This window comes from Rana temporaria, chromosome 11 (genome assembly GCF_905171775.1).
Source record: "Rana temporaria chromosome 11, aRanTem1.1, whole genome shotgun sequence".
NCBI classification, from domain to species: Eukaryota; Metazoa; Chordata; class Amphibia; order Anura; family Ranidae; genus Rana; species Rana temporaria.
In genome coordinates, this window is record NC_053499.1 from 61,974,425 (window position 1) to 62,118,603 (window position 144,179).

A 144,179-nucleotide genomic window follows, 5' to 3' on the forward strand; every position below is an offset into this window, starting at 1 on the left:
TAATTTCCCCGAAACGCAGAGCACTCATCCGTAAAAATAACTCCGGCTGGTTCAATGACGCTCTCACGTCATTGAAGCAAGAACGCAGGAGAGCGGAAGGTGCCTGGAAAAGAAATCCTACAAAGGAAAACCACGCAAATTATAAATCAATCACTAAGAAATATCACAAGGAAATCTTCAAAGCAAAAAAAGAACATTTCTCAAACATAATCGCAAAAGCCCGGAATCTTCCTCGAGAGCTCTTCAACCTAGTCGCTCAGACTATGAACCCAGCCTGCCTAGAGGCTCCAAAACATGAAACACAAGATTTTTGCAATGAATTATCGGATTTTTTCATTAACAAAATTGAAAAAATTTGTGAAACAATTCAGCAAAAAAAACCTACAAACCTCACCCCTACAAATCAAAAAGAAAATAGTAATTCAAACATTCTTCATTCAACAAAATTTACATTGGAGCCAATTTCCATTGATACCACTAAAAATATCATCAGAAGTCTACGAGACAGTACATCCCTTAATGACATCATTCCCACAAAACTGCTAAAAGAATGTGCCGATATTTTGGCACCCGCGATCACGCACCTTATAAACCAATCATTTAAAGAAGGTATTGTTCCGACAATCCTAAAGCAAGGCATAATTAAACCTCTTCTAAAAAAAAACAACCTAGACCCAAACAACCGTCGAACTATAACCGGTCTCAACATCTTTTCCAAGGTTATTGAAAAAACAGTAGTACAACAACTTCAACACCATTTAGACACCCACAAACTTCTGGACCCACTACAATCGGGCTTCCGTCCAGGACACGGGACAGAAACAGCACTTCTCAAAATATGGGATGATGCTCTAGAAGCAGCGGACGACGAAGAATCTTGTCTTCTGATACCTCTGGAACTTAGTGCTGCCTTTGACACAGTAGACCACAAACTGTTTCTGTCTCACCTCACAGAAGTAGCTAGAGTTGCAGACTCGTATCTACCTTGGTTTTCATCATTCCTGGAAAAACGATCCCAGACAGTGAAACTAGGACCTTTCACGTCTGAAACACATATCGTGTCATGCGGAGTCCCCCAAGGATCACCCCTATCCCCCGTACTATTCAACATTTACCTCCGCCCACTCCTAAAAATTATTAGTAACCAAGACCTACTCTATCACTCCTATGCGGACGACACTCAACTTTATTTTCGAATCAGCAACAATATTATTAGAACAATGCCTTACTCAGATAGACAACTGGATGACAGAGAGTCACGTCAAACTCAATGGAGAAAAAACAGAACTCCTTCTACTCCATGCAAACCGAAAGAGTCTGGCCAGGACTACTTGGTCACCACCACCCATCCTGGGACAAACCATCACCCCAAGCACCAAAGTTAAAAGCCTCTGAGTCATTTTTGACTCTGACATGACAATGGATGCATAAATAGGATCAGTAGTTAGCGGATCTCACCATCTTCTACGTCTACTACGAAGACTCATTCCCTTCATCCCGAAAGAGGATACAGCAGTAGTGGTAGGAACAATTAGGCTAGATTATGCAAATACCCTCTATCTCGGACTCCCAAAATACCAGATTTCCCGTCTCCAAGTCGTCCAGAACACGGTGGCACGACTGGTGACAGGGAAAAAACCCTGGGAACCAATCTCCCCGTCCCTGAGATCCCTCCATTGGCTGGCTGTAAAGGACCGAGTCACATTTAAGGCCCTATGCCTGACGCACAAATGTGTACATGGAAGCGCCCCCCAATATTTAGTTGAGAAAATAAAATATCAAAACTCCAATCAGTTCTTTGATCTAACCAACAACTACTGCAAATCCCCAAAGCCCGCTACAAGACCAAAGGAGAATGAAGATTTGCAGTCCAAGGACCTCGACTGTGGAACACATTACCGACTAATATCCGAATGGAAATTGATCACCAGGCCTTCAGAAAAAAACTCAAGACCCACCTATTCTGAAGGATAAATAGAAGGAAAATGGATGCCAAGCGCCTTGAGGCGATTCAGTTCGCATTTGTAGCGCTATACAAGTTATTCACTCACTCACTCACTCAGCTGATGAGACCATGTCTAAAGGATGTGATAAATATCTTTGATGTTCTTTTGTATCTATACTCTGCTGTTTAGTGTGTGACGTTAATATATTCCTATTTTCTTGGGAAATAAATGTAAGATATCATTTACTAAGCAGATGTGTGTGTTTTCATAACTAACTTTACATCATTGTGCCTATGAAAATCTTAACAGACTAGCTATTTATAGGCTTAGACAAGTTAAATACATATATGCAATAGTTATATAGTTTATATTAGATTGTATATTGTTGCATAATTTACTTCAGACGTACTTGGACATTCCAACATGACAATGATCCAAAACACAAGGCCAAGTTGACCTGTCATTAGCTACAGCAGAATAAAGTGAAGATTCTGGAGTGGCCATCTCAGTCTCCTGACCTCAATATCACTGAGCCACTCTAGGGAGATCTCAAACATGCAGTTCATGCTAGACAGTCCAAGAATTTACAGGAACTGGAGGCTTTTTGCCAAGAGGAATGGGCAGCTTTACCATCTGAGAAGATAAAGAGCCTCATCCACAAATACCACAAAAGACTTTAAGCTGTCATTGATGTTAAAGGGGGAAATACACGGTATTAAAGGAGTTGTAAAGTAAAAAACATTTTCACCTTAATTCAATCTATGCATTAAGGTGAAAAAACATCTGATGCAGCCGCCCCCCCCCCCCCCCTTGAGCCCCCGTTATACTTACCTGACCCCTCGAAAGTCCCGCGCTCGGTCCCGAGATCCTCTTCGCCGCTCAGCCAGGCCGCTGATTGGCTAGAGCGGATGGATTGAGAGCAGCGCAGCCATTGGCTGACTCTGCTGTCAATCACATCCAGTGACGCGGCCGCACCGAGGGGTGGGGCTGAGTGATACAGTGAGCGGCTATGGCCGCTCGCTGTATCACGGGAGCGCACCCGCAATTACTCACAGCCATGCGCGCTCTCTCGCATGACTGTGGTCAGTACTTGCGGGGAGGACCAGAGACAGCCACAGAGGGACCCCAGAAAACGTGGATCGGGGGCCACTCTGTGCAAAACGAACTGCACAGTGGAGTTAAGTATAACATGTTGGTTATTTTAAAGGAAAAAAATGTTTTCCTTTACTAACCCTTTAACAACTGGGGTATGCAAATATTTGATCAGGGTCATTTGGGTAGTTTCTTCTGTCATTATGATTTAAAAATAGTAAACACAGTTGATTGATAATAAATGGCTTCAGCCAAACACTAACCATGAGTGAAATACATTTTTTTGTGTCATCATTCATATTCTCTAAAAAACAAATCATAAATTATGAAAGGGTATGTAAAGTTATGAGCACAACTGTATATATAAAGCAAGAGTGCTATTTTCACTTTCCCGTTAAGGTTCAGCAGTAAACTGCAGCTGTAATAACACATTTTTCAGAATCTGTTGGGCATGCATATGTTTTGAGGTATGCAAATCAGGCAGCAAGAGATTCATTTCATTCATAGCTGGGAGAAATCCTTCACCTGTTAACAATTAAGACTGTGAATTCCAGCTCTGAGTGTTTCATGCAGCAACTGTTCCCTAGGAAACCACACACTCCGCACCATTCCAGGGATCAGGGCTACATAATGTAACAGCTGAGGAATATGTGATATGCCTTTAAAGGAGAAGAAGCCACTCAGAATTAATAGCAGTGTCATATTCATCATGCTAAGTGTAAAGCAATTACACTAGGCGGTCTATGCAAACCCCACTGGAAATAATAAATTAAGACTCTAGCCAAAGATGCCTAGTCAGGGTTTACTAGTGCTAGTAAGTTTATTTTTTGGGAACACTTTATTGATATAGACATTCAATATTACACTGTAACAATCAAGTATTTTCTATTCATGCTTATGGAAATTTAATGTACAAGCATGGAACTTCAACCCATGAACTGTGGGTGTGGCTACATTTAACAGAGGGGTGGCTTAGAGGAGTATGGCTAAATAAAATCTGAACCTACTCTTGTCTGGGTCAGGATTAAGTAACGTACAGAGTGCAATTGTCAGGAGTAACCCACAGAGTGCAGGAGTAAGAAATGCACAAAGTGAAGGGGACAGGAGTAAGTAATACACAAAGTGAAGGGGTCCGGAGTAAGTAATACACAAAGTGAAGGGGTCCGGAGTAAGTAATACACAAAGTGAAGGGGTCAAGAGTAAGTAATGCGCAGAGTGAAGGGGTCAGGAGTAAGTAATGCACAGAGTGAAGGGGTCAGGAGTAAGTAATGCACAGAGTGAAGGGGTCAGGAGTAAGTATTGTGCAGGGTGTAGTAGTTAGCACTTTCACATAGCAGCAAAAGGGTCACTGGTTCGAATCCCGACCACAACACTATCTGCCTGGAGTTTGCATGTTCTCCCTGTGTATGTGTTTCCCCATACTATCTGATGCAGCTGACGTCACACGCTCCTCCACGAGTTGTTTGTCGCCATCTCCACCAACGGATACAGCCGGTTTACCCTTCTGGCTCCTTGCGGCTGCTATAGCTGGGACTTTGGACACTCTTGGAGAATGCCAATAGACCCTCGATTCAGCAAGGACACTGATCCCCACTGGAGCATACCTTTACTTACCTACAAGTAAGTGCTGGATATGATTTTTTACACTTGTCAGTAAACAATTTACTTAGAGGTGACCGCACCAGCCAAGCAGACACTGGCTGCAAAAAGTGCCTAGAGGCGATTCAGTTCGCATGTGTAGCGCTATACAAGTCACTCATTCAGAGCCTTAGTTATGCCCCTGGTGGGGTCTAGAGACTTTTTATCCAACACCTGGTGTTGACGGGTGGCTACCTATGAATAAGTCACTTGACGTGTGATGTAACGCGTAGGGGGAGGAGTTTAGTGACGCGATCAGTGGTGACAGGAACCGAGTGAGGAGATCGCTCCACTGAGCTGAGCTACAGGCTGTTTCTTTTTTCTCCTGGATATGTGAGTGCATTGAACCCCGCGTGGCCACGTATTACGGTCTCAACATACTGCGCAATGAGTGCACCTCTGTCTGTGTTTTCTTCCATATGAGGCAATGTCGAGATTCTGAATAAGAAAGTGGTATTGCATAGTCCCCGGAACGAAGTAGCTGGAAAAATTGATTTGATTACACTGAGTCATTAGACACACGGACTGTCATCTCCCTGTTTGTTGATCTAGAGATCTATGGAACAGGACTAATCATTGCTGCTTGGACTATTTATTTTATTCACGCATTTATTTTTTTCTTATTTATTGCACTAGTTTGCACACTGACTCTGCGGAACAGACACATTTCTATATATATTGTCGCCTGGAGTTTATTTTTTTAATTTATTTATATATTTATTGCAGGTATTTGCGGAGCAGTTTAATATTTTTACTCTCATCACTGTATCATTCACTAAGGGTTGATATTAGCGCATCGTTACATTTAATTAATATACCTATGGTCATCAGCACACCACTTTATGATTGCAGCTGATATAATTTATTCATCCTTTGTTGTTGTTTTTCACTTGAATGTGCACCGTATTAGCGCTTTAGTATCACTTTCTATAATTGGTGTTGACTGCAACATAATATTAATACAGCATAGACACAATACATTCAGATCCAAAAATCATTTTGCAATACTAGGTATACCTATGCAACATCATGTGTTTTGCTTGCCCTTGGATTGGAACATACAGTAGGTGCAATAAATGGAGCTTAGTAGCCTATTTATAAAGATTGATTAACCACTTAATCACCGCCCCATAGCCGAATTACGGCTACAAGGCGGTTCCTTACCTCTGGGAGGACGTCCATGGATGTCCTCCCAGAATCGCGCTCCCACGTCCGTGACCGTGACCGCCGGGTCCAGAGGACCCGGCGCATCACGGATAACGATAAATCGCCGCTGATAGTCTTATTGACCCCATATCTCACTGTAAAGAGGTCCTGTCATGCCATATTCCTATTACAAGGGATGTTTACATTCCCTGTAATAGGAATAAAAGTGATAAAAATAAATATTTTCTGCGGAAAAACGTGTCAAACTAAAATAAAGTAAAGTAAAGTGAACAATAATATATATATATTTTTTTAAAGCACCCCTGTCCCCGTGTGCTCGCATGCAGAAGCGAACGCACACGTAAGTCCCGCCCACATATGAAAACGGTGTTCAAGCCACACATGTGAGGTATTACTACAAACGTTAGAGCAATCATTTTGGCCCTAGACCTCCTCTGTAACTAAAAACATAGAACCAGTAAAAATATTTAAAACGTCGCCTATCGGGGATTTTTAAGTAGCGAAGTTTGGCGCCATTCCACGAGCGTGTGCAATTTTGAAGGGTGACATGTTGGGTATCTATTTACTCGGCGTAACTTCATATTTCACATTATGCAAAAGAATGAAGAAAAAATACTAATTTGCTTAATTTTATAACAGAAACAAAGAAAAATTATTTTTTTTTACAGAATTTTCAGTCTTTTTTCTCTTATAGTGCAAAAAAAAAAAAACCCCAACGGTGATTAGATACCACCAAAAGAAAGCTCTATTTGTGTGAAAAAAAGGACGAAAATTTAATTTGAGTACAATGTTATATGACATGTAATTGTCATTCAAATTGTGAGAGCACCGAAAGCTGAAAATTGGTCTGGTTATTAAGGGGGTTTAAAGCGGGAGTTCACCCATTTATTAATTTTTTTTTTTTCCCCTTAGATTCCTGCTCGTTCGGTCTAGGGGAATCGGCTATTTGTTTTAAAATATGAGCTGTACTTACCGTTTTCGAGCTGCATCTTCTTCCGTCGCTTCCGGGTATGGGTCTTTGGGAGCGGGCGTTCCTTCTTGATTGACAGTCTTCCGAGAGGCTTCCGACGGTCGCATCCATCGCGTCACTCGTAGCCGAAAGAAGCCGAACGTCGGTGCGGCTCTATACTGCGCCTGCGCACCGACGTTCGGCTTCTTTCGGAAAATCGTGACGCGATGGATGCGACCGTCGGAAGCCTCTCGGAAGACTGTCAATCAAGAAGGAACGCCCATTCCCGCAGCCCATACCCGGAAGCGACGGAGAGGATGCATCTCGTAAACGGGTAAGTACTTCTCATATTTTAAAACAAATAGCCGATTCCCCTAGACAAAACTAGCAGAAATCTAAGGCCCCATACACACGAGAGGATTTATCCGCGGATACGGTCCAGCGGACCGTATCCGTGGATAAATCCTCTCGAGGATTTCAGCAGATTTCTATGCGATGGCGTGTACACACCATCGCATTGAAATCCGCGCCGAAATCCTCTGGCGATGACCTGTCGCGCCGTCGCCGCGATTATGACGCGGCGACGGGCGCGACGCTGTCATATAAGGAATTCCACGCATGCGTCAAATCATTACGACGCGTGCGGGGAATCCCTTTGGACGGATGGATCCGGTGAGTCTGTACAGACGAGCGGATCCATCCGTGGGATCCGATTCCAGCAGATAGATATTCTGTGCATGTCGACAAATATTTATCTGCTGGAATTCGGAAATATCCGCGGATTGTACACACCATAGAATCTATCCGCTGAAACCCATTCGATGGGATTTATCTGCGGATAGATTCTATCGTGTGTATGGGGCCTTTGGCTAAAAAGTGCTCTCTAAGGGTGAACCACCGCTTTAAGTGCCCAGTGGTCAAGTGGATAAATAATAGAGAAAGGCAGATGGGTAGAGACAGATCTGTTGTCAGCACCACACATGCAGTACTTTAGATTTTTCACTGTTCTCCATTAAAGTGGATGTAAACCCCAAAGAATATATATATATATATTTATTGATGTCACAATGTAGAGAATAAGATTTCCTATCGTCTGTGCCCAGTCTTGCCACACAGAGTTAATCCAGCTCTGAGCAATCCACTTTTATTGTTCAGTGAAAATTAACAGACTTCCAGATAAAAACCTGTCTAAATAAAAAGTCCTTTCCGTCCCCTTGCTTCGAGTGACAGGGGGCCATATTCTCAAACAAGTTACGCCGGTGTATCTACTGATACACCGGCGTAAATCGACTTTCCCGCCGGCGTATCATTGTTTTTGTATTCACAAAACAAGATACGCCGGATTTAGGCTAGGATCCGACTAGTGTTAGTCACTTACACTGTCGGATCCTAAATGTAATTCGCCGCCGGCCGCTAGATGGCATTTACGTTCAGGTCTCATTTGTTTATGCAAATGAGCCTGATACGCCGATTCCCGAACTAAATTCGCGTCGCGTAACCGTCGCTTACGTCGTTTGCGTATGCGTACCCCTGCTTATGCCAGTCCCATGTATGCCATGTTAAGTATGGCGTCGGGTCCGCGTCGTCTTTTCCCGTCGGGTACGTCGTTTTACTAAGTCGTTCTTGAATACGACTTTACGTCAATGACGCACACGTCGTCGTCATTGACGTTTTCCGTCGAGAACTGGAGCATGCACACTGGGCTATTTTAAGCCCGGCGCATGCGCAGTTCGAACGGCACGGGGGCGCGCTTAATTTAAATACAAGCCGCCCCCTTGGAATTACACGGGGATACGCCGGGCCAATTACACTACGCTGCCCCAAACTACGGAGCAAGTGTTTGGGGAATACAGCACTTGCTCCTGTAAGTTGGGGCGGCGTAGTGTAAATGGCTTACGCAACGCCGCCGCAGGATCTACGAGAATATGGCCCAGGGTTTTTACATATCTCGTGCACTAGCTTGGACACATGCACATTTCTGGATGTTTATCATAATATGGGGGTGATCCACAGTTTATTGTGAGAGGTAATGTATGTCACTCGAAGCAAGGGGACGGAAAGGACTTTTTATTTAGACAGGTTTTTATCTGGAAGTCTGTTAATTTTCACTGAACAATAAAAGAGGATTGCTCAGAGCTGGATTAACCCTGTGTGGCAAGACTGGGCACAGATGATAGGAAATCTTATTCTCTACATTGTGACATCAAAAAGTAAATAACATTTTTAAGGATTTACATCCATGACAGGGACATTTTCATAAAGTTTATAAGTGCCTCCCTAATAGAAAGTGGGGCCCAACTTTACCAAACTACAGACGTATCTAGAAACGATACTTTGAAATTACAGCAATGCTACAAAATAATCTTGAATAATAGACATAGTATTGGAAAAAAGAAAGGACAATGGGGTTGGGTAGCAGTAAAATGTTTATCTGATGACTGTTTTAATGGTTCCTCCAGACTGATAATTGTTTGCTTAATACTAGGAAATCCCCTTCAGGAGAACACATTTTAGCCATTTTGTAGCTTAGCACCATGCTAACCACATGCAAGTGTGTGACGGATGAAATGGAAAACCATTCACATAAAACATTACAAGAAAATAGGAGTTGATCCTCTAGCACAGAAGCACTTAGGCCGGGTACACACGGACAAACATGTATGGTGAAAGCGGTCCGTCGGACCGTTTTCACCATACATGTCTGCCAGAGGGCTTCTGTACGATGGTTGTACACACCATCGTACAGAAGTCCGCGCGTAAACAATACGCGGGGCGTGTCCGCGGTGTCGCCGCGTCGATGACGCGGTGTCGCCGCGACAATGACGCGGCGACGTGCGCGGCCCGCCTTTAAAATGCTTCCACGCATGCGTCGAAGTCATTCGACGCATGCGAGGGACGGCGGGCGCCTGGACATGTACGGTAGGTCTGTACTGACGACCGTACATGTCCGAGCGGGCTGAATTCCAGCGGGCTGTTTTAAAACAAGTCCAGGAATATTTGTCTGCTGGGAAAAGGCCCGGCGGGCAAATGTTTGCTGGAATTCGGCCCGCTCGCGCCCACACACGACCAAACATGTCTGCTGAAACTGGCCTGCGGGCCAGTTTCAGCAGACATGTTTGCTCGTGAGTATGGGGCCTATAGTAATGGAATTTTGGAATGTACAGTTATGGCCTAAAGTGGGGATAACACTTCATAATAGGCAATAAAGTCTGGTCTCCTGGCAATTAGTTAATCATATTCTGTAACATACTCAGATACAGGTTCAGGCCCATTTCCCACAACTTCCTAGGTTCATGGACATTCTGGCACTTTTTGTTTACATGTAACAATCAATATTTTTTTGCTAGAAAATTACTTAGAACCTCAAACATTATGGCCCGGATTCACGTAGCACTTACGCCGACGTATCTCGAGGTACGCCGCATAAGTGCACATATGCGCCGTCGTATCTATGCGCCTGACTCTGAAAGCAAGATACGCCTGAAAATAGGCTTCATCCGACCGACGTAAGTTTCCTACGCCGTCGTATCGTGGGCGCATATTTACGCTGGCCGCAAGGGGCGCTCCCATTGATTTTCGATTTGAATATGCAAATGAGTGAGATACGCCGATTCACGAATGTACGTAATATACGCGGTTTACGTAAGTCGTACGTCCGGCGTAAAGTTAAGCCTCATAAAGCAGGTGTAAGTCAGCAGCATCAATGCAAATGGCTGCACCAGGGAACACTGCCGTCATGTGAATAGGGCTAGTCGTAGGTTACGTTCAAGTCGTAGGCAGTGATTCGACGTAACTTAGGCAGTTTCGACGTGATTCTGAGCATGCGCACTGGGAAGCGTCCATGGGACGGCGCATGCGCCGTTCGTTATTCGTATCTTGATGGTGCTCGGCCCATCATTTACATGGGGTCAGGCCTCATTAGCATGGCTCATGCCCACTGCCACTGCTCTGCGCTATGTCGGCGTAGGGTATATTCGATACGCTACGCCAGCATAACTATGCGCCAAGGTATGTAAATCCGGGCCTATATATATATATATATAAATGTAAATGCAGAGGGTCTAGAGAATAAATTGGTGCAAAAAACACAATACATAACCCAATTTGTTTGTAAAAGATGATGCTACGCCATGTAAATACATACCAAACATGTCACACTTTAAAATTGCACACGCCCATGCAACGGTGACAAACAACAACAATGTTCCTATCCATAGGCGACGTTTTAAAAACCTTTACAGGTTACCACTTTATATTTATAGAGGAGGTTTAGGCCCCTTTCACACTTGCGGACCGTATGTCCGCTTTTTCATCCATCCGTTTGCGGATGAAAAAGGGACATACATTGGTCCCTATGAGATTGCGGGTGCCAGCGGATGAACATCCGCTGACACCCGATCTCGTCCACCTCCGTCCACCTCGTCCACCTCCGCAATGCTCCGATACGAACCCTATTTTTCCTTCCGTCTGCGAATCGGATGGGATGAACACAGACATACAGTCCGTATTCATCCGATCCCCCCATAGGGGAGAGCGGAGAAAAGACAGGGCGGTCCCTGCACAGTGTGTCATCCGCCTGCTCAGCGGGGATCAACGGAGCGATCGCCGCTGAGCATACGAAGGTTCGCGGTCTTACTGATCCGCCCCGTGTGAAAGGGCCCTTACACTGTTGCTGTACATTGTTTTTGTTTTTCACTTTTTTTGTTGTCACAAGGAATGTAAACATCCTTGTGACAGCAATATGCATGTGGCAGGTACACTCTATGGAAAGACCCTCCTCTGTCCTTAAAGTGATTGTAAAGTCTTGTTTTTTTCCCTATAAAAAATAACAAACATGTTATACTTACCTGTTCTGTTGTAGTGGATTTGCACAGAGCAGCCCGGATCCTCCTGTTCTCAGGTCCCTCTTGTGTGATCCTGGCCCCTCCCTCCTGTTCAGTGCCACCACAGCAAGCAGCTTGCTATGGGAGCACATTATTGAGACACAGCTCCCTGTGCCCATTCAGACATGGAGCCCCGACCTGGCCCAGCCCCCTCTCTCACCTGATTGGCTAGTTGACTTTGACAGCAGTGGCAGCCAATCAGGAGGGAGAATCTCGGATGGCTGAGACACTCATTAACATTGCTGGACAGAGATGAGATGGACCTCAGGTAAGTGTTAGGGAGGCTGAGGGCAGCTGCTGCACACAGAAGGCTTTTTATCTTAATGCATAGTATGCATTAAGGCCCCTTCCACACTTGGCCGTGGGCGGCTTCAGCGATAAAGCGCCACTATCTTTACTGTCTTTTTTACAGAGGTATTCGGCCACTAGCAGGGCGCTTTTAACCCCTGATAGCATCCAAGAAAGGGTTAAAACCACCCGCAAAGCATTGCTGCAGTGGCGCAGTGCCCATTCATTTCAATGGGCAAGAGCGGTGGAGGAACGGTGTGCACACCACTCGTTCACCGCTCCAAAGATGCTGCTTGCAGGACATGTTTTAACGTCCTGCCAGCGCACCCTCAGACTTTCACACTAGAGTCAAAGGAGCGGCTCTTTCAGGGCGCTTTGCATGCGCTATTTTTAGCGTTATAGCGCCTGCAAAGTGCTTCAGTGTAAAAGGGGTCTTAGATAAAAAAAACTTCTGACTTTGCAACCCCTTTAAAAGCATTCAATCCCACCAAGATTTCACATAAGCGTGCGCAGTGTGTGTGTCTGGGCACACCCTAATCACCCTGGGCGGCGTAGATTCCCCCTGCTGATATTTCACAAAGCCCCGCAATGAGGCTCCTAAATTTTTTTTTAAATAACACAAGAAAAAAAAAATCGACTGACTCCAACATCTGCCCTACTAACAAGTCCACCGCTCTACTGACACCATCCACTGCCCTACTAACACCATCCATGTTTTAATCAATTTTGGGGTATACAGCCTAATGCGCACACCTATGTGTTTTGATTTTTGAAAAAGATTTTGCTTTTACAAGAAATTCGACCACCGGCTTTAAAAAACAATCCTGGGATGATGCCTGCAGAATTAGGCACCATCCCGGTATAACCACTTGAGGTACGGGTATGTCACTGGTCTGCAAGTGCTTAAATTCCTTTAGAATCACACACTGATCAGGATACACCTGATGAGACAGAGGTAGCTGGTCAAGTGTTTCAGCCAGGTGAGAGGCTCTCTTTTGTCACAACCTGTGTAGTCATATTGGACTATAATAGCACAAAGCTTATCCAGTAGACCCAAATACTGTAAGGAGCCCCTCCCTGATTGCTACTAGAGTACTTAATTTACAGGGGAGTGGACTTTAGTTTCCTACAACTGTTCACTTGTGTTACCAGGGCTACCCTGGACTTCACTGCAATGCTATTTCCTGGCCTAGGCCAACAAGGCCCAGGCTTAGGGCAGCACTTTGCACAGAGTCCCCACCGGCTTGTGCTACACTGTTAGTGTTGCGCCAGTCTTATGGGGCGGACTGGGCTGAGAGGCAAATTAGTATAGCGCCCCCATAAAGCGGCCCCACTGCTACTGGTATGCGGACGGCCAGCATTTTGCAACTGTGGGGGAGGGGGCGCTGCTTCTAATTTTGACTGTCCTATCATCCTGGACCACAAACCTTCCTCACTGTGCTATATGTATTCTGCTGCACCATTGGTATGATTATATCTTCTTAGTCCCCTCCATAAAATTATCAGAAATTTGTGATTAAAGCAGAACTATAGGCAACACTTTTTTTTCATTTTGGATAGAGTAAGGGAGGGTTAGAGCCCCTGTCAGTTTATTTTTTACGATCCCTGTTCCATTGCAGAGATTTCCCTTCACTTCCTGCCCCACAGCCAAACAGGAAGTGAGAGGAAATCTATGCAAATTAAGGGAATCCATTGCCCCCCCTCAGGCCCATAGAACTAGTGTCCCCCATTTCAGGGTGGGTCTTAAACCGAAAGGGGTGTGGCACTGGCAGGAAGTGTTGGGTCATATTTAAATTAGGGGGTGCACAAGTTTAGTCAGGCCTAGGGCAGCACAAAACCTAAATACACTACTGCGTACAGCTATAGGGGCAGATTCACATAGAAATAGATGGGCGCAGTGTATGGGAGATACGCTATGCCGCTGTTACTTACTTTTTGTTGCTTCGAATCCAGAAAGAATTTGCGCCGTAAGTTACGGCGGCGTAGTGTATCTCTGGCGGCGGAATTCAAATCGGTGATTAGGGGGCGTGTTTCATTTAAATGAAGCGCCTACCCGCGCCGAATGACCTGCGCATGCACCGTCCTGAAATTTCCCGCCGTGCATTGCGCTAAATGACGTCGTGAGGACGTCATTTTTTTTTAACATAGACGTGAATTACGTCCATCCCGATTTACGGACGACTTACGCAAAAAAAAATAATTAAATTTCGATGCAGGAACGTAAGAGAATGCGACGACGTAAGATAATGCGACGGCCGCGCGTATGTTCGTGGATCGTCGAAAATAGCTAATTTGCATACTCGACGCGGAAAACGACGAGAACTCCACCCAGTGGATGCCGAAGTATTGCATCTACGATCCGAAGGCGTACGAAGCTGTACGCCTGTCGGATCTAACCCAGATGCCGTCGTATCTTGGTTTGAGGTTTCAAACCAAATATACGACGCGGGAAATTTGAAAGTACGCCGGCGTATCAGTAGATACGCCGGCGTACTCTCTCTGTGGATCTGCCCCATAGTCGCTAGCAGTAATGGCTGTGTTCTTCCAGCATTGAAAGCTCCCCTCCAGCAGAACACGCACTTTACTAATTGGGTGACTTCTGAAGGCAATTGGTTCCACTAGATTTTCGTTAGGGGTATCAGAGTAAAGGGAGGCTGAATACAAATGCACGCCACACTTTTCACATATTTGTAAAAAAAATTGAAAACCATTTATCATTTTCCTTCCACTTCACAATTATGTGCCACTTTGTGTTGGTCTATCACATAAAATCCCAATAAAATACATTTAGGCTTTTGGTTGTAACATGACAAAATTTGGAAATTTCAAGAGGTATGAATACATTTTCAAGGCACTGTACATGATTGAAATTCAGCCGGCCCCTTCTGACCTGCCCGAATTTCGATTCATGTATGTCTGGCTTTAGTTACTCTCCATGACACCATGCATCATGTAAGGCCTCGTACACACGACCGAGTTTCTCGGCAAAAACCAGCAAGAAGCTTGCTGGGGTTTTTTTTTTGCCGAGGAAACCGGTCGTGTGTACACTTTTCAACGAGGAAACTGCCGAGGATCTCGTCGGGCCAAAAAGAAAGCATGTCTTCTTTTTCCTCGACGGGAATGGGAAAATTTGGCTCGCCGAGATCCTCGGCGGCTTTACAAAGAACTCGACGAGCAAAACGATGTGTTTCGCCCGTCGAGTTCCTCGGACGTGTGTACGAGGCTTCACTTTCAGGTATGTATATTTGGTAGAAGCTGTCCAGGTGCTTCAAAGGGATTGAATAGAAGCAGATAGCCCAGTATATCACAAGCCTTTGGCCACTATCTTTGTTACATTCCCACTTAAAGGGAGAGCACTCCACTTTCTGGCACCCCCAGGGATTTGTTTGGAAGAGTTTTTCCCTTTTCTTGTTGAGATTGGAAGACTCTGTTTAGAGTCCTCCAGTGTAAAATGTGAGTCCCATTGCTAGCTGTTCAGAGCTATTTACCACTAGCCAGTGGTAGAGTGATAAGGAGGGACCTTGCCTTTATAGCCCCTGTGTAAATCTCTCATATTTATGGCACCCTGTTAATTCAGGATCTAGGAGGTCTAAACCTTGCTGTTGAACCAAGTTGTTGGGTGCCCATTATACATGATTCAGTTACTATCTCATTTGTAAGTTGTGTAATTGTATGCACTATTTGTTTTGCCACTGTTTATTGGTATTGTTGTTATCTTACTCTGCCGGGCATGTTGCCCAAATAAATGTTTCTTTCAGCCTCGATGTGTCAGAGCGTATGGCATTGCCTAGTAGGTCGCTAACACCAGGAGCAGGGGAACCCATTCATCAGTGGTTGCTTCCGGGTTAAGTTATAAAACTTGTACTTACAGTGGTATTCAGAAGTAAGAACCAGCTACAGCAATTTAGACAGCCTAAGCAGAGATGTCAGTCCTGCCATTCTGAATGAAGATCGATACTTCCAGAAGTGTTGGATTCCCAGATATCTCATACACTCACAGCTGCCTCTTTACCTTTGGGCCTCTACAACATCACAGTTTTTCAGCAGCAAGTACAGATATCTCCCAAGAGACACTTGGGCCCAGATTCTCAAAGGGCTTACTACGGCGCAACGCCATGTACGCCGTCGTAAGTCCTAATCTGAGCTCTTACGCTGTCGGATCTTAAATGCATTTTTTTTTGTCCGCTAGGTGTCGCCTCCGTCGCTTTCCCAGTCGAGTATGCAAATTAGCTAGATACTCGAATTCCCGAACGTACGCGCGGCCGACGCAGTGAAGTTACAACGTTTATGTTAGGTTTTTCCGGCGTAAAGTTGCCCCTGCTATATGAGGGCCAACCAATGTTAAGTATGGCCGTCGTTCCCGCGTCGAAATTTATAAATTTACGTCGTTTGCGTAAGTCGTACGTGAATGGGGCTGGACGCCATTTACGTTCACGTCGAAACCAATGACGTCCATGCGACGTCATTTGGAGCAATGCACCCTGGGATATTTTTCGGACGGCGCATGTGCAGTACGTTCGGCGCGGGAACGCGCTTTATTAAAATGTTACACGCCCCCTACCCGCCTAATTTCAATTAGGCGGGCTTGCGCCAGGTGATTTACGCTACGCCGCCGCAACTTTACACGCAAGTGCTTTGTGAATAAAGCACTTGCCTGTAAAACTTGCGGCGGCGAAACGTAAATGAGATACGTTACGCCCGCCGACATTTACGCCATTCTACGAGAATCTGGGCCTTGGTGCTGAAAAACTGCTCTTTACTATGCAGTTAAAAAAAAATTCTTACTGTTTGATATAAGTGCAGCTCTATGTCTACTTCTACTACGTCTTCCTTTGGACCACCCATAACTCTACATAATCTAAATGAAAATAATTACTTCAATATGTCTGCCCCTATTGGAAAATCAAAGGACTATGGTCCCCACAAAATAAGAGTGTACAAGCTATGAGTGGGTAAAGTCCTAGCATCCCATTTTGATGGTATAGTATACTTTTTCCATTTACTAGTCGCAAGTAGTAATTCTTGCTTGACAGAAAAAAAAATCGGAAGTGATGTCATGTGTTGTAATGTATTTGTGTTGTATTTTCGGACGACAACTGTACTGACTAAACGAAAATCGTATGATCTGGTATTGTACGAGGAAAATTTTCGTGCATGTCTGATAAAAGAATATCGGATGAACTGTCATGATCGGCTCACAGAAGCCCTGTACTAACGATCCGATTATCGGACGATTCTTCCTTGGACGACATTTTTCGTACAATATTCGGATCGTGTGTACGTGGCATTAGTGATAAAAACAGAAACCGACCTCACTGCAGAGTTGTGCCTCGTACACAAGATCGGAATTTCCAAGGAAAAAAGTCAGACGGACTTTTTCCATCGTAAATTTCGACTGTGTGTATGCCCATCTGAGTTTTTCCATCGGAAATTCCAAGGAATTCCATCAGAGTTTACATAGAGAACATGTTCTCCTTTCCTCCGAAGGAATTTCGTCGGAATTCCGATGTGAGATTGGTGGGGCAAAAGCCCGATCGTGTGTACGAGGCATAATTCTGAATATCCAAGACAAAGAACTGGCAGTATACAAAATGTATGCCCCCAACTCCCCGCCGCAATTTTGTTTTTTAGGATCTTACAACATGGGTTCTTTCCAACCCAAAAGCAGATACAAATGTAGGTGGAGATTTCAATTATGTAATGAATCTTAGTGAAGATAGAAAATGAATGCCCTCACTGCTTCCATAGTTTTTTTTCCCTGCTATCCTGCTACTGATACCTATATAAATGACTTAAAGGGGTTGTAAAGGAAAACATTTTTTCCCCCAAATAGCTTCCTTTACCTTAGTGCAGTCCTCCTTCACTTAAAGTACCTCATCCTTCGATTTTGCTTTTAAATGTCCTTATTTCTTCTGAGAAATCCTCACTTCCTGTTCTTCTGTCTGTAACTCCACATAGTAATGCAAGGCTTTCTCCCTGGTGTGGAGAAAGCCTCTTGAGGGGGGAGGGGGCGAGCAGGCAAGTCAGGACACTCTCTACTTTGCAGATAGAGAAAGGAGCTGTGTGTTAGTGGGCGTCCTGACACTCCTGCTCGCCCCCTCCCCCCTCTGTGGTTAGCTTGGTAGTAATTCGAGTCTCGGCTGGTACATCTGTGACCAGCCGAGATTCGAACCATGTATGGGCAGGCTGCTGATTGTACCCAAGTTGATTGATTGATTGACCAACTTGGATACAACCAGCCTGTCTGATTTTTTATGTGATTATTGCTAGCGATTACAACCCATGGTTGCAGGAAAGAAAATCAGATCATCTATGGCCAGCCTTATTGTGGAACTACTCCCTGGGTCCTACACGCCCATTTATTTAATTCTTGTAAATGCCAAGATTCTATTCAAAATTGTAGTTTGCAAACTGTTGTCTATGCTTACAGTTCTCACCTAGTTGGATGACATTATAAAAAAGAACCCTGTAAGCGTCACCTCCACTGGCTGGTAAATTCACCTGGCTTGGCACCTGCTGAAGTTTTCCCAATTCGTCACCGCCCCCGGCTGGTGAGAATACTGCTCAGGTACTTGCTTCAGCTAATCACAATAGTCTCTGGTAGCAAAGTGGATGGTCGCTTAGTGGCGACAGCTTCCCCCTCTACCTCCGAACCACAGCTGGTTCTCCGGCCGGCAGAACCGTTGATTCTGGTTGGACTATAAGCCGCAGTCCCAACCCTAAGCTGCTCTCTTTCTTCTCGATAGGCCCTCAGACAGCCTAGCAGCCAGATGTCCCCGGGAATGGCCCAAGATGTATGGCCTAGCATTACAACACACGTCCCAGTTGATGACCTCTGGTGTTGAAACATGTCGGGCTTGCTTTTCCTATGCCTCCCACATTGCTTTTATACTATTTTTGTGATCACTTTTTATTTCTCTTATATCTGTTCATGTGATGTATGGTTCTTAAATAAATTCTATTGATTGACCTGCACCATTTGGAGCCATTTCTATTTTAATTTTTCCCGCATTTTGCCTCTGATGAGAGCATTCACCCCCATGGCTGCCCTTTGAATTTACCCCTTCATTTGCCCATCGCTGCTGTCTTGTCGCATGGTTTGGAGTCCGGGGATCTACTATCTGGTTTCATCTGGCTTCTACATCTCCACCACATCAGAACGTCAGGAACTAAGCGTTCAGAGCCCATTTGACTCACTGCCATATGGTAGGTGCATCCACCCCATCTGGGAAGAGTATTTCATCTTCTCCCTTCTATCTTGTTCAAGTTCTCACATGCATCTCAGCTATTTGATTTGAATATCAGCTATTCATCGCTTTTGGAAGTGGACTTTTCCCCTTCTGTCACTTCTTGGACTCTGGTGTTCATTTATACTTTGGATATTTACATTATTGTTTGTTTTTGTGACAGTGCCTTTTTTATGGATATAGTGATTGAGGTTCAATGTCCCTGGTTCACTGTATGCTTTATTGTTTACATACGCAGATTGAGTGGCTTATCACCACTCTCTTCCTATTCACATTGTGATTTTATTCTTGTGAACTTTTATTCCCCCACTTTACAACACACGTCCACTTAAAGAGCTGTTTAGGTGGCACAAAACCCCAATCACCTGACTCACCCAAATACAGAGGCTTTCCCAGCAGGCCAAGGGATACAAGAAAATCCCTGCCCATTGGCTGAGACAACCCATTCATTCCTTAAAATCTGTCCCTGCAATGCCCTTGTCTTATCTAATGCCACCAGATACCAGGCCATCTAGTCACAGAAGAGAGAAGGGCAGCAATTCCAGAATTAGGGTGAAATCAATTGACCTCCTATCAATTGACCAAGGCAACTATCTCTAGGCAAATAAATGTAATAGCAACCCTGCCTAAACATCAGGGGGCAGATCCACAAAGAAAGTACGCCGGCGTATCTGCTGATACGCCAGCGTAATTTCAAATTTCCCTCGTCGTATCTTTGTTTTGAATCCTCAAAACAAGATACGATGGCATCTGGGTTAGATCCGACAGGCGTATGTCTTCGTACGCCTTCGGATCTTAGATGCAATTCTTCGGCGTCCGCTGGGTGGCGCTCCCGTCGTATTCCGCGTCGAGTATGCAAATTAGCTATTTCCAACGATCCACGAACGTACGAGCGGCCGTAGCATTCTTTTATGTCGTTTCCGTTCGGCTTTTTTCGGCATATAGTTAAAGCTGCTATCTGGTGGCGTTAAGTATGGCCGTCGTTCCCGCGTCAAATTTAATTTTTTTTATTTTGTTTGTGTAAGTCGTCCGTGAATGGGGCTGGACGCCATTTACGTTCATGTCAAAACCAATTACGTCCTTGCGACGTCATTTAGCGCAATGCACAGCGGGAAATTTAGGGACGGCGCATGCGCAGTTCGTTCGGCGCGGGGACGCACTTCATTTAAATGAAACACTCCCCCTACTCGCCGCATTTGAATTCCGCGCCATTACGCCGCAAGAGATACACTACGCCACCGTAACTTACGGCGCAAATTCTTTCTGGATTCATACCAAAGCCAGGTAAGTTACGGCGGCGTAGCGTATCTCAGATACGCTGCGCCGGGGCAGATCTGTGTGGATCTGCCCCTAAGGTGCTACATCAGCATGGGCCAAAGACTTCAATGATTTGGCAGATAAAATATTAACAGGTTACCTAAAGGGGCACTAACTTATTACAAATGAGGTATGGAAGCAGACTTGGTTCAGAATTATGCACAGAGCATACAGTACATACCCTATCACAACCCCACCATTAGTCACACAGACTTGATCACAAACTGGTCTAAATGTGAGGATGAACAGGCAACCCTGGCTCACTGTGTTTGCTCTTGCCCACAAATCACCACCTTTTTGATGGACATCATCAAATATATATGTAATATTACCCACATCGCCATGTCTTCTGATCCTATGTTACTATTATTTGCTATTATTTGCTTACTATATCTAATCTCCTGCTTCAAATCGCAGAATCTGAACCACACCATACATCGTTATGTTTTTTTTTTTTGTGTTTATAGCCAGGAGATGTATCATGAAAAATTGTCTCTCTCTGTCACCACGTTCAGTACCCAGGGTCATCAAAGAATTGACATTGTACTGGGCCAAAAAATAAACATTTCTTCAAATTCTGGAAATGCTTTATTGAGATGTCATTTACTAAAGAGGAAATACACACTATTAGTATACTTTCAAATATACCACCTGGTGTGCAAGATCTCGCTGGCTCTTTGTTTTTATAGAAAATAGGATAAAGACTGATAATATTCGTTTACAGTATGATCCAAAGAACCACGTAACGCACCTATACAATATGGGAATCTCTCTCATTTTTTTGTTGTGTATTTATTTTTCTGTTGATAAGCTGACCAATGGTTTTGCCATTCTCTGAACAGTAAATTTTATTTGGTATTTTTTGCTACCCTTATTTTATTGAACTTCTTTATTTTTACGAAATCTGAAACATTTCTTTTAGAACCCATTGATATTTAAAATATACTGCTTTCTAGATAACAATGCAGGGTCAATGTATGAACTATTTGACCTGGATTGGTGTATACTTTATATTTTTTTCAGATTTTTTTTGCTTTGCAATGATATATTTCCTAAATTAGCAATACAAATCCAATTGACACGATGAGTGCTCAACACAGCATAGCGGTCTAGGCCTTCAACACCCTCCCTAGTGCTTCAATCAACAGCACCCAAGCTCTCTGCTGATTGTAGCATTAGGTGGGTGGGTAACTGTTAAAAATAAAAAAGAGGTCTCAATTAATACTGTTCAATAATTAATGACGCTTCGCTACTATACTGTACTACAATGCATGTTGGGGCTCTGAGTGTCTTTTCTATGTCAATACCATTATGCACATGAAAACGTTAGTTTTGTATTTTGCATATGTCACTGCTTATTTTTCTTAAACACTCAATAAAAATTTACTGAACAAAAAGTAAAAAACAAAAAAAAATTAAGGTGGAAATCCATGCAAAAACTAAAATCCCTGCATCGATAGCCACCAGCATTCTAACACTAACCTCTCTAGCCCTGTCAAGAAAAAACTAGTATATATATATACACCTTTTTTAAAGTCGCACCGATCCAATCCAACCAGATCCCAAGCTGAGCTGTCAGCCGCGGCTTCGCTGTGTGGGCGGGTGTAGAGGAAACAGAGAACAATGGAAGCCCCATAGTAAGTCTATGGGTGACGTCACTTCCCATTCATTTCACAGTCGTTGCCAGTCGTGTCCTTTGCAGAGCTTCCGCCGCTGGAGATTGGGTCAGATCGTATTCAAAAAAGGTATGTATACTTATTTTTTCTTTACAGGGCTAGAGAGGTTAGTGTTAGATCGGTGGTGTCTATAGATGCAGGGATTTTAGTTTTTGCATTGACTTCCACTTTAATGAAGTTTCCACTGGGCTTTAAGTTAGTCCTTGATGGTTTTTAAGAGTAAAATGGGCGTTAAATGGTCCTATTCCCAACATAGGAAAAAAAATATTCAGTCTCAAGGATTGAAAGAGGACACAAGGCCACACAATGAGATTGGAGGAGAAGTGGTTTAACCTTAAACTGCACAGGGGGGTTTTCACTGTCAGGGAAATAAAGATGTGAAACTCTCTTCCACATTGGTGGTTGCTGCAGGGAGTATTGATATTTTTAAGAGACTCTTGGATGTGCATTGTAAAGAACACAACATACAGGGATATGGCATATGATTATAGACACTGGCACATGTGCACCTACACAGGTTGAACAGGATGGACTTTTGTCTTTATTCAACCTTACCTACTATGAAACTATATGAGTAAACCAAATGCATACACACACACACACACACACACACACACAAAATCACAAATACTAAGACCCCTATCATACTGGAGTGGTTTGCAGGCACTATTGCGCTAAAAATATCGCCTGCAAACCGACCCTAAATAGCTGCTGCTGTTTCTCCAGTGTGAAAGCCCTCGCTGGCTGGACGGGAAAAAAAGTCCTACTAACTGCATCTTTGGAGCGGTGAAGAAGCGGTGTGTATACCGCTCTCTCGCCACTCCCGCCTATTGAAATCAATGGGACAGCGCGGCTATACCGCCGGAGGTTTTTATGCTTTCTCGGCTGCTAGCAGGGGATAAAACCGCCCCGCTAGTGGCCGAATTGTGCAGCGAAATTAGCGGTAAAGCGTTTACAGCCACTGCACATCCCGCACCAGTGTGAAAGGGGCCTAAAAGAGCAAATTACTGTAAACAAAATTATCTTAATTTATCCCCTTGGATTTCTTTTTTATTAAGCACATTTTACCTTATCAGACCAGAAACAGTGGCCGAGATTCTCGTAGATGGGCGTAAATGTCGGCGGGCGTAACGTATCTCATTTACGTTACGCCGCCGCAAGTTTTACAGGCACGTGCTTTATTCACAAAGCACTTGCGTGTAAAGTTGCGGTGGCGTAGCGTAAATCACCCGGCGCAAGCCCGCCTAATTCAAATGAGCCGGGTAGGGGGCGTGGAGCATTTAAATTAGGCGCGTTCCCTCGCCGAACATACTGCGCATGCGCCGTCCGGAAAATATCCCAGGGTGCATTGCTCCAAATGACGTCGCAAGGGCGTCATTGGTTTCGACGTGAACGTAAAGGGCGTCCAGCCCCATTCACGGACGACTTACGCAAACAACGTACATTTTAAAATTTCAACGTGGGAACGACGGCCATACTTAACATTGGTTGCCCCTCATATAGCAGGGGCAACTTTACGCGTCGCAAATCTAACATAAACGTAGTAACTTCACTGCGTCGACCGCGCGTACGTTCGGGAATTCGCGTATTTTGCTAATTTGCATACTCGTCGGGGAAACCGACGGAGGCGACACCTTCCGGCAAAAAAAAAAATTGCATTTAAGATCCGACAGCGTAAGAGCCTTACGCCTGTCAGATCTAATGGATATCGATGCGTAACTGATTCTAAGAAGATACGACGGCCCAGATTAGGACTTACGACGGCGTACATTGCGTTGCGCTGTCGTAAGCCCTTTGAGAATCTGGGCCAGTGAATTTTGCAACAAAAGCAATGCTTAAAACTGCTAGCTTCTCTTCTTTTCACATAATGCTGTGGAATAAAGGCAAGTAGGTTGTTCACTCTGCAAGGGAATTTGGCTCAGAGCTTAGTGAATGTGATGAAGCTCCACTGACTTACATCATCCAATCCTTTGGAAGTAATTTTTTATTTTTTTTTATTTTCCTTGCACTTGTTCGGGTATTCTTTTCAAAGTAAAATTTCACCACAGTCAGGGGCAAATTCTCTTTCTAAGTGAACAGCCTACTAGCCTTTAGTAAATCAACCCCGATGCCTCAAGTGGTATTTCTTACACAGGGGCTTGGGGGCTTTATACAGTAATTGCATATCTGTGCTTTCCAAGAGAATGTAATGAAAATGAAGTGGAAATGACTTTCTGGGACGGCTCCCATTGAGTGGTGCTTGTGAGTTTTCCCAGACTAGTCTCCCTCCCAGCCCCACTCCCTCTTTATCTTTATTAGTTCTAAAGGCAGAATAACTTCTAAATGGTGAGCAAACATAAACAGGTTTGCTATACAACATCTTTCATTTCCAGGGAAACCAAAACATTTGGACCCTGTTTATTCCTTGTAAAGCATTACCATAAATTAGAAAAATAATGTTTTGCCATTTGTATTTGAAATTCCAGGCAGATTTATAATGCTGCCACATGCCTTATGTATAAAGTGTTTAATGCAGATTTAAAGATGTATTTTTCTATCTCTTAGAGGCCTGACTGTTAAAGGTGTGACATATGTGCAACTGTCCAAACTTCTGTAAATTCCTTGCCCTGACGGAGGTGATGGGAAGGGCTGACATAGATTTTCCATGCACAATTAATGCCATAGTCACCCAGTGAAAAGATTTACTTGCTAGCAGCAGATGACAGATGTATAAAAACATTCTAATTAAAGAATTATAAATAAAAACTGAAATAAACTATGTGAACCCGCTCAGGCTCGGCATACTGAGTCAGGCAACAAACTAACTTTATATCACTGTTCCTTTATATCTAACTTTATATCCCTCACTAATTGAGAGTGGGCACAGCAATTCACAAGTCACAAGTAACAGCGCCTTGAAGCGATTTAGTTCGCATTTGTAGCGCTATATAATTTGCTCACTCACTCCAAAGCAAGACAAGGCAAAAAGCCTTGTTCCTTATGGGGTCAGTTGACACCACTGCGCAGTACTTTTTTTCAGCACACTGCACTGTGGACAATAGAACTTAATGAGCTGACAATTACTTTGTCTTAATTTCAGGGACAAATTGATTTTCCTACCTAATTCTAAATGTGTTATTCTTTTAATGTTTGAATGTATCCCTGGCAAAACAACAATAAAACGTATTGAACTTGAAAAAAAAAATCCCCTATGCTGTCAGCAACTTGGAGGGTCAGACTGCTGTCCTCACATACAAGCAGTGGCCCATATCTCCCTCCTGCACACTGATCCAATCAACAGCTGCAGAGCTATTGATTGGATCAGTGCACAGGAAGTGTGTGTGTGTGGGGGGGGGGGGGGGGGGGGAGACCAGCCTGTTTACAGTTTGTGATATGATTTATGCATTTTAGCCCAGGTTCACACTGGGTACGATTTGGTACGATTTGAGATGCGATTTCACATGTCACATGTAGTTCCTGTACTACTTTTTGCGATTTCGGGCCACGATTAACATTGACATCTGTGCAGAAACCTGCACAGATGTCTCTTAGGCCCCGTACACACGACCAGTTTCCTCGGCAGAATTCAGCTTCCGACCGAGTTTCTGGCTGAATTCTGCCGAGGAAACTGGTCGTGTGTACACTTTCGGCCGAGGAAGCCGACGAGGAGCTCGACGAGGAAATAGAGAACATGTTCTCTATTTCCTCGTTGTTCTATGGGAGCTCTCGTCCCGCCGAGCTCCTCGGCGGCTTCAGTGCTGAACTGGCCGAGGAACTCGATGTGTTTGGCACGTCGAGTTCCTCGGCCGTGTGTACGAGGCCTTAAATCGCGGCCAAAATCGGAACTGCCAGCGGGAGTGAAATCGTGCGAGTTCAGCTGAACTCGCACGGCTTCACCCCCGCAGCCCAGTGTGAACCTGGGCTTAAAGTGGTGGTTCACCCTAAAAAACAAGTTTCTAGCGTGCCATCAAGCATACTAGCGCGAGCTACAGTATGCCTTTTTTTTTTTTGAGCCGTACTCACAGTTTAATCCTGTAGTGAAGTTTCAGACTCCCCGCGGGGAATGGGCGTTCCTATGCAGAGGGAAGATGATTGACGGCCGGCTATGGCGCGTCACGCTTCCCGGAGATAGCCGAAATAGGACTTGCCTCTTCACGGCGCTATACGGCGACTGCGCACAGACATCGGAGCTGACTGCGCAGGCGCCGTGAAGAGCCAAGTCCTATTTCGGCTATCTTCGGGAAGCGTGACGCGCCATAGCCGGCCGTCAATCATCTTCCCTCTACATAGGAACGCCCATTCCCCGCGGGGAGTCTGAAACTTCACTACGGCAGTAAACTGTGAGTACGGTGCCAAAAAATAAAATAAAGGCGTACTGTAGATCGCGCTAGTATGCTTGATGGCATGCTAGAAAAAAAAAATGTTTTTTTTTTAGGGTGAACCCCCGCTTTAATGTCATTTCAAATGTGCACTACTTTTTACAATAAATTATATGTTTTGTACAGTACTGTAATATGTGGAACTTTGTATTTTGCATATACTCATTGAGCACAAGTGAGGACTTGCTGGTACAACTTCCTGGAGTACTTGCCTATCTTCTATTCTTGTATTTGCCCCCTGGGGCTACCTGAGAGGATACCCAAGCCTTTGCTGGCATGTTCAGAGTCTGATTATGCGCTTTTTGGCCTCCCTGAGTAAGGGGGGTCGCTGGTCTTCTGATAAACATCTCCAGTGTGATCTTACCTTGGGTGTCACGTTTTTAGCACGGGCTGTCTCCTGGCGGCTAACACTGTTCTCTGACCTGCCATATTGTGTGGGCTATATCAATGCACAAGGTTTATTATAGCCTTTTGAGTCTTAGGAGTTTGTATCTGGGACCTTGACTTGTATTCATCTGTGGAGCTTACAAGTTTCTGTGATCCCTATTCTTGGACTGCCCTCCGACTATTACATCTTTGCTTTAAGCCGATTTGTATTTCCATACTGGATTTGAGGTATCTCCTCACATCAGCAATTTCTCCTTATAGAGAGAATGCGTCATGACTACTTAATGCTTCTTTGATTTTGGAGTTATCTTTTTGGATACGTGTCTACCTGCTAAGTTCCCGACATATGGATATATTCATACCTATGTGATTTGGATGACTTTGAGATAGTGAAATTTGTTTTTCTACTATTTTCCTCCTTTGTCCTTCCTGAAGAAGCTTCACGGCGAAACACGTAGACACACAGGGGACATTTTTCATACCTGACATCTTGTATGGTTTTCTTTTAATGTTGTCTTATGTAACTATTTTGTAATAAAATTATATTTTTGTTATTCCTGTCTGTGTTGCCTGCAAAATACAACCATTGGTTGCTTCTCTTGAGCAATTTTTTCTTTATTCTCGATATGTTGAGCCTGGTCCGATCTATCTAGGAGAAGATACATTTTATTTATTCCCTCGGTTTACTCTTTTTTGAGATTGGACTCAGTTAGCTTATATTGTTTTAAGCAAATTTAAACCAACCCATGAAAATGATGGGATGCAGATATAAACCAGGTTGCTTATCCGTAGTTAAGTAAAATGTCACAGTAACAGACAGAACATTCATTCTCATCTAAAATAATCATCTAAACATAACAAGCTTTCGAGGGACGCCTGGCATGCTCACAGTGCACATTTTTTTTATTAGTTCATGTTCTTCTCCTGTAACAATCCACTTCCCTCTGATAAGCGGAGATCCAGTGTAGCAGCATTGTGTGCTCAGTGCAAGAGGGCAAGCTATGATTTGTCCTTTTATTTAATAACACTCAGAAGCATCCTAGCAACCCATGCCGGCTTGTTATTCTAGCGGGCTCCTGAAAAGCCATTAAGGTGGTTTTTGGTCTGATGGTATTTGCTTTAACAGATATTTCCTAGATAAAGAGATGCTTGAGATTTAGCTTTTTCTGAAAAATCAAGCAATAATATTTGATAAATACTACCTTGTGGTTATCTGGTGATTTGTGTAGAGTAACGACTAACATAGCTACAAGCATAATACAGATAAGAAAGTCCTGTTTGCAACAATTGGGTGTGTTGACCTGTGTTTTGCCATTCAACTCAATTGAAAGAAATACTTAAAGCAGAACTACAGGTATACAACCACTGCTAAGTCTGCCCTCTTCTCTCAGCACAGCTCAGCGCTCAGGGGGTTAAAGTGCGAGTGATGAAAAAATGATTGATATATATAGTGATGGGAAAACACCCTAAATCACATATAAGTAAATGAATAATAGCAGCCACTTAAATAAAAAGGTATATACAACAACAATAAATAAAGAACAAAATAGTCCGATAGACATTGTAGCAGCGCTTTTGTTCTCGTTGAGGTGAACAAACTTCTTTATGTAGTACTCATCATAAAGGAAGACAATGCAGATAAACTGAGGAGAGGTACTCAAAGAAGTGTAATTCGTTAATGATAGCGGTGTAAAAAGTCCTCTTCACAATCCACCAATCACCAATATACCACCACGTGAACACAGGAAGCCCCTCTCGGGGATGCACTTACCACAAGGATAAGTATAATTTTCCTTCAAATACCAGCAACTTTCCTTCTCTCCTTATTTGAACCTCCTTACGCCGTGTATAGAGATGGGATCCACTTGGGCTCATGTAAACAACAACAAAGTGCACTCCATAGCGTGATAGTGTTTAAACTTTATTGTTTCCCCATGTGCCCCCTTCTCAATATATACGTACAAAGTAAAAATTCAATGCCAGCAGAAGTGCGAATGCATAGATGCTCAATACACTAGAGGTGTAATTACTGGTATCGCCAGCTGTCTGTATGATGCCACACACTTCCGGGTATGCCTCAGAGGAAGTCTGGAAGTGACGAAATGCGTCAGTCCGTGGTCTCACCGCTACACCAGGAAGTGACGTTTGCGCTCCACCGAGGCATACCCGGAAGTGTTTGGCATCATACAGACGGCTGGCGGTTCCGGTAATTACACCTCTCGTGTATTGAGCATCTATGCATTCGCACTTCTGCTGGCATTGAATTTTTACTTTGTACGTATATATTGAGAAGGGGGCACATGGGGAAACAATAAAGTTTAAACAGTATCACGCTATGGAGCGCACTTTGTTGTTGTTTACTGTACATGAGCCCAAGTGGATCCCATCTCTATACACAGCGTAAGGAAGTTCAAATAAGGAGAGAAGGAAAGTTGCTGGTTTTTCAAGGCAAATTATACTTATCCTTGTGGTAAGTGCATCCCCGAGAGGGGCTTCCTGTGTTCACGTGGTGGTATATTGGTGATTGGTGGATTGTGAAGAGGACTTTTTACACCGCTATCATTAACGAATTACACTTCTTTGAGCACCTCTCCTCAGTTTATCTGCATTGTCTTCCTTTATGATGAGTACTACATAAAGAAGTTTGTTCATCTCAACGAGAACAAAAGCAGAACTACAGGTATGTTTTCTTTTTGGCATAGTTACATTGGTTAGAGTTGGACTAATGCAAGTATGCATATTCCATACCTGGGGCAGCACAATGGCTAAGTGGTTAGATCTACCACCTAGCAGCACTAGGGTCTTTGATTCAAATCCCAACCATGGCACTGCCCTTCATGGAGTTTGCATGTTCTCCCTGTGCTCCCTGGGCTCCTATCTAAATTGGCGCTTGTATAAATGAGAGTTAAGGACCTTAGATTGTAAGCCCCTTGAGACCAGGAACTGATGTGAACGTCCAATATATGTGTACCTGTAATAAAAGAAAAATATTCCATACCTGGATGATCCTTGTTGAAGTGGAGAATCACTGTATTACCTGCCACTACTACAATGATCCTTTCTGTCCCCTGGGTCATGTGCTAAGTGGCTGTCCTGTTGCATAGTATCCACAGGGGTTGCCTGTCCAGCACGGACAACATTCAGAGAACAAATTGTATTTTTCTCAATGAATACAAGGCATTTTCTAATTGGACATTATGACATCAGCACCCTGCCTCTCCACCTTGTTCAGTCAGAATACTTTGCATTAATTGAGACATATGCTAGGTGTTTTGTGAATGGCACCCTTGCCTAACGAATAATCCTATGCAGTCAAGCAGCATCTTGGCACAGGAACTTGAGGACAGCGAATAGGTCTGGTATAGATTTTAGATCTTAAGTTTCTAAGGAAACTCCATGCCAATTTTTTAAAAAAAAACAGCATAGGGTCCCCCCCAAAATCCATACCAGTCCTTTGTGTCTGACATCGATTTTAAGGGGAACTCCATGCCAATTTTTTTTTTAAATGGCGTGGGGTCCCCCGCAAAATCTATTCTAGACCCTTATCAGAGCATGCAGCCTGGCAGGCTAGGAAAGAGAGAGGACGAGTAAGCGCCCCCCTCTTGAACCATACCAGGCCGCTTGCCCCCCAAAGCATCTTGTCCACATGTTGTTGGGGACAAGGGCCTCTTCCCGACAATTCTGGCTGGTGTTTGTAGGGGACTGTGGGTGGGGGGCTTATCGCAATCTGGAAGCCCCTCTTAAGAAGGGGGCCCCCAGACCCCGCCCCCCATATTAATGGGTACTTATTTACCAAAAAAGTGTCAAAAAGTAAAAATCGCAAGACAGTTTTTGACAATTCCTTTATTAAAAAAGAAAAAAAAGTGTGTCCCGCGATGTCCATCCATCTTCAATCATGCCGCCCGACGGACCAGAAAAATTGAAAAAATTAAAACTCCGTCTCCATGGGAGGCCTCCAGATGACTGCTGTTAATTGGCTTTGACAGCTGTTAGATAGGCAAGAGCAGGGCCACCCAGTGACGTAACTGAGTGACCCCACCCCCTCCATGGGGACAAGGTGATTTGGGGTGGGAAGGCACAGAGCCTTTCTTTGGGAGCACCACAGTGTTGGGACCACCTCCCTATGTTTTTTTTAATTAATCTTTTTAGTTATTTATTTATTTATTAAACAAACAGACAAAACATCATACACATTGGAGCAAAATATTATTGCAAGTTCAAGATCCAATTACATTACATATCAGCCATCAATTCAAAATGAAAAAAAGTCCACAGCCTTAAAGGGGTTGTAAAGGTTCGTTTTTTTCACCTTAATGAATTCTATGCATTAAGGTGAAAAACAAACTGGCATTGACAGCCCCCCCAGCCCCCCTGTTTTACTTACCTGAGCCCAAATCTGCTGTGCGTGTCCCCCGACGTTCTCTTCTCCTTGGAGTCTGGCCGTCGATTGACTAGATGTGCTAGATTCATAGCAGCGCAGCCATTGGCTCGCGCTGCTGTCAATCACATGCAATGAAGCGGTGTGCCGGGGGCGGGGCTGTGTGATACAGTCGGAAGCTATGGCCGCCGGCTGTATCACGGGAGCGCACCCGCAAGCTAACCCCCTTGGGAGAGCGCTTCCCATGAAGGGGGTTAGCTGATGTGGGGAGGAGCTGAGACAGCTGCAGAGGGACCCCAGAGGACCATGCTCGGGGCCACTGTGTGCAAAACGAGCTGCACAGTGGAGGTAAGTATAAGATGTTTGTTATTTTTTTTTAAACGGGAACCTTTAGTGTCCCTTTAAGCTTTCATCACCCAGTCACATGACCTGCAGCTGAGGGTCAGAGGGAACAGGGTGTTTCCATTGGTATGCCAATCTCTTCCCAATGTCCCCTCCACAGCTTTGCCCACCTGGGCATGCTCCCAGGTGACAATCTCACTTCAAGGCTTAACTGTCACTTATATTTAGTAGACTGTGTCCTGGCCTCTCAGGCAATATTTGCCACGCTACAGGACCTGCTAAAGCCGGTCAGGGTAGACAGGGGGCGAGTACAGCTGTCTTCACATTATCTGTTCCAACTCGCCTTAGGGACTAAGATGCAGAGTAGGCTGACTCCAAGTTCCAGTATCAAATCATAGTTTCTGCTGGTTAGAAGCTACATTCCAGGCTGATTGGCACAGCCAACTTTATTGTTAAACCCACTAGCTTAAACTTAGTGATGGTTCTGGTTCTCCTATTTACCTATAAGTTTAGCGCAATATCCTGTTTGGGGAGGGCCATTTCTCATATCCCCCCAATAGAGGGCTAATCATGATAATGTGTCCAAAAGTGGTATTTTAGCCTCTGGCTTACAGTATGTGTCATAGATTCTTCAACACTAAGGCCGCGTACACACGGTCGGACAAAACCGATGAGAATGGGCCGAGGTTCAGTTTCATCGGTCCAAACCGACCCTGTGTATAGCCCATCGGTCTGTTGTCCTTCGGTCCAAAATTTTAAAACATGCTTTAAAATCGAACCGATGGCCCGCTGCCCGATCGGTCCAAACCGATGGTTAGTACAGAAAGCATCGGTTCAAAACCCGCGCATGCTCAGAATCAAGTTGACGCATGCTTGGAAGCATTGAACTTCGTTTTATTCAGCACGTCGTGTGTTTGACGTCACCGCGTTCTGACCTGATCGGTTTTTGGAATGATGGTGTGTATGCATATCAGACCATCAGGCCACTTCAGCGGTGAACCGATGGAAATGGCCCATCAGACCAATCTCATCAGTTTAGAACGACCGTGTGTACGCGGCCTAAGATTTCACATCCATAGTTTATGACTATTGGAAGTTCTAGATGATAATGCTTATCTTTGTAAATTTCTATTCCCCCTGTTGCAAATTGCAATAAATAATTTGTAAACTGTACTCATATTAATGGCTTAATTAATAATTAGAGCTCAATAGAATAAAATCATCAACCAATATTTAGTAAAAGAGTTATACCTCAATTTCCCATATGCTATGGATTCATTTAAATTCTCAATATTGTGTAACTTCGAAGATCCTTTCAATTGCATATATGAAAAATTTAAATATACATTTCATTTTTTTGCATAGTTACAATATAAGTATGCATATTTATACCTGGCCGATTGACTGTTGCTGTCTTCCAAGTCTTGTGCAGAGCAGCCGCTTTGCTTCAGCTAAAGCTGGCTACACATTATGCAATTTTATTGTTCAATTTCCTTTAGATTCACCTTCAACTATGTAGTACAAGGGCCTGCCTGATTGCATACAGATTGAAACTCTTAAGGTTTGACCTCATATTATATGGTTTTGGTAAATCTAAAGGAAAATTGGACAAGAAAATTGTATAATGCGTAGCCAGCTTTGACCACAGAGATTTGTTCATGCAGCACGTGTGCCATTCAGAGAATGCTTTGCATTTTCACATTGAATTCAAAATATTCTCTGACTGAACAAGATGAAAAGACAGGGAAGTGATGTCACAATCTTTACCCTATTCAATTAGAATGCCTTTTATTCATCGAGAAGGATACAACCTTCTCGAGGGCCCAACTCTGCTTGCGATTCATCATACACTTGCGCGGCATCAACTCATCAAACGGACCTAACGAACGCCTGTATCCTCAAGCAGGTGGGTCATCGCTGTTTGTGTTTCCGAAGGACATCCTATCCAGGGTCGCTGTTCCAGAGGCTTCTATCCGGTCCTGTCGTTGGTGAGAGGGCAGTCGCCCACCGGTTTCAATCCTTGTCTGGTTATCTTGCTTGAACACTGTGTACAGACACCTTGCCCATGGAAACACCTTACTGCATTACATAAGACACAGTACATAGACATCCTTACCCTAAACGACTTCAAGGAATATCACTAGCCTGTTCGAGTTGTCTTCCTTGTCATCAAATCACTGTACCATATTTGGATATAATTTAATGAGCTTCAGCTGCCAGTGAAGATTATTGCAGGCCTGCATCCTGGACATTGCTGTTGTTATTGGTTAGAGGGCCTCATGTCCTGATCCTATCTCTCTGGTCTCTCATTAGGATATAAAGGTTTAGTTGGCCGACCTGGGATTCCCCTTTAGTGTGGTAACATATTGCATTAAATAGTGGGTTCTGTACAATCATTCCAGTTTACTCTCTATCTGGTATTCCTCTGTACATATACAGTATGTATATTGTGTTTTGACTGTTGAACTGTAATTAAGCTGTTTTATTTAGGGGATTCCTCTACTGGGTTTGGCTGTTATCCAGAACTCAGTTTATTAATTGCCCTTTTGTTCTATATATATACACCACGGTGCTTCAGTAAAAGCAAAGATAATATATATATATATACAGTATATATATATATATATATATATATACAGTATATATATATATATATATATATATATATATATATATATATATATATATATATATATATATTTTACTTGTGTTGAGTGTCATTTAAAGGTGTCTGCAAAAAGATGTCTGAACACAGAGTGCCAGGTGTGTTGGAGTGTTCACAGGGTCAGGGCAATGCAGATAAACAGGTAAACCAAAGCAGGGGACCGTGCTACAGTGATATTCAGTAAATAGGTCTGTAAAAGGAACTTATAAAGTATATATAAATCCTAACTGATTGAAACTTAGTTTGCTAAAGCATTTTGTTATCCTAAACAATTGCCATTTAAAAAAAAAAAATATATATATATATATATATAGTTTTCACCCTTTTTTTTATTCTTTTTTGTATATCAGCTATCAGGGCAGGTTTTTTGATGGTGACAACAGTTAACCATATGTTTGCAATGTGTGCAGGTATGGTCAATTGTAGCTTCATTGGGAGAGCTTGTGGCAAGGGGACAACAATGAAGAACAAGTAGGAGACAAAGAAAGAGTTGTCACGAGTCGACGCATGCTCGGTAGCATTGAACTTCATTTTTCTTGGCTCGTCGTAGTGTTGTACGTCACCGCATTTTGGATGGTCAGAATTTAGTGTGACAGTGTGTATGCAAGACAGCTTGAACAGAATTCCATCAGAAAAATCCGTCTGAGCTTATACCGACGGAAATTCCGATCGTGTGTACAGGGCATAACAGTTTTATAGTGGAAGTATGTGCAGGAAGGAGAAATGTCCTAGGAGCAATAGTCTGCAGGAGATGTGCAGAGGAGGAGCAATAGTCTGCATGGGTGATGCAAGAGAAGAGACTATAAATGTTAGGCCTCGTACACACGACCAAGTTTCTCGGTCAAAAACCAGCAAGAACCTTGCTGGGAGATATTTTTTTGCCGAGGAAACCGGTCGTGTGTACATTTTCGTCGAGGAAACTGTCGAGAACCTCGACGAGCCAAAAAGAGAGCAAGTTCTCTATTTTCTCGACGGGAGTCTGATTTGGCTCGTTGAGATCCTCGACGGGCTGGTTTTCAACAAGAAACTCGGACGTCTGTATGCTAAGAAACCCACTTGCTCAGATTAAAGTATGAGACGGGAGTAAAAGTAGCATTTGTAATGGAGATAACACATTTTTAAAGCTGTAACAGACTGAAAGCCCTGGTTCACACTGGGCTGCGGGAGTGAAGCCGTGCGAGTTCAGCTGAACTCGCACGATTTCACTCCCGCCGGCAGTCCCGATTTCGGCCGCGATTTAAGAGACATCTGTGCAGGTTTCTGCACAGATGTCTATGTAAATCGCGGCCCGAAATCGCAAAAAGTAGTACAAGAACTACTTTTTGAAATCGGTGCAGCGCCGCAGATGCGGCGTCGCACCGATTAGGACGGCGCCATTGCCGACAATTGGCGGCATTTGAGATGCGATTTCACATGTGAAATCGCATCTCAAATCGAATGAAATCGCACCCAGTGTGAACCTGGGCTAAAGTGCAAATTGTCTCTTACCAAACTTTTATTTAACACGCAAACACATGAAATTAGCAAAAGCAGCCCCAAGAGTTTAGCCAGTGGAATCGAACTTCCCCTGCCGTTGTATGTGTTTTATGTCACCGCGTTTGAGAACGAGGAGATTTTGGCTTGACTGTGTGTACGCAAAGCAAGCTTGTCGAGTTCCTTGACAAGCCTAACAAGGAACTCGACGAGGAACTCGATGTGTTTCGCCCGTCGAGTTTCTTGGTCATGTGTACGAGGCCTTAGGGTGCATCAATTCTTCATGGCTCTACCTGTTTTGTTCTAATTCTTTAACCCCCCTGGCGGTAACCCCGAGCGTGACTCGGGTTGGATTTTTTCTGCTGCGATCGGTATCCCCGAGTCACGCTCGGGGTAGATATGCAGAGCCTGCAGCGTGTGCTGGCTTACCTTGTCCTGGATCCAGCGATGCCACCGCGCTGTGTGAGCGAGCGGGACCTCGCTCGATTCACACAGCGTCCTCCTGTGCCGCCGATCTCTGTTCCCTGCGACGTTACGACGCACGGGAGCGGAGATCGGCGCCAAATTCAAAAACATAAACAAACACCTTACATACAGTATACTGTAATATTATAGATTACAGTACTGTATGTAAAAAAAAACACACACCCCTTGTCCCTAGTGGTCTGCCCAGTGCCCTGCATGTTCTTTTATATAATAAAAACCTTTTTTTCTGCCTGCAAACTGTAGATTGTCCATAGCAACCAAAAGTGTCCCTTTATGTCAAAAATGGTTTTAGATCAGCTAAAAAACAGCGATAATAAATTATAATCACTTGCAGAATTGTGCGATAGCGATTTGTGGGGAAATTCGTCATAAAAAAAAAATAATAATGACAGCGACAATTCTGCAACTGAGAAAATTTCAGTGATTTTGAGTTGATTACATTATTGAATAATTTTTATTAGAATTATATTATTATTTGTTATAATTATTTATAATTATTTATTATATTATAATTTATCATTTTGTTTTAAAAAAAATGTCATACCCGGGATGCCTATTAGATTCTTGTTTGGACACATTTAAGTGAGTTATTCCTAAAAATTACAGGCCTACAGTATAAAACGCCAAATTTCCTTGCAAATAATTGTACCGCTTTTGGTACATAATTCCAGACAGAATCATACCGCCAGGGAGGTTAATATGATGGCAAAACATCTTATTCTATGGACATATTCCATTTCCCCCAACCAAGTTATATCCCCCAATAAACAAAAACAAAACAACGCAAATGACTGTTCATTGTCTCTGAGGTGATAGATGAAGGTCTGGCAGCAGGGTGATATGGTGGATGTTAGTAACTAGTAGCAACCATCCGCTGCATAGTATATTTACCATCGTTTGTAGATGCTTGTTTTTGTGGATTTGTTTGCCATCTGGTTCCCATTGAGGAAATTGTTGTTTACTTCCTGCCCCGTACTCACAGAGAATACAGAAATCCCTCCAAAGTGAGGGAAAGTCCTGGAAGCCACCAGACCTAGTGTCCCCATTAGAAGAATTCCACTCTTTTCCTGTTATGGTGACCACTCAAAATTTGGGATTTTCTTTCAGTTTTGGTCAGTCACCAGGACAAATAGAGAGGGCGAATCTCTCTAATGGGGACACAGACAGCAATAAAAACCTGACATGTGTTTTAATGTTTCTCCATGCTATGCAAAGCTAAAACAACTGCCTTCAGTTATACCTAAATCATTATCAACACCAAATGATAGAGATTGTTGATATACTTATAAGAATGACTGGCTTCTTCAAACCAGACAAACAGCCTGCCTTTTATATACGTTTATTTACTGTCCTGTACCATTGTTAAAGTTGCCATGGATGTGTTTGCTGAGGCAATCCAATAGACGCTTATTGAACAATGCAGTGAAATCATTACAACTATGTTACAGTTGTAACTATTGTATACAAAGCATAATACTGGATCATTCTGTTATCACGTACTTTGCTAACTGAAATTCCTTATCTGACTACTTGAAAAATCTTGGTTGTTCCACATTTTTGATGTATGAAAATAGTTTGGCTGGCCTCTTGTGTTAAATTTGTTTAAGTCAATGGGTTCAATTCACTAAAGTATATTGCATGCAATGTTTGGGTCACATGAAACATTTTCCCCAAATATTTCATGCAATACTGAAAATGTCAATTCACTTTTCATTTATGCGGTATTTATCTAAAAAAAAAAAAAAAAAACACTTGGTGCATACTGTATAAAACAGCATTAAAATCAATTCTCTAAAGAAAATAAATAAATTACCGCATTTATCGGGGTATTGCGCGCTCCGGCGTATAGCGCGCACCCCTAAAGTGGACCCGCATTCCTGTAAAAAAAAACATTTTAGTACTTACAGTTTTGGTGTCTTGCGCGGCGTCCATCGGCGGCCTCGTTGGGTCCGGCGTCCATCTGCGGCTTCGGTGGTGTCCTCCTCGTCGGGTCCGGCATCCTTCTACGGTGTCCTCCCCGCTTCCGGCGCTGAGTTTGAACCACTGTGCTGGCATATACCGAGCGCAGTACACTCGTGTATAGTCGGGCAGGCTCGGCTCCTCTCGTAGTCACGTCCTGTGCGTCCTGTACGCCCAGGACGTGACCGCGAGAGGAGCCGAGCCTGCCCGACTATACCCGAGTGTACTGCGCTCGGTATATGCCGGCGCAGTAGTTCAAACTCGGCGCAGGAAGCGGGTATCGGCGTATATCGCGCACCCACGATTTTGCCCTGAATTTCAGGGCAAAAAAGTGTGCGGTATACGCCGATAAATACGGTAATTAATTAAGGGCTCATTTACACTTTCTTCAGCTTCAACAAGGCTTCACCAAGGCTTCAACATGGCTTCAGGCAGGCTTTGTTAAAGCTCTCTGAACGCTAGTCAAAGCTCCTGTCACTAAATAAAATGCCCTACAAAGCCTCATCGAAGCCTCACTGAATCCCCACCAAAGCTCTATCAAAGTTCCACCAAAGCCCCACCGAAGCCTCATTGAAGCCTCATCAAAGCACCAAAAAAAAAGCAGGTGTAAACAGGACTGTACGCTAAACATTTTTTTTTTTAACGACTGTAGCTTTGACTGGTGTTTAGATAGCTTTTAACAAAGCGTGTCGGAAGCCTTGTTTTGAAGCAAGTGTAAACCAGCTCTAAATAAGTAATGGCCTAGGCATGCAAAATTTAAAGTGGAACTAAGCTCATCAATTTAACAGGTTAAAAAAAAAACTGTTATATTCCCACATAGGGAGAGAGTCCAATGTCCCCTTAGGGGCTTGATAAAATATGAGAAAACATTCAGGCAAAAGTTTTCTAGTTTCTTATGGGACCACAGGCATTATGCAAGACAAACCCCCCCCCCCCCCCCACAGACATGCATAGATAAATAACACTACACCAGCATCTCTTTCCAATATTTTATTAGAAATACAACAATATGAACATAACTACATTTTAACACTTATACCTTCATTTTTGGAAATAATTTTGGCCACGGCCTGATTCACTGGTTTAAATAAATCAAACCAAATAATCACTTGATATTAAATTATCAGAAAAATATTCACCAATTCACCTTTTATAACCAACCACAACCCAGCCACTGAGACTCGGGCTGATTCACCATTATGTTTGGAACCTTATTACCTCTCCCCTCAGGCAAACCACCTGAGGGAGTTACTACGTTAATCGGCCGTGACGGGGGGGGGGGGGGGGGGGGTAGGGTGGGGAGCTCCTCTGGCTGCAATCCTCCAGTGAGATGGACACCTGTCCTCACTGAACCGGACACTATATAGGCCTGGCAGCTGGTACCAGAACATTCTGACTAATCACCTGACTGTAACCATCCAATTACTGTCCTTATCCTTACAGTCCTCCGGACCTTCTAACCCAGCTGATTCTATTAGGCAATTAACGTCTCCCTGAACTTGCATACCTCCCTGACCTGTACCTGACCCCAACCTCACCTAATCACTACCTGATGCTATCTGCCCATGCTGTGGTCCCATAAGGAAAGGAGAGCCTAATTGGCTACTCCCTTTCCCTTCTCATGGGACCACAGGCATTATGCAAGACAAAACCGCCACACAGACATGCATAGATAAATAACACTACACCAGCATCTCTTTCAAATATTTTATTAGAAATACAACAATATGAACATAACCACATTTTGTCCCCAACGCCCCAGACCGCGGCCGCCTCTATGCATGTCTGCATGTTCATGTTAAAAATATCCAGGCCTATATCGGACAGATGAACCCCATCTGACCGATAAAGCCCATGAAAGGCACCCTCCAACTTGTGATGTCTAAATGAGAAACCCCCAATGGTAGGCAGAAATTTCTCCATGGCCCTATTTATCCGCTTGCGAACTCTCTCCAATGGCCTGAAGACCGGAGAATCCAACCACCGTACACGCGGAATAATTTCTGAAAAAATCTGCCTAGTATTCGGTGAAACCAACCTTAAGAAATTAAACGTATCTTTCATGGTGTTGATTAAATCAAAAGTTTTCACCTTTCCTATCTCGTTACCTCCAATATGTACAATCATTATGTCCGGCAGGGAAATTATAGCATACAACCTGCCTAATTCGAATAACAGGTCCTCCCACAACATCCCTCTGCGACCATACCAGGAAATGCTGTAAGCTGAAAAATTCAAACCCAAATTTTCGGAATACGTCTTAACCGCCACTCTCTTCTCCGCCCAAAAAATAAAAGAGTGGCCAATAATCCATACTGACCGCTGCAGACCTGAAATAAAACAACACATTAATAAGGGCGAATGTATAACTTGAAAGCGTTAGACTTCCATCTACCAATCCTCTTGATGACGCTTTCCTCCAACCCAATCCTTGCGGCCTCTGTGGCCGCACCTATACGAAAAGAGTGAGATGTTATTTTTAATTGGCTAATGTGACTGTGTGCGACACATCTTTTCAAAACCGCTGAGAATTGGTAGATGGATACTGGGGAGCCATTTTTGTGAATAAATACATGTCCAGCCGCCTGTGGGCGGATCCGCAAATACCCTTGAAGATTGGCAACTGGGCAAATATCCGTCACTACATACCTTTTCAAATGGATCCACGTACCTACCCCCAAGGCATCTGTCTTGCTGCCCCTAATGAATAATTTCAAGCTCTCCTCCAGGAAAAACACCTCTGACAATAAAATTCCAGAGGCATCCCTCCTAGAGGCTGGAAGCAATTCCGAAACCCTAAAAGCACCAAAGAAAATGATGACAAAAATAGTTTAAAACAGATTAGCCTCATAGACCGAAAAACATACTTCTGAAGCTGCCTTGCATAATTGCAACAGCATAGCCGGAGTAACCGGCGCCCTTGAATCTTTTCTAAAAGCAGCTTTCTTATACCCCTTCAGAATTTGCTTAACTGTAAAGAAGCTATGGCACGCCGGTAGACCGTGAAGGCGCAAAAAGAAAGAGATTCCAGAGAGCGTCTTGTTAATGTGTGACCAAGAATACTGTTTCTGTATTAACGAACCCAGGAATAATAGTACCAACTCCTCTGAAAAATCTGACCCAGGTAGTTTTAAGGACACCAAAAAAGCTGACCATAAAAACCAGGAGGCAACATAGCTTCTCCAAGTAGAAAGAGCCACCGAACTCCTGAAGAAATGCAGCATTATATCAGAGCCCATAAGTGGGAAGGGCAATGAGCCCCCACCCGATCCGCCCCTGGGAGTAACTCGGAGAACCGGTCCATCTGCAGGCGAGAAAGAGCATCGGCAGTGTTATTAACCTTACCCGGGATGTACTTCGCCTTTAGCCATATATTCCACTTCAAGCAGAGAAAGACCAAGTACCTGAGATAAGATACCACTGGAGGGGATTTGGATGATAACCTATTCACTGCAAAAAGGACGCCCCTGTTGTCTGTACTGACCAAAATCCTTCTGTTCGCAAAATTACTACCCCATAACTCTAAAGCCACTACTACTGGAAACAGCTCGAGTAACACAATGTTCCTGGTGAAACCACTGGAAACCCACCTAATGGGCCAGGTTTCAGCACACCAGTGATTTCCCAAAATTGCACCAAAGCCCACCGAGCCTGCTGAATCTGTTTCCAGCTGGAAATCCCTGTCCAAAGTGAATTCCTGCTGCCACATGGTTCTACCGTTGAAGTGCTCCAAGAACTTCAACCAAACCATCAAATCTTGTTTGATGCCTGAGGTCAATCTGATATGTGCGGCTGGGTTCTTCAACCCTGCCATCGCTGAGTATAGTCTTCTTGAGAAGACTCTACCCATGGGTAGAACCCTGGACGCAAATGCCAATTGCCATAGGAGCGATTGCAGCTCCCTTAATGACACCTTATTTCTTCTGAGGAAAAGATGCAAAGTTTGGGACAATTTGTGAATTTTCTCTTCTGGCAGTCTGAATTCCATTTTAACTGAATCTAGGGTTATGCCCAAAAATTCAATACAGGTTGTGGGAAGTACAGTCTTTTCTTGGGCCAGGGGGACCCCGAAATGACTGCATATCTTCTGGAAAGCTGATAACAGAACCAAGCACTCTTTTGAGTCACCCGGCTCTAAAAATAAAAAGTCGTCCAGATAGTGAATTAGAGAACTGGAACCTGTCACCTTGCTAACCACCCACTCCAAGAATGTCGAAAACACCTCAAAATAAAAACAAGAAATGGAACAGCCCATTGGTAACGACTTATCAAAATAAAACTGATTCTCAAAATAAATGCCTAATGAATTGAAACTCTCTGGGCTTACTGGGAGTAGACGAAAAGCAGATTTTATATCTGCTTTAGCAAATAGTGCATTCCTACCCAAACTGTACATTTTTTCTACCGCCAACTCAAAAGATGCATAAGACACAGAAATGTCTTCTGAGACAATTTGGTCATTTAGGGAACCACCCACCGGGAATGACAGGTGATGCATTAAACGGAAATCCGACGGCTCTTTCTTAGGGACCAAGCCCAGGGGAGAAACCCTAAAGTTCAAAAAAGGGGGGTGAGAAAACGGGCCCTCCATCCTACCTGCCCTTACCTCTTTCAATAATTTTTCCCTTTCCCCCCCCGGGGCTTCACTGACGGATTTTAAATTGCCCACGATGTCACAACCCACCCCCTTAAAGCTTGGTATACTGAAACCTTCGGAAAACCCCCTAATTATTAGGGAAGCCATCCGTTGGTTTGGGTAAACTTGTAACCACGGTAGCATTCTTTGCGGCATCACCGGGGTAACTGCCTTTGGAAAAACCTTCTCTGGCGGATGCTTGTAGCTTCCGAAAACATTTTGACACAGAGTGGTTTCCCGCACAAAATGCACATTCGTGCTTAAATTTACACATGTTTAACCATCTGCACTGCGAGTCATTGAAAGCGAAGCACAGGCCTTTTTTGTAATTATTAGCTGGAGGGGGCTGCGGAGCTGCCACTGTGCTCGGACGTGAGAAAGGCTGCCTCTGCGGTAAAAACAAATTAAGCCAGAGGCCAACGTCTTTTGACCCCCACTGCAAAGATGATTGAACAGCCAATTTCTGCCTAAACGCCTCATCATAAGCCAGCCATGCTGAGCCACTGAAACCCCTATAGGCTTCCAGGATAATATCAATGTGCTGGAATAGCAACGAACTCTTCTCAGGGTATTTTTCACATAGCACACTGGAATAAATGAGAAAAGCTTGCAACCAGCCATAAAAGGATTTGGCCTCCGATCCTCTGTTTTCTCATCCTTCCTGTCATACCTTGAACTATCCCTGACCGGGGGTAAGATTGCAGCAAAATCAACAAACTCCCCCCTCCAGATTTTCTCCTTCATATTTAAATGCAAATGGAAACCTAGAGGTGACATGAGACAAGGCATACATTCTTTACCCATTTTTTCTGACATGCTTGCAGCACCATCAGGAATCATTTTATCATTACACACTGGTTTTGATATAGGCAGTGGGTCAGCAGACCATACTCCAGCCTCTTTGCTAACCTCTGGAGGGACCATCTGTGCCCTCATCATTGCAACTAACTGACCCACAGAAGTAGATAACATAGCCAATTGGGCTGCAGTATTGCACTCACCCTCCGCCGCCTGAGCAGGATGCGCTCCAGGGGCTGTTGAAGGAGTCTCACACCGCACAGGGATCCTGTCGGCTTGTAGAGCATGCTGCTGTGTGGGTGGGTTCTGGGCCTTGCGACCCCCCCTGCCTCCTCTGCGGGCTGGTTGGCTGCTTCTGGCTGCTGCGGGTTTAGGTGAGGCTCCCCTCGCAGAGGAAGCCGCGCTCCCGACTCTCCGACCACGGCCCACAGGGGGCGCTGCTGGGCTCGAATGCCTGAAAGATTAAAATGGGACATCCGCGCCATCCCCCGCCTCCCCGGGTTGGGCCGGACTGACACTCCTCCTAAGCGAACGCCTCCTTTTGGCTGCCCGCCCCGCGATGCCGACCTCTTCAGGCAAATCACATGGCAGCGCAAACTCCTGTGAGAGCAGTGCTTGCGCTCCTCCCTCCTCTGCCTGGCATGGCTGCTGCAGGGACGCGGCTGTGACCTCCGGATCCGATGGCGTCTCTCCTCTGCTGACACGCTGCGGCTCCAAAGGTAGGGCTAATTGGCTACTCCCTTTCCCTTCTCATTCTACTTCTAGTAAGGACTGTCCTATAAAAACGATTTCCTCTGTTACTCTCTGTGGATTCTGGCACTCTGTACTTACAAACTACTTCTGATAACACTTTTTACTGTGGCCTTTGCAGTAGCATTTGCCACTAGACATCCAGAAAACATGTCCATACAGACAAAATGCATTCTCATAAGATCCTGACTTGGGCATCTGGATACATCTTTTTGTAATTTCTGGAAGGGATGTTCAGCTTTTGGTAACACCTTTGGTAACAGGTAAAACAAGAAGTGATATGTTATAAAAACAACTGTGGTGAACCCTGTCTCTATCCCGTGCTCATTTACTAAGGCAACCATAACTGCTTGTGACTGATAACATGGTCCATTTGTCAAGCTGGAGGGAAAAGAGTGGCTGGCAGACACAAAAGATCACATTTTTCCAAAGTCCTGTGTCATAAGAAGTTGCCCCCTGTGGACCACTTGTTCTTCTCGTTCTCATTACACAGCCCCAGCAAGTGCCCGGGGCTGTAATGCAGCATCCTTAGTTGCCTGGTCTGCTTTCATTTGTGAGTTTTAATGTTAGTATGGCTACCTCAGCAAGAAGCCTTCCAAATGGAACCAAAAGCTCTCTATATCGCGACTATTTATATAAATATATAGGGCCAGATTCGGAAAGAATATACGTCGGCGTATCTCCAGATACTCCGCCATAATTTCAAATGTGCGCCGTCGCATCTTTACGCCGATTCACAAAGCGAGATACGTCCAAAAACATGGCTTCAGCCATCCGACGTAACTTGCCTACGCCGGCGTATCGTGGGAGCATAGTTACGCTGGACGCATTAGGCGTTTCCGTTATAAATATGCAAATGAGCTAGATACGCCGATTCACGAACGTACTTGCGCCCGGCGTATTAATATACGCTGTTTACGTAAGGCATACGACCGGCGTAACTTTACCCCTCATAAAGCAGGGGTAAGTCATGTTAAGGTATGGATGTCGGAAACGTCGGAACAGCGTCGTATTTTACGTTGTTTGCGTAAGTCGTATGTGAATGGAGATGGGCGTAGGTTACGTTCACGTCGACAAAGCATTGAGCCGACATAACTTAGGGAGAAAATTTGACGTGATACTGAGCATGCGCGCGCATGCGCCGTTCGTTAGGCGCGTCGTTTATGTGGGGTCGCGATTTATTTCCATGCAACACGCCCCCTACCAGCCTACTTTGAATTAGGCTGGCTTATGCCAGCCAATTTACGCTACGCCGCCGCAACTTACGGAGCAAGTGCTTTGTGAATACTGCACTTGCCTGTCTACGTTGCGGCGGCGTAGCGTAAATAGGATAAAGATGCGCCTAGATACGTGAATCTGGCCCATACTCTTTTTATAGCTCACAGGCTTTGCTAAAACTTGGAGCTCTGCTTCTTGAGCTGGGGAATACAGAGAGACCTTATGGATGATAAACTGGATTCTGTTTGTGTAAGAACTCCAGTTTCATGTTTCAAAAAGACAACTTTTTCCTGGTAATATTATAATTTCTCTTTGCTTGCTTTGTTGTTAGTTTTAGCTAGATAACACAAGTCCTAGGGCCCTGTAAACACGATCAGTCCATCCGATGAGAACGGTCCGAAGGACCGTTTTCATCGATTCCCTCGATGAAGTAGACTGATGGTCTGATGTGCCTACACACCATCAGTTCAAAAACCGAGTCCAACGCAGTGACGTAAAACACAACGATGTGCAGAGAAAAATGAAGTTTAATGCTTCCAAGCATGCGTCGACTTGATTCTGAGCATGCGCGGGTTTGGAACCGATGCTTTTGCGTACTAACCATCGGTTTTGACCGATCGGTTAGGTGTCCACCGGTTGAATTTTAAAGCAAGTTCTAAATTTTTGGACCGAAGGATAACTGACCGAAGGAGCCCACATACGATCGGTTTGGACCGATGAAACTGAAATTCAGTCCGTTTTCATCGGTTTGGTCTGATCGTGTGTACAGGGCCTTAGTTTCCATCTGACATTATTTTCCTGATGTCATAACATATTAAATGATAACAATACCCTGCGGTCATGCAGAGATGACCTTAAATCCAAAGTATTCTTCTGCTTATACCACCGCACTTACAGAAATATTGCAATCTTTGCCTTAAGCAACATCTTGCTTAAGCTTGTTTTCACACTGAGGCGATGCGCTGGCGGGAGAGAAAAAAACCTCCTGCCAGCAGCATCTTTGGAGCGCTCCTTCCCATTGCGCATTGCGGGCGGTATTAACCCTTTATCGGCCGCTAGCAGGGGTTAATACCGCACCGCTATCGGCCGAATCCCGCTGCAAATCCGAAATAGCGGCGCTATACCGCCACCGCGCCACCCGCCCACGTGTGAAAGGGGCCTTCGAGGTTTTGCAAACAATCTAGTGGTTTGTTGTTATGCTCAAATTGGTATCTCCAGAATTTAAGTTGTTTGAGTTTGTTCAAGAGGAGATCAGTGAGTTGATCTTGGAGAATTTTCAAGTATGCAGGTAGGGACAGAGATTTTTTATTAGCATTTTCCTTTTCCTAATTTGGTCTAAAAGATTTTTGATTTTGCAGACTCTCTTCTTTCAATTTATCACCCCACGCCTAATTGTTTCAGGGGGATATCTAAATGTCAACTGTGTCTCTCAGGGGTAAGTCCTGAAATAAATTCACAATTACATGGTCACATTGGTTACATGGTCGGCGGGCGCGGCGGGGAGGTGGGGGCTCACGGAGACACAGGAGCCTGTGTCTCCCTGCGCCCCCATCGCTTCCCGTCGGTAATTGAAGAGGAGGACTGACAACCTGGGAGTGCTGCAAAGCTTTTTGCTGTATCTGGGCTGCTGGTTTCTGGGTCTTGCTGGAATTGTGCAGGTGGTTAGAGATAAGTAAGACCCAAAGTACTGGTCACTGTTGGACCCTTGGTGACTGTGATAAGTTTTTGGTATGCTTCCCATATTTTGTCATGGCAGAAACATTGGCCCAGATTCAAGTAGAATCGCGCAATATTTGCGTGGGCAAAGAGCAAATTTTTTTCTCTGCGCCCACGCAAATATTGCGCTTTGCCCGCGATTCACGGAGCAGTTGCTCCGTAAATTGCGCGGGCAATATGCTAAGCAGCCGGGCGCAAGGCTGCCTAATGTAAATGATCCCGCCGGGGGCGGGAATCATTTAAATTAGGCGCGCTCCCGCGCCGAGCGAACAGCGCATGCTCCGTCAGGGGAAACTTTCCCGACGTGCATTGCGGCAAATGACGTCGCAAGGACGTCATTTGCTTGTAAGTGAACGTGAATGGCGTCCAGCGCCATTCACGGTTCACTTACGTAAACGACGTTAAATTTGAACGTCGCGAGCAGGAGGCGCAGCTATACTTTAGCATTGGCTGCGCCTGCTATTAGCAGGAGCAACCTTATGCTAAAGGCGCCGTACGGAAACTCCGTACCTTGCGTACACCGTTACATCGTTACACCGGAGCAAGTAAGCACTTGCGCCGCGCAACCTATGGTGCAAGTGCTTCTTGAATCTGGGCCATTGTATAATTTTGCTGGCATCAGTCTATAGCAGGTATACCAAAGCCTATGGTTGTGCTTCTCTATGTCGCTATTACCAAGCCACTGTCCCCATCTATAAATATTTCCAATTGTTCCATATTACATAGAAAATCTTCACTTCTTAGGTTCAGCTCCACTTTAAAATCTATTTAAAATACACATCCATATAAGACTGCACTGTCCTACAATACAATTGCACTGTAGGACAAACTGCATTGTCACCTTGTTAAAGGAAGTAGAATGGATGTAGTGGCAGGATTAACAAGCAATACATTTACAGTATGCTATAGGGCAGCAACTGCTGTGTTCATGCTAATGACAGTCTATGTCATATTTGTATTTTTTTTATATTGGCAATAGTTGCACCTTAACAAGACACCAAGGGCCAGATTCACAGTAGAAATACGCCGGCGTATCTACTGATACTCCGGCGTATTTTCAAATTTGCCACGTCGTATCTTTAGTTTGAATCCTCAAACCAAGATACGACGGCTTTTGGCTTCGATCCGACAGGCGTACAGCTTCGTTCGCCTTCAGATCGTAGGTGTAATACTTCGGCGCCCGCTGGGTGGAGTTTGCGTCGTTTTCCGCGTCGGGTATGTTAATTAGCTGTTTACGGCGATCCACGAAGGTACGCGCGTTCGTCGCATTCTCTTACGTCGTCGCTAGTCGGCTTTTCCCGGCGTAAAGTTACAGCTGCTATTTCAAATTTCATTTTAAATGATACACGCCCCATTTGAATTAGGCGGGCTTGCGCCGGACGGATTTACGATACACCGCCGCAAGTTTACAGGAAAGTGCTTTGTGAATCAAGCACTTGCGCTTAAAACTTGCGGCGGTGTAACTTAAATGACATACGTTACGCCGCCGCAATTCTATGTGAATCTGGCCCCAAATTCTTGCATAGCAAAGATAAATTTAATAAACAAATTCAATAATAAAGAAACCTTGTAAAGTTGACACATAAGATCCAGACAGACGCTTCATGAGCTGGCACCAACCAGAAAGCACTACACAGAATCTCATAATAGCAGTTCTGTCCTTAATATTTAATCTCCCAGAAGCACTACCCTAGGAAAAGCGTTTCTACCAATGTTGTGATATGTTTTGGTTTCTAGGTGGGTGTGACCCTGCCTGATGTACTTGGCTGGTGTGCTAGTGTTGGTGGAAAGAGTCTTTCCTCTCCGGAGAGAAAAAAGGCAGGGAAGGGGAAAAACAGGGAGCACACTTCAAACGGATCAAGTGAAAGTGAAAAAAAAAATAGACTGCATAATAAATAATGTATCAAAAGATGTCTGCATTGTTTATCCTTAAAATGTTCTAATAACTTTTCAGGGTAAGCTTAAGAGTATGAAGCTGTGAATGAAATGCCATATGGAAAACAGATATATTTTTCGTATAGCACTTAAAACATTAACGTTTCTGTGTTTTAGGGTTTTATTCCTCCATTACATAGGAAAACTGAGCGCGTGTGTAAACCAGACTCTTGGGTGCTGTTTAGGTCACAGTTTGCTCTTACAGAATACTTTACACTAATTCTAAAGGAAATCTGTAATCCTATTTCCCCCTAATCCTTATTCTGCTTCTTCCAAAATGATTTTAATGATAGATTCTGGTTATTTTCAAGGACTGTCCAACCTATCCACTCCTGTTTTAGCTTCATATTTGCTAAGCAGGATGAGTTCAGCCCCCATGCAGCCCAACCAGTGTCGTAGGACAGACAGAAGAGTGGTGGCCTGCCTTGTAGCCACAGCCACAGGGAGAATATAATGCCTGCTGTAATGCCGCGTACACACGCTCGTTTTTCGGCATGAAAAAAAAATGACATTTTTAAAAACGTCATTTAAAATCATCGTGTGTGGGCTTCACATTGTTTTTCGGCTTCTGAAAAACGACAAAAAAAAATTTTGAACATTTTTTAATGTTGTTTGTTAAAATTTCTTTTTTTGGGTTGTAAAAAATGATCGTGTGTGGGCTAAAACTAAGTTTTAAGCCCGCGCATGCCCAGAAGCGAGTTATGAGACGGGAGCACTCGTTCTGGTAAAACTACCGTTCATAATGGAGTAAGCACATTCATCACGCTGTAACAGACAGAAAAGCGCAAATCGTCTTTTACTAACACGGAATCAGCTAAAAGCAGCCCAAAGGCGAATATAACTTCCCCTTCAGAGTGCCATCATACGTGTTGTACGTCACCGTGCTTTGTTCATCATTTTTCAAAAACATCGTTTTTAAAGTGGAGGTTCACCCTAAAAACGAATTTTTAACATTAGAGCCAGCATAGTAAGGGCATATACTTTCGGCAGCTTTTTTTTTTTTTCTCCGTACTTACCTTTATATTAGGCCTTGTACTCACGAGCAGACATGTCCGATGAAACCGGTCCGCGGACCGTTTTCATCGGACATGTCTGCCCGGGGACTTCTGTTCGATGGCTGTACACACCATCGAACAGAACTCAGCGCGTAAACAATACGCGGGGCGTGTCCGCAGTGTCGCCGCGTCGATGACGCGGTGTCGCCGCGACAATGACGCGGCGACGTGGGCGGGCCTGCCTTTTAAATGCTTCCACGCATGCGTCGAAGTCATTCGACGCATGCGCGGGATGGCGGGCGGCCGGACATGTACGGTAGGTCTGTACAGACGACCATACATGTCGGGGGGGACAGGTTTCCAGCGGACTGTTTTAAAGCAAGTCCAGGAAACAGTTGTCCGCTGGAAACCTGTCCGATCCGCCCGAAAATGGTCCGCTCGTGCCTACACACGGCCAAACATGTCTGCTGAAACTGGTCCGCGTACCAGTTTCAGCAGACATGTTTGGTCGTGAGTACGGGGCCTTATATTTATATTCTGATTTGGTCCAGGGCTTCCGCGTTCTATTGCCCCCGGGACTGGGTATTCCTATCCCTGCCTCAGGGTTCCAAAGACTGCGGGACTGGGCGTTCCTATCCTTCGGTTCGATGATTGACGGCTTGTGAAACAGGTGACCTGTCGCACAGCGCACGTCACCAGATTTCCGGAAATAGCCGAGCTGCGAGTCGGCACTATACGGCGAGTGCGCCCGCCGTGTAGAGCTGACTGCGCAGGCGCCGCATAGTGCCGACTCGCATCTCGGCTATTTCCCGACGTCTGGTGAGGTGCGTTGTGCGACAGGTCACCTGTTTCACAAGCCGTCAATCATCGAACGGAAGGATAGGAACGCCCAGTCCCGCAGTCATCGGAACCCGGAAGCCCTGGACAAAAACAGAATATAAAGGTATGTATGAAAAAAAAAAAAAAAACCTTGCCGAAAGTAAATGCCCTTACTATGCTGGCTCTGCTAGATGTAATATTATTTTATTTTTTGGGGGGTGAACCCCCTCTTTAATGATGAAGTTAGAAAAATTTTGTTTTTTGAACATGCTGAAAAATGTCTTTTTTTTTCATGCCGAAAAACGACCGTGTGTACGCGGCATTAGTTTGTTACAGAAAGGAGTAAGCGACTTGATGATTGTGAATAAATGCTGATAGCTCGTTAAGGAGTGCACTGAAGGTGGTTGGACGGTGTTAATTGTTGGGTTGGAAGTGAGCAAGGCCTGTTTTAATGGACAGTGACATGCTATAACAGAAAGTGATTGAAAATGTTATAAAGACTCCATAGGCTTTTAAGATGTCAAAACAAATTTACCTACAAACCTTAGGGGGTAAAAAATTATTTACAGCATATGTAAAAATGCATGTGATATAACAGAATTTTTGTTTTAAAGCCTGACCCCACACACATTTTTTTTTTGCCTATACCCCCTTTTAACACATCCTGCTCAAAGTAAACTTTTCCTTACTCGGTGGACAGTTATACTCACACGAGTCCCCTCATCCAGGTCCCTTGCTGAAGCTGTTCCCTCCCATGGGACCACTAATCCAGTGCCGCTTGTTAAAGGGGTTGTAAAGGTAAAAAAAATTCCCCCTAAATAGCTTCCTTTATCTTATGCCGCGTACACACGATCATTTTTCAGCATGAAAAAAAAACGAAATTTTTCGGCATGTAGAAAAAACTACGTTTTTCCAACTTCATCATTAAAACGACGTTGCCCACACACCATCGTTTTAAAAAAATGCTCTAGCAAAGCGCGGTGACATACAACACTTACGACGGCACTATAAAGGGGAAGTTCCTTGCTGATGACGCCACCCTTGGTGCTGCATTAGCTGATTCCGTGTTAGTAAAAGACGATTCACGATTTTCTGTCTGTTACAGCGTGATGAATGTGCTTACTCCATTACGAATGGTAGTTTTACCAGAACGAGCGCTCCCGTCTCATAACTTGCTTCTTAGCATGCACGGGTTTTTAACGTCGTTTTAGCCCACGCACGATCATTTTTTACAACCCGAAAAACGACATTGTTTAAAACGTCGTTAAAAAATGCAGCATGTTCGAAAAAAAAAAAATTGTCGTTTTTCAGAAGCCGAAAAATGATGTGAAGCCCACACACGATCGTTTTAAATGACATTTTTTTAAAACGACATTTTTTTAGTGCCGAAAAATGATCGTGTGTACACGGCATTAGGCTTTCTCCCTGGTGTGGAGTGTCGTGCTCGCCCCCTCCCTTGAACTACAGGAGAGTCAGGGTGCCCACTAACACACAGCTCCTTTCTCTATCTGTAACGTAGAGAGCTTCCTGACTCTCCTGTAGTCCAAGGGAGGGGGAGAGCACGACACTCCACACCGGGGAGAAAGCCTTGCATTACTGTGTGTAGTTACAGACAGAAGAACAGGAAGTGAGGATTTCTCAGAAGAAATAAGGACATTTAAAAGCAAAATGGAAGGATGAGGTAAGTGAAGGAGGACTGCACTAAGGTAAAGGAAGCTATTTAGGAAAACAAATTGTACCTTTAGAACCTCTTTAACCCTCACCATCTGGTCCCCTTAACCCCCATTGGTCCAACATCATCTCTTTTCCAGGCCCTAAGAGGACCCCTTCACTGGCCAGCCAATGGGCAATTCCACATCACTTCCTGCATGATATGGACACCTGATAGAAGAACCCCTTGGGGAAATAAACGTTCAGAAGAAGGACTTGGCTATGTATAATCACATGATCGTGGCTTTAGGTAAGTTAAAAGAGGTGTTTAGATTCTTTTTTTGGTAATCCAAAAACCAGATAGAGGGGATGGGAGGGGGGTTACATTTATCCTGGAGTTGTATATTATATACAAATCACTAAAACCACAGTTTGTGATCCACTCTTTATACATTTATTGTTTTGCCCCAGTTTGTTATCCACTCCTTTATACATTTATTGTTTAGACCTTAAAGGGAAGTAGTCTTTTTCTTAAAACATTTCACACTTCTGCTTCTTCAGCCAATCAGAGAAGGAAAATCTATATATTATATCATATACCCCTTTATGACAAGTAGAACTGTTGGACACAGAAGGATTTAAAATTGCATGGAACATTTTTTTGTGTTCTTAAATTAGGCATCTTAATCCTTAGATCATGCTCCCCTTGTTTTCCCACTGTTGGGAGCTGAACTATGCTCCCAGCAGGGTAGTGGACCTTGTTTTTGTTTGCACAGTACTCCTCCACAATCTTGCTGGCAACAACCTGCTGCCAGGGATTTTAGGCATCAAGGGAGATCTAAACTAAATGCCTCTTATGTAGCGCTACCCCCGATGGAGCCGCTGGTTAGATTATGGGATGGCGTGTTACCTCTATGTGCGTCTAGGGGTAGATAGATGAGAGCAGCAATGATGGAATGTCCAAACAGCAGGTGTCTTTCTTGTGCTTTTATTCTTGCCCAACACGGCAAACAGTGAACTTGAGGTAGATAGAAGAAAGATGGGTGAGGAGGAGAATTGCAGATTCAGGCCTAACAGCGACGGAAACAATCCTGCTTCTAACGACACTTTAACATCGTCGCCACTCCAGCCGGAGTGGGTATAGTGTACCTGGACAGGCCTCTAACACCGACCTGGCAGCCAGGGTATCACTCGAAACCTTGAGGAGAAACAAGTCTCTGCCACAGACTTGGTAGGAATGAAACTTAGAGTGGAACCTCTGCCACAGGCCCTTTCTCTAGAATGTCGATAATGAAGTAACTCTTGCTTAGTAATATTGGTGCCTGAATTCCCCTCAGGTATTTTTCCTTGTTTTGGGTCACTGACTGACAGGTTGCTGACATCCAACCTCTCAGTGTCCGGTCACCCTGATCCCCGATGAATTGTCAAGGCCCTGTTGGATTGCCTGCCTCTCTTGGCTCTCCTCAGGCTGACTCCTCACCGAACAGCTTTCTCGCTTGGGATATCTCCTCAGAACTTGGGAACCCAGTCGATCACTGGGGCCCCGCCATAGCTTCAGTTGTCCCAGGCCAACATGGTCCCGGAACCAAGAACACCACGTAGTACGTGCGCCTCGGCCTGGTCGGCCATATCGCCGCGGCCCGTGATGTGTGGTCACCCTGAAGGTGAGCACCACACCCGGAACAAGAACCCCGCCTAATGGCGTCTGCTCAAGAAGTACCCTTCCCCAGCATGCCCCGCGAGGGAAAACCCCTCCTGATTGGCTGCTGGCAAGAGGCGCTCCAGCCTAAACTCCACTGCCGCCACCTGCCGCCCCGGGGTGGAAAGGCACCTCAGGAACACAGAATGAACCAACAGTACAGCTCAGCTAGAACAGAGGCCCAATTTGCACAAATCACTTGGATGAGAGCTAACTAACTCTCTCATCCCCCTCTAAATTTAGAATAGCACCTGGACTGAAAGTACACAGGCGCTACACTTACTTCAATGCAGTACCCATAAGTTGTCCTATTAAAATGTACAGACTAACATACTGTAGTACTCTTTATCTCTACAGAACTAGAAGGACTGGAAGGAGCTCTAAATTTGGAATGCTTCAAATAAGTGATTCATTCTGTGACGAACCCTTGTTCTCAACAGGACTATGTCCACCGTAAATGCTTCCTTTGCCCAGATTGAACCAGCACTATCCAAGAGCCTTTAGCCCACCCAGTCACTAGTCATAACACAGTGTAGGGTGAGAAACAGCAAGCTCCTTTATCCAAGCACATGTTACAACAGATATATCCCTCCCCCCAACTATCCAATAACAATAGACAAACAGGTCAGGTGTATTAAATCTTCTCATCAGTAAACAGTCTTATCAGCAGGGAGGAACCCGCCCCCACCAATCTCACAGCTAATCTACATACACATCCCATAATATCCAAGCAAGACAGACAAAATAGAACATTGGAATACAGCCACACCCCATACCACCCAGCAAAGAGTATACAACAAAATGAGACAATATACAATATATATACAGTGAGGAAAATAAGTATTTGAACACCCTGCTATTTTGCAAGTTCTCCCACTTGGAAATCATGGAGGGGTCTGAAATTGTCATCGTAGGTGCATGTCCTCTGTGAGAGACATAATCAAAAAAAAAATCCAGAAATCACAATTTATGATTTTTTAACTATTTATTTGTATGATACAGCTGCAAATAAGTATTTGAACACCTGTCTATCAGCTAGAATTCTGACCCTCAAAGACCTGTTAGTCTGCCTTTAAAATGTCCACCTCCACTCCATTTATTATCCTAAATTAGATGCACCTGTTTGAGGTCATTAGCTGCATAAAGACACCTGTCCACCCCATACAATCAGTAAGAATCCAACTACTAACATGGCCAAGACCAAAGAGCTGTCCAAAGACACTAGAGACAAAATTGTACACCTCCACAAGGCTGGAAAGGGCTACGGGGAAATTGCCAAGCAGCTTGGTGAAAAAAGGTCCACTGTTGGAGCAATCATTAGAAAATGGAAGAAGCTAAACATGACTGTCAATCTCCCTCGGACTGGGGCTCCATGCAAAATCTCACCGTGGGGTCTCAATGATCCTAAGAAAGGTGAGAAATCAGCCCAGGACTACACGGGAGGAGCTGGTCAATGACCTGAAAAGAGCTGGGACTACCGTTTCCAAGGTTACTGTTGGTAATACACTAAGACGTCATGGTTTGAAATCATGCATGGCACGGAAGGTTCCCTTGCTTAAACCAGCACATGTCAAGGCCCGTCTTAAGTTTACCAATGACCATTTGGATGATCCAGAGGAGTCATGGGAGAAAGTCATGTGGTCAGATGAGACCAAAATAGAACTTTTTGGTCATAATTCCACTAACCGTGTTTGGAGGAAGAAGAATGATGAGTACCATCCCAAGAACACCATCCCTACTGTGAAGCATGGGGGTGGTAGCATCATGCTTTGGGGGTGTTTTTCTGCACATGGGACAGGGCGACTGCACTGTATTAAGGAGAGGATGACCGGGGCCATGTATTGCGAGATTTTGGGCAACAACCTCCTTCCCTCAGTTAGAGCTTTGAAGATGGGTCGAGGCTGGGTCTTCCAACATGACAATGACCCGAAGCACACAGCCAGGATAACCAAGGAGTGGCTCTGTAAGAAGCATATCAAGGTTCTGGCGTGGCCTAGCCAGTCTCCAGACCTAAACCCAATAGAGAATCTTTGGAGGGAGCTCAAACTCCGTGTTTCTCAGCGACAGCCCAGAAACCTGACTGATCTAGAGAAGATCTGTGTGGAGGAGTGGGCCAAAATCCCTCCTCCAGTGTGTGCAAACCTGGTGAAAAACTACAAGAAACGTTTGACCTCTGTAATTGCAAACAAAGGCTACTGTACCAAATATTAACATTGATTTTCTCAGGTGTTCAAATACTTATTTGCAGCTGTATCATACAAATAAATAGTTAAAAAAATCATACATTGTGATTTTTTTTTTTTTTTATTATGTCTCTCACAGTGGACATGCACCTACGATAACAATTTCAGACCCCTCCATGATTTCCAAGTGGGAGAACTTGCAAAATAGCAGGGTGTTCAAATACTTATTTTCATCACTGTATATATACACACACAACATTCCAGTGTGGCTATACAGTGATTTTGATAAGTACAGATCATAGCGGGGTTCTTAGTCACCCTATTCCCCTAATGGACACAGGGTGATTTACACATAAGAGGCGCCAGGGGAGCTGGACCCTGGGTTTCCAGAGCTCTCCAAGGTAAGCTGAGTTCCACAAACCCCCGACCCAAAGTGACTCCCGTGACACCTATCCCCTTTCGGCAGGAGACTAACACAGGAGGAGCCCCCAGACGGGTTGACTACAAAGTTAGTCAGTATTCAGAGGCGTTGCTAGGGGGGTGCGGGGGGTGTGGTCCGCCCCGGGTGACACCCGCTAGAGTGTTTTTAGCTGACATGTGGGGGGGGGCGGCTCCCCCCCGCGACTGCAGCGATGAGCGCCGTGGAATCGGAGCGCCGAGCGCCGCGGTACAAGAGGAGGGGGGTTGCGGGGTGACACCGCAGCACCATCCATCCCCTCCTCTCACAGCCACGGGCTGTTAGCGGTGGTCGGCAGTCGGCACACAGGCACAGCCCCCTCCTCTCTGTTTGTGTGTACAGAGGGGGAGGGGCCGAGGGGACCTTCTGTCCATGTGCCGTGGCGCTGCCTGCGATGATCTGAGGTACTGAATGGGGATGGGGGGGTGTTTGCACCTGGGGGGGATTTCACTGAAGGGGTGGGGGGATGTACTAAGGGGGTGTTTGCACTGAGGGGGTTTTCACTAAGGGGGGTTTGCACTGAGGGGGGGGTTGTACTAAGGGGGGGTTGCACCGAGGGGGTTTGCACTGAGGGGGGTTGCACTGAGGGGGGACTTTGCACTGAGGGGGGGTTGCACTGAGGGGGGGTGTCTGCACTGAGGGGGTGTCTGCACTGAAGGGGGGTCTGTGTAACATGCAGGGGTCCAGAGGTGCAGGTGGCTGTGTAATGTAAAAGGGGTCCAGTGATGCAGGGTGCTGTGTAATGTAAAGGGGTCCAGTGATGCAGCGTGCTGTGTAATGTGAAGGGGTGCAGTGGGCTGTGTAGTGTAAAAGGGTCCAGAGGTGCAGGGGGCTATGTGATGTAAAGGGGTGCAGAGGTGCAGGCGGCTGTGCAATGTAAAAGGGGTGCAGTGATGCAGGGTGCTGTGCAATGTAAAAGGGTCCAGAGATGCAGGGTGCTATGAGATGTAAAGGGGTCCAGTGATGCAGGATGCTGTTTAATGTAAAGGGGTCCAGTGATGCAGGGGGCTGTGTAATGTAAAGGGAACCAGTGATGCAGGGTGCTGTGTAATGTAAAGGGGTCCAGTGATGCAGGGGGCTGTGTAATGTAAAGGGGTCCAGTGATGCAGGGGGCTGTGTAATGTAAAGGGGTCCATTGATGCAGGGTGCTGTGCAATGTAAAGGGGTCCAGAGGTGCAGTTGTGGAGAGGGGTACACAGTAGTAACAAAAAGATATTGAAGGATGCAGAGGTATGCAGGGGGCACAGTGGGGTGTTTTTACATTTTAACGTGGGCGGAGTGCCAGATATTGGATCCGCCCCGGGTGCCAAATGCTCTAGGTACGCCCCTGGCCTATAGGCTCCTGAGATGTGAATTACGGTTCTGGAGAAAGAGAGGTGGGGGGGAGGGGACAAAGAAAAATGGAGAGAAAGAAGAAGGGATAGAACGAACAAAGAAAGATGGATAGAGAGAGAGAAAAGGGGAAGAAAGGAGAACAGAGAGCAAACAGTAGGGTAAAAAATATTTGAAACATTTTATTGGGGGGGGGGGGTGACACCATATTTTACCGCACCAGGTGACACCAACCCTAGTGACGCCACTGCAGTAGTTCCAGTACTATACAAGACCCTTGTAGCCCCTAGCCCACCCAGTCACAAGTCGTAACGCAGTGTAGGGTGAGAAACAAAAAACTCCTTTTTTAAGCACATGTTACAACAAATATATCACTCAGAGACACCCCCCCCCCACACCCTTGGATTCAGGGTGGGGTAAACAGGGTGTTTTACACATAAGAGGGACCAGGGGAACTGGACACTGAGTTTCCAGAGCTCTCCAAGGTAAGCTGAGTTCCACCGCCCACCTAAAGTGACTCTCGTCACACATTTAAATAAAGGTGTTTATTAATTTGTCTCTCACTAAAGTCTGGTTCTTATTCAATATATATATACCCTTATTATAGAGATTTTGACATATTTGAACAGGTGGCTAATATAAGGAGCCCAGATTTTGGCATGTCTGAAGTAATGCCACGTACACACGATCGGTTAATCCGATGAAAACGGACCGATGGATGTTTTCATCAGATATCCGATGAAGCTGACTTTCATCAGTCTTGCCTACACACCATCAGTTAAAAATCCGTTCGTGTCAGAACACGGTGACGTAAAACACTACGACGTGCTGAGAAAAATGAGGTTCAATGCTTCCGAGCATGCGTCGACTTGATTCTGAGCATGCATGGATTTTTATCCGATGGACTTGGTCACAGACGATCGGTTTTTTAACCATCAGAAAATTTTTAAACAGGTTCTACGTTTTTTCACCGATGGGAAAAAAAAACTATGGGGCCCACACACGATCGGTTCGTCCGTTTTCATCAGACGAACCGATCGTGTGTATGTGGCATAAGTAATGTGGTCAAATATTCATGAAAATGTTTTGTGCAATATGGCTATTCTCTACCTATTGTGTATGACCTTGGTAATCCCAGCTGTGAAGCTTAATGATTGGGGGTAGGGCTGTGAAGCCTGAGGATAGGGGGGACTGTGAAGACATTCTCACTCCTGCACTATATACACTATATTATACATTATATATTTCTCAACAGTTTCTGGTAGTTGAGCAAATTTTATGGGTACAAGAATGCTTTTGTTTCAGGTAACGACGTTTTCTACATCTCTATGTTTCTCTACCTGTTGACCACAGGAGAAGAGATCACCCATTGCCACTTTCTACGTTCTTACACAGTTTTCTTGCCCATGAATTACTTTTGAATTTGTTTTGAAATTTTAGTGAATAGGTATATAACATTAAAACATTTAGGCCGGGTTCACATACAGGTGAAACTAAAAAAAATTGAATGTCGTGCAAAAGTTAATTTATTCCACTAATGCAACTTAAAAGATGAAACTAATATATAAGATAGACTCATTACATGAAAAGCAAGATAGTTCAAGTCGCGATTTGTCATAATTGTGATGATTATGGCTTACAGCTCATGGAAACCCCACAATCTCAGAAAATTTAAATATTACATGCAATCAATAAAACAAGGATTGTACATAGAACAATATCGGACCTCTGAAAAGTATAGGCATGCATATGTACTCAGTAAATGGTTTGGGCCCCTTTTGCAGCAATTACTGCCTCAATGAGCCGTGGCATGGAACCTATCAGCCTGTGGCACTGCTGAGGTGTTATGGAAGACCAGGATGTTTCAATAGCAGCCATCAGCTCTTCTGCATTGTTCGGTCTCATGTCACTCGTCTTTCTCTTGGCAATGCCCCATAAATTCTCTATGAGGTTCGGGTCAGATGAGTTTGCTGGCCAATTAAGCACATTAATTCCACGGTCATTGAACCAGGTTTTGGTGCTTTTGGCAGTGTGGGCAGGTGTCAAATCCTGCTGGAAAATGAAGTCAGCATCCCCATAGACCTCACCTGCGGAAGGAAGCATGAAGTTCTCCACAATCTCCTGGTAGACGGCTGCGGTGACCCCGAACTTAATGATGCATAGTGGACCAACACTAGCAGATGACATGGCTCCCCAAATCAACACAGGCTGTGGAAACTTCACACTGGACTTAAAGCATCTTGCAGTGTGTGCCGCTCCATTTTTCCTCCATACTCTGGGTCCTTGGTTTCCAAATGAGATGCAAAATTTGCTCTCATCAGAAAAGAGGACTTTGGACCACTGAGCAACAGAACAGGTCTGTTTTTCTTTAGCCCAGGTAAAACGCTTCTGACGTTGTTTGTTGTTCAGGAGAGGCTTGACAAGAGGAATACGACATTTGAAGTCCAGGATCCGTCTGTGTGTGGTGGCTCTTGATGCACCGACTCCAGCCTCAGTCCACTCCTTGTGAAAGTCCTCAACATTTTTGAATGGCCTTTTCCTGACAATCCTCTCCAGGCTGCGATCATCCCTGCTGCTTGTGCACCTTTTTCTTCCACACTTTTCTTTTCAACATAAATTTCTATTAATGTGCTTTGATACAGCACTTTGGGAACATCCAACCTCTTTGGCAATTACATTTTAAGGCTTTTCCTCCTTATGGAGGGTGTCAATGATGGTTTTCTGCACAACTGTCAGGTCAGCAGTCTTTCCCATGATTGTGATTCCTACTGAACCAGACTGAGAGACCATTTAAAGGCTCAGGAACCCTTTTCAGGTGATATGGCATAATCAGCTGATTAGAGTGGGACACGTTGAGCTTAGAATATTGCACCTTTTCACAATATTCTAATTTTCGGAGATTGTGGATTTGGGGTTTTCATGAGCTGTAAGCCATAATCATCACAATTATATCAAATCATGGCTTGAATTATCTTGCTTTGCATGTAATGAGTCTAGCTCATATATTAGTTTCACCTTTTAAGTTGCATTAGTGAAAGAAATTAACTTTTGCATGATATTCAAATTTTTTAGAGTTTCACCTGTATGTGCGAATTTGATGTAGATTTCCACGCATCCAATTAGCATGAGATGTGAGTGTGACTGTCTCTCAATGGAGCCAGTTCACACAGGTCCAGGGCAGTCGTGGTCCGCATTCCAAAGGGTCCTGTGCGTGTGTTTGGTTCCGGTTCAGGGGCGAATTCAGGCCTAATTTCAGGCCTGATTTGCACCTGAACCGGTGAACAGGAACGCACCGGACCCCATGCTGGGAACTGCAGCCACACATATGTTAACTTGGCCTGAGAGTTAAAGAGGAGCTCCAGTCTCCTATGTAAAAATGTAAAGTTAGCAGCTACAAGAACGATAGCTGCTGACTTTTAATAAACATCCACTCACCTGTCCCACGATCCAGCGCCGTCCTCACCCCAACCATTTTCAGTCTGTGTGTCTCTCTCTTGGCACTGGCATCTTTACTATGGGTACCCAGCTGTGGCAGCCTGCGGCTTCACACCCGGGAGCCCACTGCATATATGCAAGTGGTGCTGCACACTGTGAATGGTCCAGCAGCCTTCTGGGACCTGTGCTGTGTCCCAAAAGTCTACAGGAGGGAGGGGGAAGGCATAACTTCTGCTTTTGATCACCCAGGCGGTCGGAGTGGAAGTGGGAGTGAATACCTGTCAAAATTGTCAAAATTTTCCCCTCCTCCCCAAAAGCTCCATTTCAGAAACAGACGAGGTCTTAAAGCGGAAATTCCCCTTTTGGATGCAGCTCTGCTTAATTATGTTTACAATGGCCTAGACTGCACAAAGATTATGAAAAAATATGCATTTTCCATTTTCTGTCATTGTGAATTTAGAGGGCCAAGTTCTGTGGGCTCATGCAGAAAAAGAGTATATTTTGATGAAATGACTGGTGTTCATGGACTCCCTTCATTGTTTTCTTGGCACACAAACTGATGACATGTTCTGGACAACCTTACTTTGACGAGATGGTCTGGGCAGACAGACTTACAGTAAATGGCATGGGCACACTAACTTTGCTGGCATGTCTAGATTTCTTATGGAAATATTTAAAACTGTAAGAAAGAAAAATGATTTGTATAGGCCATGGAAACCCTGCATATATTTACTTTCATATGGTAAACAGTAATTTTCTAGATTGGTTACAGGAAAAATTGAATGTTTTTGATTGGTCAAGATTTGCTGGGCAGTACAGTGACTTAGTGGTTAGCACATCTGTCTTGCAGCATGGAGTATGCATATTCTTCCAGGCCCTGCATGAGTTTCATCCTAGTGCTCTGGTTTTCTCCCACAACACTCCAAAGACATGCTCCTGACTCCTGCCTGAAATTAGCTGAGCTGCAACATCCATCCATCTACTTGGGATGGATGCTATTTATGTGATTTATACAGGCAGGCACAGGCAGGCACAGGCAGCAGTTATCAGACAAGAATGGTAGTGGTGGGATTGTACAGAATTACAGATGTTCACAATCTCTGTCTTGCTATCACCTGTATCCTGTCCGCCATCCTCTGATCACCTCCTGTATCCTGTCTGCCATCCTGTGACCACTTCCTGTATCCTGTCCGCCATCCTCTGACCACCTCCTGTATCCCGTCTGCCATCTTCTGACCACCTCCTGTATCCTGTCCGCTATCCTCTGACTACCCCCTATATCCTGTCTGCCATCCTCTGACCACCTGAATCCTGTTCTCCATCCTCTGACCATCTCCTGTATCATATCCGCCATCCTCTGACCACCTCCTGTATTCTGTCTGCCATCCTCTGACCACCTCCTGTATCCTGTCTGCCATCCACTGACCACCTCCTGTATGCTGTCCGCCATCTTATGACCAACTCCTGTATCCTGTCCGCCATCCTCTGACCACCTCCTGTATCCTGTCCGCCATCTTCTGACCACCTCCTGTATCCTGTCCGCCATCCTCTGACCACCTCCTGTATGCTGTCCACCATCCTCTGACCAACTCCTGTATCCTGTCCGCCATCCTCTGACCACCTCCTGTATCCTGTCCGCCATGTTCTGACCACCTCCTGTATCCTGTCCGCCATCTTCTGACCACCTCCTGTATCATGTCCGCCATCCTCTCACCACCTCCTGTATCCTCTGACCACCTCTTCTATCATGTCTGCAATCTTTGACCATCTCTTGTTTTTTATCATGGGGGAGTCTGGAGAGGAGTCAAGAGTGAGAGTGACGCCAGGATGGGTTATATTAATCTGACCTTCATGTAACTTGAATTTTTTTTTTTTTTTTTACTTTTGTGTAACTTTAAATCATTGCTAATAGCACTAGCTACATGTTTATAGTTTAAACATTAACAGTTGCATGGTTTAGCACTGAAAATGTCCATTTTAGGTACTTTTTTCTAGTGTCAGTAAAAAATGCGGCTCTGCCAGTAAATTTCACGACTATTTGCCAGTAAGAAATTGGTGCCGTTTGTAAATTTTGGCTTTCTGCCAGTAAATTTCACTTCAGGGGTTGGCAACACTGCGGCCAGACTGCCGTTTCCCCCCAGGTGTGTTGACAGCTGCTCCCCCTGGACCATTCCGGGCTTCACATCCTCCACTGTCCTTTGCCTGTCGCCCTTGTATAGCTTGTGCATTTTGTTGTACATTTTACTTTATTTTTATATTAAACTGCGCTACACCATAGCCTGCTCTCTAACCGTCCCCTCTTCTCAAGGATTTGATATATTTATATGAAGTAAAATTTTTCATTAGCACTTGGAGTGAATTAATATTGTAGCAATTGTATGAGATTGCTGCAGCTTACACATACTGTAAGTTGGTGGTTGTTGCCATTTTTAATTATTGTATTTTTCCTTCACTGCAATTTATAATTTTTCATTTCTCTAGAGTCCAACTTTAAACAAATAATGCAAAATCTTTCTTGCAAGTAAAGGAGTAATGCCTCTCTAGTCTGGGGGGTAAAGGAGTAACACGACAAAAGCAAAGAAAGAAAGGCGCACCAGCCTAGTGTGTTACCGTTGACAGATTTAATAAAATAAAATGGTAATGAAAAACTACCCACAAGAGAACTGACATAATAGACTTGTCAACAACGATGTGGTAGATACCCCTCGACCCGCACTCCAGAATAGGGGGGATAGAGGTGTGTCACAGCTGGCAGTAACACTAGACTGGTGCGCCTTTCTTTCTTTGCTTTTGTCGTTTTCTACTAGGACATTCCCTGTCCATGAAGGGCAGCAAGGCCACTGTCAGGCCCCGTACACACGTCCGAGAAACTCGACGGGCAAAACACATAGTTTTTCTCGTTGAGTTCCTTGTGAAGCCGCCGAGGATCTCGGCGAGCCAACTTTTCCCATTGACTAACGAGGAAATAGAGAACATGTTTTCTTTTTGTCCCGACGAGATCCTTGTCGGTTTCCTCAGCGAAAAGTGTACACACGACCGGTTTTCTCGGCAGAATACGTCTCCAATCGAGTTTCTTGCTGAATTCTGCCGAGAAAACCGGTCGTGTGTACGGGGCCTTACTGTTTTTGACACTGTTGGTGTATTCCATGTGGAATATTGAATTACTGTTGGACAATCCACCCGTGCGCAGGAGTTTGTTTGCTTATAGTGATCCTATGGCTGGTGATATGCTGTCAATGAGAGGATCGCTAGTACTGTATGACCTAGGCCTAACAACCAGGTAACTAGTATTTTCATAAGGAATCAGAAATGGCAGTTCACATATTTCCTGTTGAGATGGTTTGCTAAGTAATAATTAGACTTCATAGCAACTTTCCCAGTCCAGACAAAACATTCAGACCAAAAAGTTCCTCAAGGTCTTTAGCAGTAGAAGTAGACAGTGAATGCAAAATAGAGCAAGGACAGGCAGAGCCACACAACTGTCTGCCCCTGCAACTCTAAAGGTTTACAGAAAGATTTGCAGAATCTCTACTTTGCCGAGGGCATAAACCAACTTCTTTAAAAGCTATGGTGCTAGTTCAAATATGCATTTTAAATACTTACATGATCTGAAAGTTTATTTTTCAACAGATGGTAGTCTTATTGAATGGATCTTCTCCTCCTGCACTGTACAGCTGTGTTCCCAAGCTGAAAGACTCATAATCTATTAGTCTTCGGTTTTCTCTAGTTACTTCATATAGTGGCCCTTGAGTATTGATTTAATAAAAACATCAGACGTATTCCATTGCAGTTGTACATCCTCTGATGTAAGAAGATAACTTCCTGGTGAGTCTTTGAATTTTGATCTGAATTTAGTGTTTCACAGTCATCAAAAGACCTTAATGACAAAAGGTCTTCTACAGTTTGTTTTACGTTACGAGTCTAGGATGGGGATCTTTCTTGTGCATAAGGGAGATCCAGAATAGAAATAGACAATAGGATTAAGACATTACGTTACCCATGAGATTACCCAGTTACATTTTAAAATAATATCAACATTTTTTGGCTTATGATTTTATTGGACAGATGTTAGTTTATTGGCTGAAATATGTAATAATTTATAAAAAACATATTACTTATGTTTTCGCGATATCTACACAGTACATATAAAGTAAACCAAGTTTGTATTTGTATCCTAAATTGCAAAATAAAATAGATCTATTTATAAATATCTAACTACCAAAATCCACAATATAGACCACATTGATGATTAAGTTTACTTCGGGCAGTCCCCAAAGTTGTAGAGAACAGCACTCTCTTTGTCAAATATTTTTATTGAAAATAATACAGTACATGTTAGAGCCGGTTCACACGACTTCCAGCACAACTTTGGGGAGCAACTTGGACACGACTTGAGTATGAATCATCAGGCAACTTACAAGGCAACTTCAAGTTGCCTCCAGGACAGTACAAGGAAACTTCAAGTCGCCTCAAGGACAGGAGGCTTTCCAGTGGCCAATCAAACAACAATCAGCTCTGTGGGAGGGAGGGGGAGGGAGGGGTTTGCCTGAGAAATGTATGTTATCTTCCTGTATTGTTGCTTCAGTTAAGACAGTGATCAGACTTCTGAGGCAACTTCCATTGAAATCAATGAGTACAAGTTGCCAACAAGTGCCTAGAAGTCGAATTGAAGTAGTACAGGAACCGTTTCTGAAGTCGGAGCGACTTCAGTAGTGTACATTAAGACGGCTCCCATTCACTTCCATTATTTTGTCAACCACACGACTTGGGAGGACTTCTCAACATAAACTCTAGGTTTAACTAAAGCTTCGTGTCCATATATTGAGTTAAATGAGAAAACATTTAATCCATTAGATATATTTTCAACTATAATTGTTACAAATAGTTGATAAATTAGATAATGAACAAAGGAAAATAAAAATACATTTATGTATAGAATTGAGAAATGTTTAAGTTATCAATGGTTGATTAACTTAGTTATTTCTGGGATAGCCGAGAGAGGCATCCATTCGATCAAGGCCAGGATCCGGCTAAGGAGAACAGCACTCTCATGACAACTTCAGTGCCATACCATTATCTGTATCATTGTACTGTGAGCCTAGGATAACCTAATGACTCACAACTAGGATTGTGTCCATGATGGCCTAAGCCAGGCATGTCCAAAGTCCGGCCCAGGGGCCAATCGAGGCCCGCGTTCTGGTTTGGAACATCCCGTCTGGTTATTTGGACACATTTATCTTTTGTGCCCCTGACGATCTCCCAGCGCCGGGGCCACAAAAGATATAACTGCTGGCTGCCTTGGAGGGGACAGGGAGGAGGTGGGACGAGTGCCATACATACAGGAGGAGAATTTCCTGTTTACGGGCAGGCTCTGTAATAGGAAGTCCCGTCTCCTACGCTGCCATTGGACAACCGTTCTGCTCATCAAAGGAGGCAAGACTTTCTATTAAAGAGGCCGCTGTGTAAACAGGAGATTCTCCTGTATGTGATTTTTTGGCATTCGTCCTGCCCCCTCCATCAGGCTGCATTCCTGGCAATGGTGGGTGCTGCATTCCTGGCAATGGTGGGTGCTGCATTCCTCGCAATGGTGGGTCTGCAGATGGGCACTGACCCTTATTTTGCTTCACAGTTCTTTATTTAAAATTGTATGTCTTTTTTTTCCTGAAACTTCCCTCTTAAAATGAAGGCGCGTGTTATACGCCAATAAATACGGTATATCCAAATAATACTCCTGAGTTCATCTCTTTACTCACACACAGCCACAAAGGCAAGAGAATTGTTGTTGGGCCGTGTATTAGAGCTTGAACTAACACACTTAGACCGAATTTTAATGGTTCAAAGAATGTCACGCATGTTCACTTCATCAAATCTTGCCCTCTTTGAAAAAATTTTGGACACCCCTGGCCTAAGCTCACAGTAAGTGGGTGTGATTCAACACAATAGAGGACCAGGAGCAAGATATTGGCATGGAGTATCTGTGGGAGACAGCACTGGGCAGAAGGTTAGTATTCCAGTGAAAGCTTCTTTTTTTAATGCTTACAAGACCTGGGGGAAAACCTAGAGTTGGGCTTTAATGTTAGTTGGGTAGAAGTTGGATAGCTGTATGTAGTAACAGAGAATAAAACAGACTATGACATCACAGGCATAAATTCTCAATTCAAGTTCTTATTATACACTATCAAGGGAAGGAGCATGAAGTACGAGGAGTAGGGTGCTAGATAATTTTATATATACCAAGTTATTGTAAGGCCCCGTACAGACAAGCGGACAGTCCGATGAAAACGGTCAGCCGGACCGTTTTCATCGGACATGTCCGCTGGGAGATTTCGGTCTGATGGCTGTACACACCATCAAACCGAATCCTCGCGGACAGAGAACGCGGTGACATAGACAACACCGACGTTCTCTATCGCGCGAGTTCAATGCTTCTACGCATGCGTCGAATCAATTCGACACATGCGCGGGATTTCTGTCCGCTGGTTAGACGTATTAACCAGCGGACATGTCCGCCGGACAGCTTCCCAGCGGACATGTTTCTTAGCATGCTAAGAAACATTTGTCCGCTGGAAATCTGTCCGCTAGCCTGTACACACGATCGGATCTGTCCGCTGACACTGATCGGCGGACCAGTTAAAGCGGACATGTCCGGTCGTGTGTACGAGGCCTAATGCAGAATGACTTTCGGTGATAATTGTTTGTGTAAGCTGATGTGGTAATAAGTGTTTGGTTTTAATGTATATATTTTTTGTCAGGAGTTTGATCAGGTAAAGCATGAAAAGCGGTATAATGGGTACTAGGATACAGTTAGTTTGATACAGGAGACTATAGTAACATCAGTGGCTATAAAAAGAAAATAAATAAATCCTAGTAAGTGTTGACATTTTCCTAAAGCTAGAAGACTTAGTGAAAACTTAGCGTTTAGACGGCAGCATGGGAACTATTGCCAAGGTTTTTTAAGAGGCAAAGTAGTTTTGGGGTCTGACACCAGCAGTATGTATATAGAAGCCAAGGCAAGAGTGATAGCCATTAGTGTCTGAAGTCCTCCTTTTGGATAATGCTGTTCTGTACATAATCTATGGGCTCTCACATGCTAAAATAGAAGGTCCAAAGACAGTGTTAGATATAGGCCAGTATATAAATACCAGTAATTTTAGTTGTGACCAGTCACTGGTGAAATAACATCGGAGTGAACAGAAGTTGTGAAAATTGTAAATTGTGAATAAGCCCTTGGTGCCGTTTAATTATTTCATGTATATCCTTTATAGAAATGGCTACAAAAGTCCTCCAGGGCTTATGCCGTCCCATCTGCAAGTTAAATAGCATTTTTTTTACATACCCAATAATTACTGTGGTAAGATTTGCTGACAGTATGGAATATATTTAGTTGCGTACAGTGTGTGCTTCTGCAGTGTCATCCCAACTAACTGGCAGGTTGCCATTTTTCTAGCCAATGTGCACCCACACTAGGGACTGCACTTTCACCTATGTTTCTTTTCATCTAAACAATGCTAGTCCACCTGGCTCTCCTACCCTGGGCGTTACCCTTGTAACACAAAAACCTGTAGATACTGTTACATGAGTGTATTGGGTAAAACGTTTGTTGTCACAGCTACAGATGAAGAATTCACTATAGAGCAATATATTAACTGTGCCACAAACTATGTAATTTATCTGATCACCTGTATTTCATGCAGCCTACAATATGTATGTTGTACCCAGTGGTGGCTGCTGCTCAACATTTTTTTTGGGGGGGCGCAAACAAACTAAAAATAAAACCCATCAATTGCAGCCTCACTGTGCCATTCAAACGGAGCTACTGTGCCCATCAATTGCCACCACTGTACCCATCAAACGCAGCCACTGTGCCCATCAAACGCAGCCACTGTGCCCATCAATTGCCACCACTGTGCCATCAAATGCAGCCACTGTGCCCATCAATTGCCGCCAGTTTGCGCCATCAAATGCCGCCAGCTTTTCCCATCAAATGCCGCCGGTTTTCCCCATCAAATGCCACCAGTTTACCCCATCAATAGCTGCCAGTTTGCGCCATCAAATGCCACCAGTTTACCCCATCAATAGCCGCCAGTTTGCGCCATCAAATGCCGCCAGCTTTCCCCATCAAACGCTGCCAGTTTTCCCCATCAAATGCCACCAGTTTACCCCATCAATAGCCGCCAGTTTGCCCCATCAAATGCCACCAGTTTGCCCCATCAAATGCTGCCAGTTTGCCCCCCCCCCCACCCAGCACTTACCTTTCGCAGGTCAGCGCCATCCTTCACGCTCCCTCCAAAGCGATTCTATAACACAGCACTGTGTAAACAGCAAACGCACAGCAGTGCGCCAACTGTTTAACAATTTGGAAGCCTATTAAAGCCCACAGGCTCTAATCAGGAAGCTTATTAGAGCCTCTGTAATTCCCCCACCGCTGTAATTCAGATGGCCGGTGCTCGACAAGGGGCTGGACACCTGAACAGGGGGCTGCAGCGGCGACAATAGATAGAATCATGCAATGCATAAATCTATCTATTGTTGATTGATGGGTGCAGGAGAGAGGGGGCGGCGCTCCTGCGCCCTCCATGGACGCACCGCCACTGGTTGTACCACACATTCTTTGAGAACCCGCATAGGGGTACATTATTGTGACATAAATAAGAAAATATATAAATATTTCTAATGCAACCCGTTACTTTAGGGAATGCCATAAGGGAGATCTCTCCTCATTCCGCTTCAGAGGAATAGAGCAGTTGACTTACTAGCCCAGGGGAGGTGATAGGAAAAGAAGGCTACTGGGGAGAGAGGCATGGTGGATTTTCAGAATAAAAACTAGATTGCCTCAGGGGTTAAACCTGAGGTGGGATCTGGATTTGCATCTACATTATAATGCCTCTCCCCGGTGCCTTTCTTCTATTCTGGGGTCTTTTTCACATACCTGGGTTGTTATTTGAATTTTTTTCTTATTTTTAGATTTCATGGTGTTTGTTGTTATGTATATGTGTATGTGTATATGTATATGTGCATGTAGAAGAAAGAAAGTCACCGCTCCAGGTGGGTCTACTATATGGTCATGCACTGGTACAGGATTCCAAGGGTGCTGGCGGTGCACTAGGCAAGCATAAAGGTTGAATGAAGTTTAGGCAGAAGTGAGAAACTCCCAGGCCATAGCTGTTGAGTCAGCTGTCTGTCCCCTCCCCCATGCTCCTCTGTCGTCCCCCCTGCTCCTCTGGTCCTCCCCCTGATTCTCTGTCCCCCCCAGGTGAGCACTGCAGGGAGGGAGAGGATGTGAGCTCTGCGGGGAGGGAGAGACAGAGGAGCGGAGGGGGCGGCGGTCCTCTGTCACTGAAGCCGGCCCACTGAGCCATCGGCCCACCGGGTAACTCCCTGTAGTCCCAATGGCCAGTCCATCCCTAAGCGTAGCCCATAAAAACCCACCACGGTGAAGACCTCTAATGTGACCTTTGCTTGGCGCTCAATGAGGAGGGAAACATGGAAGAATGATGATGAATACCCTGTTACTCTGACCTGCCCACAGGTGTGTTCACTGGAGCACATTGTTTCATCAAGTCACTTAGGAGGTCTACACAGTGGCCCAGATTCAGATAGGAGATACGACGGCGTATCTCCTGATACGCCGTCGTATCTCTAAGGCCGGCCGGTTGTATCTATGCGACTGATTCATAGAATCAGTTACGCATAGATATGCCTAAGATCCGACAGGTGTAAGTGACTTACACCGTCGGATCTTAGGCTGCAATTCCAGGCCGGCCGCTAGGTGGCGCTTCCGTGTCTTTTTTGCGTCGAATATGCTAATGAGCATTTACGCCGATTCAGAAACGAACGCCCGCCCGTCGCTTTTTTTTACGTCGCTTGCGTTTGGCTTTTTCCGGCGTATAGTTACCCCTGCTATGTGAGGTGTATCCTATGTTAAATATGGCCGTTGTTCCTGCGCCAAGTTTTGAATTTTTACATTGTTTGCGTAAGTCGATTCAGTATACGGCGGGACGCAAGTTATGCTCACGCCGAAACCAATGACGTCCTAGCGACGTCATTGGGAGCAATGGACGCCGGGAAAATTTGCGGACAGCACATGCGCAGTTAAATCGGCGCGGGGACGCGCCTGATTTAAATACTACACTCCCCCTAGCCGCGGAATTTGAATTCCGCGGGGAAAAATTCGAACCGCCGGCGCAAGTTTAGAGGTAAGTGCTTTCTGAATACTGCACTAGCCTCTCAAACTTGCACCGGCGGATCGTAAATCATATAGATTACGCAGATCTAAAGATCCGCTGATCTATCTGAATCTGCCCCAGTATCTATAATGTGAAGCAAGAAGACCAGCTAGTCCAGCACTTGGATTCACTTATTCTTCATTTGTACAGTTTGTAAACTTTCATGCTGAAAAAGTTTGACAACATAAGCAAGCAAAATCTCTATAGTGATTTGAAATAATTCCATTGCGGACAATTTGTGTTATACTGCAGTCACTGTACTTGAATAGTTTATGCTAAGATGATGTATTGTTGCAAGAGCAGTTGCCAGGTCTTTTGTCTGGATTTTTATCCAAACAAAAATTGTGAAGAGTGAAGATATCAAATTGCAGGTTTTTGAGAGAAGAATCAAGAGAAAATGTATGCCAATTACACCGCTGAGCCATAGATATTTATCATTGGTTATAATAGGGGTTCTTGAAGACATGAACAGCTTAGGAGAAAGGTAGCTGTAGTGTCCCCCACCACCTATAAACTGGCTACCAAAAACTGTTGAAATACGTGTATTATAAAATATAAAATGGCCAGAGTTTTTTTGTTCTTAAAATTCAAGGTACAGCTCAGAAAATCACAATCTACAAGGAAAAATATATTAATTTATCTCTAAATATTTTTTTGTCAGGAACCCCCAAAAGTCAGGATGATCATTGATCAAAGTTTGTGCTGTGCCTGCCAATACATGAGTAAAACCGCAATGACTTGCACTGAATACAAGCATTTCCAGGGAGATCACAGATTTTTACCCGTTCATTTTATATATACAGAATACAGTACAGCGGGTAAAATAAATATTGAACATGTCACCATTTTTCTAGGTAAATATATTTCTAAAGGAGCTATTGACATGGAAATTTCACCACATATCAGTGACAAAACACGCAATCTATACAGTTGAACCTCGGATTACGAGCATAATCCATTCCAGGAGTATGCTCGTAATCCAAAGTACTCGCATATCAAAGCGAGTTTTCCCATTAAAGTCAATGGAAACTAAAATAATTTGTTCCGCATTTCAATGTGATGCAAAACCGAATGCGGCAAGAGGTGGGGGGGGGGGGCCCTGGAGATCGCCGAAAACGAGTGAAAAGGCCCAAGGACACTTCGGCTTGTTTCCTGCGCCCCTGTACCTCCTATTTAGCTTGAATTCTGCTCGTTTTTGCGAGTCAGCACTCGCAAACCGAGTCAGACGCCTCCTATATGGGGGAAACTAGTCACATTCATTGCTCAGGTTGAAGGTTCTGTGGGCCTCTTCTATGAACTCTGATATTTAGTTATTTCCATAGATTTTCTATTCTATTCAAGTCAGGTGGTTGGCTGGGCCACTCTAGCAGCTTTATTTTCTTTTCTTTTTTTTTAAACCAATTGAGAGTTTCCTTGGCTTTGTGTTTGGGATTATTGTCTTGCTACATTCCTCCATTTATCCTCCCTTCAATTATATAAAGTTTGCCAGGACCCAATGCTAAAAATCAGCCCCCCACCATGGTGCTCCAACCTCCAAACTTCACTGCTGGTATGATGTTTTTGGGGTGATGTGAAGTGCCATTTGACCTCTAAACATGGTGGGGCACAGGGTAGGGATGTACGTATTTATATGCTTATGCCAGGGGATACACCTGGGGAAGGGAATGGAGTAGATTTGGATAACCATAATTGTTTTTGCCAATGAATATATGGGGAATGTTGACCCATTGTTATAAATGTTTTTACACCTGTTTATACATTGTAATAAACTTGGATTTTTTGGAAAAAAAAAAACATGGTGGGGCAGATCCACATACATCTGCGCCGGGGCCCAGCGTAGCTAAGATACGCTACGCCGCCGTAACTTATGTTTTTTATTTTGAATCCTCAACGAATCCGCGCCGTAAGTTATGGCGGCGTAGTGTATCTCTCGCGGCGTAAGGGCGCGGGATTCTAATGGTTGTGATGGGGGCGTGTTTTATGTTAATACGTCGTGACCCGACGTAAACAACGTTTTTTTTTAACTGTGCATGCGCCGTCCCTGGGGGTATCCCAGTGCGCATGCTCGAAATTAAACCGGAACCAGCCAATGCTTACGACGGTGACGTCATTCGACGCAAATTCCTATTCGCGAACGACTTACGAAAACGACGTAAAAAATTCAAAATTGTACACGGGAACGACGGCCATACTTAACATTGAGTACACCTCAGTATAGCAGCTTTAACTATATGCCGGAAAAAGCCGAACTCAAGCGACGTAACAAAAAGCACCGGCCAGACGTCCGTTCATGGATCGCCGTAAATAGCTCATTTGCATACTCGACGCGGATTTCGACGGGAACGCCACCTAGCGGCCGCTGAAAAATTGCTGCTTAGATCCGACGGCGTACGAAGACGTACGCCTGTCGGATCCAGCCGAGATGCTGTCGTATCTTGTTTTGAGGATTCAAAACAACGATACGACGCGGGAAATTTGAAATTACGCTGGCGTATCAATAGATACGCCGGCGTAATTTCTTTTGTGGATCTGCCCCGGTGTGTATTATGGTATCCAAAGAGTTCCATTTTGGTCTCATCTGACCAGACTATATTCTCCTAGTCTTTCACAGGCTTGTCTAAATGTTGTGCAGCAAATTTTAAACAAGTTTAAACATGCTTTTTTCTTCAGAAATTAAGTCTTGCATGGTGAGTGTGTATACAGGCCATGGCGGTTGAGTACATTACCTTTTGTTTTCTATGAAACAATTGTACCTGCTAATTCCAGGTCTTTCTGAAGCTCTCCACAAGTGGTTTCGAAATCCTTCTGTAACCAATGCCATCAATATGTTTTGCAACAATAAGGTTGCAAATGTCTTGAGAGAGCTCTTTGCTTTTACCCATCATGAGATGTTTCTTGTGTGACACCTTGGTAATGAGACACCTTTTTATAGGCCATCAGTTGAGTCTGAACCAGCTGATATTAATTTGCACTGACAAGGGGCAGGAATGCTTTCTAATTAATGATAGATTCCAGCTGGTGCCTTGGCTTTCCATGCCTTTTTGCATCTCCTTTTCCCTTTCTCCATGTGTTCAATACTTTTTCCCTGCATCATTCCATTTTAATACACATAGCTTAATTTCTGAACTTATTTGTTTTGGTTTCTTTGTATGTATGGATTCCATGGGTTGTTACCGACATGTGATGAACATTTCATGTCAATAGCACCTATAGAAATATATTTACCCAGAAAAATGGTGACATGTTCAATACTTATTTTACCCGCTGTGTGTGTGTATATATATATATCTGAAGAGGACTACTCGGGAAGAATGCTGTGATATTTTCCCTGATAGCTCATCTTACTAGTTCTGATCTGCCTGCATTGCAATGATAAGCGCAGAGTACCAATGATAACACCACTAAGTATAAAATAAGATTTGAAACAGAATGGTTTTATTTAAAAAATGGCATTAGTATGTTGATGATGGGGGATGGAGGAGCCACAAAGGGTAATATAAACCTTCCTAGCATATTATATCTTCTACCCCGGCTTGATTTATTGTATTTGCAAGTCTGTTGGTTGCCCAAACCTTGGTGGATGTAGGCCAAATGCTTTATTTGCATCTCATTTAGATGGGAATGCAGCTGTACAGACTTGTATTGCATGAACACATACTGTACATTTATGCTCTCTCAAACACCCTCGGCACTGCTGTTATCATAGAGCAGTGGTTCTCAACCATCCAGTGGCGTGACCCCTTGATAAAATTGTGGGGACCCCTAACAGTAAAATTATTTTCATAATGTGGGTTGTCAGCACCCAAGGCAAGACAAGTAATCTGCGCCCCTAACCTACGGACATTTATCGCTCCCCGAGTCCCTTCCACTGGTACAATATTAAAACTCCTTCTGGTACATTTTAGGATGTACTACTCTTTCACTTTGTTCTCCTTTATTTCCCTTTTATCATTCTCTTTCCTGAAAAAGGCCGGCGTAAGCCCGCCTAATTCAAATTTGGAACAGGGGGGCGTGTTTTATGTTAATAACTTGTGACCCGACGTGATTGACGTTTTTCACGAACGGCGCATGCGCCGTCCGTGGAAATCTCCCAGTGTGCATTGCTCCTAATACGCCGCAAGCACGTATTGGTTTTGGCGTGAACGTAAATTACGTCCAGCCCCATTCACGGATGAGTTACGCAAACGACATAAAAAATTCAAAATTCGACGCAGGAACGACGGCCATACTTAACATTGGTAACATTGGTGGCCGCACTTACGCCACCATATAGCAGGGGTAACTTTACGTCGGAAAGACTAACGTAAACGGCGTATCTGTACTGCGTCGGGCGGGCGTACATTCGTGAATTCGTGTATATAGCTGATTTACATATTTCTATGCGTAAATCAGCGTACACGCCCCTAGCGGCCAGCGTAAATATGCAGTTACGATCCGACGGCGTAAGAGACTTACGCCAGTCGGATCTAAGGGAAATCTATGCGTAACTGATTCTAAGAATCAGGCGCATAGATACGACCGGCCAGACCCAGAGATACGACGGCGTATCTGGAGATACGCCGTCGTATCTCTTTTGAGAATCTGGCCCATAATTGACATGCTAATCCACTACACCTGAGCAGTCAGACATCTGACCTTTCAGACTGCCAACACATATCTATCATCAATAGAACTTCCACACAATACAGTGTAATTAGCATCACACAATAGACAATGAAATACCTTAGGAGCCCGACTTAATTAACACCTCAAAAGTATGTGTCCCCACATGAATGAATACGGTCCTATTGACCTGTTGGGGTCAGAATAAACAACTTGTAATATTCCAAGATATCCTACAATACATGAATTATCATTAATGTCCCATCTCATGTAATCCGAGATATCAGTTCTCAGTCATCCTTTGCCCCTAAGGGACATAGGATGACCCTAGACCCAAGAGTCATTGGTGAAGCTGGCACAGGAGTACCCCGCATCCTTCAAAAGTCTCTGGGTGTCACGGGCCATTCCATTACATCTCTCCCCTTTCGGTGGGAGACTAACACAGGAGGGGACCCCCAAACTGGTTGACTCCGAAGTTAGTCAGTAGTTCCAGTCCTCCAATGCTGGTATCCATACAGTACCCCAAATACATTTCTCCAAACAAAGCATTACCCAGCCAACCTCTGCCTCTCTCAGAGAACATGCCTGCCGCTGGGGAGAGGCCTGGACTGGCCCTTCTCCCTGGATTCCTTTCAGCCACTGGAGAGAAGACAGGGTGACTGGGCTCAGTCCATCATGCTGTTGTGGATCTGGGCCAACTGATCCCCATCCCTGGGGTATACCAGTGGAGACTGAACTCCCATCCATTGGTGGTAGGTGAAAATCCCCCGGTGCTTGCAAAGCAAAGCTGACATCCTCCTGTCTCAGTGCCGCACCATTTTCTGGGGTTGTGTCAGTGAAGACTGAAGTCCCATCCACTACCCCAGGAACTCCCTCTTCCGTTAGTTGAGAGCAGAGGCTTGTGGCACTCTGCTCTGTTGCCAGCTCTTCTGCTGGGTTGCTTTGAGTGGAGACCACAGTCCCATCCACTACTACAGGAACTCCCTCTCCTGCTAGTTGAGAGCAGAGGCTTGTGGCACTCTGCTCTGTTGCCAGCTCTTCTGCTGGGTTGCTGTGAGTGCAAACCACAGTCCCATCCCCCGATATCAGCTCAAGCTGCAGTGGTGTGCAGCGGTCAGCAGCATCCTGCCCTGCTGCCAGTGATTTAGCTGGGAGTAAAAGCTTTACAACCTTAGCTTGTTGCTGGAGAGAGGGGCCAACTGCTCCAGCTCCCTGGAACTCCACATCATCCGCTTCGGCTTTAGGGATAGGAATCTCCATATTTTTTACTGCCGATTCATCAGCCAGGATTTCACAGTTGTCATCTGAAATTTCCTTATAGTCCCAGGCAACGGGAGCCCCATCCTGCTGCTGAGCAGAGTCTAGCAGCTGTCTGTAGTCGATCTCCAGCTCCCATTCCTGAATGGCCAGAAACTCCAAATCTTCCTGTAACCAGTGCCCTTCCGAGACATTCAATTTTTGCTCTCTGTGCTCCATTATTTTCTCCAAGCGCCACTCCCGATCATCCCCAAAGTCAGGATCACTGGACATCCTCCAATACAATAATCCCAGGCCATCATAGTCAAAGCCTTCCGTGGGGCTGTCATCTGCTGATCACGGGCACTCTTGGGCTACATACCACCGTAGGGCTCTGTAGCTCTCGTCCAACCGCATCTCTGCCCGGATCAGCCTGCTTAACTCTGCTATCCACTCCTGCTTCGGTTGTTCCCCCAACAACGGCATTCGTACGTCATACTGCGGCCAGTACCTTACATAGATGGAGGGGAGAACCTTTCCCTGGTGTTGCTGCTCAAGAGCTAGCGCTTCCTTCCAGAGTTGGCAACGAATCAAATCTGACCATCCCAGCAGGGCCTCCTCTGATACTGGTCCTCTGTGCTGTATTCGCATCTCTTGGAACCTCCTTCTGAATTCCTCTTCCATGGAGACTGGTATCTGTACCTCTCCTCTCTCTTCAGTTGGTGCTGCTGTGACTTCTGCTGCTGCAGCACCTCTTTGATGTAGCCAAGTGGCATCCACAGCCGCTATAACCAGGTCTATGATCTCCGGTGGAGGATTAGGACCATACTGTGCCAGTCCTCGTTTAACAGCCCGATCAAAACTTTCTTCCTCGGGTGTCCTGTCTGTTACGCTGGGCCTTTCAGCTCTATCCATTTCGACAAGTTCTGCGATAATGTCCCTTTTCTTACGGTTGCTGGCCGGTCTGCCCCGACTCTCCAGTAAGTCTTTGAGGGAAGAGAGCTTCAGCCGTGCATACTGAGCATCCATTGTCCTGTGTCCTTGTAGCTGTTCTTCTGGTGATGGAATTGTCCCACTGCTAGCCAACAATTGTAACGGTCAGGGGTTATCACCGTTTTTGATATTCCATTCCACTAACCCAAGACAGCTTATCCGACACTCCAACAATGCAGCAGACAGGACCCATTGGATTTTTCCCCAGACAAACGAGACACACAGCTCTGTCTCTGGTTCCAAAACGAATGAATACTTTAATGGTAAACTCAGCTTGTTATATACAGTTACAAGCATGCTACAGTAATTACAGGGACAATGAAACTTTCCACCCAAAACATCACACAATGGGTGCCTAACGAGTTCCCCCCTCAATCCAAATCCCAGGCAGACATTCTGGCACCGCATCTAGAGGAGATAATTACTATAGCTGACATGGCAGACGTTATGAGTGAGTGAGTGAGAAACTTGTAAAGCGCAACACATGCGAACTGAATCGCCTCTGGGCGCTGTATCCATTTCATGGGTAAGGAACCCCTTGACCTCAGAAGAGATGGGTTTTAATCTTTCTCCTGAAGGCCAAGTGGTCCGACTCCAGTTGGATGGTGGTTGGTAGTGCATTCCACAGACGAGGTCCCTGGACTGCAAATCTTCGATTTCCTTTGGACTTGTATCTGGCTTTGGGTATCTGGAGTAGGTTTTGATTGGTGGATCGCAGAATGCGATTGGGGTTATGGGCTTTTATTTTTTTGCATAGATATTGGGGGGCGTTGCCTTGAATACACTTATGTATTAGGCAGAGTGCCTTGAAAGTGATTCTGTCTTTTACTGGCAACCAATGAAGGGATATCAGTGAAGGTGAGATTGATTCCCATGTTTTTTTTCCGGTCACTAGTCGAGCGGCCGTATTTTGAACGACTTGCAGACGAGTGATTTGGTATTTGGGGAGTCCTAGATAGAAGGCATTTGCGTAGTCGAGTCTGGAATTGATAGATGTTCCCACCACGACTGCAATGTCCTCTTTCGGGATAAAGGGCGTGAGTCTGCGTAGTAGGCGCAGCAGATGGTGGGATCCGCTGACTACTGACCCTATTTGTGCATCCATTGTCATGTAGTCGAAAATGACTCCGAGACTTTTGACTTTGGTGCTAGGGGTGATCGTTTTACCCAGAATGGCTGGGGGAGTCCATGTTGACGCGGGGTGATTTTTCCGGTTGGCGTGAAACAGGAAAAGTTACAGTTGTGTGTCGTCTGCATAGGAGTGGTAAAGTAACTTCTGGTTACTGATGATTTCAAAGAGAGGGCGGAGATAGATATTAAACAATACGGGTGACAAGGGAGATCCCTGAGGGACTCCGCATGATACCGTACGTTTTTCAGAAGTGAGAGACCCCAGTTTCACTATTTGTGATCGGTTTTCCAAGAAGGAGGAGAACCAGGGTAAAACACCTTCAGCGACTCCGGCTACTTCAGCTAGCCTAGCCAGTAGTAGTCTACAGTGTCAAAAGCCGCGCTTAGGTCCAGCAGTATCAGGAGACAAGATTCTCCTTCGCCTGCGGCCTCTAGAGCGTCATCCTATATTTTGAGCAGCGCCATTTCTGTTCCGTGACCCGGACGGAAGCCTGATTGAAACGGGTCGAGTAATTTATGGGTGTCTAAATGCAGTTGCAGCTGTTGTACAACTACTTTCTCCATTACCTTGGAGAAAACATTTAGACCTGTTATGGGCCTCCGGTTGTTTGGGTCTTTGGGGTCGAGGGTAGGTTTTTTTTAGAATTGGTTTTATTGTACCTTGTTTCAGCAAGGTGGGCACCATGCCCTCCTTGAATGATTGGTTTATGAGCTGCGTGATGGTTGGTGCCAGTATATCGTCACTTTCTTTCAGCAGTTTAGTGGGGATGATATCATTGGGTGCTGTGCTGTTACGCAGAGTCCCGATGATATTTTTAGTGGCATCGATGGAAATGGGTTTTAGAGTGAATTTTGGTGATTGCGGCGGATTTATGTGGGTATTAGGTTTGTGATTTGGGGGGGAGTTGGTGACGGTTCCATTTTGCTGAATACTTTCACAGATTTTTTCAATTTTATTAATGAAATAATCTGATAATTCGTTGCAAAATTTTTGTGAATCAGAATTGGGGGCCTCTAAACAAGCAGGATTCATAGTCTGAGTGACCAGCTTGAAGAGTTCTCAGGGGGTGGTTAAGGGCATTTGCGATGATGTTGGAGAAATTATTTTTTTTGGCTGTGACCATTTCTTTGTGATATTTCTTTGTTATTATCTTGTAAATGGTGAGGTTTTTATCTGAAGAGCACCGTTTCCACGCAGCTTCTGCTCTTCTACACTCTTGCTTTAGCAACGTCAGCTGGTCATTAAACCAGCTGGAGTTGTTTTTCCGGATGCAAGTTTTGCGTTTTGGTGCTACTAAGTCAGCTGACTCCAGCTTGTCACACCTGCTACATAAAACACATTATTTTAGTAAACATAATTGACATGCTAATCCACTACACCTGAGCAGTCAGACATCTGACCTTTCAGACTGCCAACACATATCTGTCATCAATAGAACTTCCACACAATACAGTGTAATTAGCATCACACAATAGACAATAATATAAAGCCTGACTCAATTAACACCTCAAAAGTATGTGTCCCCACATGAATGAATACTGTCCTATTGACCTGTTGGGGTCAGAATAAACAACTTGTAATATTCCAAGATATCCTACAATACATGAATTATCATTAATGTCCCATCTCATGTAATCCGAGATATCAGTTCTCAGTCATCCTATGCCCCTAAGGGACATAGGATGACCCTAGACCCAAGAGTCATTGGTGAAGCTGGCACAGGAGTACCCCACATCCTTCAAAAGTCTCTGGGTGTCACGGGCCATTCTGTTACAGACACAAAAAGTGAAAAAGAAAAAAGAGTGCTCCAAATGGTGCAGGTTAAATTAAACCATGACAGGTTTTATTTGAAGTTAAAAGTCATAAAAATCACGTGAATGTATAATAAAAGCAGTATGTGGTGCTGTAAAAGCAAACCCGACACGTTTCGGCTGAGAGAGCCGTCAACAGGGGCATATGCATATGCACCATTTGGAGCACTCTTTTTTTCATATTTTTATGCAAGTATGAAAAACACATGTATTTACACTACATGTGTACATATCACATAATATAGATCCTTGCCTATAGGGTACAACAAATATGCCAGCCATATGTTCTACTACTTAATTTATGTGTTTCATGGAGAATGAACTTCAACAAATGTAATTACACAGCTGTCACACAGATTTATCATTGACTAATTGTGGCTTTCTATAAAGAAGAATTTTTTTTTGTTTACCCTCCAGGCATAAAATATGACCTATTGAATGTAACAAATACTTTCCAAATGCACCCACAGACAAAGCTGCATAATACATTGATAAATTCAGTTAAAGGGGTTGTGAAGGTAAAAAAAAATCCCTAAATAGCTTCCTTTACCTTAGTGCAGTCCTCCTTCACTTACCTCATGCTTCGATTTTGCTTTTAAATGTCCTTCTGAGAAATCCTCACTTCCTGTTCTTCTGTCTGTAACTACACACAGTAATGCAATGCTTTCTTCCTGGTCTGGAGAAAGCCTCTTGAGGGGGGAGGGGGCTAGCAGGAATGTCCTTAAAGCGTCACCCAAATTACTCATTCTGGCAACCCTCTAGTGCCTCCCCCTGGCATCTAGAAGGTTGGAGAACCTTCTGAATTAGAGGGTGGGGTCCAGGAGGAGCTGCCATGTATATTTGAGGTCCCAGACAATTCCCAGTAGTGGGCTGGCAGGGGACTGAGTTCTCCTCATAAATAGACATGGGCTATGCCAGCAGTTCAGCCGGGGGGAAGATGGGGATGCAGTGATGAGGAGGCTGTCACCTGTAGCCATTCTCCCTTGAAGACACTGGTGTGCTGTGACATTTTAAGTCCTTTCCCTGAGAGATCTCCTGAGAGTCAGCCAGGTGGGATGGTGAAGAGTCATTTGGGTGGACTGGTGTGATGAGGCAGCCAGGAGGGCTGGTGAAAGTGGCAGGTGCAGCCATGTGGGCTGGCAGGGCCTGAAGAGGTGGTGCTGGGATCAGTGGCCACAAAGAAAGCAGAGGGGAAAGTTACATACTGTGTCCCTTTATGTGTGCTACTGTTGAGGGACTGTGAGTTCCTGCCTGTAATGGGTCGCTACTGAACTGACAAGGAAACTGTTAGGTTCCCCTAGGAGTGTAACAGCAGAGGCTGAGCAAGAGAGAGGCCAAGAGTGTGCAGCAGGTGTCCATTCCCATTTAAGTTATTAACCCCCTAATAAACCACAAAAACAAAGATACAGGCTGTTCTCTGACTCTGCGTGCATGTGAAAATTCAGTGTACCTGGCTGTGCAGGAGTGGGGAAATCCTTGCTCATCTGCAGCTCCTATGTGGGTGTGCTGCGGATGTATGTTTTATTTGCAAATGTGCTTAATATTTTGAAACAACCTAAACAGCTTATCTGAGGATTAAAAAAAAAAAAAAGCTATGATGGCACATCTCTGGCAGCAGCTACCTTAACAACTATCTGCACTTAATTCAAGCAAGCTTTTGTGCCAATGTCGGTAACATTACTGATAAGTGCATCAAACTCAGGTAGTTCTTACTACTGACACTTTAAGAACCTGTTCCTGTGGCAGCGACAGATTCTTAATGAATTACTGCCAGTTCACAGATTAGTAAACTGGTGGTAATTAAGACCAGCTCCAAGCTGGCGTATAGAGGTATGCCACTACTCAGAGCGGAGTATGTCATATATGTGGCATTTTCCCACAGAGTACTGTATCCCTGGCCACAGTCAGCAGTCAGGCAGTAAATTCCCCAGCCAAAAGCTAAATGCAAACAAGGGGACCGAGAATACTGGTGATGTCATTACCCACTAACCGCAATGCCCACTAGATGAAAGATTGGATTCACATCTGGCCTGTCTGGCTTTTGATTAACAATACACGGCAGTGGGCACCTTCAGAACAACTATTGGATTTATTTGCCCCTTTGGATCCACCCATTGCAAGTAAAGCAGACCTGATGGGGAGCTAGTTTCTCAGTTCATCCATCAGGTTACACGCACCCCTAGTAAAAAACTCCTTGGCTATGTGCCTGCCGTTGTAAAGGGCACAATGGCTTGGGGGAAATGGGTAGGAGCATACAAGGCAAGGAGTGTGTCCAGTATGGACAAACTGACCTCAGTGTGGGCACCAACAGATTCCTATGCCTGTCAGGCACGTTTGGTGCTGCACACTGCTAGGATTCTGAAGGGTGTCTTTGAAATACCCTTTATGAATACTCAGAAAATGTGTGTAGCGCCCTCCTAATAGGCTGCTAGTGTTTAGGTCAATTTCATTTTTGACCTCCCTGTAGCAAGGGAGAGCAGTGATCTTTTGTTTGTGTCTGTTGCAGGCTCAGCTACTTTACTCTGTGTCCCACCAAATGTTGAGATATAGTGGGTGGCAGAGTTTGATCCTAGCCTGCATATTCATGCCCTTTCAAACAATGCCTGGTCTGGAAAGTCATTAACCAGCAGGGGGTTGAGAGTAATATAAATAAACTGGGGCCTAGAACTGCACTCTCTTGTTCCTGGGGAAGTTAGACCCAGCCTGGGGGTTCAGGCACCCCTGGGTGACCAGCTACAGCAGTAAAGTAATCATTTTGGGGTTCCAGCTTCAGTTAGAGCTTGGGGACCTCGGTCCGAAATATCCTGAAGCAGTGCAGACAGCTCTACATGGCATCCAGACTTCAGGCACAAATTACAGAGACTGGTTGGTACTTCAGGATACATTACAGTACCTAGGGTACAGTGAGTACTTGCCTCAAAGATCCTAGAGACTATTCCTTTGTATCATATATTATGCAAATTCAAAGGTATTGTACAGTTAAAAATGTTTTACCTAGATATTAGTGTAGTTATATTCTCTGTGTTGTTTGGTAGCCTTACCTTGTAATGATGGGCTCATATGTTGCAGCTGCAGTTTGTAGTCTCATGGCTGATCGATTTCCCTATGTCCATATATAAATTCACCTAGCATATCCCTTAATGCTAAAGTGACAGGCAACTTCTTGTCCTGGGTCATACAGTGTAACGGACCTATGAACCATTCTGCCTACAGAGGACTGCATGACTTGTATTCTGAGCTCAAAGGGTTAATTATACAAGGGACTTTTTCACTGCTGAATGCTAATATTCCCTTTGCATAGCTAATGGCCTCTCCTTTGTGTAGTTAATCCCCTCAACATACGGAGGCTGTTGTGTGGGAGTGTATAATTGTTTTAAAGGTTAATTGAATTCTATTGTCTGATCAAGTCATGTTAAATATAAGGTTGGAGCCGAACGTCTAGAGACTGATTGATTCAAGGGAATGTCATTATTTCAAAGTATGTGTGTGAAGGGGGGGGGCAGAGAGTGTCATTGTTCATGTAAGTTTGTAACCATATAAAAAGCGAGGTGAAATGTGCAATAAAAGACAGTCTTGTTTGACCCTTCAACGTAGCCTTGTCTCGTTCGGGAAGGCTTGCCAGGGAAAAGGACTTCTCCAACGGCTGAGACCCTCTCCCTAGCTGGGTAGCCGTTACATACAGTATCCAGTTCATGTCCCTGTATTTCCTCTGTAATGCATCACCAGTGTCGAGGTGCTAATGTAACAAAACACTGCATGGTGATCTCTCTGTCAATTGCTCTACCTGCTCATGGCTGTGTCAAATCGAATTCATGTTTAGCTCTCACCTGCAGCAGTGCTAGACAAAGACCAAATGATTGTGGGATATTAGGCTCTTCACAGGAAATGTTAGTTCTTATAATATAGACACAGGTCATGCATTAACCTGTGTGGTGCCATGCTGCGTGCCTCATATTGGAAGAGATATAGAAACTTCTGACACAAGAATGTGAATTTTTTCTTTATTATAGGCTCTGCAAATAGGGCAACAAATGACACCATGAAAGTACATGATCAATGCACATCTTAAGCAGGTGAAAAACACCAGGCACAGGTAAGAAGGTTGATAATGCCTTTATGCCAAGTAGGGATGAGCTTCGAGTTCGAGTCAAACTCATGTTCGACTCGAACATTGTCATTGACAGTGAACAATTTGGGGTGTTCGCGACAAATTCGAAAAGCCGTGGAACACCCTGTAAAAGTCTATGGGAGAAATCTAAAGTGCAAATTTTAAAGGCTAATATGCAACTTATTGTCTAAAAAGGGTTTGGGGATCTGGGTCCTGCCCCAGGGGACATGTATCAATGCAAAAAAAGTTTTTTCAGGAGCAGTGATTTTAATAATGCTTAAAGTGAAACAATAAAAGTAAATAGTATTCCTTTTAAATTTCGTCCCTGGGGGGGGGGGGTGTATAGTATGCCTGTAAAGCAGTACTCGTTTCCCGTGCTTAGAACAGTCCCTGCACAAAGTGTCATTTCTGAAGGAAAAAAAGTCATTTTAAATCACTCGCGGCTATAATGAATTGTCGGCTCCCTGCAATACAGAGAAAAGCCATTCATAAAAAAAAAATGCGTGGGGGTCCCCCCAAATTCAATTACCAGGCCCTTCAGGTCTGGTATGGATATTAAGGGGGACCCTGTGTCAAATTAAAAAAAATGACGTGGGGTCCCCCTAAATATCCATTCCAGACCCCCGGGCGGGGGGCTTATCGGAATCTGGAAGACCCCTTTAACAAAGGGGACACCCAGATCCCGCCCCCCATGTGAATTGGTAATGGGGTACATTGTACCTCTACCATTTCACAAAGAAAGTGTAACAATTGTAAAAAAAAACACAGACACCGTTAGGAAAGTCCTTTATTAAAAATAAAAAAAAATATTCCAGGGACAGTTCTAAGCACGGGAAACAAGCGCTACTTCACAGGCATACTATACACCCCCCAGGTACGAAATTTAAAGGAGTATTTCACTTTTATTGTTTCACTTTAAGCATTATTAAAATCACTGCTCCGAATAAACGGGCGTTTTTAAAAAAAATTTTGGCATTGATACATGTCCCCTGGGGCAGGACCCAGGTCCCCAAACACGTTTTAGGACAATAACTTGCATATTAGCCTTTAAAATTAGCACTTCAGATTTCAAACGTCCAAGTCCCATAGACTTTAACGGGGTTCTAAAGTACACACAAGCTTTTGGTCTGTTCGCAGGTTCTGGTGAAAAACCGAACAGGGAGGGGGGTCTGTTCGGCTCATCCCCAATGCCAAGTCATCATTTACTAATCATAAATTGCCTAACCGATTTACAACATACATACATTTTGTATTAAGCAATTACTTGGATTTGTAAGGCCTCATGTACACTGCTGCTGATAAACAGACGTTTAGGGGCAGTTGGACGTTTTTCTTTTTCAGCAGCCCCTGAACTCTCCTCTATGTTATCTCATCTGTCCATGTACACTGAGTAGTTTATAGTCGTTTAGAGGCAATTGAGTTTAGTGGCATTTTTTTAAAGCAAAAAAATTAGTTCAGGACAGAAGTTTATTGATATTTGAAATGCCAAATGCTTGTAACAGCATGCAAATGCGTCTAATCACAGTGGGGCAGATTCACGTAGATGGGCGTATTTTTGGGCGGGCGTAACGTATTCGATTTACGTTACGCCGCAAGTTTTTCAGGCAAGTGCTTTATTCACAAAGCACTTGCCTGTAAAGTTGCGGCGGCGTAGCGTAAATCACCTGGCGGAATTCAAATTCGGCGGGTAGGGGGCGTGTTTCATTTAAATGAAGCGCGTCCCCGCGCCGAACGAACTGCGCATGCGCCTTTCCTAAAATATCCCGGCGTGCATTGCTCTAAATGACGTCGCAAGGACGTCATTGGTTTTGACGTGGACGTAAATGGCGTCCAGCCCCATTCACGGACGACTTACGCAAACGACGGCTATGCTTAACATACGCCACCTAGGGGGGCAGCTTTATCTTTACGCCGGCATACCTCTTACAGAAATGGTGTATCTTTACTGCGACGGGCAAGCGTACGTTCGTTTATCGGCGTATCTACTAATTTGCATATTCTACGTCGAACTCAATGGAAGCGCCACCTAGCGGCCAGCGGAAATATTGCACCCTAAGATACGACGGCGCAGGCCGTCGTATCTTAGGTAGGTTTAAGTGTATCTCAGTTTGAGCATACACTTAAACATGCGACGGGCTTAGATTGCGAGTTACGTCGGTGTATCTACTGATACGCCGGCGTAACTCTTTGTGAATCTGGCCCAGTAACTCACATTTAGCCGTGTTTCGTTTATAGGCATTTTTAATGGAGATACATTTCTGACCATTTACAATGCAAAAAAAGCTTCTAAATGCAAACGTGGCATGTAAACATGGGACAACGGAGGTTTTTAACCGTTGGTTACTAGCTGTCAAGTTCCATCGTTCAGGAGAGGTTTTAAAATGTCCCATGTACATGAAGCAAAACATCTTGAATTTAGTGTTATTAAAAATGTTTTTGCCATTTAAAAAAAAAAACATTGCGATGGATACTTCCTGTTGTTTTGGTTGTTTTGGAAACTTTTGTTTTCAATATAATTTGCATTCGTACCAATGATTAGCCCATATATGGCCATCCTTAGTGATATCACTCCCCTGTTATGTTGGATCAGCCATTCTTTATAATGTTTTCTCATTATTCCAACATCTGTTTCTCTCAATTGCTGCTCATTTTTTTTTCCTGTAGATGCCTTGTTGTTCGCTTTCATGTGAAAATAGTGGAAAATAAATAATTCACAATGGATTACGACTGGAGGATATTATGGATGTTTCTTTTTGCACACATCAAATGCTCGGGAGCTGGTTCCCTAGACACCAAGGGCTTAGCACTGCTTACATAGACACTATAGCAAATATGGAGTTAAGTGATTACTTAAGCTCTGTGTTGTGTTTAGATTTTATCAGCAACTGCTCTGTCATTCAACTCAGTGTTCATAAAACTCCAATGCATTTCCCTGTAGCAGGATGGGCGCCTTAGTGACAAAGTTTGCTTTCACAACTAGCACAAAACATATTCACTTGTTATGCATTGTTCAGAATGTTTGTGCTCTTCTTGGCATCGGTCTTTCCAGAAGAAAAAAAAAGGTTAGCCTAAGTGTGCACAAGCTGTAATTTAACTTTTATTTGTCCATAAAAAGTCTATTGCAAAAAAACTAGGTTGAGAATACAATAAGGGTACCGTGATTTATAGGCAATAAAATAAAATCTCTTTAAAGCAAACACTATTATTTACAGATGGCTACATTTCATTTTATAGAACAATAAAAGAGGAAGAAAAACCTTTAATATATTAGGATACCAGGATGAAAAATATCCATTTGCAAATGTTTTGAGGTCTATGGACAAGAGACTAGAATAAACAATGCTGCCAAAAAGGTATACATTTTCTGTCATATAGCAACCAAGACTGTAATGTTAATAACACGTCACAGAATAAACCCATGTAGCTAACAGAAGCCAGTTTGAGAGCCGGTTCACACTTAGACGGCATGACTTCGGGGGCGACTACGCAAGGCGTCCTGAAGACGACTTCAGAGGCGACCTGCAAAATGACCTCTGTATAGAAGTCAATGCAAGTCGCCCCGAGCCGCCCCCGAAGTCGTGCAAGAACCTTTTTCTAAGTCGTCGCTCCTATTAGAACGGTTCTATCGCCCCAGTGTGAACCGACTCTTAGAAATAGACTTTAAAAACCTAACCCAAATAAATCACCAGGACCAGATAACTTACACGAAAGGGTCCTTAACTACCAGCCGACCAGCCGCCGTCATTCTACGGCGGCAGGTCGGCTCTCCTGGGCGAGAGCCCGTAGCTATACAGCGGCTCTTTGAGCGGCCACTAGGGGCGCCCCCGACTCCCGTGCGTGTGCCCGGCGGGCTCGATCGCCGCCGGGCACCCGCGATTGCTCGTTACAGAGCAGGGACCGGGAGCTGTGTGTGTAAACACACAGCTCCCGGTCCTGTCAGGGGGGGAAATGCTGATATTCTGTTCATACAATGTATGAACAGAGGATCAGTGTTTCCCCTAGTGAGGAAACCCCCCCACAGTAAGAACACACCCAGGGACATACTTAACTCCTTCCCCGCCCCCTAGTGTTAACCCCTTCACTGCCAGTGGCATTTTTATAGTAATCCAATGCATTTTTATAGCACTGATCGCTATAAAAATGCCAATGGTCCCAAAAATGTGTCAAAAGTGTCCGAAGTGTCCGCCATAATGTCGCAGTACCGAAAAAAAATCGATGATCGCCACCATTACTAGTAAAAAAAATATATTAATAAAAATGCCATAAAAATACCCCCTATTTTGTAAACGCTATAACTTTTGCGCAAACCAATCAATAAACGCTTATTGCGGTTTTTTTTACGAAAACTATGTAGAAGAATACGTATCGGCCTAAACTGAGGGAAACATTTTTTTTTTTATATATTTTTGGGGGATATTTATTACAGCAAAAAGTAAAAAATATTAATTGTTTTCAAAATTGTCGCTCTATTTTTGTTTATAGCGCAAAAAATAAAAACTGCAGAGGTGATCAAATACCACCAAAAGAAAGCTCTATTTGTGGGAAAAAAAGGACGCCAATTTTGTTTGGGAGCCACGTCGCACGACCGCGCAATTGTCAGTTAAAGCGGCGCAGTCCCGAATCGCAAAAAGTGCTCTGGTCTTTGGGCAGCAATATGGTCCGGGGGTTAAGTGGTTAAGGAACTCAGTCAGGTGATAGCTAGATCATTCTTCCTAATTTTTATGGGCTGTTTACTGACAGGAATGGTACCAGCTGATTGTAAAAAAGCCAACGTGGTACCAATATTTTAAAAAGGGTCAAGATATATCCCTGCAAACTACAGGCCAGTCAGCCCAACATCAATAGTCTGTAAGCTACTGGAGGGGATGATGAGGGACTATATCCAAGATTTTAGTAATGAAAACAATATCGTTGTAATCATCAGCATGGATTCATGAAAAATCGTTCTTGACAGATCAATCTATTATAGTTCTATGAGGAAGTGAGCTGCCATCTAGATAAAGGTAGGCCTGTGGATGTGGTATATCTGATCGGAATATCTATTTTGTAACGGCAAAGCGTTTACTTTACAAACTGAGGTCTGTTGGCATGGACCATAGGGTATGTACCTGGATAGAAAACCGCTTACAGGGGCGTGTTCAAAGGGTGGTGATAAATAGGAAATACTCACAATGTCCTGGTGTGGTAAGCGTGGTCCCCCAAGGATCAATTCTGTTTATTTTATATATAAATAGTTCAATCTCAATATTTTTGGATGATACAAAGCTAAGCAAGACAATAACTTCTGCATAGGATGTGGAAACCTTACAAGACCTAAATAAAATAATGGGTTGGGCAACAACATGGCAAATGAGGTTTAATGTTCAAAATTGTAGGGTAATGTATTTGGTTGTTAAAAATACGAATGCAAGTTGTTTGCTAAGGGGAAAACCTCTGGTGGAATCCATGATGGAAAGGGACCTGGGGGTCCTAGTAGATGACAGGCTTAGCCAGGGGAGGGCTGGCAGCCTTAGGCCTGGGGGGCAAGTCCAGTCAAGTGGCCCATTGAACCACCGAATCAGCTTACCTTCCCTCTACACCACATTCCCCGCACAGAGAGAGAGAGGGGGAGACTGTTCCATATTGCCCCAGAGAGAGAGACTGCTTGATACTGCCTGCACACAGTGAGAGGGACCGCTTGACACTGCCTGCACAGAGTGAGAGGGACCGCTTGACACTGCCTGCACAGAGTGAGAGGGACCGCTTGACAATGCCTGCACAGAGTGAGAGGGACCGCTTGACACTGCCTGCACAGAGTGAGAGGGACCGCTTGACACTGCCTGCACACAGTGAGAGGGACCGCTTGACACTGTCTGCACAGAGTAAGAGGGACCGCTTGACACTGCCTGCACAGAGTGTGAGGGACCGATTGCCACTGCCTGCACAGAGCGAGAGGGACTGCTTGACACTGCCTGCACAGAGCAAGAGGGACCGCTTGACACTGCCTGCACAGAGTAAGAGGGACCGCTTGCCATTGCCTGCACAGAGTAAGAGGGACCGCTTGACACTGCCTGCACAGAGTGAGAGGGACCGCTTGACACTGCCTGCACAGAGTAAGAGGGACCGCTTGACACTTCCTGCACAGAGTGAGAGGGACCGCTTGACACTGCCTGCACAGAGTGAGAGGGACCGCTTGACACTGCCTGCACAGAGTGAGAGGGACCGCTTGACACTGCCTGCACAGAGTGAGAGGGACCACTTGACACTGCCTGCACAGAGTGTGAGGGACCGCTTGACACTGCCTGCAAAGAGCAAGAGGGACCGCTTGACACTGTCTGCACAGAGTGTGAGGGACCGCTTGACACTGCCTGCACAGAGCAAGAGGGACCGCTTGACACTTCCTGCACAGAGTGAGAGGGACAGTTTGACACTGCCTGCACAGAGTGAGAGGGACCGCTTGACACTGCCTGCACAGAGTGTGAGGGACCGCTTGACACTGCCTGCACAGAGTGAGAGGGACCGCTTGACACTGCCTGCACAGAGTGAGAGGGACAGTTTGACACTGCCTGCACAGAGTGAAAGGGGCTGCTTGACACTGTCTGCACAGAGTGAAAGGGGCCGCTTGACACTGTCTGCACAGAGTGAGGGGGCAATGTGAAACGGTCACTCTCTGTGGGAGTGAAAGTTTTCCAGCCATCAGAATACAGTGATCACTGCTGGCAGCTATAACAGCCAGCAGTGATCGCCAAAAAAAAGGACTTAGGATCAGCTGACAGTGGGCTAATGTCCACTATTGGCTGATGTCACAGACCCGGTTCAGGCTCTGAAGGGATCCAGACAATATTGTCGAGATATGAAAGGAAAAGTTTTGGAGAAGATGGGCTTTTAAATGGTAGTCCCCATGGTTGAGAAAAAAATATATATGTACACCAATCCATATCTATAAAGATAACAATTTTTATTAATACATCTAGTGTTCATAAAAAAGAGGCAAAAACTGCACCTAAAGCCCAAATATATGTAGAGAACACATCACAAAAGTAACAGATATGATATCACATGACTTGTATGGGATCTGCCAACATGTTTCATGGGCAATACTGCTTCTTCAAAGCTTAATCCTCCATATGTAAATCACAAAACATCTATATTATTGGATGTGTTATGACTTAGGGGGGACCAAGAAAAGAGAAGACACTCCACCTCACTGATATGGAGCATATATGAAACTTGGTTGACATGTATGGTGTAGATTATGATAAAATACACACCTGCATAAGGGGGTGGCAAAAACACTTTGGTTCAAGCTCTAGTGGGTAAAAAGCGAGCTAGGAGTGCACATCTAGATACCACATCAATCAGAATCAATGCACCCCAAATCAGGAAGTATTCAAATGACTATCCGATCCATCACGTATGGACAAATCTGCACTAATACCCAAGGCATCAAAGAGGCTCTACAGGCGGTGTGTGTCTGGGTCTCCTGAGAGCCCACTAGTCCAGCACTAATCAAGATATGCCCAGATTTTTGATTGGCAGTTTGTGCAGACTCTCAGAGCGCTGCTGAGAGCCTGAGCCAGCCGTTCCTGCCTCCTCTACAGTTTATCCAGTGAGTGCCAGAGGGACAGAGCACAGAGCAGTGGCTGACAGTCACTGCTCTGTGCTCAGAGCTGTCCTGAGAACTGAGCAATCAGTCACTTTTGATCGCACAGATCTCAGTTTTTTACAATCCAACACTTTTATTAAAGTAAAACTGGCTATACACTGGTCAAATTGTGGCCAGTTCAGAAGGGACGAATTGAATTCTGGTCAGTGTGTGGCCATTTTTGTTTGCAAACTCTGTGTATTAAGTATTTATAAGTATAATACAGAACAAAGCCTATTAGGCATACCCAGGCTTAGGTAACTACATAAAAACAAAAAGAAAAAAACAACAACATAAAAATAGAACATACAACATACACAACAACATAGAACATACAATAACCAAGCTACTACATGGCGACCAGTACCCTTCAACATTTAATGCACTGTTATAATAGAATTGTCATAGATCGAATGACAAAAACTTTAACGAAAAGAATCATATACAATTATAACATTAACTAAACCAATGTATTATTGGAAACAACTATGTTGGTAAAATCTATCCAAAGATGGCTTGAAGCTCCAAAATGCTGAAGGAGAAAAAATCAATTATTCTTTATGGAGATGGTTCATATCTCCACTCAAAGTTGCCTGATAAAACATAAAATAGCAATTATATATATATATATATATATATATATATATATATATATATATATATATATATATATATATATAGAAATACAACTAAATTCACAAATAACTAAGAATCATTATCAATAAAAAAAATGATAATATGTAATAGTACATAAATAAACAATTATTAACCCCTAACCTAAAAAAATAATTAAGAAATTATTATAAATAATATTAATAATAAATAAACACCCAAACTCCAACAAAAAAAATATTATTAATAACAATTTATTTGTATTAGAGTGTTTAGTTTATTATTATATATAGGGGATACGGTAAGGGATTAACATTTTACTATTACTTAGTGGTCATTTATTGAAAGTAGTAGTAGTAACTCCCTATGTCAGGAAGCTAGTTCAGCTAATACTAATTATCATAGAGCTAATGCAAATTATTTTGCAGCTACTGCTCATTCCCATACAGCTAATGCTGGTGCACGTGTACCAGCACACAGAGGAGCTCAAGCTAATATCCAGTGTGCACTGACACAAAGGTGCCTCCTGACCACCCTATTGTCTTACCGTGTAAGTCCCTGACTGTTTCAGTCACCTGCTATTGGCACCCGGGCTTCTTTGAGCCTTGTAACCTCTTTCACCACATTCAGGGGTGCTCCTCTGACCAGAGCTGCAAGGGAAGCCCTCTCATCAACTCGGCTTCCAATCAAGGTTAATGAACACCCTAATCCTAACCCCAACTCCTAATCCTAACCTTAATCTAACCTTAACTCTAACCTCTTATCCTAATGAAAAAAATAATAACAAATGAATGATAATAATTTAAAAAGAAACAAAAGCTAAGGGAGAAGATAAAAAAGCTGAAATACCTAGCAACACATGATGCAACAGATGATAGTTTTCTCTACTGGCTAATAAAAAACGCCAAAACTTAAAAACGTTTAAAGACACTATGCTCAGGTGTGAATGCAGCCTTAAACTGGTCCTTTACTTTAATTAAATTTGTCCATGCAGAGCATAGAAAAAGGGTTAATTTTGTTGCTCCCATACCACTGTCAGGAAGGGCATGCCAACATCCAAGATGGCGACCGTAGAATACAGCCTGTAACTTCAGCTCCTGCCAGAACGTGACAGCTTTGGCACCAGACAGGCTATTTAAACTGGGTCAGTACCCAGACTCAGGTGTTGTCCGTCCTACAGCGTTCCGTGTGTTCTGTTCCCAGTGATACCTGTTCCTGTTATCTGACCTGGCTTGTCCTTGACGCTCCTGCTTTCTGCCTGCACCTGATCCGCCCTGTTTGACTTCGCATCTGCCTGCTCCTTCTGCTACCTCGCTGCCAGTCCAATATCAACCCGGCATGTACCCTGACTCTGCTCCAGCCTCCGCTTCTATTCCTGACTTGTCCACTGGTGTATGACCCGGCTTTCCTGCACCTGCTACCTCTCCAGCCCTTCTTAGTCCTGTTGAGCATCCACCCCACCTGCAGCTACATCTGCTCTCCTGTCTGTGGTGTTCCTGTATCAAGCCAGTTCCTGCTATCTGCTGACAGCTGCTCCTGGTCTTCTCCTGTACCGGTGTTCCTTCACAGTCTCTTCAGGGGTTCCAGTCCAGCGACATTATCAGCGATCCTGCCAGGCACTCGTGCGACTCTGCACTCTTACGCCTCCTGTCTGCTCTACCAGGGGCCTGAAGTCAGAGCTGTAAGAGAGGCCATCCTCTGCATATCAGGCTCTACCGTCAGGTGCGTGACAGCCACTTTCTATGGCCACTAGGGTCATGGAAAGAAAGTCCTGTGTAAGTTTCAAACTGACTATCGAAACTCACACAGGACTATCAATTCCTCATTGTCCACTTGTGACAGTGTGCCAATCTTAGGGTACAAATGTTGTCACATGGAAGGGGAATGAATCACATGCTCACCCATACCCAGAAGTGTCAGGTATTTTGTATTGTTCCTGGCAGCTAACCAGAACAGTGGGAGAGAGAAGGAAATATGAGTACATGCTCCTGTAGAGGGGGTGTTCAGTGACCCTTTCACTCTGCTCTCCATGGGCATAGGAATCATTCACCTTAAGTCGAAAACAGCCCTGGAATTATGGATATACTTGTTTCATATCTAAATCCCCATTTAAATTAACCATAACAAATATGTTAACCAGATGCCCTTTCCTTCTTTCATAGTGTGTAGTAGGAATCATTCTGGCTCTATCTACAACACTCAACATCTGAGAAGTACCATATATCATGGAAACGAAATGGCTAAATCTGTTTTCAGCTCAACACATATGGACAGAGTTCAACTCATCTCATAAAAGGTTTATTTTGGCCCTTGAATGAGATATCCAATCTAGCTGAGTGATATTAAATTAGAAATGATTTATGCTCTCTATCCTGTAGCTTCTTCCAGTAAGTTTAATTATATTATCCAGCCAATATTTACATTTAGCCATCATGGAGGAAAAAGGTCAAAGATAATGGGAGTTTCTTGGCAGGGGATCAATCAAATCTTAGTTTCTCCCTACAAATAAAGTCTTATATTCCCTCTACTAATACAATCTTAGTTTCCCTAAATACACCTTTTTAGTTTATATCTCCATATGAGAAAACCACAAGACATACTTTGGCTCTTTCATGTTTCAGCAAGGCCTCTGTATAGCCAATCATCTATGTAATCTCCGAAGATTCTTTATGAACAGTTCTTGACACATACAATTTGCAATGCTTGGAGGTGTGATAAATTTAGTAAAGGGCAAACTATTAAGCAACCACTAATACTATAATTTTGACTATTACAATTAGCAAATATTGCTACACCTTCATCAGATTAGTCAAATTGCTTGCAAATTTAATAATTTATTTATGTCTGGCCCTAAAATGTATTGTATGTCAAGGCAACAAAAAAAAGCAGTACATCTTTTAATACAGCACATTTCTCCTTTTTTTTATCCCTTTAATGCCTTCACAGCCAACGATGTAAGCCTTATGTCAGCAGAAGAGGGACTCTTAAATACACTCCTGGCTGCTATAGACTGTATCTACACCTGTCACGGAGACTGTCGGCTTTCTGGTGAAAGTGATTCGGGCTTTTGCCCCCTATGTGATATCAATAAAGTTAAGTGAAAATTTAGTTTTGCCTGAAAAGCTAAATAAAACATTTACATTTTTAGGTCCCCCTCCCCTACCTACACACACATACGTACATGAACACACGTGTCGAGGGCACGTGAATACAAAAAAGGCAATTGCATTTCACATGATAGATCACCTTGCACGCTGGAATGAAGGCAATAGGTCAAGGGTCAATATTCATGGTAACTCTAAACAGATGGCATGTAGAGACGTTTAAAGCATTGCCTATGGAAAATGTTTGGTACTGATATCTAGTGATAATTTTTTGGAACAACTCATCACTGTCGATGAAGCAAAGTTACACCACTATGATCGGGAGACCAGTCAACAGTCTTTGAATTGGCATCACTTGGGCTCTCCACAGACAAAGAAATTCAAGACCCAAAAGTCAGCAGGAAAGATCATGGCCACAGTTCTTTGGGATATGGAAGATATTTTGATGGCGACTATCAACAGAAGGGCTAAACAGTTAATGTAAAATGCTTGCTCTGGCAATTATAGAATGGGCTGGAAAAGAAAATAATGAGGGAAGTTGTGGAAAAGTGTTTACTTTTTTGTAGAACAATGTCCTTGCGCTGATTGCTCACAAGACTGGCAAAACGGTGGGTGTTTCTAATCTTAAACCTGACTATTTCCTGCTTCCAAACCTCAAAAAGATTTTGAAAGTGAGGAAACTTACAAATAATTCAGAGGTGATAGGAGCATTGGCGCAGAAGTTTAGTGACCAGACATCTGATTTTATTTTTCCTTTGAAAGGTTAAAGAAGCTTGAGGTCTCGCTGGTACCGGGTGCCGGCGGACTTAGCGTGTATTTACCCAACTGAATCCGGGCTGTGTTGGCGTGGGTGCGGGCACAGGGGCACACTCATCCACATATGGTGGAGCTGCCCTCTGATTGAGCCCTTCTGGGCGGACGTTAGAGACCAGATACTGACGATCACCGGGGTTGACATACCCTTCTCTCCGGTGCACTTCCTTCTCCATGTCCCAACAATTCCTCTTAGTCACTATAAGAAAAGTGTAATTCCACACCTACTCAATGCGGCCAGGAGGCTGCTTCCGGTGTACTGGAGGCAGACTAGAGTACCTGGTCGCGAGGATTGGATACGGGCGGTAAGTGACATCGGAGAGGCTGAGAGATGGGTGGCGACCTGTCGCGACTGACAGGATCGACATACGACCGTGTGGGCACCGTGGACAGACTATGTCTCGGACCCTGTTTTTGTCCCCTCTAGCCTAGACGTGGCTTTGCTGGAACTGGCGGAGCCCTCCCTTAAGACTCGCAGGCTGCAAGCTCTCGCTGGGGAACAACTGGACCCACCAGCACTTGGTTAAGGAGATGGCCGTCCGGCACTGATGTTTGTTGTCGGAGTGGGGCGCGCGGTGTGGAAGCGGACAGGTTTTACTCTTACTGACAAGGTACGCACTCTTCCTTTCTCTAATCCTCCCCCCCCCCTCTTTTTTTTTTTCCTTTCTCTTTTTTCTCTTCCCCCCCTCTTCCCCTTTCCCCCCCTTTTCTCCCTACATGTCTTACCTGTGCTCCTTCTTCTTCCCAGACCCTTATCTCCCTCTCACCCTCTCCCCTCCCAGAAGTCCGACCCCCCCTTTTTTGTTGATACAGCTTGTGACCAGTGATGGAATGTTACTCCTTGAGAATGTTGAGTGTGGTGATGGGCTAGTTCGAGCAAATTGCTAGACCTTGGTATACCCCATAGCCCGACTGGGGGCCCTTGCCGACTCCTGGCCCTGACCTGGAGCTCACTTGGGGGTGGTGGGTGGTTAGTTGGAGGTCTCTGTACCCCCCCCCCTCCGCTCCGGATGTGGGCTTCTGGTTCGGTTTTGAGCCCTACGGCTCGTCTGGGTTGGTGGGGCCCTCGTGCGGACCTCCTTCCTGGCTCATATCCGGGCTTGGGGGGTCCGGCGGGGAGTTCTGCTCCTCCCCCTCTGAGATATCACACCTTAGATGCTCGTTCCCACAACATCTTTGATCGTGGCCCATGTGGCCTCCATGTTGCAGAGGGGGGCCGGGCCGGCCGCGGACGACCTTAGGGTGTTGGCTGCTAGACCGGTCCCCCATGGCTGAGTTTGAGTCTGACACTGGCGGCCCATACCTGCTCACACAAGGTGCATTGATTGATACATGGCTCCAATGTTTGGCGGCCCTGCGTGGCCAGATCTTTATGTAATAATAACCTGTTGGGTGTATCTGACATTTGGCTTATACGCTCTTCCCCCTCCCCCTTTTATGTTTCTGTTTCCCTTTAAATTTTTCAATAAATACTGATTATGCAAAAAAAAGAAGCTTGAGAAATGATGTGCCAAATGTGTTGAACTTTGGGGTAAAAATGTAAAATACTGTGTAAGTTTCAGGGTTCTAGGTCATTTTCTTCTTAGTCCAGCCTAGACATTTTCAAAACCCCCTTGTTCAGACTGGTGCACTCTCTATTCTCTACATAGTATACTTCAAACCTCTTCACTACAGGCATACCCCGGTTTTAAGTACACAATTGGGTTTATTTACTAAATATGCTGTAAACTATATACACTAAACTGCTGAATTTGACTGCTGAAATTGATGGGTTGTAAATTACAGACTGCAGACAACTTTTCTCTTTTTCCTGTGCTGTGTATTAGATACTACACACTACTAATCATTTCAATATTATCATATTAATAAAAAACAATGATACTTCAGAATTACAACCCACTCATTTTACAGTTGTGGGCAGTGCCCATGTGGGGACAGGGAGAGAGTGCTCACTAGTGCTCATAGAGGCTGACAGAGGTACGTGCCAACACACCGTTTTGGCATTTAAGGCTGCGTTCTCCGTAAAAGCTCACTTCTCCGCACAGACAGTAATTAACTCCTTGTAAACTGTGACACTGTTCCTTAACTCTTGTCACTCTGTACACTATGAATAACAGTTTCTATTACACTTCTGTGCAGCATTTCTGAACCAGTGCTGTCAAGTTTGCAATGGCCTCCACCAGCCCCGTTATTATACTTAAATTCCAGGAATGCAACTATATACTGTACATATCCCATGTTTATTCTCCATGTGTCCTCACTCTTTCTTCCGTGACATTACATGCCCAGTCCCGTGAGTCTGACCCAGTATTAGGGTTCCCAGCACTGGGGAAGGAGCCTAAGCACACCAGCTCCTTTCCTACCAGAGTCTTCCTTGAGCTTTGCCATGTCACCACCACTTCCCAACCAGCTGGCTGCTTATGCACAGACACTGGTACTGTAGTCATTGACAATGGCAATATAGCCTTCTCTGGTTAGCTTTAATGCATGTTCGACATCTGCACTGAATCTTCTTTTGACCTGTCTTTTCCCCTGGTGTGAACCATTTTCTGTGCCATGCCATGCATGCACGCACCCCTCTAAGATCGTCCTAAAGTGACTTCAGACCAGACAAAGTTATGCAACAAAGTTATTTTAATTAAAGTTATTTAACGCTAACAAAATATTACAGGAAATTCTCCATATACATCTTTCCCAATACAAATGGCTTATTTAGTGCTCGGGGGCATCGTCATCGCTAGTTTTAGTGGCGATTTACCGTTGTTTTAGATGCGCTTTTCGGACGCTAGTGGGATGCTTTTAACCTTCAGCAGCGCTGCCTATTGAGTTCAATGGGCAGGGGTGCTTTAGGAGCAGTGTGTACACTGCTCCTAAAGCGCCTCAAAGATGCTGCTTGCAAGACTTTTTTTAATGTCCCGCAAGTGCACCGCTCCAGTGTGAAAGTCCTTGGGACAGGAGTGACAGGAGAGGTGCTTTACAGGTGCTTTGCAGGCGCTAGTTTTAGCGATATAGCGCCTGTAAAGTGCCTCAGTGAGAAAGTAGCCTAAGGCCTCGTACACATGATCAGTTAACCAGAGGATAACGGTCTGATGGACCGTTTTCATCAGTCCAAACCGATCGTGTGTAGGCCCCATAGGTTATTTAACCTTCGGTTAAAAAAATGGCAACTTGCTTTAAAATGTAACCGATGGATTGCTAACCGATAGGTCAAAACCGATCGTTAGTATGCACAACCATCCACGCATGCTCAGAATCAAGTCGACGCATGCTTGGAAGCATTGAACTTCATTTTTTTCAGCACTTTGTTGTGTTTTACGTCACTGCATTCTGACACGATCGTTTTTTTAACCGATGGTGTGTAGGCGCGATGGACCATCAGTCAGCTTCCGTCGGTCCGTTCTCATCGGATGGACTGATTGTGTGTACGCGGCATAAGTGTTTTCTGGTGCCCCTGCCCATTGAGGTACACATATAGTTGAAAGTCCTGAGAGTCCTTTACATCAATAGAAGAGGAGCACAAGGCCATGTTTCTGGAACATTGACTGGGTTCCCACAAAGGGGTGGTTTCAGGTAAAATGGCAATTACATCCTAGCACAGCTCCTGTTCCCTATCTATGCATAGAGCAATTAACACTTGCCCTAGAGGAAATTCCCTTTAAACTGTTTGCCTCAGCAGAGAGTGGTACTACCTAAATGTTCCCAAAAGGAATTGACGCATTATGACGCATAACTATTGTGATCATTTCAGATAAAACATTTCCTGCAAACCAAAGTACGCTGCCCAGAGGGCCCCAGGATGCTTATATCCTTTGAATCCAAGTGTGCTTCAGACCCACATGTCCTTGGCCTGACCTAATTTCTTTATACACAACTCTTGACACCTGCTACACAACATTTCCAGCCTACACCCAGAAATAGCTGTTTGACCTCGGACTTGCCCTGGATGCTCCGAGACTGGACCCAAATCTGGAAATCCACCAAATACTGCTCCACTAATGTCTTGGGACTTGAGATAAATTATAAAATTCTAACCAGATAGTACCTTGTTCCCTCTAGAGTGTGTCGATACAATTCAAGTTTCTCATCATTCTGTTTCTGTAACTGTGGACAAGTAGGCACATTCCTCTATGTCTGGTGGGCATGTACTGAGGCTGACGGCTTCTACACCAATATCTATCAGCTGATCTCAGATCTTTTTGACACCCCTGTGCCTTTTGCGACTCAGCACTCCCTCCTAAGAGCTGGTTCACACAGGGGCGGCACGACTTCGGGGGCGACTCGGCCAGGCGACATGAAGACGATATCTAAGGCGACTTGCAAAATGACTTCTGTATAGAAGTCAATGCAGGTCACCCCGAGTTGCCCCCAAAGTAGTACAAGAACCTTTTTCTAAGTCGGAGCGACTTGCGTCGCTCCTATTAGAACGGTTCTATTCACTAGAATGGGACGCGACTTGTCAGGCGGCTGCGTCGCCTGACGAGACGCCCCAGTGTGAACCGGGTCTAAGTGTTAACCCACAGATATAAACAAAAACTCCTTCAAGTTGTTGTTGCATGTGTTCACAGCAGCAAAACAAACAATTGTAAAGGCATGGCAGACCTCTACACTATCCTTGGCCAAAACTAAATCCAGGATTAACAATGTCTTCATACATGAAAAGCTTAAACTCCTGGACAGGGTCAAGACATTTCAGGCCATATGGAGACCTTAGATTTCCCAGCTCCTCCTTACTGGGCTCCATCAAAATTTTGGATTCATGCACACTGGCCTAAACACCAGTGCTGCTGGCAGAAAACCCCCTACTAATTTTGAGCGATTTCTGTACTAGCATTTAAGAGCATTTAGGAGATTTTAGCAAAGTTTAGGAGAATTTTGAGGTTTTTTTCTGCCAGAAAACCACTCTCAAAAATACAAAACAGAAGGGTTTCTTTCTGCCTTTAAATGCTAAGCTTAAAATATGCCTTTAAATGAGCTCATATGCATGGACACATAGGATAACATTAGTTGCTTCTACAGGCAAAACACTCTAGCCACAAAAAATCTTCTCCCCCACGCCACCCACTTTCTTTTTTGTTTTTTCTGTTCTCCCCTTTTTCGGATTTCTTAACCAACACTGTTGTTGGAACAAATAATATGTTACCTGCTCTGATAATGTATATTACTACTTTTGTTACACAAGTACGAATTGTACTTACTCGAAAGGTTATTATGTTTCTACTCACTGTGTGATATTCTATTTTCCTTGCAGTTATTTGTTCATCATATCCAATATTGTACCAACAATTAAGCAAAAATGTATAAAAAGTATGAACAAGAAATTACCATAAAGCCTCGTACACACGCATGGTTTTCCCGGAAAGAAACAGCAAGAAAACTGCTGGCAGAGCTTTCTTGCCAAGTAAACTGTGCGTGTGTACGAGGCTCTGAGGCCTCGTACACACGACCGAGTTTTTCGGCAAAAACCAGCAAGAAACTTGCTGGGATTTTTTTTTGCCGAGGAAACCGGTCGTGTGTACATTTTTCGACGAGGAAACTGTCGAGGAACTCGTCAAGCCAAAAAGAGAGCATGTTCTCTTTTTCCTCGACGGGAATGGAGAAAATTGGCACGTCGAGTTCCTCGACAGCCTAACAAGGAACTCGACGAGCAAAACGATGTGTTTCGCCCGTCGAGTTCCTCGGTCGTGTGTATGAGGCCTCAGGTTTCTCGTCAAGAAAATACCTTGGATTTTATTTGAAAAAATCTCAGTTTCTCCATATTATCTACCTGGTCTTCTTTGGTCAAACGGTATTAAAATACGTTCCATTTGCACTCGCAATACCATTATTTCTCACTCAAGCTTTGGAACAAATGTAAGAAAGACCAGGCCTTAAAGGGTCACTAAAGGAAAACATTTTTTTTTGCTGAAATGACTGTTTACAGGGTATAGAGACATAATAGTTAACTGATTCCTTTTAAAAATGATTAAAAATAGATAAAAAACAATCATATAATGTACCTACAGTTTAGTTTCGTTTTTGCTGTTGTTTCCTGGTTCTCTGATGTACAGAGCCAGAGAGCCAATAGAGGGCAGGGAAGGTTTTGCAAAACGAAACTGGATTGGTGCTGAGGGGTTTTAGACACACCTCCTTGATTAGTCACCACAGTGAGAAATCTACCAGTACTGTGGTGATCAGGAAACAGTCAACCAGGAAGTGTCCAGAACAGAGAGGAATTACAGCAACATCAAAGCAAAAACGAACAATGAGGACATGAAACCAGGACTGCAGTAAGGTAAAGGAAGCTATTTAGCTAAAAAAAAAATCCTTTAGTGACCCTTTAATGTCTAACCCCCCCACCCAGTGCATAATTTCTGAGTCATTCTAGAGTTAAATCAGCTTTTCTTTCTCTGGATAATTTCCAATAGTGGATAAATAAATAAAAAAAACAGTTAGTAAATATAAGGAGCTGCTCTCTAAATAACTAACATATAAACACAATAAAAATATCACTTATGAAGTGAATGTCAACAAGTCCCATATATGATCCATGTAACAAAAAATGGGAGAGCCCTCAAAGTTATGAACAAAAAAAACGTAGAAATCCTCCAAGGTAGAAGGAAGGTGAATAAACCAAAACACACAATGCTGTAACTTCTTCCTGTGACTGTATTTAGTAATGACTGACAAGTGTGAATCCACCACCACGAAGAGTGAACGCTTACCAGCTGCACAAGATTGAAAGCTTGTGGCTAACACCCAGCCAGGACCTTTTCCTCCAAGAACCACAACGAATGGCAGATCAAACCACAGACAGCCTCCATGCACCACTATCAGACTGATGATCTTGTAGATGGTCAGAGACAACAGCAATCCAAATTCACATATTCTGCCAGGAACTCCATAAAGTCAATAATTTTTATGAGCAACTGTGGCCACTGTTCTGCTGCTGGGCAAAAAATGATACTCATCTTAACTGTTTACTATTTTAAAGTGGGGTTCCGGGCATAATTTATTTATTATATATGAAGAATGAGCTCACAACGAGTCTGCTGCTATTTGCCACACCCACAATTTGAATTTGTGTGTCAAGCGCGACACCTCATTTTTCTCTTCTGTGTGTCCAAGGAGGGCCTGCTAGGTAGGCTGTGGGAGGCCCCATGATTTCTAATGGCAGCCCAGCCACTGACACTGAACCTCAACACACCAGACACTGCACATTTCTGCCATCCAGCTACCCCCTGCCAACCGGTAACTCTGCCACTCTGCCATGGGACATGCAGAGGAAAGGCTGAATCTGTTTCTGTTTCGGCTTTAGGATTCACCCATCTCCTTTGTCCTTTGATGACATCACTTCCTCCTCTCATAGCTTGGTGTCTCCCAAGTTTTATGGATGAATTGACAGCTATGTATATGGTAACTATGGGCCAGATTCACAGAAGAAGTACGCCGGCGTATCTACTGATACACCGGCGTACTTTCAAATTTGCCGCGTCGTATCTTTAGTTTGAATCCTCAAACCAAGATACCACGGCTTCTGGCTTCGGATCTTAGGTGCAATACTTCGGCGCCCGCTGCGTGGCGTTTGCGTCGTTTTCTGTGTCGGGTATGCTAATTACCTTTTTCCAGCGATCCACGAAGGTACGCGCGTCTGTCACATTCTCTTACGTCGTCACTAGTCGGCTTTTCCCGGCGTATAGTTAAAGCTGCTATTTCATGGCGTATAGATAGACCTGCCATGTTAAAGTATGGTCGTCGTTCTCGCGTCGAATTTTGAATTTTTTTTTTTGCGTAAGTCGTCCGTGAATAGGAAAGGACGTAACTCACGTCGATGTTCAAAAAATGACATCGGTGCGACGTCATTTCGCGCAAAGCACGGCAGGAAATTTCAAAACGGAGCATGCGCAGTACGTTCGGCGCGGGAACGTGCCTAATTTAATGCCCCCTACCCGGATCATTTGAATTAGGCGGGCTTGCGCCGGGGGATTTAGGCTACGCCGCCGCAACTTTACAGGCAAGTGCTTTGTGAATCAAGCACTTGCCCGTAAAACTTGCGGTGGTGTAACGTTAATGCGATACGTTACGCCACCTCAAATGTCTCTGAATCTGGCCCTATGCCTCTACAATTAGGCAGTCAAGAAAAGTGGAAAACTAGTGCGGTACCCGTAGGGTTATAACCCTGTTGTTGCTATCTTAAAGAATTGGTGTTGATGTAAATGATCTGGTTTCTGGGCAGGCTGATTCTACACCCCAGGGGATCTCCATGGTCTCTTTGGCTTGTAGTGTAATGTAATAAAAATGAAAATTGAGGACCCACGCCACTGCTAAGAGGTCCAGATACAACTTTATTCCAATAAAAGTCAGGGTGACAATCCAAAAAGTTTTGCGGGTTTAAGAGTACACCCTTGCCCTACCTATCAATATCCCCGAAGCAGAGACTGCACTTTTAAAAACCAACTTCTCTTACAGCTGGAAGACGACTACACTAAAATACTTAGGAATCCAAATCACTCCAAAATTCACCACACTATACCAAGAAAACTTCCCCCCCTGTTCCGATCAATTCGATCTTTATTTATTACAGATAAATTCAGTTAAAATGACGATCCTCGATGAGAAGAAAAGTAACCGCTCAGATGAACCAAGGAACTTTTACTCACTGGATCCAAACCGTGGGTGCCGGCAATGCAATTGATGCAAAATTGAAGAGAAGAAGCTGGGACAGCCGCACTCCAAAAAACGTTCCTTTTTATTAAAACTGGTCACAGAACATCACACGCCATAGCAAACAATCAGGAAAAAGCTAACGCGTTTCGCACTGTGCTTCAGTGCTTATTCATAGCTTAGCTAAAATGACGATCCTCCCGAAGCTTCTCTATCTTTTACAAACGTTGCCCATACCTGTCCCCTACAAACACCTGAAGAAACTCCAATCAGACCTATTTCACTACATATGGAACTACAAAAGACATGGGGGTAGATTCATAAAGACTTACGACGGGCATATCAGTAGATACGCCGTCGTAAATCCGAATCCCCGCCATCGTATATTTAAGCGTATTCTCAAACTGAGATATGCTTAAATATTGCTAAGATACGACCAGCGTAAGTCTCCTACGCCGTCGTATCTTAACTGCATATTTACGCTGGCCGCTAGGGGCGTGTACGCTGATTTACGCCTAGAATATGTAAATCAGCTAGATACGCCTATTCACGAACGTACGCCCCGCCATTGCAGTAAAGATACGCCGTTTACGTAAGGGGTTTTCAGGCGTAAAGATAAACCACCAAAAACATGGCGCAGCCAATGTTAAGTATGGACGTCGGAACCGCGTCAAATTTTTTAAATTTTACGTTGTTTGCGTAACTCGTCCGTGAATGGGGCTGGCCGTAATTTACGTTCACGTCAAAAGCATGACGATTTGCCGACGTCATTTGGAGCATGCGCACTGGGATACGTCCACGGACGGCGTATGCGCCGTTCGATCGAAATGTCATTTACGTGGGGTCACAGTTAATATACAATAAACACACCCACAGCTTCAACATTTGAATTAGGCGGGCATACGCCGGCCCTAATATGCTACGCCGCCGTAACTTCTGCGGCAATATCTTTGAAAATACCAAACACGCCTCTCAAAGTTACGGCGGCGTAGCGTATAGGAGATACGCTACGCCCGCCTAAAGGTACGTGAATCTACCCCATAGAATACATAGGTCGGTGCTGATGGCTGCGAGAGGTGAGGGGGGCCTTGCATTCCCCAACCTTGTTAAGTATTATCAGGCAACCTAGCTACGGGCAGTGGTCTCCTGGTTTACTCATCGGTCCTTTAACAAATGGACAGAAATCAAAAAAATATGGATAGCTCCGACACACCCATTACCTACTTTGGAGTGCGAATGCAGAGGTAGTACCTGAACGCCTGCCCAGTGTCTCCCCGCAGGGATGTAGTCCCAAGGGTGGGGGCGAGCACGCTGGCTAACCCCAAGCCAGAACAGCTCGGATGATGGGGGCAAGCTTACTAAGGAGGAACAGGAAGTGAGATATTAAGACAAAGAAAAAAAACATTTTAGAAGAGAAATCGAAGGTAAAATGTAAGCGAACCAACAATGCACTAGCTTAAACCTTTACAACCCCTTTAACACAGTATTGGCAAAGTATAGTTTTGCATCAAATGCAGTAAAGCAAAAAGCTCTCCTACAGTACATGGCAACACTGTCTAACATGGTAACCAGGGGTCAAGTCCTGGGGAAAAAAGTGTGGGAACTCCCACCCAAGATCCACTCCCCCACCAAAAATATAAATAAATGATACGTGCATATGCATAATTACTAAACCGCATGTTTTTTTTTCCGATCCACTGTACCTGTACACTGTATCGTGGGATTTAGAAAGAACTCTTTCTAAATCCCACGATAACTCACGGCAGACCTCCGCAATGTCTCCTAGGAACAATGACAAAAGCTCCCAGGAGACATTGCGGCATTGAGGAAGTGACGGAATACCCGCACACTACCCGATTAATCCATATACAGGAAGCGGCCAGTAACATAAAGGATTACTAAGGTTCGCCTGCCCCCAACAGTGACTGGAGCTGGGCATCGCCGCTTAGTGAAGGATTTGCTCAGTTGGCTCAGCTTCTCTCGGTTGCTCTAGTCCTGCAAAGGGAACTGCGTTCCTGCTGTGAAAAAAGTGCAGGAACTCCGTTCCCACGCGTTCCCGCAGGACTTGAGCCCTGATGGCAACACTGTCTAACACTGTGTCTGAACCACAGGATCGAATGAACAGAATTTCAAGTCTTTTGTTTGCATCTCATCTGTTTATTTAGCCAATCGCCTTCAGCTTGAAAAACATTTTTTTTTTTGTGTTTTGAACAAGTGGTCTATGACTGTTCTGGCAATCAAGAAAAAGAATTAGAGCATAAATAGGAAATGTCTGGAGACAGCACCATTCACATACCATGCAATGATGCTTTTGTTGTATCAGAGACAATGCCTAGGAACAATAACCAGTTGTGTCTGTTTATCTATCCCTTCTTATAACATACAGCCTGGCTGCTATGATGCTGCTGACATGACTGTGTATGTGAAAGGAGCCTTTCAGTTTGTTGGCACAAGTCATAAATAAATCTATTCATGTACTGTATCTGAAAATACATTCCTACATATACTCTAGTACAGTGCCTTGAAAAAGTATTTATACCCCTTGCCTTTTTCCACATTTTGTCATGTCACAAGCAAAAACGTAAATTTATTTTATTGGGATTTTATGTGATAGACCAACACAAAGTGGCACATTATTGTGAAGTGGAAGGAAAAGGATAAATCATTTTCAATTTATTTTTACAAATAAATATCTGAAAAGTGTGGCGTGCATTTGTATTTAGCCCCCTTTATACTGCTACCCCAATTAAAATCTAGTGGAACCAATTGCCTTCAGAAGGGACCTAGGGCCAGATTCACAGAGGTTATACGCCGGAGTATCTACTGATACTCAAGGCGTATTTTCAAATTTGCCGCGTCGTATCTTTATTTGTAATTCACAAAAAAGATACGACGGCTTTTGGCTAAGATCCGACAGGCGTACGGCTTCGTACGCCTTCGGATCCTAGGTGTAATTTTCCGGCGGGCGCTGGGTGGAGTTTGCGTCATTTTCCAGCGTCGGGTATGCAAATTAGCTGTTTACGGCGATCCATGAAGGTACGCGCGTTCGTCGCATTCTCTTACGTCGGTTTTTCGCGTCGTAAGGTTAAGAGTGCTATTTAGATGGTGTAAAATTACACCATCCATGTTAAAGTATGGCCGTCGTCCCTGTCCGCGTAAGACGTCCGGGAATACGAAAGTACGTTACGCACGTCGCCGTTCAATAATTTCGTAATTTCGCGCAAAGCACGATGGGAAATTTCCAAACGGAGCATGCGCAGAACGTTCGGCGCGGGAACGGGCCTAATTTAAACGGTACACGCCTCATTTGAATTAGGCGGGCTTGCGCCAGACGGCATTACGCTACGCCGCCGCAAGTTTACAGGCAAGTCCTTTGTGAATCAAGCACTTACGCCGAAAACTTGCGGCGGCGTAACGTAAAGGGGATACGTTACGCCACCGTAGATATTCGTGAATCTGGCCCTATGTGTGGCAGAGCAACGACCCCAAATATACAGCCAGAGTTACAATGGAATGTTTTGGATCAAAGCATATTCATGTGTTAGAATGGCCCAGTCAAAGTCCAGACCTAAATCCAATTAAGAATCCATGGCAAGACTTGAAAGTTGCTGTTCACAGACACTCTCCATCCAATCTGACAGAGCTTGAGCTATTTTGCAAAGAAGACTTGGGGGCGGGGGAGGGGGGGGTGGGCTGAATACAAATGCACCCTACCGTTTTTAGATATTTCTTTGTAAAAAGAATTGCAAACCATTTATCATTTTCCTTCCACTTCACAATTATGTGCCACTGCGTTGGTCTATCAAATAAAATACATTCACATTTGTGTCTGTAACATGAAAAAATTTGGAAAATTTCAAGGGGTATGAATACTTTTTCAAGTCACTGTATATACTAAAGAATGTATAGGCTACATCTTAGTAATTTTAAAACCCAACTCCAGCTAAAGCTTTTATATTTGATAAATGTTAGAATAGTAAATACATCTGTCAAGTTTGTAATGCTTTCCAATTGGGACATTTCACCTCACTTCCTGTCCTTACGAAAGCAGGACAGAAATGTGGGGAGCAGTTGTCACGAGGAAAGGAAGACGCAAACAATAATAACCTGCAAGAGATTCTAACCTTTTCCCATTTTATCGAGCAAATTGTGTCTTTGTCTGTTTACCCAGTCCAGAAATGTTCTATAACTTCCTGTCCCAACAGAAGTCTTCCCAGTGGGGACACAACCTGCAACATAGGCAAATAGGTGTGTACGGAGCAAAGTGTAAAAAAAGTCATGTGAGATCCACTAATTCTCTTTATTTAAGGTCCTATTCAGATAAGGCCATCGTGTTTTAAGAATTTTGTGTGTCCCCTTTATCAGGGCATGACAAATGCTGAAGAAAGGAAACACCTATGGCCATGATACCTCTGAAAACTTGGGGGCAGATCCACAAAAGAATTTAAAATTTCCCGCGTCGTATCTTTGTTTTTTATCTTCAAAACAAGATACAACGGCATCTCGGGTCGATCCGACAAGCGTACGTCTTAGTACGCCGTCGGATCTAAGATGCAATTTTTCGGCGGCCGCTAGGTGGCGTTTCCGTCGAATTCCGCGTCGAGTATGCAAATTAGCTAGTTACGGCGATCCATGAACGTACGTCTGGCCGGCGCATTTTTTTTACGTCGTTTGCATTTGGCTTTTTCTGGCGTAAATTAAAGCTACTGTTATGAGGCGTACTCAATGTTAAGTATGGCCCTCGTTCCCGCGTAGAAATTTAAAATGTTTACGTTGTTTGCGTAAGTCGTTCGCGAATAGGGATTTGCGTAGAATGACGTCAGCGTTGGAAGCATTGGCTTGTTCCGGGTTATTTTCGAGCATGCGCACTGGGATACCCCCATGGACGGCGCATGCGCAGTTAAAAAAAAACGTTGTTTACGTCGGGTCACGATGTATTAACATAAAACACGCCCCCATCACAGAGATTTGAATGCCGCGCCATTACGCCGCCAAAGATACACTACGCCGCCGTAACTTACGGCGCGGATTCTTTGTGGATTTGAAAAAAAAAAGTAAGTTACGGCGGCGTAGTGTATCTTAGATACGCTACGCCCGGCGTAATAATGCACCGTTGTACGTGGATCTGCCCCTTGGTGTCCAAACTGCAGCTCAGGGGCCACATTGGAAATCCCCAGGCTTAAAGCGGTGTTTCACCCTAAAAAACAAGTTTCTAGCATGCCATCAAGCATACTAGCGCGATCTACAGTACGCCTTTCTTTTTTTTTTTTTCGCCGTACTCACAGTTTAATCCTGTAGTGAAGTTTCAGACTCCCCGCGGGGAATGGGCGTTCCTATGCAGAAGGAAGATTATTGACGGCCGGCTATGGCACGTCACGCTTCCCGAAAATAGCCGAAATAGGACTTGCCTCTTCACGGCGCTATACGGCGCCTGCGCACAGACATCGGAGCTGACTGCGCAGGCGCCGTGAAGAGGCAAGTCCTATTTCGGCTATCTTCGGGAAGCGTGACGCGCCATAGCCGGCCATCAATCATCTTCCCTCTGCATAGGAACGCCCATTCCCCGCGGGGAGTTTGAAACTTCACTACGGCAGTAAACTGTGAGTACGGTGCCAAAAAATAAAAGAAAGACGCACTGTAGATCGCGCTAGTATGCTTGATGGCATGCTAGAAAAAAATATTTTTTTTAGGGTGAACCCCCGCTTTAATATACACATGCTGTAACCTCACAGCAGTGAGGTAAGAGGCCATCTATCACCTCAGTGGAAAACACAGAAGAGTCATCACCCCACACCCATCACTGTTTATGTGTGGCTTAGGGTGACCACATTTCCAAACTACCATTCAGAGACACCCCCTTCCCCAAAATCAGCTTGTGCTGTAACGAATCACAGCACAGTGATTGGACACAAGAGGCAAGATTTATGATTCCTCCAATCACAAGCAGGGGGTGGGGATTGTGCTCCTCCAGGCATTCCCGTCCAGGACAAGTACTGTCAGTGAGTAAAGCGGTGATGTGGCAGCCTTTTTTGGGGGCATCAGATTGGTCCGGGGGGTGGCTGTATCAGTTTCATTCTGGGACACTGTATTGTCCTGGAATGAAGGTACCCGGGACAGACCTGAAAAATGTGGGACTGTCCCGGGCAATACGGGACACGTGGTCACCCTAGTGTGACTGTGTTCATTTATTAGCCATTTCCACCAACAGCTCAGCACTATTCTTTTACCCATATTTATTAGGTTGTGGATTTACCTCCCAGTGCTTTGTAGCAGTTGACTTATATATTTATTTTCCCCTTTTTTTCCTATTCAGCTGTAGCGTGTGAATACCCTACATACCTTTGGCACTTATTGTTTGGCCCTTTAGGGACCTGTAGACAATAGCATGTGTGTTCTTTACCTAGGTGCTTACTTAGACCATTAAAGTATAATGGTTTGTTTTATTTCTTTCACACTAGCAACATGTTCTGTGCTGTCCATAATTTTCTCTTTTTATGTTATTTTTGTTCTCCATTGTACTTTTATGGGGAACTTGTTAAAGGAAGTATCAATTGTAGCAAAGCCATTTTTTTAGGGGGGCAGTAATAGCAGTGATTTCTTGTAGTCTCATGATATGTATCTCCGGAAATTATGTCCCCAGTCTCAAACAATTCTTCTAGTATGTTTGCAGTCTCCAACAATCTCTTGTAGCATGTCTGTTGTCCCAGACCATCTCATGTTGTAAGTCTGCAGTCTATGACAGCTTTCTGTAGTATCAAATTCACTGAATATTTAAAAATATGTGCTGCCCTTTGGTGATATCAGGGGCCCACCACCAGGGCAGCCATCACAAATTTTGAGGCCCCTTACACTTTAGACAGGGCCCCCCTGGAGCAGAGAATGGGGGGGGGGGTTATTTGCTAACGCAAGATAATAAGCGAGGGGGGGGAGGCCTGGTGACCGTCGTGCCCCTTAGGCCTCGTACAGACGAGCAAACATGTACGATGAAAACGGTCCGCCGGACCTTTTTCAGCGTACATGTCTGCCCGGAGATTTCTGTATTATGGCTGTACACACCATCATACAGAAATCCGCGCGTACTTGATACGCGGCGACGAGGCCGCGCTGTCACCGCGGCGACGTGCGCGGCCCTGGCAGTTCAATGCTTCCACGCATGCGTCGAAGTTATTTCGACGTATGCGAGGGATGGCGGCCGGTCGGACATGTACGGTAGGTCTGTACAGGCGACCGAACATGTCCGATGGACAGGATTCCAGCGGGCATGTTTCTAAACATGTTTAGAAATATTTGCCCGCTCGAAAAAGGCCCGGCGGGCAAATGTACGCTGGAATCCTGTCCGCTAGGCTGTACAGACGACCTTACAGGTGTAATGCAAAAAAAAAAAAATGGGAGGGGGGCTGGCTGGGCCTATAAGGGCCCCTGGGGACCATTGGGCCCTTACAGCTGTAATGCAAAAAATAAATAAATAAATAAAACAGGAGAGGGGCCAGCCAGGCCTGTAAGGGGCCCTGGGGACCATCGGGCCCCTTACAGGTGTAATGCAAAAAAAATATTAATAAAAACAAAATGGGAGGGGGGCCAGCTGGGCCCCTGGGGACCATCGGGCCCCTACAGATGTAATGCCTGTACCCCCTGATGGCAGCCCTGCCCACCACCGGTCCAGAGTGATTATACAGTAATTTCTAATGAAAACGCAAAAAGGTTCGCTCCTGAAGCCACTCACACTGCACTCTCCTTCTGTCAGCATGTTTTTGGGGGGGGCAAACAAACTGAAAAATTAAACTGTTAGTAATGCAGGACTGTAAATAGCCATTTATCAGGTTATTATGTATCATTACTGCTAGAAAAAAACTGTACCCATCAATTGCAGCCTCACTATGCCCATCATATGCAGCCTCACTGTGCCCATCATATGCAGTCTCTGTGTGCCCATCACAGTAGGCCAATCACATACACATTTCAAGTAAAATAAAATAAAACCACTTAACATAAGGTGTCCCCCATCAAAGCCCACTTTTACATCAGATGTCCTAGAGTCCCGATTTACAGCAGGTGTCCACATCAGCATCCCCCTATACAACAGGTATCCTCATCAGAGTCCCCCTTTACATCCAGTGTCTCTATCAGAGTCCTCCTTTATATCAGATGTCCCTATCAGAGTCCTCATTTACATCAGGTGTCCCCATCAGAGTCCCCTTTTACATTAGATGTCCCCATCAGAGTCCCCCTTTCATTAGCTGTCCCCTTTAGAGTCTCCCTTTACATCAGGTGTGTCCACCAGAGTCCCCCTTTACATCAGATGTTCCCATCAGAGTCCCCCTTTACATCAAATGTCCCGATCAGCGTCCCCCTTTACATTAGATGTCCCCATCAGAGACCCCATTTATATTACTATATGTAGCACAGCTTATTGGCACCCAGTGCTGCCCCCCTCCTTCTCCCTGGTCTGAGTGCTGCTGTATAGGGAATTACAAAAGGCTAATACAAACATTTAATGAATTTACTTAAACTAGTTACATTTAAAAACCAATGCCAATATTTTTTTTAATGAGCATTAAAACTGGAATTCAACTGAAATGTCATTTTTTTTACATTCCAAGGTTGTAAACAACTGCACAGGCAATAATAGAGGAATCAGGATATACTAAGTGTTTCAGCACTAAAAAAACTTCCTTCTTGTGATAATCCACAATTGATTACATTTTCTTCAAGTGCTGGAAATGAGGGAAATCCATAGACACGATGAAGATAGATTGTTCCACTTGGCTTATGCTTTGTTTGCAGTTTACACATGAATGAGGTTTCCCTGCAATTCTGTCAGCATCTGTTTTTGACAGCAGCTGCAAGTGTATTACTAAAACAGTATCATACCAGGTACACACGACCGTTATTCATGTCATGGAAAACAAAAACGATTTTCTCGTCGTGATTCCTCTCAAGCCTGCCTTGCCTACACACGTTCGTGAAAAAAATGCTCGAGCAAAGCGCGGTGACGTAAAACACGTACAACGGCACTATAAAGGGGAAGTTCCATTCGAATGGCGCCACCCTTTGGGCTGCTTATGCTAATTCCCCGTCTCATAACTTGCTTCTGAGCGTGCAGGTTTTTTTTCCCCCTCGTTAAAGCGTACACACTACCGTTTTTCACGACCGTTTTTCACGACCAATTAAAAAAATAGAATTTTTCTCGTCATGAAAAACGGTCGTGTGTAAGCGCCATTAGACCTCACCTCCTGTTTTAACCCCTTAAATGGTAGACTACTGCACTGCAACTTCCCATGTCGTGTGCGGTTGTGGGGTAGTTAAAGCACAGCCCCATTCATTTCAATAGGTTGAGGGCGGAAGTGCCCAGGGAGTAGGTTTCATGCCATGGCACAAGTGTAAAGCATCACAGCCACGCATAGGTGTGCGCAGCCTATTGCATTAGGGTGTGCACCCCAAAGCTCACACACATGAACACCACCTGCTGTTACAGGGAGGAGGCTCTTATAGTAGGAGATAGTTAATTGGGAGCATATTACCTTACACCCTAAACATGGTGAAATGGGTTCCTAAATTTGAACCTAGCCTTTATTATGATGGGGGCATTTACACTGGCCAATGGCACCCCCAATCACCCATCTGGTGCCACCCATGGATAATGGTAATGTACATGGGGTGATTAGGGTGTGCCCAGGCACACCTGGCACACTCTGTGCGCACACCTATGCAGCCACGACATGTGTACACCCCTGGCCGTTGCCTCTGCAGCTAAAGGGAAGGAGGTAAGGAGCGGTAAAATTGTTACTCACATTTTACTAAGAATAATTACATATGTAAAAGAAGGTGATAGTGAAAGATGACATTGATATAACACATGAAAATACCACTACACTCTGACCAAACATTCTTTGTACAATCAATCAATTAACCAAAACTATTTATGAGGACCTTGATAAACTATCCATTCAATGTATACCCAGACAATCCCTTGTACTACACAGTTGTTAAAAGATCTAAGGCCTTATGTACTTGACATAGGCGTGCACACAGGGTGTGCCGGCTGTGCCCAGGCACACCTTAATCACCCCATGCGCATTAGTGTTATCGTTCTGTATAGCAGCAGGAACATGGGAAAGATTTCCCTCTTACCGGCTCTGCCACAAGAGAAGTGTTTATGCTCTTCTCTTTCATTATGCCTGCACGGAGATCAATGTGCCGGGGTCATATATATATATAGACACATACGCATGCATGTATGTTTGGGTTTAACCACTTCAGCCCTGGAAGATTTGGCTGTACAGTGACCAGGTAATTTTTTGCGATACGGCTCGCTTTAACAATTGCACGGTCGTACGATTCTGTACAAACAAAATTGACATCCTTTTTTTCCCCACAAATAGAGATTTATTTTGGTGATATTTGATCATCTCTGCGGTTTTTATTTTTTGCTCTATAAACAAAAAAGACTAACAATTTTGAAAAAAAATACAATATTTTGTACTTTTTGCTTTAATAAATATCCCCAATTTTTTTTTAAATAAGCAATTTTTTTCTCAGTTTAGGCCGATATGTATTCTTTTTTTTGTTTAAATATTTTATTGGTATTTCAGAAAAAGTATAATATAATAAAGCAATACATATGTGAAAATACATCAAGACAAACAGTACATAAAATGGGGTGGATCAACAATATCCACAGAACAGAGGAAATCATTCAAAAATATATCATATTATCATATCAATGGAAATAGTTAAAAAGTTCCATTAGGATCAGATCGAAGGATATGACCGTATATTATAACGGAAATCATTTAGTCAAAATAAACAATATTACTTAAAAGGGGGGAGAAAAAGGGGAGAGAAAAAAAAAAAAAGAAAAAAAAAAGTGGGAGGTGGAGTGGATAAGATGGTAATATAAAATCGTAGAATAAATCAGAATGATTTCAAATAATGTCAGAACGGTGAATTAGTGTTCGAAACTCAGCAGATTTAGGGCTGTTACTGATCAAAATGTTTGTGTTCGATTAATCGATTTTTTTTCTAATCGATTGATCGACTAATTGCGATTAATTATAACACACATACAGATCCAACTACTTTTAGCTGATCTCCTTGCAGGCTGATTCCCAGTGCAGCTACCAACCACTGGAAAAATGGATAGCAGGATACAAAAAACACACAATGGCAGTGCTCGATAGGAATAGCATTAAAACTTCAAGTAGGTAACAAAATAAATATTGCACTGGAGATAAAATCGATGTAGCTACATAGACTGTAAAAATGGTGCGAGTAATACCAAACGGTAGCAAAAGCAGTCATAAAAACATGTAGCTAAGTATGATACTGGCATAAAAATGTGTACAATGATGCCACTGCTGAATCCAGATGAGGAGGGGTTAAAATCAGTCTGTCGGCATGTAGATGTCCCGTGAAGGGAACTATCACAACTCCCAGTGGATGGTTGTAGAATCCCAGGTTGATAGAGGGAAGTGTAACAGCCCTTGCGTGTAGCAGATAGTAAGGTCCCGCCGGCATGCAGATATGAAGGCACAGCAAAGGAGCCCTTCAGATGGACACGGCAAGCCCCGCTGGTGTCCATGACGTCACCGGATCTCCGACGGAACTCCCTGAAGGCCCGGAAGCCGGCGGAGAGACGAGTACCAATCAAAATAATTTTGATCGATCAAAAACATGTTGATCGATAAAAAAAATGAAACATTAATCGATGAATTAATAGTTCATTTCCACAGCCCTAGTATTCTTCTACATATTTTTATAGTTATAGGCCTGGATTCACGTAGCACTTACGCCGACGTATCTACAGATACGCCGCGTCAGTGTAAATGCGCACCGTCGCATCTATGCGCTGTGCCCATAGAACTAGATTTTTTGTTTAATATATTTTTTTATTGATAGAAATAGACAATACAATAAAAGTAAGTCAACTCTCCAAATAGGCATCAATACAGAGTAGTAAATTGGAAAGTATACCAAATGATGCATCATAGAGAACACAAGCATTTCAATTTGTCTATAGATGAAGAAAAAGAAAAAAAGAAAAGAGGATAGGAAAAAGATGGAGAAAAAGAGATTAGAGGGATGTAGGATGGGTAAGCAGGGAAGGGTAGGGAAGGGCGGGGAGGGAGAGCTGGGTCACATGGCAATCGTATCAAGCATATCACTAATCGGACTTATTTAGTAAGATATCAAGAGTAATGGGAAACCATGTCAGGGAGTGGGATAAAGGGTCACAATTTGGTGAAAGACCGCCTCATGTGGCTTCAGACCCGTAAGGGGGCGAAGAAATAATATCTAAATAGCACTGTGTAGAGATGAATGAAGACCAGGACGCCCAGATTCGGGAGTGTTGTTCACTGGTGTCTCTTGCAATGTGAGTGAGTTCTTCCATGAGGCTAACCTCAGAAATCTTTTGTAACCATGTTTTAATGGAAGGAGTTTCAGGTTGACCCCAGAGACGAGGGATAATGGCTTTGGCTGTATTAAGAAGGTGTGGAGTGATTGAACGCTTGTATTTGCCAATGGGCCTAGAGGTGGCGTGGAAGAGAACCGTCCACCGTTCAAGGGGGATTTGTACCTCAGTGATCTGAGATATCAAGTTTAAGACTTCTGTCCAGTAAGGGCGAATGAGGGGACAAGACCACCAAATGTGGGCATGGGTGGCAATTTGACCGCAATTCCTCCAACAGAGTGGGGAATTACTAGGGAACATACGGTGAAGCTTGGCAGGAGTGAGGTGCCATCTAGTTAGGAGCTTGAAGTTAGATTCAGTCATGGAAGAAGCCAGGGAAGAGACATGTGTAAGCTTGAGTATCTTATCCTTTTTTTTATCAGTAATAGTAATCTCCAAATCCTTCTCCCATCGGGATATATATTCTGGATACAAAGGGCATTGTAAGTCCAGGAGGGCTTTGTAGAATTGGGAGATAGAACGTGTAGGAGGATCCCTAGGCAGAAGAATCTGTTCTATGCTGTTGAGATCTGAGATACCTCTTAAGGGACGTGGCAATGTATGGAAAAAACTACTCAATTGCTTGTATCTCCACTTGTCCAAGAATGAGGGTGAATTGTGACCCAGAATCTCAGACAAGGGTTTAAGACAATTGGAGGAGGCAACATGGTACAATAAGAGAGGGCCATCCGGTGACCATTTCTGAAAGCCCGAATCAAGGAGACCCGGGGCGAAGTATCTGTGAGACATCAAGGGAGTTAATGGGGAGTTATAAGACCACTTAAATTTCTTATGTAGATCATCCCAGATTTGTAGGGAAGATAAGGTGAGAGGTGAGGTAATAGGGGATAAATTTCTAAAAAAAACGTGGGATCCAAGGGGTCACAGAGAGATCAGAGCCACATAAAGAATGTTCCAATTGAACCCATAATTTGGAGGTGGCAGCATATTTCCAATCCGCTATACGTGCTAATATAACTGCTTGATAGTAAGCTTTAAAATTAGGTAAAGCCAGTCCCCCTGAACATTTGGCTCTGTAAAGAGTCTCCCTAGAAACCCTGGGACGCCCATCCCTCCATATAAAGCGAGAGACCATGGTTTGTAAAAGGGTAAAAAAAACTATTGGGATCTTCAAGGGAATCATTTGTAACAAGAAAAGAATACGGGGGAGTATGTTCATCTTTATTATATTGACCTTACCTAGCCAAGAGTGAGAGAGGGAAGACCACTTCCGGAGATCATCCTTAATGGCATTTAGAAGAGGGATATAGTTATGTCTGAAGAGAGAATGGAGGTGGGGAGTCAAATAAATGCCAAGATATTTCATGCGCGATGGAACCCAGCGAAAGGGAAATAGGGGTCTCAGCTGATCAGCCATTCGTTGGGGAACTGTTATATTTAAAATTTCGGATTTTGAAAGATTAATCTTAAAGTTGGAGAGACCTTGGAATGAGGAGAATTCAGACATCAGATTCGGCAGTGAAATACGTGGATGTTGGATAAAGAATAAAACGTCATCCGCATAGGCTGCGTATTTATGTATTCTAGCGCCGACCTGGATACCATGAATTCACCTGTTATTCCTAACAGAAGCCAAAAAGGGTTCAAGGGAAATAGCAAACAACAAGGGGGATAAAGGGCAACCCTGTCTGGTTCCGTTATGTAGCGTAAATGGATCACTTAAGGAACCATTGATACGTACTTGTGCGGTAGGGTTGGAGTAAAGGGAGAAGATACGAGAGAGCATCTTAGGACCAAGGCCAAAATGACAGAGAGTAGTTTTAAGGTATTCCCAGTCCACCCTATCAAATGCTTTTTCAGCATCGGTGGAGAGGAGAAGGGTGGGCTGGGAACACTGCCGCACATAATGGATCAGTGACAAAGTACGGAGAGAATTGTCTCTCGCCTCTCTATTTGGAATGAAACCGGTTTGATCAGCCGAGACCCACTTAGGTAGAAGGGGAAGCAATCTATTCGCTATTACCTTGGCAAAGAGTTTGGTGTCAACATTTAAAAGGGAGATGGGTCTATAACTGCTACATAGGGTAGGGTCCTTATCAGGTTTAGGGATAACCGTGATGTGGGCGGATAATGATTCAGGTCGAAGGGGGGAATCACGGGAAACAGAATTTGCGTAGGTTACAAGGTGGGGGAATAAGACATCTCTAAAGGTTTTGTAATATAGGAGGGTGAAGCCATCAGGGCCAGGGGCTTTACCGGAAGAGGAGGACTTGAGTGCTAAATTAAATTCTTCCACGGAGAAATCTGCTTCAAGAGCGCTAAGGGCGGACTTTGAAAGCTTAGGGAGATTGGCTTGTCTAAGAAAGGCGAGGATTCGTTTACGTTTTTCGGCAAGAGATAAAGAGGCCAAACCACCTTCCACGTTATATAAGTCAGCATAAAATTCCTTAAAGGCTCGTGATATTTGGGGGGTGGTGTGTACTAAATCTCCTGATGGCAGTTTCACTTTGGGTATAAATGATAACGTTTTCCTGGCTGTAAGTGACCTAGCCAATAATTTCCCCGGTTTGTTACCCCATTCATATACTTTCTGGGAAATGTAGTGAAATTTTCGTCTAGTTTCAAGGGCAAGGAGAGTTTTGAGTTCTTCTCTTTTAAGGGTAAGGGCTTTTAGGTGTGAAACGTGGAGAGAAAGTTTATGTTGTTTATCCAACTCAGCAATCTGATGCAAGACCTGTTTGAGCTGCTGACCATGTTCTCTTTTTTTCCTTGCACCCAATTCGATAAGATTTCCCCTTATTAGCGCCTTATGCGCCTCCCACAAAAGAGATGGAGAGGTGCCTGAGACAGAGTTTTCCTCAAAATATTGGGAAAGTGTTTTGGTTAAGGCGGATATCTCTATCGAATTCGTGATGAGGGAGTCGTTGAGTTTCCAGTTATTAGGGCGGTGAGGTAAATCTGGTATAGTCAGGCATATGGAAACAGGAGCATGATCAGAGAGAGAGGCAGTGCCTATACAGGCTGAGCGGAGGAAGGGAAGGTGGAAATGATCTAAGAAGATATTATCTATTCTAGAATAAGAGTTATGGGGTGCAGAAAAATGGGAATAATCTCTATCCGTAGGATGCATGAGACGCCAAGCATCTATAAGTTGGAGATCAAAGAGTTTTTTCTTTACTTGCGCTAGCCGCTTGAATGGAATACCTGACCGACCCAAGGAAGTATCCATCGTAGGATCTAGAGGCATATTTATGTCTCCTGCGAGAACGATCAAGCCTTCGGCGAATTGTGAGAGCTTTGTGAGAGTTTGTGTAAAAAAAAGGGTTTGATTATGATTAGGGCAATAAATATTGGCCAGAGTACATCTAGTGTTACCTATGAATCCCTTGACAAAAAGATAACGACCGTGGTCGTCCGTAAGCATGTCTGTAAAACGAAATGATGCATTCCTACTGAAACCAATGGCCACTCCTTTGGCTTTGTTAGTGTCAGATAGGCTATAGTACCAATGCGGGAAGTGTGGTGAATAGAGTTTCACAGATGTAGCGTGGGTCAAATAAGTTTCCTGAAGGAAAGCGATAGAGCAGGCCGAACTTCGTAATTCTCGGAGAACTTGATGTCTCTTGGCGGCCACACTTAGGCCTCGTACATTATAAGAGGAGATTTTTAAAGTAGCCATGGTTCCAGGAAGAAGCAAGTGAACATGTCATACAGCCATGCGGCCCAGCAAAAAAGAGAGGGGAGAGGAGAGGGAAGGGAGAGAGAGGGCAAAAAGAAAGGAGATAAGAGGGGGAATGAAAAAGAAAAGAGGAAAAGTACAAAAGTATCAGGACAACATTTTGTAGAACGATTGGGAGTAAGGTAACAATCACGCAGAAATCTGCGGTGGTCCCAGTGGGGATGAAGGGATCGGGCGGTCAGAAAGAATTTGAAGATAAAAAACATCAGGAGAATGATAAAGACCACCATTTCCCAGCAACCCCAGGAGGAGAAGGGGGAAAAACAATGTCCCCGGCAAGTGTATCAACGTGGAGCCAGAGGCCCCGCCAGCTGCCGACCTGTAAATAAAGGTAATTATAACTGAAAGAAATTAGCAACGCATAAAACATAAACTTAGCATTCTCCAAACACTAGGTTAGCCTATCAGGTGATGTGATGTACATTCAGCAATGCTCAAAATAGGAAGCAACACGGTTTAAACAAGTCCCAATTTCAAAAATGAACCATCAAGTGTTCAAAGCGGCAAAGGAACTTAAAAAAAAACAATGAAAAAAAATAACAAACTTAAAAACACATCTTTGCCACCGTAAGGAGAATTGCTAATAGGAAAAATGACTGGGTGCCCAGGAGTACCTCACCCATTCTTCTTGGACGAGCTCGGAGTAGAAACCTTCCGTAGCTTAGCAGGGGTCTTCTGCCATTGGGAGGAGCGAAGAGCAGAAAAAGTGGGAATGGGGTTCTGCCAGCCTGGGAGCTCCATGTGTGGCAAATGGAGATCTTGTAGGAAGGTAGGAAGTTCCTCAGGAAAGCGCAGCGTGGTCGATCGACCATTCTTGGTCGCAATTAAGCTTGCTGGGAATCCCCATCTATAGGTAGTTCCATCACTTCTCAGTCTCTCCAAAAGTGGTTTTTGGGCCCTGCGGCGATCTAGAGTTTCTTTAGATATGTCCGGAAAAATTTGAAGAATAGCTCCATCAAAGTCAATATTAGGGGTGTTCCGCAATTTGATCATGATAGCGTTCTTTTCTTCGAAGTAGTGGAGACGGCAAATCACATCTCTGGGCAGATCAGAAGAGAGGTTACGGGGTCGAAGAGCACGGTGGACTCTGTCAAACCGCAGGGGATCCGTAGGTGGTCTGCCTAAAATGGTGTTGAGGATGCCACGGAGCGAGGGTTCCAGATCATTATCTCCAGTTGCTTCCGGTAGGCCACGGATACGCAAGTTATTTCTGCGGTTACGGTTCTCGAGGTCCTCAAGTTTATATAGTGAGGCCCTGTGAGCATATGACAATTGGGTAACAGTGTCCTGTAGCTCTTTAATAGCCACTTCATGCAAGTCTTGACGCTGTTCCGTTTCCTCAACCCTGTCGAGGAGGTGAGCCATGTCCGCTCGGACCGCAGAAATGTCTTTTTTGATCGACTTCTCCATATCATGGAACATACCCGCCATTTCTTTTCTGAATTCAAGCAGAAAGGAGGACATTTCAGAACCAGTAGGAGAACCAGGATCATCCATTATCTCCGATCCACAGGATGAGGCCGGTGAACTTTCGCGGATAGAGGCAGTGTGAGAAGCTGGCGAGATGAGAGACCTCGATGCCCTGGTCTTAGCACTCATAGAGCCAGGGCCCGCCCTCTCAGCCGCAAGAAAGCGTTTGATGGAGCCAACAGGAGTCTGATGTACAGTTGAAGATTTAGCGGACCGTTTGTTTATCGATGAACGGGAGGCAGAGCCTTTTGCTGGCATTGCTATTTGAAATCAGGTCGGCAGCTAGGCAGGGTCCGGCTTAAGCATTACCTCTTAGTGCCATATGAAAAATAAAATAACTAACTACGCAGTCCGCAGTCATACTTCAGAGAGAGTCAAGGATGGCGGGGGTTAAGTCACTTGCAGGGGATAACAGCGTTAGAGACGAGAAAATTTCCATAAGCAAGAGGGTAAGGCACACCAAGATGACCACCATGCATTCGCTAAGCCTGTACAATTACCACTGGTTAACGTTTGTATTTAGAAATGGTAATTGAAATGGCAGCTTATGTCTCCTGAGAAGGGGTATGCAGCAAGGGGTAGCTGAATCTGTGGAGGAGAGGGCCTGCAGTATATATAATACCTTCAGTAATAAGCAAGATGGCCGCCGATGGGAGGCTAGGCCAGAGTCAGGGACTAACCTGGACAGAGGTGCAGGGTCTAGGAGGCACAGCAAAGGTGTCCAGAGGTACTGGAGGTGGTAACCAGAGGTCCCAGTAGCAGGGAGGCCGAGGAAAAGCTCCGGATCCGTCGTCGGATGAAGTAAGATGGCCGCCGCTTCCAGGACTAGGCCGAAGCCGCGGCCTTTCCCAGCTCAGGTGCCCGGACGGGGAGAATAGCGGCGCTCGCGGACAGCGAGCAATAGGTTAGAGGGCTCCGGGGACCAAGGGAGAGATGCGGAGATGGTACTGAGGTGCCGATGCGCCCGCTGGTGAGCCCCGATCGTATCGCAGCCGCGATACTCGAGCCCGATGCCTGTGGATGCTTCGCAGGCCCCAAGATGGCGGCGGCTCGTCCGTGGGCTGATCCGGCAGCAGGACGAATTTTTAGGCAGGCAGCCGTCCAGGGGTCACCATACAGGTATGTACCTGTCCAGGAGAGGTTCAGGAGCCAGGGAAATTATTTTTTAAAAGGCTGGAGCAGCCTCCCGTCACGGATGGCAGGAGATTAGGCCTGGGTTTGTGGAGCCTTGCTGGAGTACGTCCTTCTCCGTTCGCTTCCGGGAACGCCCCCCCCCATAGAACTAGATACGCCTGAAAATAGGCTTCCTCCGACCGACGTAACTTTCCTACGCCGGCGTATCTTGGGCGCATATTTACGCTGGCCGCCTCATTGCAAATATGCAAATGAAGGAGATACGGCGATTCACGAATGTACGTGCGCCCGGCGCATAATATACGAGGTTTGCGTAAGGTTTACGTCCGGCATATAGTTATTCCACATCTATGAGGCGCAACTCCTGCAAAGGTATGGACCAGGGAATAGCCGTCGTATTTTACGTTGTTTACGTAGTAGTACGTGAATAGGGCTGGGTTCACGTCGTAGGCATTGAGCCGTCGTATCTTAGGGAGTATATTCAACGTGATTCTGAGCATGAGCACTGGGATACGTCCACGGGACGTCGCATGCGCCGTTCGTTCGGCCCATCATTTGCATGGGGTCATGCTTCATTTAAATGGATCACGCCCACTTCCACCTAATTTGAATTAGGCGGGCTTACGCCTAGGATTTTACATTACGCCGGCGCAACGTTGTGAGCAAGTGCTTTGTGAATACTCTGCTTGCCTCTCATATGAGATGCGATACACCGGCAGAAATATGCGCCGATGTATGTGAATCCGGCCCATAGTGTCTACAAAATAGGGAATAGATTTATTTACTTTTATTATTATTATTATTTTATTTACTAGTAATGGCAGCGATCTGTGATTTTTATCGGGACTGCGACATTATGACGGACACATCGGACACTTTTGACACATTTTTGAGACGATTGACAATTATACAGCGATTAGTGCTATAAGAATGCACTGATTACTGTAAAAACATCAGTAGCAGGGAAGGGGTTAACACTAGCCACTTCAATACAGGGCTTTAAAACCCACCTCCATACCGGGCCTATTCTGGCACTTCTCTCCTACATGTACAAATCATCATTCTTTTGCTAGAAAATTACGCAGAACCCCCAAACATTATATATGTTTTTTTAGCAGACACCCTATGGAAAAAAAAATGGCGGTCATTGCAACTTTTTATTTTGCACAGTATTTGCGCAATAATTTTTCAAACGCCTTTTTTTTTGTAAAAAAAATGGTTTCATGAATTAAAAAATAACAAAGCAGTACAGTTAGCCCAATTTTTTTGTAAAATATGAAAGACGATGTTACGCCAAGTAAATAGATACCTAACATGTCATGCTTTAAAATTGCGCACACTCATAGAATGGCACAAAACTTCTTTACTTAAAAATTCTCCATAGGCGACGCTTTAAAATTTTTACAGGTTACCAGTTTAGAGTTACAGAGGAGGTCTAGTGCTAGAATTGTTGCACACGCTCTAACACGTGGGGAGACCTCACATGTGTGGTTTAACCCCCCTGGCGGTATTCCCAAGGTTAGATTTTCATGCTGCGATCGGTAACCCCGAGTCAGACTCGGGCTTGCTTCGCTGGATCCACAGGGAGTGTTTACTTACCTTGTCCCTGGATCCAGCGATGCCACCGCGCTGTGTGAGCGAGCGGGACCTCGCTCGATTCACACAGTGTCCTCCTGTGCCATCGATCTCCGTTCCCTGTGACGTTACGACGCACGGGAGCGGAGAACGGCGCCAAATTCAAAAACGTAAACAAACACATTACATACAGTATACTGTAATCTTATAGATTACAGTACTGTATGTAAAAAATACACCCCCTTGTCCCTAGTGGTCTGCCCAGTGTCCTACATGTACTTTTATATAATAAAAACTGTTCTTTCTGCCTGCAAACTGTAGATTGTCCATAGCAACCAAAAGTGTCTTTTTATGTCAAAAATGGTTTTAGATCAGCTGGAAAACAGCGATAAAAAATTATAATCACTTGCAGAATTGTGCGATAGCGATTTGTGGGGAAATTCGTCATAAAAAAATAAAAATAATGACAGCGACAATTCTGCAACTGAGCAAATTTCAGTGATTTTGATTTGATTACATTATTGAATAATTTTTATTATAATTATATTATTATTTGTTATAATTATTTATAATTATTTATTATATTATAATTTATAATTTTGTTTTTAAAAAAATGTCATACCGGGATGCCTATTAGTCTCTTGTTTGGTCAGATTTAAGTGAGTTATTCCTAAAAATTACAGGCCTACAGTAAAAAACGCCAAATTTCCTTGCAAATAATGGTACCGCTTTCAGCACCTTTTTTCTGAAAGAATCATACCGCCAGGGAGGTTAAACGACGTTTACATGCGTGGCAGGACTTATGTGTGCGTTCGCTTCTAAGCGCGAGCTACCGGGGACAGGGGCGTTTTAATTTTTTATTTATTTTTTATTTTACTTATTTATTTATTTTTTACACTTTAAAAAAAAAAAAAAATTCGATCGCTTTTATTCCTATTACAAGGATTGTAAACATCCCTTGTAATAGGAATAGAGTGTGACAGGTCCTCTTTAAGGAGAGATGCCGGGTCAATAAGACCCCACATCTCTCCTCCAGGCTGGAGAGAATGAGATTGTGAAAAAAATGTCACAGATCTCATTCTTACTAGCCGCAATTACGGTTTGTTTACTTACGGGTACCCGGGCGTGACGTCATCACATCGCGCCCGGGCCTCCGACGGTCATAGAGATGACTGGTGACCATCTGGTCACCAGTCATCTCTATGCTTCACATCCGGTGGACGGCGATCATCTCTCCGGGCCCCCGATGGCATGGGGGAGCTCGGAGAAGCACCAGATGGCGGCAGGAGGGGGGGGATGTCCCCTCCCGCCGCCTATAAGAACGATCAAGCGGCTGAACCACCGCTATGATCATTCTTACGGTGCACAGGATCGCCGCTTGAAGAAAATGATATCTGAATGATGCCTCTAGGGGCAGGCATCATTCAGATATCCCCGCACAAAGTACAGGACGTCATATGACGTCCACCCGGGATAAGAGATCCCCTTTTTGGACGTCATATGATGGCGTGAGGTTTTGAAGTGGCTAGGGGGCGATCAAAGGGGTTCTAACTGTGGAGGGAAGGGACTCACTATAGGAGATGACGGATCGTGGTTCCTAGCTATTAGGAACTCACAAGCTGCCTCTCCTCTCCTCACAGAACAGGGATGTGTGTGTTTACACACACGTCCCTGTTCTGCCTCTCGTGCTCGCAATCGCGCATTGGCCGGCAGTCATTGCGCTTGGTCGGCAGTCACGAGCATCGGCACCCCTGCAGTGAATATAACATTGCCTGTGTGCTGAAAATTTAAATCCCCAGAGCTTTCCTACTCCCAATTGCCACATACAGCTGCCAATGCAAGTGAATGGCTGCATGCTGTAGTGCTCGAAAAAAATGCAGATTGCTTCTGCATCAGCACGTTTGGGGTGAAACACTTACACGCATGTGCTGGTAAATGCCACCCACAGGATCCCCAGAGCATAGATCACAATCTTCTTGGTGTATGCAAGCGAACAGAAGTAAAAATATTCAATGCGTCTGTGTTGAATAAAAGTAATACCCATGAATAACGTTGTATACAAATAGGGTGAGTTCAATATATACAGGAAGATAAGACCAAGGTGGTCTTATCTTTACATTTATGTAGCTGCAGTTGATGTGTTTCTCTGGAGCAATTTGCAGTGTGTTTTGTGTTTTTAAACCCGTGTTTTTGATGCGTTTTAACATGCATTTTGCGTGTTTTTTGGGTCCATTGGAAAATATCACTGCCTTGATATTCCAGGATGTCAGCTTGGATTTTCACACCCTGCTTCCTCTCTGCTTCCTCTCTGTTTTGTGTGTGCTTTTGCATTGACTATCATGGCAGCAAGTGCGTTATTTCTGAGTAGAAAACGTTCTGGTAAAGGGTAGCTGAAAAAGACTTCAGTGAGACATCCTACGGGATTACCCAGATTCTTGTTGTTCAGTACTTGGAGGGCAGTGAGCAGAAGTTGGAGGAGATCCTTTTAGCTAGATTCAGAAAGGGCGTCCTAACTTTGCGGCGGCGTAGCGTATGTCATTTACACTACGCCGCCGTAAGTTAGCGAGGCAAAAACCTGATTCACAAAGTACTTGCCTGCTAAGTTACGGCGGCGTAGCGTAAATGCGGCGGGCGCAAGCGCGCCTAATTCAAAATAGGCTGAGGGGGCGTGTTTTATGTTACTTTTGTTTGACCTTACGTGATTGATGTTTTTTTGGAACGGCGCATGCGCCGTCCGCCTACATATCCCAGTGTGCATTGCGGCTAAGTACGCCGCACGGTCCTATTGATTTCGACGTGGACGTAAATGACGTAAATCCCTATTCACGGACGACTTACGCAAATGACGTAAAATTTTCAAATTTCGACGCGGGAACGGCGGCCATACTTTACATTACTATTCCAGCTATTTGATGGAATAACTATAGGCCTGATAAGGCGTTACGTAAACGGCGTATCTGTACTGCGGCGGCCGGTCGTACGTTCGTGAATAGGCGTAAGTAGTGATTTACATATTCTACGCCGACCGCAATGGAAGCGCCACCTAGCGGTCAGCCTAAAAATTACACTTTAGGATACGAGGGTGTAAGACACTTACGCCGCTCGTATCTGAGCCTAATTTAAGCGTATCTGGTTACCAGAATACGCTTAAATTGGCGCCGACGCACATTCAGACTTAGGCTGGCGTATCTACTGATACGCCAGCCTAAGTCTCTCTGAATCTGGCTACTTATGTTTCCTATGTTTTTTCTACCTAGCTAAAGGGACTAAGGAAAACTGCTGCATTGTAAGTGCTACATTGTTTTTTGCAAATAAGTTCCTTGCTAAAACAGAGGTCTCCAAACCTTCTAAAAAAAAGGGCCAGTTTACTGTCCTTCAGACTGTAGAGGGGCCGGACCATCGGAAGTAAAAAATGTCCCTGCACCAGTGGCAGTAAACTAGTCCCCATTATTGGTCTCAGTGGGAGGAATCATGCCCCATCACTGGTGCCATTTAAAGAACTTGTGCCCCATTGTTGGTGTCATTGGGAGGACTTGTGCCCCATCATTGAAGTCATTGGGAGAAATTGAAATAGTGCCCATAGGGCCAGATTAAAGCCACAAAGGGACACATCTGGCCCCAGGGCCGCAGTTTGGAGACCACTGCTCTAGAAGTTAGTGACTGTCTCTGAATTTGCTTTGCATTGAATTACTGCAATGTAAAGCAGCCATATCTTCAGCTCCTTGTTATCTCATTGACATCTAGTGTGAAGCCTCGTACACACGGCCGAGGAACTCGACGTGCCAAACACATCGAGTTCCTCGGCCAGTTCAGCCCTGAAGCCGCCGAGGAGCTCGGCGGGGCGAGAGCTCCCATTGAACAACGAGGAAATAGAGAACATGTTCTCTATTTCCTCGCCGAGCTCCTCGTCGGCTTCCTCGGCCGAAAGTGTACACACGACCAGTTTCCTCGGCAGAATTCAGCCAGAAACTCGGTCGGAAGCTGAATTCTGCCGAGGAAACTGGTCGTGTGTACGAGGCCTCATAGACTGTATTGCATTGTCAAGGAAAGTTCAGTTACATGTGGAGGATAAATATATAAAAATAAAAAAAAGAGATTTTCTTCAAGGTAAATAATCCGAAGGGGACTGCACACTTGCTGTATCTTTCACTGTTTACATAATTTAACCACTTCAATACTGGGCACTTTCACCCCCTTCCTGCCCAGGCTAATTATCAGCTTTCAGCGTTGCCGCACTTTGAATTACAATTGCGCGGTCATGCAACACCGTACCCCATCAACATTTTTTTCATTTTGTGAGACAGATAGAGCTTTCTTTTGGTGGTGTATAATTGCCACTGAGTTTTTTTTTGCTAAACAAATGAAGAAAGACTGAACATTTTGAAATTTCTGTTTTTAAATTTTGTAAGGGAGTCATTTTATTCTTCACTGATGTGCGCTGATGAGGAGTCACTAATATGCAGCACTGATGGGCACTGATAGGTGGCACTGATAGGTGACATGGATGGGCAACCTTTATGGGCACTGATAGGGGGCAATGATAGGCATTGGCAGCCATCACTGGCGGGGATGCACTGATAATTATTGTACTGATTATCAGTGCAGATCCCCTCTGTGAGGAAAGCCACTTATCGGCTCATCTCTACTCACACACTGTCAGCGAGAATAGAGGATTCCTATTTACACTGTGTTCAGCTGTAATTGGTAGGCTCTTTACCATGGTCGTACATGTGACACACCACACCACCGATCGCCACACTGCGATGTCCACTCAGAACAATTAAACCACCACCTGGCCTTCATTTTGCCATAGGCTGGGCGGGGGATGGTTAAACATACGTTTATTTTTTTATTGCTACTTTGATGCCTTGCAAAGGAATCTCTTACTGTGCAGTTGTTCAGGGCCCAACTTATCAACAGACACGTTTTGGACTTATTTTAGCTAGATAGGATAATTTAACTGATAAATTACATTTGTTGATGTTCCACTTGTGATTATTTAACTTCTTCCTTATTAACTTTGCAATAACTTTTTTTTTCAGCATGCAGGCACCACTAAATACAGTTGTATATTATTATTTTATTAAAGGGGTTGTAAAGACAAAAATATTTTCCTCTTAAATTAAAGTCTGACAGTAGCTGATAAAGTAAAAAGTAATGTTTTGCATTATAACTAGTTTGATACATGTTGAAATCGAGCTGTTTTATTCACCTCCAGCACTCCTGAATCATTATTCTCACTGACTTCCTGGTTTGCGGTGCGCATTCATTCTTGCTACATCACGGCCTAATGGTAACTACAGTTCCCATTAGGCTTAGCCTCCATGCCTGTGAGGGATAAGAGAGCATCTTCACGCAGGGCTGTAGTCATAGGGAGGGGGTGAGCACATTCTGCTTTCCACCATGCAAAACAGCTCAAATGCTGGTGTAAAGCAAGAACAGGAGAGACAGGAAATGGCATTTTCCAAACTGGATTACTGTATTTTGGAGGTCAAAAGGAAAAACGAGGTAAGTGATATTTAAATGCTCTAGCTTACAGCAATCAATTGATCTAATAAAAAACTAACCTTTAGTGTTCCTTTAATTTATTTATTACAGGTACTTATATAGTGCTGTCAAATTACACAGCTCTTTACATATATATTATATTAGTTTAACTACCTCAGATGAATAAAACAGTTGAAGTGAGCATGGGTAATGAAACAAAAAAGAGTTAAACTTCAACCTTTTCCAAGAATGTACAGTTAAATCCACAAGATTTCAGGCCCCATTAAAGGGTTTCACCTTTACCAAAAAACTGTAGGAAAAAACAAACTGCAGCTTTGACTAAAGTTGAATAATGCCCTTGCTATTGGTGTCGGCCATTTACATACCTTATAACTTCAGGGGCAGATCCGCAGGGGGGCAACAGGGAAAATGCCCCCCCGAAATTAGTTGCATGTGAGCGACGAGCCGCAGCTGGGTAGGTGAGCGGGCGGCGCAGCAGGCAGCTTGGTGGGTGAGCGGGCAGAACAGTCGGCAGGTGAGAGGGTGGCTGCCCAATCAGTGGGCCGGCTGGCAGGGGAGCAGAGGGATTACATCTCTCACTGCCCGGCACCTGCCCTGCATCCCTGCAGTTTCTCCCGCACTGTGCAGGCAGCCGCCGGCAGCAGAGAGATTACATCATCCATCTGTCGCCTGACTTCACTCTGGGACACAAGAAGTGACAATCCTCACCTTAGCAGAAAAGTGACAATTGTAGCAGGCAAGGGACAATCTGCAACATGTGGTAGGTGACGTGGCAAGTGACAATCTGCAACGTGTGGCAAGTGACAATCTGCAACATGTGGTAAGTGACAATCCGCAACGTGTGGCAAGTGACAATCCGCAATGTGTTGCAGGTGACGTGGGAAGTTGCAATCCGCAACTTGTGGCAGGTGACGTGGGAAGTGACAATATGCATCCGGTGACAGGCGATGTGGCAAGTGACAATCCGCAATGTGTGGCAGGTGATGTGGCAAGTGACATCTGCAACTTGTGGCAGGTGACGTGGGTGACAATTTGATACTTGTGGCAGGGGACTTGGGTGACAATCCGCAACATGTGGCAGGTGATGTGGCAAGTGACAATCCGCAACTTGTGGCAGGTGACGTGGCAAGTGACAATCCGCAACATGTGGCAGGTGACGTGGCAAGTGACAATCCGCATCTGGTGGCAGGCGACGGTGGCAAGTGACACACCCAGGTATCCCACTGATTATGCATTATGGTGAGTTGAACAATTTCATTTTATATAACAATGTAATAATAGAAATAATGTGCTTCAATCATCCTGACACCATAACAACCATGGTGTCAGGATGATTAAAGTGCTAGCATTCGCCATTTCCCTGATAAATTGCCCACCATAAAAAAAAAGATTCTGGTAGCTCCCCTCCGAGACTAGGCTCTGGATCCACTCCTGCATGACTACTTAACGGAACACCCCAAGGATGTTTCAAAGATATTGGTAATCGAGGCCTAGTTATTACTGTTCACCTTCACCATCACAGGAGTAAGCTCTCAGACTCTAATGCTGCGTACACACGACCGTTTTTCATGACGTGAAAAATGCCATTTAAATTGGTCATTAAAAACGATCGTGTGTGGGCTCCAAAGCATTTTCCTCGACGTGAAAAACGGGCATTAAAAATTTAGAACATGCCCTAATTTTTCTCGTAGTTTTTCACGTCGTGAAAAACAGTCGTGTGTAGGCTTTAACGATGGGGAAAAAAACGTGCATGCTCAGAAGCAAGTTATGAGACGGGAGCACTCGTTCTGATAAAACTAGCGTTTGTAAGGAGATAGCACATTCTTCATGCTCTAACAGACTGAAAAGCATGAAGACTGAAAAGCGCAAATTGTCTATCACCAAATTTTAACCAACACAAAATCAGCTAAAGTAGCCCAAAGGGTGGCACCATTCTAATGGAACTTCCCCTTCAGAGTGCCGTCATACGTTTTGTACGTCACCACGCTTTGCTCGAGCATTTTCTTTTTACGATTGTGTGTATGCAAGGCAGGCTTGACAAGAATCACGTCGAGAAAAACGTAATTTTTTCCATGACATTAAAAAGTGGTCGTGTGTACGCGGCATGAGCTTAGAACTACTGCATCAAGGAAGAGAAGCGTGTGAGGAGGTTTCAGTCAGAGAAAGAGATTGCTTCTGTGGAGGTGAAGATGATATCTAGGAATTGCTTAGCAAAGTTCTGGGAGTATTTGGGTCAGGCTTCATGAAGCACAGGGGCTGAAGACAGTGAGCAGTAATGATATGCTGTAACCTCTACCAACCAATGAGTAACACTAATAATAAGCAGTAACCTCTAGCAATAATGATGTATAGTATGTCTAACAACCAATCAGTGAGCAGTAATAATGTGCAGTAACCACTAGCAACCAATCAGTGAGTGTGAACCAGCTCTTTAATTACATTATTAATATTTTTATGCGCTAAGTTTTTATGCTATGTGATGTTGGGGGTGGAGAGCGAAATTGCAAGGGGGGGATAGGGGGGCCCAAAGAAAAAGTGTGCAAGACGGTCCTGATTTTCATGATACAGTAAAACCTTGGTTTGTGAGCATAATTCGTTCCAGAAACATGCTTGTAATCCAAAGCACTTGTATATCAATTTTTTTTTACACAGTATATAAGAGAAGAGAGGCGCCTCTAAGTGTAGCAATAAGTTGCTAAATGTTGTACCTTCATTAAATGTAACCCTATTACTACACTTAGAGGCTCCTCTCTTCTTTGTTATACTCAGTTGTGACATGACGCTACTCTTATATAAGATATCGATTGTATATCAAGGCAAATTTTATTAAAACATTTTATTGTCTTGCAAAACGCTCTCAAACCAAGTTACTCTCAAACCAAGGTTTACTGTACATAAAACTGAGAAGGTGACTGTTATTATGAATATCATGGACATCAAAAAGGGAGCGTATAGCCTCTGTTAAACTTGCTATATAATTAAATACATGTGCCAGCATCCCATTTGGTTTGTAGAGAATGAGGCCAAATGAATAAGGACTAAAGGCTGCTTGGGGCCAATTAGCATAGATACTCATAGGTCAAAGGGTATTGATTGGGACTTTCGAGGTGCCTCGAAAGTCCCAATCAATACCCTTTGACCTATGAATATCTATTTGGTCTCATTCTCTACGAATATCATGGACAGTTCTTCTTTCAGCCTCCCAATCCCGAGATTCTCATGTTTTCATTCAGAGCCAGTCCACATGATGGCCCATGTAAAAAAGCCTTAATTAAATGATGCTTATGCCTCTTCTTGTGTTTTTTTGTGTATGTTTTTTTTATTGTTATTTGTTATTAGTGAAGTGCCCAAACTTTAAAAACACAAGAAGAGACACAAGCATCATTTAAAGCGGAGGTTCACCCTAAAAAAAATGATCTACCATCCCATCCAGCATACTTGCGTCATTTGTCCAAATGATCACCAAATAAACATTCCCCATGAAAGGGGGAACCTGCCAATAACTTTTACAATGAAGCTATCTACCGGACAAGTTAAAGCGGAGGTTCACCCTAAAAAAATTATCTACCATCCCATCCAGCATACTTGCGTCAGCTACAGTATGCTTTTTTTTTTTTTTCTCGCTGTACTTACCGTTTAATCGTTGATTTTCTTTTCTTCTTCCCGCGGGTGAATAGGCGTTCCTATGAAGGGGCGTAGATGATTGACGTGCAGCTACAGCGCGTCACGCTTTCCGAAAATAGCCGGACTAGGACTCGGCTCTTCACGGCGCTATACGGCGCCTGCGCACAGACTAGGAGCTGACTGCACAGGCGCCGTATATAGCCGAGTCCTAGGTCGGCTATTTTCGGAAAGCGTGACGCGCTGTAGCTGCACGTCAATCATCTACGCCTCTTCAAAGGAACACCTATTCCCTGCGGGGAGAAGAAAAGAAAATCAACGATTAAACGGTAAGTACAGCGGAAAGAAAAAAAAAAAGCATACTGTAGCTGACGCAAGTATGCTGGATGGGATGGTAGATAATTTTTTTAGGGTGAACCTCCGCTTTAAGTAAAGTCTTTTTTGCATGGGCCATCACATTTCTTCAGTCATTGAAGTACATATATGCACATATACTGTACATACTTAATATGGTGTGTCCTGCCTACTTCTTTATTTTTAGTTTTAACTTTATTTTTTCATACTGGAGTTGTGGTTATTTTTTCACAACACTATACATCTAATAAAATAACACATTTTCATTACATGACACCACCAATGATGGTTGTTTTTTATCATATAGATACACATTATTCACTTATACACGATACATATTGCTGTTTTCCACAAAATCATTTTTTCCTTTTAGCAAGTAGTGGGGAAATCTCCATCTGCATTTATATTCTTTTTTCAAATATACTCTATGGGCCAGATTCTCAAAGGCGTTACGACGGCGCAACACCATTAGCGCCGTCGTAACACCTCATCTGGCCCCGGGTATCTATGCGACTGATTCTCAGAATCAGTTGCGCATAGGTACCCATTAGATCTGACATGCGTAAGGCTGTTACGCTGTCAGATCTTAAATGTATTTTTTTTTCCCGCCGCTAGGTGTCGCATCGTCGCTTTTCCCCGTCGTCTATGCAAATGAGGTAAGTACGGCGATTCCCGAACATACGCGAGGTCGACGCAGCGAATTAACGTCGTTTGCGTAGCGTACCCGACGCGTAAGGTTGCCCCTGCTAATTAGCAGGCGCAACCAATGTTAACGATGGCCGTCGTTCCCGCGTCGAATTCAATAAAAATTACGTCGTTTGCGTAAGATGTCCGTGAATGGCGCTGGACGCCATTTACGTATACATCTAGGCAAATGACGTCGGGGCGACGTCATTTAGCGCAATGCACGTCGGGTAATTTACCCGACGGAGCATGCGCAGTACGCTCGGCGCGGGAGCGCGCCTAATTTAAATGGTGCCCGCCCCATTTGAATTGGGCGGGCTTGCGACGAGCAATCTAACGCTACACCGCCGCAAGTTTACAGGTAAGTGTTCTGAGAATCAGGATGTAAACCTGTAGACCTGCGGCGGTGTAACGTAGATCTCATATATTCCGCTGCCCAGGAGCAGCGCGAATGTATGAGAATCTGGCCCAATGTATGTATTTCGTCTTTTGGCAGTTGCCTACATCAATACATGCAATACACATGTAGTATTTGCCTTATGTTTTCACCATTATCATAATTTTTAGTCTATTTCTTTTAATACATTTTGTTAATACCTGCGACCAGTTTTTTAAAATAGAAGGTCTTCATGACCTCCACCACAGCAGGTTTTAATTACATAGTTACATAGTTAGTCAGGTTGAAAAAAGACACAAGTCCATCCAGTTCAACCACAAAAAAATAAACAAACAAAATAAAAAACACAATACAATCCCATACACCCAACTCCATACCCACAGTTTATCCAGAGGAAGGCAAAAAACTCCTTCCTGATCCCCTGAGAGGCAATCGGATTTACCCTGGATCAACTTTACCTACAAATCTTAGTACTCAGTTATATTATGTACATTTAGGAAAGAATCCAGGCCTTTCTTAAAGCAATCTACTGAGCTGGCCAGAACCACGTCTGGAGGGAGTATGTTCCACATTTTCACAGCTCTTACTGTGAAGAAACCTTTCCGTATTTGGAGATGAAATCTCTTTTCCTCTAGACGTAAAGAGTGCCCCCTTGTCCTCAGTGTAGACCATAAAGCAGGGATGGACTGGCCATAGGGACTACAGGGAGTTTCCCGGTGGGCCGATGGCTCAGTGGGCCATTTTTTCAAACAGAGATGCTGCTTGGAGGACTTTTTTTAATGCCCTGGCAGCGCCCCAGTGTCAAAGCACTCAGGTTTTCACACTGGGGCTGCAGCAGAAGCGTTTTTCAGTCGCTTTACAGGTGCTATTTTTAGCCCAAAAGTGCCTAAAAAACGCCTCAGTGTAAAAAGGGGTCCTACACTCACCCCCTCTCTTTTACACTCACTCTCTTTTTCTTACACTTACCCCCCTCTCTCACCCATCCCCTCAACCCTCCCTCTCTCTCATTCCCCTCTCTCTCACTCTCTCATGATATACAATAATGGATGTAGGGGCCTTTTGGTGGGCGTGATTTTTCAGGGGGTGGGGGCAGCATTTTATTGAATTAAAGTGGGCCGGTGTGGATAAAGTCCAGGGCCAAATTTTTGTCCCAGTCCTGCCCTGCCGTAAAGTGAATAACTCAACACCAAGTCCACTGTATGGACCTCTTATATATTTGTACATGTTGATCATATCCCCCCTTATTCTCCTCTTCTCAAGAGGGAATAGATTCAGTTCTTCTAGTCTTTCCTCATAGCTGAGCTCCTCCATGCCTCTTATCAGTTTGGTTTCCCTTCTCTGCACTTTCTCCAGTTCTCCGATATCCTTTTTGAGAACTGGTGCCCAAAACTGAACTGCATATTCCAGATGAGGTCTTACTAATGATTTGTACAGGGGCAAAATTATATCTCTGTTTCTGGAGTCCATACCTCTCTTAATACAAGAAAGGACTTTGCTCGCTTTGGAAACCGCAGCTTTGCATTGCATGCCATTATTATGCTTATGATCTACCAAAACCCCCAGATCCTTCTCCACTTCAGATCCCCCCAGTTGTACTCCCCCTAGAATGTATGATGCATGCATATTCTTAGCCCCCAAGTGCATAACTTTACATTTATCAACATTAAGCCTCATCTGCCACATAGTTGCCCAATTAGACAGAGCATCGAGGTCGGCTTGTAAATTGGCGACATCCTGCAAGGACGTTATTCCACTGCATAGCTTGGTATCATTTGCAAAGACAGAAATGTTACTTTTGATCTCAGACCCAATATCATTTATAAATATATTAAAAAGTAAGGGTCCCAGCACTGAACCTTGGGGTACACCACTGATAACCTTAGACCATTCAGAGTAGGAATCATTAACCACGACTCTCTGAATTCTGTCTTTCAGCCAGTTTTCTATCAATTTACAAACTGATATATCCAATCCTGTAGACTTTACCTTACACATGAGCCGTGTATGCGGAACTGTATCGAACGCTTTTGCAAAATCCAAGTATATCACGTCCACAGCCACGCCTCTGTCCAGAGTTTTACTTACCTCTTCATAAAAGGAAATCAGGTTTGTCTGACAACTTCTGTCTTTCATGAATCCATGCTGTCTGTTGCTTAAATATTTTTTCCCAGCAAGAACTCATCCATGTGGTCTTTTATTAAACGTTCCAGTATCTTCCCAACTATAGAAGTTAAACTAACAGGTCTATAGTTACTTGGTAAAGACTTTGTTCCCTTTTTAAATATGGACACCACATTGGCCCTGCGCCAATCCAGTGGTACTATTCCTGTCATTAATGAGTCCCTAAATATTAGATACAGTGGCTTTGAAATTACAGAGCTCAGTTCTTTTAGGATCCGTGGGTGGATGCCATCAGGCCCAGGTGCTTTATCCACCTTTATTCTGTCTAAATATTTCTGGACCATATCACTTTTGAGCCATTGTGGATTTGGGGCTGTGTCACTACCACCCCCATTATGGACATGAGCTCCCCCATGCTCCATTGTGTACACAGAGCTGAAGAAAGCATTTAATAAATTAGCCTTCTCTTTGTCCCCAGTCACCCAATCTAGATTATTTTGTAAGGGGCCTACATGCTCAGACTTCATCGTTTTCTATTAATATATTTGAAGCATTTTTTTGTGTTTGTCCTACTATCTTTTGCAATATGTCGTTCATTTTGAATTTTTGCATCCTTGATTTCCTTTTTACATATCCTGTTATATTCTTTGTAACATTTAAACGACACTAGTGTTCCTTCATTTTTAAAAGCTATTTTTTTATTGTTTATAGCTTTTTTTACTTTGACCGTGAGCCACATAGGTTTTATTTTTAGCCTTTTAAACGTATTGCCCATGGGAATATACTTTGCAGTGAGGTTCCAAACAGTCTTTTTGAAGAATTCCCATTTCTGTTCTGTGTTCATCGGTGCCAATATTCCCTCCCAGTCTAAGTCCTGGAAAGCAGCCCTCATCCTTGGAAAATTTGCTCTCTTGATATTGAGTGTTTTTATCTTTCCTGTATGTATTTCTTGCTTATAGTTAACATTAAATGAAATCATGTTATGATCACTGCTACCCAGGTGTTCCTTTATCTGAACATTAGTAATGAGCTCTGCATGGTTTGAGATTACCAGGTCCAACAGAGCATCATTCCTAGTTGGGGCCTCAATAAACTGGACCATAAAATTGTCCTGCAATAGGTTTTTAAAATGTTGTTCTTTAACTGTCCCAGCAATGCCATTAATCCAGTCAATTTCTGGGTAGTTAAAATCCCCCATTATTATCACCGTCCCAGCCCTTGCAGCCCTTTCCATATGTGCAAAGAAGCTGAGTCTCCACCTCCTCATCAACATTGGGTGGTCTATAACAAACTCCAACTTTGAACTAGGCACATCTGTATGCAGTTCTACCCATAATGCTTCAGCCTCATCACACTCTCCATCAACCAGGTCCTCTTTCACGCTTGCTTTGAGGTCACTTCTCACATAGAGACAGACCCCTCCACCCTTCCTTTTTACCCTGTCAGTCCGAAAGAGAGTATAGCCAGGAATATTAATAGCCCAGTCATGTGAGGATTGAAGCCAAGTTTCAGCAATACCGATTACATCTTAGCTTTCCTCATGCACCAGAGCTTCCGACTCACCTGTTTTGCTTGGCAGACTTCTGGCATTGGTGAACAAACACTTAAATGTATTGTTACATTTTTCTCTGGTGTTTTTCATATAATTTTTAGTAGTACAAATGGCACTATAATTTCCAATGGCTGTTTGCAACATGGGAACTTTCTTGTCACCTACCATAGCCCTCCCCCATCTATCCCCATTCCACTCTCCATTAATGTCTGACCCCTAACTGACTTGGGGGCCTGATGTAATTCTAGTTCACCCTCCCCCTCAAGTATAGTTTAAATACTCCTCCAGCATTCCCATAAACCTCTCCCCCAGCACAGCAGACCCCCTTCCATTCAAGTGCAAACCGTCTTTAGCATATAGGTTGCACCCCAATGAAAAGTCAGCCCAGTGCTCTAGAAACCCAAATCCCTCCTTCCTACACCAGATCTTTAGCCATGCATTCAGCTCTATAATCTACCCCTGCCTTTCCTGTTTTGCACATGGCACAGGCAATATTTCAGAGAATATCACCTTGGAGGTCCTTCCCTTCATCTTGCAGCCTAGTTCTTTAAATTGATTCTTAAGGAGCCTCCACCTTCCATGTATACTGTCATTGGTTCCAACGTGGACCAAGACAGCTGGGTCATGCCCAGCCCCTCCCAGTAATTTATCCACCCGGTCCACCACATGCCGAACCCTGGCACCAGGGAGACAGCAAACCATTCGGTTGAGGCGATCCTGGCGACAAATTATTCTATTAGTCCTTCTGATTATAGAATCCCCTAGTACCACCAACTGTCTAGGCCTACCTGCACTCCCCTCCCCACTTCTACTAGATGGGTTGCTCTCCCGGCTGTTAGGGGTAGCAGTAACATCTAGGGCTGCCACCTCTGTGTTTGCCACCTCCACATCTTCACCCAACTTGGCAAATTTGTTTTGATGCACAAATACAGGACTGGCCTTCCTTTTCTGCAAGCCCCTTCCACTCCCTCTAACTACATTAACCCATCTCCCTATCTGATAATCCTGACTTGCCCCTCCACCCTCCACATCAACCTTACTGACCACCTGCTCAGCGAGCAGAGGACCCCTTTCAAGGTTGTCCTTTCTACCCAGTGTTGCAACTTGCTCATCCAGATCTCTAATGTGAGCTTCGAGAAGGGCAACCTGCTCACATCTGTCACAGCGATATCCATCCTGGAGCTGTTTTTCATACACGTGGAACACTGTGCACTGAGCAAAACCTTCAACCCTGCTAGCACTCATTTCCCAGTTACAATATAATTACTTGTATGACGTTTAAGATGTTACTTACAGTTTAGAAGACTCCTGTCTTAACTCTTGTTTTCAACTCCTGGTTTTTAACTCATCCACTTTAGTTCAAAATTCCACTTGTGTTCAAAAAATCTACATGTGAGCCACCATCATCAGGGAGTCAGCTCCTATGGGCGTTTTTACAGACACTTATATACTCACCTGTGAACAATTAACCACTCCCCTTAATTAGCAGAAAGAAAAAAACTGTTTAAAAAGTGTCAGAGAAAAGAGGGAAACAAATCAACACTTGCAAGCAGAAGCAGTTAAAAGCAAACTCCTGGTTTTTAACTCATCCGCTTTAGTTCAAAATTCCACTTGTGTTCAGAAAATCCACGTGTGAGCCACTCTCAGCAGGGATTTGATTTGATTGCTTTGCAGTCTTCAATTGTATCTTAACCTTCACCTGTTTTTGGTCATGTGTTTGGATAGGATTGGTATATGTATTAGAGTTTCTTTTTATGAAAATCAGCTTTGAGTGAACACTAAAGTTAGTGTGAAACGCGTCAGCTGACCTTGGTTCCGTTGCTGTGATTTGTAGTGCCTGTTTCCAGTTTTTTTTTTCTTCACAATAAAGCTACGTTGGATTGGAGTGTAGCTGTCCTAATTATCTTTTGTTTCTAATTGCCATGTGCATTGTCAGCACCCTCGGTTTCTGAGAAGAAGATTTAAACCAAACGAGACCTGCCTGGAGTGGCAATTTTCTGGCTCGGCGGGAAAGGGTTAACAATGGATCAAAGTTGTGTCTAGTATCCCTGATATTATATTTAAAGATCTTTAGTGGTACCAATCTGCACCTTCTGTTAGCCACAAACACAAGAAAATTGATCCAATGCATATCTATTCACAGTGAGGCCTTGTTTACACTTGTGTTTGTCATGTCACATTGTGTGGGTATGCACCTCTTTGCCACATGTCAAATGCCCTCTGAAGAGTGATCTATTGCAGCTCACCCTTTCAAAAGGGGTAAACAAGCTCGGTCCACGCCTCTCCTATAGAGCACAAAAATCAGTCAGATCATACTGGCTGTATGTTGGAACCTCTCATTACAATAATGGCATTGTATAAATGCATTTGTTATGATAGAAAATATAATGCATTATGTATGTGTATTTATTATAGACCAATAGTCTTTTTGTACTCCATCTGCTGATGTATTGTAAATGCTGACTGAATGGCTTTTAGTTTGCTAAAGTACTGTGTATTATCCAAGAAAAATACTTTTTAAATAAAATATTGTTTTGAATTTTTTCATCCTTTGTTTTATTAATTTAATTTCTGCTAATCTCCTCTAGCCTTGGCAGCCACTTACCGTCTACATGCTATCCAAGAATGGCTGCATGTTATTTCTCAGGTGGGTTTGCTGATGGTAAAAACATCAGACTATGCCTGCATAATGTTTGTTAAAAGAGCCAATTGTAATCTTCCTTGGAAGCCCATGTGACAGGGTGGCCAAACCCCAGACGCAAGCACTGCCATGTGGTTCAGTGGTTAGATTCCATTGTTCTGTAGGTTTCTGCTAAAAAAAAAATTTACAATCTAAA